Here is a 144,179-nt window from a genome sequence, read left to right as displayed (position 1 = left end):
GCAGAGGTGGGAGCTTGATCTCAGGAACGACTGCGATGTCCCAGTCATTGCTCCACTCTGCCTCTCACTAGGAAGGATGGCAGAGAAGCAAAAATTGGTTTCCAAGGAGGCTGACAGCGTAGCTTCTAACAGTGGTGTAAGCTTTGGAGGAGTCATAACTAGCTTTTACACATCCACTATTGAATGAGTATCAGTGTGTACCTTTACAGGTAGTGATTTACTGATCTCTGACATTTCTGCCAGTGTAAATACAGGATAATTTCACTGCAACCACTGTAAAACTGGTACACAAAAAACCACACACAACCACCATAAAATTGGTACACAATCTTTGGCAACACAATCCACATTGCTTTTCAAGTGAAAATAAGGGAATGTTTTGTTGAGAAGCACCAGAGATAAAAGTGGCCATTCGTATCATCAAACTGCAAAAATGAAAGAGGAAACAAATGGTTGGTTTAATTAGCATTCATATTCCTATTATTCATGATGGCTGTTCCAAGCAAATCGCAGGTCTTTACTCTGCCTTCACTGGGAGCAGGAAAGAGGCCAGTTTCACTCTCTGCTTTTTTGTTATTATTTTTGTTATCTTAGTAGTACATTGATCAGAGTTTGTTGGCAAGTATGTAGCACAGATCATAGCCATTCCCAGTGTTGTTTTATTGAAATGAGTAAAATTACATCAGGAGGAAAGTTGACCCAACATGTTTTGGTTTGGTTTTAATCACAAAATCTTGCTGGGCACTGATCAATTCTTTTTTAAACAAGATTGCTCCAGATTAAACAAGAATAGTACAAACCAAACCATGCAGGGTTTGCTTGTTTTGGGCAGTGTTGTTGAAGAGGTGTAGCTTATAAGCATCCAGCCAATTCGATCAGTTTAACAGCGCATGGGAGAAAGCATATAGCAAGTTAACTATTTATTATGCCAGCTGCCTATAAAATTATTTGAAGCACCTTAGTTCATCTGACCTTTAAAACTTACTTTAAAACACAATCAATTCTGATCAAGTGGAGCATTAAGGTCAGTTCTTCCTCTCAAAGCAAAGTAAAGACAGTCAGCCACTGTTGTGGAAGGAGAACCAGACTGGAGATAACTTAAAGAATTAACGACTAAGGGTGATGTGTATTTAAACTATATTTTAAAGCCAAACAAGCAGTGCCAAATAAGTCTAAATATAAAACACTGTCATTTGGCCAGATCATCGTCTGTCTGTTAAACTCTTAAACTTGGTCCTGGTTGTTTTGGGATACTCCTGAGTAAAATTAAACGTCTATGAAAGCATGTGCAGAATTTGGCAGAATCTTCTGTGCTCACAGAAATGGACTGCTGTTAAGAAGAGCACATTTCAGCCTTGTGGACCACCTGAAGTGCTTTTCAGCCATATAATACGACTGAAATAAGATCTACATGGCCAGGGGGTAAATGTTTCCCTTGTTCCACTCCCCACTTCCCCTTTCAGATTAAACTCCCACTGACTTCATTGACAATTTGTCTTAATTGAATAAATCTCAAGGTCTGACTCATACAATAGCCGTGTGATCCACCCAAATACAGTGCCTAGTTAGTCTATTAAAAAAAACCCCAAAACCAAAAAAAACCCCAAAATGGGCCTGTTTTGGGTGATGTTATCTTTAAGGAGGAAGACTTTGCCCTGTGGTGGCTGTTGCTGTGAGAACGTTCACCTCCTGTCAATATTGTGATATCAGATCGGGGCCTCGTGATGCCCTTTGTTTGGAGATGTGGAAGCTCAAAGTTTAGCAGAGTGGCATGGCATGTGCCTTTATCTTGGCTTTCAGTTGTCTGATGACAGCAGAGACGGGCATTCGCCCTGTTGGTTTTGACCAGAGAGGAAGCCTACAATCTTAGTTGTGTTTCTTGCTAGGTCCTCAGTGGACTTTGAAGGTTGGACCAATTTTAAATCTCACAAATCATCCTTACGTAATTGACTGAGTCAAGAACAAATTGTCAAGGGAGTAAAATACTTTCCACTTGTTTCTACTCTGTGTCCCACGATATCATTAACACCTTCGCTTAAGTCCTCTAGCCCATTTTCAGTACAGAGGCTCCCTGTTTTTCACCTTTTTATAGAATTAGTGTCAATGTCTCCCACACCTGGTACCACACACAGTTCCTCCAGAGCAGCAATATACCTGCTTTATAGTTACAGTGTAGTTTTTCAGGGTTGTGTGTTAGGTGCAGCATGTATTAGAGGTATCAGACTTTAGTCAGACTCTTAAAAAGGCCTAATTTTCACTTTGATAGCACAGGAAATACACTGACCTACTAACTACCACCCCCTGGCAAATGAAGCATAAAATGCTATATATTTTTCCTGCATCAGTTTTCTGAAGGATAGTTTTACTTGTGGGTGCCTGTGATTCTTCTTCTGCAGCTTTCTGCTTCTTAGCACTGAGGGAGGTGATCCTCCCCCTCTCCTCATCTTGGTCAGCTTTTTTCTAACTTTGGACAGTCTGAAGTAGCCTGGGCCCCACCCAATGGTGAGAGCATTGACTATCTGTTTGTGTCATCTTGCAGTGGACCTGGGAGCCTCCCTGTTACCCTCCTGTGAAGGACTGAAGGCTAGCATCAATGGCTTCCTTTGCCATGTCTTAGAGCATTTGCCAATCTAAAACAGAAAACTTGCTTCACATAGCCCTTGCCTGAGTAGGCAAAGACTGAGGTGGATTGAAAGCTGGGTGAATGGCTGGGCGCAGAGGGTGGTGATCAGTGGTGAGAAGTCCAGTTGGAGGCCAATGACTAGTGGTGTACACCAAGGGGCAATACTGGGTCCAATCCTGTTCAACAACTTCATTAATGATCTGGATGGTGGGGCAGAGTGTACCTTCATCAAGTTTGCAGGTGACACAAAACTCAGAGGAGGGGCTGACATGCCAGAGAGTCCTACTACCATCCAGAGGGACCTCTAGATGGTAGTAGGCTGGAGAAATGGGCTGACAAGAACCTCTTGCATTTCGAAAAGGGGAAGTGCAAAGTCCTTCACCTGGAAAAAAATAACCTCATGTACCAGTATGCGCTGGGGAATGACTGGCTGGAAACAAGCTTGGCAGGAAAGGACCTGGGGGTCCTGGTGGACACCAAGTTGGACACGAACCAGCGATGTGCCCTTGAAGCAAAAAAGGTGAATGGTATCCTGGGCTGAATTAGGAAGTGTTGCCAGTGAGTTGAGGGAGGTGATCCTTCCTCTCTACTCAGCACTGCTGAGGCCACACCTGGAGTCCTGGGTCCAGTTCTGGGCTCCTCAGTACAAGAGAGGCATGGACATTCTGGAGAGAGTCCAATGAAGGGACTGGAGCTTCTCTTCTATGAGGAAGGGCTGAGAGAGCTGGGACTGTTCAGTCTGGAGAAGAGAAGGGTCGGGGGATCGTGTCAATATATATAAATACCTGAAGGGAAGGTGCAAAGGGGTTGGAGCCAGGCTCTCTTCAGTGGTGCCCAGTGACAGGACCAGAGGCAATGGGCACAGACTGAAACACAGGAGGTTTCCTCTGAACATCAGGAAACACTTTTTCTCTGTGAGGGTGACTGAGCACTGGCACGAGTTACCCAGTGAGGTTGTGGAATCTCCACCCTTGGAGACATTCAAAAGCTGCCTGAACACAGTCCTGGGCAACCTGCCGTAGGTGGCCCTGCTTGAGCAAGGGGTCGAACCAAATGCCCTCCAGTGGTGCCTTCCAACATGAACCCTTCTCTGATAGCATGACAAACTGTTAAGATTTATTTACCAGCCTTGCTCCTGTGTCTTCCAATAAGTGATATAGTCCTTGTCAGCAAATGGTGAATTCCAGAGCCACACAATGGTATCCCACCACAACTCAATATTTCACAAGTTGCATATAGATGGTTGTTCTGTTATATGTGTGACAGGTTATCTCACATATATAAAGAGTAATACATGTGTGCAGTAGGAGATGGGTATAGAAACAATGAAATGCTGTACATGCATGAATTTATATCCCATAATGAATGAGGAGGGGTTACTCACTTAATGAACTAATCTGCAATGAGTCATATGGTAAATTTAAGTAATTGCTCACTGTTTTGTGTAATAGAAGTGGTAACCAAAGATATATGGATAACTAAACATCTACTGTTTGATAGCAGAAAGAAATTTAATAACATAGGATGATAGAGTTTGTATATGCTGGGGAAGATAAGCTCTTACCTAACAAGGCAGCCAGGGCAGATGCAGGGCAATGTCACATGCCAAGAGAGACAAAGGACAGTGCTAGGAAGAAAAAGGTGAGGGTAAAGACCCCTTGCCCCACCCTGGTTAAGCCAATGCCTGTGTTAGTCAGAAGTGACACTGGTCCTCAGTAGCTGTAACTTGGTTTCCTATGGAATTGAGGTTTGTGTAATCATGGTCAATCTCCTCTTCCCTCCCTACCACTTTGGAATCTTTTGGCTAATTTCGGCTACATGAGATAGAGTGGCTGGGTTTTCAAAGATACTAAATTCCTAACAGTTTCATGAAAATCAGAATCTGGAGAGGTCAACTCATCATCACCGAGGGGCAGGCAGGCAGAATTCAGGCATTTGTTTATTTGATAGCAAGTGTTTTGTGGGCTGATCAGCCCAAACATAGCCCTGGACTAGCTGCATTGTGTGCTGTTTATTGCTTGGTAGGAATCTCATAGGGAAAGGTGCGGGAATTGATTTGGATAGGGAATAAAGGGCAACAAACGGCAGAAAACTTGGCTTTATTCACACCACTCATTGTACAATAATGTGTGGAGTTTTCCCATGTGATGTTTTCCTTCTCTGTGTTTAATTTTTCTAATACAGTGATTTAATTAAAGGCTTCAGGAAGCTAAACTTCAGGTAGTTTCCTGAATCTGTATTCAATCTTTCTTGATATTTAAGGAAGTACAGTAGAGGGACTTGTAACTAGGATTTGGAGCCTTTTGAGAAAGGCTCCAAATGAATGCTTTGGAGATGGGTCCTATTTTTCTCAAAATCTGAGTGTTTTCAGATCTGGAATTCCGATTCTGACCTCTCTTGGACAGTAATTTTTTCCTTTTTCTTTACAAGCTGGATATTGGGGCTTGATGAACAAGCTGCCTCATCTGTTATGGCAGAGCCTATGTTTCAGCTAGCATCTTCTCACAGAAATATTCCAGGCATCAAATATGTACGACATGCAGCATAGTTGCATAAAAAGGATGACGTATGAAGAAAAATGCACAGTGCCTGTGGCTAAGAATGACTTAATCAGATGTTCAAAATGACCATCTACGCGCCAAGGAAATGTTTTGAGGTATATTATCTAAGCCTGCTGTGAATAAAGATTTTTTTTTGTGTTAAATATAGTAGCTATCATGGGAGGACAAATCATTGGGTTGTATTTGCAGGCCTATTTTTCTGGGGCAGTGGAAATGCTCTTTCTTTTTTCCTTGCACTAATTCAAACAAATCTGCTCTTTAGTCTTTCCAGCCAGATTACTTCAGTAGTTGCCCTCAGGACTGCTTGTTTAAGCATAAACTTATGTAGGACTCACCCTTTTTGTTAATTCCAAGGGCTTTTATACCAGTTTCCTCATTAAAACGGAAGAAGGGGAGAATGACTTTGTTGTTGTGACTGTTCCCAGTGAAGGTGTGATGATGTTTTGATCCCAGACTGTGGAATTCCCTCACTTTAAGATCTATAATTTGTTAAGATTGGTAATTTGTAGTGCTTGAATTTAAGAAGTGCAGGATACCGTAAGAACCAGCTGGAGACAGAGAGCTTTAGGTGCTTAAGTGCAACATGGACTGGTAGGACTGAGGATCGAAAATCCGAGTAGGGGAGCTGGGAAAGAGAGGAGACTATGGTGTTGTATTGTTGTCATGTACCCTTAGTGAGGTGTGGTGTTGAATTTATGACTCTCACTGAGGACAAGTTGCTTTTGCCATAGCCTGTTAATTTCTAACAGGAAAGAATGAATAGCTGAGTGGGTGAAAGCAGCAAAGAACAACAAACAAATAATGCAAACTTAAGGAAAGCAATATTAAATAAATGAAATGTTACACTGTGTGACTACGCAACAGAACCTGGGGGAACTGCAAAAAAAGAAGGATTGAAAGGGACGGGAGTTTGTAATAGAGTAAATACAAATTAATGCTAAGCTACAGTGAAATTCCCAAGGAATTACATTTTGCATCCACATGAACACTAGGGTAATTCATCATGATTAATGATGTTACAATGAATCCTGGTATGTGTTGAAATACTTTCCTGTTCTGAAAGTAAAGAAAAATGTTTACTATGAACAGCTAAATATGGACATTAATCATTATGTCTTTAATGCCAGGTCAAAACTATTTTCCTGCTGCGAATATTCTGCTCATTATGATAATATTTAGAGTTAATAGACTGACTGAGACAAGTGTAAAATTCCTAAAGAAATTGTGCAGTTGAAGCTAGGGTTGCGTAGAAAGTCTCAGACCTCTCAAAATGTTTGGGTAGTCTCTATTGCTACTTACTTTTCACAAGGCACAGGTGCAAAATGGCCAGAGGAGCAACAGATGTAACACGAGGTGTGGTGACACTGATTTCACAATATCCTTTGTAGTCAAGGCGGGGAATTAAATTCTCAGAGCTGTACTTGCCCTGTGAAGGACAATATGGATGGTGGGTGAATGGGTGCAATCCCAGTGACTGCAGTGGCACGCCCTTCAGCAAGCATTTTACTGCTGTACTGACTAGGACCTGCGCGTCTGGCTTCTCTGCCCAGAGCTCCTAGGTCCCGCGCGTGCCCTTGGACAATCCCCTCTGAAGCCCATCCTGCTGCTCTTGCAGTCAGTGCCACAGCCGCTGGTCTCAGCAGGAGCAGGATCAAAGTCCTAATTTCCCTCTGTCTCTGCTGCCTATCTGGAGGACATGCTTTGAGTCCAGTTGTAGAAACTTTTACCCATCCTCAGCCTCCTGACTTCTGCTCTCCTTGCATCTAAAAGGACAATGCCACCACCCCCGGACACACCTCCTGCTCCAGGCCCTGACCCTGCACCAGTTTGCACTGCCTTTTCCCATGCTGGCACCAGTATTTGTGTGATCAGGGTTGTATCAGCTGCTTCACAGGGCTAATTTTCAGCCATTTCAGTTCTCTGATTTGCCTCTTGCTTGGCCTTGTGAAAGCTAGACCTAGCTCAAAGGAAACAGCAGGACATACCACAATGCTCTCCAACAGCAGCCTGCTCTTTGGGGTTGCGCTATTGGCTGCTCTTATGTTGTGGAGGGAATTGGAAACTGCAGCCTGGTCCTGGTATTCCCCTTACATTCACCCTTTCCCTGTCCATGGCCCATCTGCACCAGCCTCTTCTGATGAAACAGCTCATGTTATAAGTCCCTCTCCTCTATGGGTACCTTATCATAACTTCAAGCCGAGCCAGCTCATCTACTGAGCTTCCCCTCTACTTGGTCAAGGCTGTGCTGATGTTCAGTGGAGGAACTTCTTGGTGGCAGCAGTCAGGAGGAAGACTATGCAGGAGCTAAGGCTGCTGGCCACATCCAAGAGGTACATGCCTCCTGGAGAGCCAGACCCCTCTGGTGGGTGTGTTACAGTTTTGGCAGCAAAGGGGAGCACAGGCCATGGCATATTTGAGTGCCAGTGTCCCTGTTCAGAGCTGAGGGACCCAGGCTCTCTGGTGATCCTTTGTTAGGGACACGTGGCGGTAGGCTGGCGTGCTCTTCTTCCCCAAGCTCTCCTCCCACAAACATGTGTTCGAGGGGCTCTTCTCATGCTGGAGTGGTTTTACTTAGGGGAAATTACACTGGCAGGCACATACCCATATCTGTCTGTTTATATTTTGGAGCTTCTGGGGCTGTGTCCAAAGTCCACTGAAATCAGTGGGGGTTTTTCGATTTATTCCAATGAACTCTGATCGGGCTGTGTACCAACACAGAAAGGAGACTTACACACACTTTGCCACCTCCCCATTCCCTTCCTCCCTGCTTTCCCTGCCCTGGCCTCTCATCTCCCTCCTCCTCTCCCCACCACATAAACCAGAAAAGCTTAACAAAGATTTGTGTTATCAGTGACATTTAAAGCTTCCAGAAATCAGGAGTCTTTATAATCACAGTCGCAGGCTTTGTAATCCTCCTGTGCCTGTACTGATTATACAGGTAATGGGCTGCTGTAGCAAATGTTATCACTGCCTATTCAGAGTGCTAATCCAGTGACTAGAAAATTAATGATCGCATTACATTTACACGTATTTCTATCTGTCTAAGGTATTGGAATATCGTGCTTTATTGGATTTACTTTCTTGGTTTATGTCCTCTTTCCCTAGGGGAAACGCAGCCACTTCCCTTCTGTGGCCGCACACAGAGAAAATGATGTGGACATGGTGATGTGGACAGTCTGTGGCAGAACAGGGGACTGAACGTGGGTCTCCAAGCACCAGGCTAGAGCAAGGAGGCTAGATCCCACGATTTTGAACAAAACAATGATCTTTTTTTTTTTAAATTGGTGACTTTTTACAACACAGATGGCTGAAGTAATCATTACCAAGCAAACAAAGAGAGGTAGAAAAAGGGCAAGGAGAAGAAACTGTGTATTTTAACATTTTTTATTTTTTCAAGTTCTTTGAGAGAACAAGGCTTCTAGCTTAATCCAAGCTATACTTGGAGGTGAGCTGGAGTAACCAAGTGGCTTACACATGGGGACCAGTGAGACTAACAGTGCTTCTCTTATCTCACTCTGGTGATTCCTTCAATTTATTAGCCCTGGAAACCATTTTGCAATGCTGTGTGTCCTGTTTATAAGTGCTGTTAAGGGACGGTGATGTTTTATGCCATGGAAACAGGACTTTTATTTGCCTTGGATGAGTATTTAGAGGAAAACTGCCCTTGAAAACAAGGTTTACTATCTTGTTCCATCCCTTCCACTTCCCAGCTACACAGCACCCGCAGCCTTTGCTAGGATCTGGCCTCTCTGCCTCATGCCACTGAGTGGAAGGGCTGGGAGCCTGGCTGCTCTCAGCCTTCAGTGTGAGGGCACCAGCAGGGAAGGCTCCTGGGCTGGTGGAGGGATTCGTTGCTACCCCCTGCTGCAGCCCCTGGCGTGGGAGCTGAGCCAAGGGGAGCTGGCGGAGAGGAACCCAAATGTGTTGCAACTGGTTACTCTCAGCTGACATCAGGGCCCCCGGGGGGCTGCCTGCAAGCCAGCGCAGCATAAGCAGGCCTGGCGTGGGTTATGAGACACGAAAGTGGCTTGGAGCCACCTTTGTTCATCCCCTCTAGCCCCTCTGCTGTGCCCAGGAGCGGAGGATCTCAGGGAATTGGGATGGAAGCAGCAACCAGCCAAGAACCCACGGGGAAGAGGAGACATTTTAGACAGTGGTAGTTGTGATCAACTCTGCATTGTTTTAATCACATACTCCTTACAAGGAGCTGCAAAGACTAATGGCCTACGTGGTATGATACAGAGAAGAAGATTTTGTTTAACATAGTGAGGAGTGTATAAAGTAGCAGACGAGAGCTTTGGAAAGATTGGATTAAATTCAACAGATCTTGAGGAACTCTGTGTGTGTGTGTCTTTAACTTTCTCTTTGGCTGAGCACAGGCTGACTAGGGGCTGCAAAATCTACTGAGGGCTGCATAATCTACATAAAATGTAGATTATACTTTTTTATCCTGAGTACCTTATTTCTGAGTAATTTCTAAATATTATTTAGCAGGTTAGTATACATATATTCAAATGGCTTTACTATGTAATAATCTGCACACTGTGGTTCTAGTCCTGGCTTCCTGAGTTAGTAACCAGAGTCATGTGCATGCTCCTGTGTTATCTTTGGAGTTTATTGGCTCACATTAAGATTAGGAGGTATGCAGGACTGGGCCTAGCGGAGCTCATGTAAAGGGTTAATTAGATCCTCCCTATCATCAGGATATAAACCCATAAGAAATAGGCTTTAGAAAGAAAGAGGAAATAGGTTTTCCTAGTTTAAAGCAAGAGGTAGTGACTTACCACAGTTCATTGCTTAAAAAAGACTTGGTAAGTTAACTCAGTCAATGAAATGGTGATGTTTCTCAACAGTGTATAGCATTGTCTCAGACAAGCATTTATGTTTTTCATAAGCAGCTACGTTAAATTTTTAATCAATGTTTGGCAGACGCTTTTATGTTTCTAAGCATTTCATTAATGTTTCAGCAAATGTGTCATATCTCCCAAAGCAAAGCTTTTGCTACATGTGTGAGTGCCCCAGAATCCTTTACCACAGAGAGAAGTAATGGTTGGGAGGAGCCTATGGTCTTGCATGGGCTTGAATACCCTAGTGGGAACATGATATGGTGTGAGGAATGTACAGACTCAGGGAGAGCCACCTTTGGGCAACCTGAAGGAGATGAAGCATCTGAGAGCCATTGAACTGCAGGCAGTATGGGGCGAGACATTGTTCTTTGATGGAGGGTGAAAATGGGAGGAATTTGCTGGGAGAGCATCCATGTACTGGTGATATTTGTGAACAGCATGCAGGCAAAAAGAGCACAGATGAGAGAACAGTGGGGACTTGAGGAGGAGGTCCTGGATGTGATGGGAAGCGGAGGAGCAGCAGGGTTGAGCAGCAAATACAAAATCTCCCAAGAACCAGAGGGTACTGGAAGACTTAACTGTGCTCTAAGATAGAGTAGTTCATGCATGGCCAGGAGTGACTGAGGTAATGAGGTGGGAGTGAGTGATGAAGGATTATATTCACCAGGAGGGAAGCAGTTTGATTCCTTCATTGCTCATTCCCAAGCACTCTAATGTTTGGGTGGCATTTCAGTGGCAGGGTTTTTATAAGGGAAGTGTGATGTTGTTTTATGGGGTGCTAGCCAGATCCCACTGAGCCATACTCCCAATCTTCAGCCTTCTTAGTCAGTTTTTTCAACAGAGAATTCATCTGTTCATAAAATTGCCAGTGTTTCAACATTATCATTGCTAAGGACTGGCCTACATTTACTTTTTATTTTTTGGCAATATAACCATCTCAGTTAGAAGTGTGCGTTTTTTTATGGTTTGGTATTGTTGTTGTAAAAAAGGTATAGTCATTAGTGGGAGTGCAGTTATGCCAGGACAAAAATCACTTCTTGTGGAGAAAGTATCCCACTTAGTGCCTGGGAATAGCTGCATTACCATAAACAGCTCTTCACACGTTGTGTAAAGGATGTATTAGCATGAAGGTTAACAGTATTGGAATGATAATGCACTACAGAGTTGTAATATAGAAAAAACTTGGAAAACAATGTCAGAAGGGTGCTGCTGAGCCTTCAGAATGATTTTTCTTGTTTTTGAGTTTGAAGGACCTTTCTGATGCTCTAGAGCTTTTGCCCTTTTTAAGAAAGCACAGATTTTGTAAGTGCTCCATATATTTCGCTAGACTCATTCTTGAGCATTTAGCTTAAGTTTTTTTTCATGACATACCAACAAGGCATCTAGAAAAATTCTTATATTCTTTTCTTCAGCAGCACAGAAACAACAGTGCAATGAGTCGAATTTACAACAGACATAGTTGTCCCCTTTCCTGTGATACCCCTCCACCAGCTCAAGATAGTATTGTATTGCTGAGTAACATGTCAGTAAGGTCTTCTGGCTATTGCTTCCCCTTGAGAAAAAAGTGAGTTCTGGATCCTCAGAAACAGCTTTCCATAGCAGGCTAGCTTTTAATCTGTGATTTTGGGCTCCAGTGGTCACCATAAGCCATAGTAAAAAACACCTGGAACAAGATTGTCAGGTTGAAGGCTACTGTAATTGAACCTATATGATTTGAAGACAAAGTATCTGTTCAGGGCAGAGGACTTTAAAGCAGCACATGTCAGCAGGAAAAGCGCTCAAGGCAAAGGACCTGTCGACTTCTGCAGCAGCATTTTGGCTGACATACTGTGACATGGCTGCTTAAAGGCTTCTAAGCACATGCCACACTAGCTTTACAGATGCCCACTGTGGCACAGTCATTCTTATCCAGGAAGGTGCAGTGACAGTGACCTTTTCATGATCAGCTGGAGGCTTATCACCACAGTTGCATAAATAGAGCTCCTTGTTGCCAAACGTGCCCATGCCACCATGCTGGAACTGACCTGCAGATATTAGAGGAACACTGCTTACTTGCTGTGGTTGGAGGTCTTGCATACAGGCTGCTTATGCAGTTCACCTTTTCTCATTTTGAATATTTCATTTCCTGCTTAGATGGTTTTGGGTTGTACTCTGCATCACGACCTTAACTGTAGTGGTCACTCAAGAACAGGGTATCCCTTGGGACTGTCGATATCCAAGGAGTTAGCTTACATCATTGCTATTCCTGACCGCATAAAAGTAAGCTGGATTTTATACCTGGAGACACTGCTTCTGTTAGAGTAAACATTAGAGTTGCTACAGTAATTAGACATGTGCAACTTACCTATATTGACAATCTGTCCCTGCCCAGATTTACTCCAGTAGCTACAGTCAGATTCTGCATTGGCAAGGTCCAAAAATAGTTCAGATTTCAAATTCTTCATTGTCCTTAATTTGTAAAAAGGCATGGTGTATTGTACCCTTGCACCAGTCAAGTTCTAAGCAGACTTTGTCTGAGAACAAATTTGGAAAGCTTGGAAAGGTCTTTGCCAGCATTCTGGAGGCTCAATACATAGCAGTTCCTCTGATTTGCTCTGTAGCTAAATTTTAAGCCAAAGAGTTCAACAGCTTCTGTTACTTTGGGACTAAATTGCAGTGATCAAGTTAAAAGGATACTTGCTTGTCAGGATCAAAGTGGCTTTGCATTCCCTCTAATTGCGGTCATTGCTTGAAGAATGATCATATAATCCCATTAATAAAATGATGAATAGATACCAACCTGGTTTTGAGGTGAGCCATAAGGCTGGGAGGAGGGGGAGGCTGGGGTTGGATGGCAGTGCAAGTCATCCAGTAAGTCAATGGCAGGAGGTAGGGGATCAGGGCCCCCAGAAGTTTACTGCCAACTCTAAAAGCGTGAGCAAAATATAACAGTATAAAACCCTTAGGTCCCTAGAGAGACCAAGTCAGATGGAAACCTGGTCTCCATAGCAGTCCCTGTAATATTCTGGACCTGTGTTCCATACTGAAATAAAAGTGACTCAGTGCCAGCTTTTATTTTAGAAATGCTATTAAAACGCTTTTTAAAAGCAAAATAAAACCAAGAGACACATGATCAGTATGAAGCAATTAAAAGTAAAACTACACCGATCCAGGATTAAAATACTTTACTAAATAAAAAGCAGTTCAATCTTAACAGTGAGTAAGAATTAAGCCGCCAAATGAATACCAGCTCTAAGCAATCCTGACCTCAACTCTAGAAGGCGGAATACATAGTTTTGCTATAAATCTCACCTAAATTATTGTACTGAACACTTAAATTAATGACCTGAATCTGTCGGTTGTTTCATACTCAGTTCAAAGGGTCATTCTGGGTGCCCCTTTGTTTTGATGAAGATTGTATTTTTAAAATCTGTGTTATAGGTGTACACAGGACAAACACATTGCTACATTTTTACACTTGCACCTTAAAAATTAAGGACATTAGGTTGCCCACACAGCTGGTTAAAACAAAAGATAGGAGTTGTTCCACGAGGAAGAAACTTTGCTTCCTGTGGGTTTGTGCCCTCTCTCTCTCTCAACCATTGGTTTCCTAAATTCTCTTCCTGTTTGGCTGAGCAAGCAGCTGGCCATAGGTGTGCTGACTGCCCCGCCATTTGCTGCCCAAGTGTTGGCCATAGGGCCGGCACCGCATAGCATAGACAAAGTGCTGGCTTCTGCCTGCTCACTCCCATGGAGGCACTGGTCCCACACCTCTCCCTTGCTACGTGAAATGGAAACCTCACCTCTCACCTCTTTGAAACCTCCCCTTCTTGGTCAGTTTTAGCAGACATAGACCACTGGTTTGCAATATTATTGTGGGAACTAATACCTGGATGAACAATGTAATCACTATAGTTTTGTGCCCTTGGAAAACCAGACTAAGGAACAGGAAAGTAAGAAAGAAGATACTAAAAATGCTACGGCAGTGCAGGCTCTTCAGTCTGCAGAGTCTTCTGCACACTTGTGTAGTAGGGGCTGGAAGTGTAGAGCAGATGTGGCACTGTTTTGCTGGCATACTGTTTTCTACTAGGAGGGATTTTTTTAGTCTGGAGAAGGAAGATGATTGATTAGTCAGCTACTAAGGAGCTTTTAAAATGTTGATGCAATGACTTGCTTTTCCCCAAATGATAGCTGTTGATATTCTAAAGCAGCAATATTCCCTCAGGTTGCTTGCTGACCCATAAGACAAGTCTTTTCTGCCTCACCCTTGAATTTTGTGGGTTGCCTTGCACTGTTTCCCTTAGGGCCAGGCATCTTTGTCCAATCAAGCTTGAATTAGGTCACTGTTAACTAGTGTCAACTTGGAGGAGTCTTGCTGAAGCTGGCAGTCTAAAAAAAAATTAAATATTTTCCATGCCACAGAGACTATTGGTCTGTGACCCACCAAAATATCAAAAATCCAGATGCATAAGACCAATTCTGATGAAGTTGGCATAGTCTTATCTGGGTCAATTGTCTTAACAAGACATTATGTCACCAGTTAGGGGAAAATACAATCTAAAACCCCTAAAAATAACTAATGGGAAAAACCTTGCACAACAAAGCCAGTCGCACAGCATTTGATCATCAGAAAAATAAAAATAAATTCAGACTCATGATATATTTAATCATCTGTATTTATTCCTCTGCTAATCTAAAAACAGGCAAATGTTCTTTTCCTTCTTGGAAACAAGGCCATTCCGGAAAACTTCATATTTTAGGCTGCTTTTCAAACAGCTTTTCTCCTAAAACTTAAATTTCGTTATTTGTTAGGAGGAAAGCCATTGGAATGAAAAAAATTTGAATTGTATATAAGCTCTTTTACCATATGTGGTGGGTTGACCCTGGCTGGACACCAGGTGCCCACCAAAGCTGCTCTATCACTCCTGCTCCTCAGCTGGGCAGGGGAGAGAAAATATAACAAAAGGCTCGTGGGTTGAGATAAGGACAGGGAGAGATCACTCAGCAATTACTGTCACAGGCAAAACAGTCCTGACTTGGGGAAATTAGTTTAATCTATTACCAGTCAATATCAGAGTAGAATAGTGAGAAAAATCCTAAATGTTAAAACACCTTCCCCCCCACCTCTCCCTTCTTCCCAGGCTTAACTTTACTCCTGATTTTCTCTACCTCCTCCCCTCCGGCAGCGCAGGGTGATGGGGAATGGGGGTTGTGGTCAGTTCATCACATGTCTCTGCCGATCCTCCCTCACTGGCGGAAGGACTCCTCACACTCTTCCCCTGCTCCAGCATGGGGTCCCTCCCACAGGAGACAGTCCTCCACGAACTTGTCCAATGTGAGTTCTTCCCAAAGGCTACAGTTCTTCACAAACTGCTCCAGCATAGGTCCCTCCCATGGGACACAGTCCTTCAGGAACAGACTGCTCCAGCGTGGGTCCCCTGTGGGGTCACAGGTCCTGCCAGCAAACCTGCTCCAGCTGGGCTCCTCTCTCCATGAGTCCGCAGGTCCTACCAGGAGCCTGCTCCAGCACAGGCTTCCCATGGGGTCACAGCCTCCTTTGGGCACCCACCTGGGCTGCAGGTGGATATCTGCTCCACCATTAACGTCCATGGGCTGCAGGGGGACAGCCTGCCTCACCATGGTCTTCACCACAGGCTGCAGGGGAGTCTCTGCTCTGGTGCCTGGAGCACCTCCTCCCCCCACTCCTTCTTCACTGACCTCGGTGACTGCAGGGTTGTTTCTCACATACTCTCACTCCTCTCTTCAGCTGCAATTTGCCGTTGTGCAGTAACTTTTCCCCCTTCTTTAAATATGTTATCCCAGAGGTGCTACCACTGTCACTCATGGGCTCGGCCTTGGCCAGCTGCAGGTCCATCTTGGAGCTGACGGGCATTGGCTGTATCGGACACAGGGGAAGCTTCCAGCAGCTTCTCACAGAAGCTACCCCTGTAGCCCTGTCGCTACCAAAACCTTGCTGAACAAACCCAATACACTATACTGGCTATGTTGAAGAAAACTGTTCTCTAGGTTCTCAGAATAGGCATTAGAGGAATATATTTTTTGTGTTTTGTCACAGAAGGAGAACTTGGATTTCATGACAGTCGTCCTGACCTAGCCTGAAGAAGACAGAACTGAAGACACCTGGAGTAAGCTAGACCAGGAATGAAGAAGTGTGAGATGGGAACACAAATACTTAAGCCACATTAGCCACCATTTTGGCTCAGAAAAGGAGTGGCAACTCTGTTACAGCAGCAGCAAAAAGAGCCCACGGAAGAAAGGGAAAGGCAGAAGAATCTCCAGATACGTGTATGCAGGGAGCATCCTGCATGTGAAAGTGTTTTGCAGTGGTGGTGTCTGAAGCCTTCAGAAGCACTGCTTCATTAGGAAAGAAGTTATCTAGGCATTCTCAGCCGCCAACTTCCAGGTCTTTTGTATGAAAAAGCCATGGGTGGGGAAAAATTGAGGCAGGAGTACTCCAAAATACAGTGCTGAATCCAACCACTTATGGAATTTTTCAAGACCAGCCTGGATTTGAGAGGGAAAGAAAAAAGCAATGCAGGGAGATGACTGCAAAGAGGGTCTCTAAGTCTGTGATGTGGTGGAAAAATGAAAAGATCCTGTGGTCCTTCATCACAGCAGTATCCAGAAAACCCAAGAAGTTTTCATTGAGGGGATAACCTTTGAGGAAAGAGATGAAGTAAAGCATTTCAGATGGCTTGGAGTTCTTGTGAATCTTGAAAATGGTTGTTTGAAGCTTTCTTCTTTTACTAAGTGGATTAGAGATTTGGTTGGATTAGGGCCTTAATAAATACCTACAGTGTTTGTCTTTCATCTGTGAAATGTTTGCCTGCTTTTAAATAGACTATTCTTGTTTGCTCCAGTGTTGTCATGTTGATGTGAAACTTTGGAAACAGGAATTCTGCCCTTAATTCAATAAAAGGATTTGGAAACCTGAGGCTAAAACTCTCCTCAAATATAACTGGTATAAATCCAGAGTAGCAGGACTTTATTTCAGTGCTGGAGAAGCAGCAGGAGGCTAGCTCCTTGACAATTTTTGATGTCTGGATGACTTGTTTATTTGCCTCATGATAGTTTGCGGTAGTGTAGCTATTATTTTTAAAGCTCAGCCCTGGCCAGAGGGCAGCCGTTCTGTTCCACGCGACGGGGAAACCCAGCGGTGCTTCCCTGGGCAGGAGACAGTTCCTTTGTCTGGAGAGCAGAGCACTGCTGGCTCCGGCAGCAGTGAATGGGGAGGTGAGGCCTGGCCATCTTCACTAGCCCGGCAGCCATGCGATCATTAAATGAGAGCAGGTCTCGTGAAATCTGTAAGTGGCACCGAGTAAACAGGGTGCAAGGAAAGGTGCGTTCCAGCTATGCTCTTTTTCTGTGCTGCACAGCACTGCTGCTGCTCCCCCCTCTGCTTTTCCTTTGCGGAGTGGCTTGGGTGTCCAGTGTGCAGGTAACGCCTGTGTGTACAGTGACTGCTCTGTAGCCATAAACAGAGGAGTCATAAAATCTGCTCCCTGTCACTCTGGCTATCCTTTGGATGTTGCTAACTGATGAACAATTCAAAGGTGATAACTTGATGATGACAATTTATTGCAGCGATTTATAACTTCAGTCATGTATAATTAACAACCTACAGGCAATAGGAGGGCAATGATGAAAATTTACTGCAGCCATTTGTCATTTATATTGGTGGCCAGAACAAAGTATGTCAAGGCACAAAGACAGGCCACAGACCAGGCAGTGGGAGCCAGCTGCCAGCTTTGCAGCCGCGGAGGCCCCCAGCTCCAAGTGCCGATCCACGACACACCAATCCCTTTTCATGTCCTCTCCTGTGAGGGCACAGCCACATGGATTTTATGGGTTTGGTTGTGTACTGGCACGATGGGGAGGATTTCTCTGCCTACAAGGCCAAGGTGGAAGCCCACAGTGTGACTGTCAGGACCTGCTATTGCAAGGTGGGGTGTGAGGTGGAGCAAGAGGCTGGGGAGGTGTGAGAGGTGCAGTTGTATGAAGGGGTTGTCATGGCAGGCCTGACCCGCGGTGTTGTTCATCTACATGGTTTGAGCTGGCTGGCTCCCAGCAGGCTCGCACAGCAGTTGTGCCAGCCCCTTCCCTCTCCCCTGCTCCCGCCTGCCAGTCTGCAGGGCAGGGCGGCTCGCCTGTCCTTGGCAAGAGGTGGCAGCGAGGCACAAACCCAGCAAAGATTTTTCTGATGGTGTAGTGAACCACACCGGTTAGTTGAAGGCTCAGGTGAGTGCTGAGGCAGGGTTTGGAGCAGAGAAAGAAGCAGTGGAGGAGAGGGAGAAAGAACCCTGCTCCTTTTGGTGACAGTGAGACAGGGACCATCTGCAGTGACCAGAGGTGAGACAGTCCCAAGCCTGCTTCCCAGCTGCCTGGGGAAGGGGCAGGGTTGTGCCTGCTCTGCAGGCAGAGGTCTGTTTCCAAGGGCATTATTGACAGTCTCTTTGTAGAGCGGAGATTAGCTCAATAATGAATGCCTCAGAATAAATCAATGGTGGGACAGCTTCAGGACCTGGTGATTTTCCACCCTCTGCAACTTCTAGGTAGCAGACTAGCACAGGCTGCAGCCCAGCAGGGCCAGCAGGGCGTACTTCAGCTCCACCTTGGAAAGCGCTCAAGGAGCCCACTTGCTTTCACTTCAGTTCAGGAGGGTCGCCTTTTTTCTTCAAGGTATGTCTTGGGTGGCATTTTACATACCCCTCCAGGCTGGCGTTTTTGCTTCAAGGAGCTGTAAAGGTCACCAACAGGGCTGTTCAGATGCCATTACTCTCTCTTCAACACTACCCTGTCTTTGCCATCTGATCTTCCAGTATTTGTGATGATGTGATTGGTTTCCATTCTGCCTGATGAAGACAGCTGGTAGCCTGCAGTGTTTATTTCTGTTCTCATAAAATCTTTTAAAATAACTGTATTGATCTTTAAAAACGAGAATTACAAGGTCATAAGACAATTACGGCATGCTGAATTGTGCAGCACACATCAGTACTGGAGAGGTTGAGTCTTAGGAGTGAAGGTGAATCTTAGATCTGGAGTATAATGATAATTGACCGGCACGTAACATCTCATAGGGTCATATAAATTAGTAAAATTTGTTGCCTACATTTGAAGAATCCTGTTTCTCTGGCCACCCCAGCCACAAATAATAAGAAGAATCCCCTTTGCAAAGACCTTATGGTGGCCATCTACTCATGTGACAAAAAGCTGGTGCGAAAGAGCAATAAGAAAGGAGGAAGGCAAAGGATGTGAAAAGACACTGATCAACCCAATGATCACAGATGTTGGCGTACTGTCTCCCTGCCCCTTGTCAGATGATTTGTAGACATAAATAGCTGTTCAGCTCCCTGTTTTTTCTACAGGAATCTCTTTTGATTCGGCCTTTAGTTGTCTTCTTTTCCTTCATTTTACTTCTGCCAGAGCAGGACAGCAGTAGACAAGTTGGTATTAGACACACACAGAAAGGAAGAAGCTTAGAAGGAACCAGAAGGTCCATGCCAGAGTGGAGAGTAAACAGGGAAATTGTTTTGTGATGGTGAGAGAAAGATGTCAAATGACAGGCTGAACAGTTTGGGCAAATGGAGGTGTTATTCTCCATGTCATTTTAACAGCTGATGATTAAATAAGAAGAAAGAGAGGGCAGGCAAGAGTACTTTACTATTAAAAGGGATAAGAAGGAAAAATTGTGTGATCTCCTAGGACAGATCACATACCCAGAGCTAAACTTGTCACAACAGAATCAGGTTGATTCATGAGTCTGTGAGCTGCGTGTAATTACACCTGTTCAAAAATAATAATTAAAAAATTTTAAAAATTAAAAAAAAGAATGGTCTTAAGGTTCAGCCGTGCTGCTCTTGCAGAGCTAAATCCTGCCCAAATTAGGGAGGAGGAAACACTGCTGAAAGGCCCTGAGTCGCAGGGCTTCTCCTGGCCAAGCCAAGATTCCTCAGGATGGTTGAGGCAGTACATTCTAGAAACGAAAACACACCCAGGCCTTCCTCCAAAGGCAGCTGTCGTGCTAGCAAGCCTAATAAACTAGCCACCCCCCCAAAACCACACGCTGCGGTAAGCTCTTGCGTGAGCTTGCCCACATGGTGAGCTGGTCCTCTGTGCTAGTGCTTTCTTGAGCGCGAAGAACCTGATCAGCTACACGGGCCGGAAAAAGAGGCCCCCTACATCTGCTGAACAGCACATGATAGGATTTAGCCAAGAGATGACTTAATTTCTGTGGAAATAGTCTGATTTTTTCCAAAGTGGCTGAGCACCACACACATCCTACTGAGATGAGGGGAGGGGGAAGATGCAGGCGCTCAGCCTTGCTGAAGACCACTGCGAAGGGCTGTGCTCCTTGGTGTGATGAGGAGATGGGAAGGGCTGTCAGGTCCCGCATGTCTTGCAGATGTATTTTTGGTTCTTGCAAAAATCAGCCGTGCCTGAAAGGATCCAATGGTATCTTTTCTGATGCAGAGACAAAGCAGGGAAACTTCAGTCTGAGCAGAGAACTGCTCAGAAATGTAGGAATGGGTGATAATGGGATTCAAAAAAACGGTGTTGCAGCTTGAAGTGAAACCATTGCTACCCCAGAGGCTTGTGTATTCTGATCAAGAGTGGGAGGCAAATTAGGCTGGCAATACCTCTGTCTAGTCACCCCACCTGCAGAGTTTCCGAGCATGGTATTTCCGAGCTTTCTTTATTAAACAGCTGAAGTTCAGCCCCTTCCACAGTGCTAAAACCATTTCTCTCTGTCTCTCTCATGTCCTTGATTAAGTGGCGGCTACTGATAATGTTATTCCTCCTCTGCCAGCTCCCCTTCATCTAAACCACCACTCTTAGCGTGGACTTCCAGTCCAGCTGGCTGACTTACTGCCTTCAAAGCTTCTGTTTTTTCCCCCGACTCCCTCTGTCTGGGAACATAGTGGGGAAAGGAAGGCAGCGCTGCATGGAGGGCACTGACCGGGAAAGGACACAGACAGCCTGGGCTGCCAGGAGGCGGGTGCCAGGAAGTGTTGGGAAACACCCTGATCCTTCTTCACGCTCACAGATGCTGGCATCGGACAGCCTTGCTGTAGCCCACCAATGGCACTACCAAGAGTCTGGAGTTAGGTCAGTTAAAAATGTGCGATCTAGAGCTACCCTCTGCCCCCACACAAGTTAATTGCACCATTAACTGTCAAACAGCTTTTGTTGCCATTATCTGCCAATCTAGTGCCTGGTCTGAAAGTGTGTTTTGCCCCCCTACTCCATAAATTCTCACCACTTTCATCTTCCACAATGATTTCTCATTATCTCTTGCCTGACTGTTTGCCTTTGCTGGTGTCGTGCTTGCTGCCCTGGAAGCTCCTCAGTCTGGGGCACACGCATTTCTGGGGTGTGATTCATTTTACGTGGGCATTGTTCTCCTGCACCTTGTTGACTTAGTGGTGGTGGCACTTCTACACTGAATAGCAGAACATTGCTCTGAATGTGAAACATGCTAATAAATAATAACTTTGTTGACCAAATGCCATCTGATTTTGTAAGCCTAGAATGGATAAACCAGCAATAGCTTGGTATTTCCTTGTCTGGTATGAGCTTCTCCATTTTGCGAGCCCAGTGTGGGATAGGAGAAGTGAACATCAAGATCTTCTTTAACTCCATCTTTAGGGCTGGTTGGGTAAGTCAAAGCACTCATGATACTGCCCTGTGGACAGTTTTATGCCGATCTCAGTCCATGCAACCACCTTCCTCCACCTCACACTGGCATGACCACAAGGATATCAAGGCTGAGGGGAACATCAACAGGGAATATGCACATGGGGAAAGAGGAGGCAGCAGGGGTGTGCACCAGAGGGAAAAGATTGACTCAGTGGTGATCACAGAGCCACTCGGACATACAGCTGATGGCTTGCAAGTCCATACTCTTGGAAGTCACAAAAGCCAAGGGGCCCTGGCCCAGCTGGCTCTCTACCTCTTGCCATATCATGGTTTTGGAGGTGGAGTAAAGGTGTCTTGAAGGTTTAGTATCAGGGACAAGATGTTTGTGAACATGACGGGGCTCTTCTGCCAGGTGGCTAAGGTGGACCTTCAGTCCCTTTGCATCACATGAATGGGGGGCGTGGACTGAGCCCAGGTTGTATGTGCGTGCTCAGGCTGCCCAGCGCTTTGAAGTATTGGTGTTTAGACACCAAAAGAAATGTAGACTTGAATCTTGCTTTCTCCTTAGCACAGTTTTGATCTTTAAATAGGAAAAGACCAAACTGTAAACCGGAAGCTCTATATCCATGGAAACATAGAGCTTAGCTCCTACGACTCAACAAGCACAACAGTAATTGTTTTGCTGTCATTTCTACAACTTCATAGCTTAACGGTATTAAGAGACCCTCAGCTCCTTCAGCTGATTATTATCTGCCATTTGTGGTTAAATAATACTGTCAAAAGAATATCACTGACTAAAATATTATGTTCTCATTTCAAAAGTAACACCTATCACATACTGCCGTATTAAGTAGTATTTCAGGTTTTAAAATTAGATAGACAGACAGACAGATAGATGGATAGATAGATATTTTGTCTCTTTTTTCCCTCTCATTCATTTTTTAAATGGAGATACAGCCATGTTCTGTAGTTTTATTGTAACCCTGATAGATCCTGTTAGCTAAATTTCTTCTTTCCCTGGTTGTCAGGTTGGTCTTTCACTCAGCAGTGAAGGAAGCTTTTTGTAAATTGGAAACAAAAACACTGTTTCAAAACTGAAAAGGCAACAAGACTACCTTTGGCAGGACCAATTTATGCATAAAGACTGCTTTTTTACTGAAGCGTCAATGCTGATGGAACTGGTTTTAACAGAGAGCAGAATTGCTCCTGTTAATGATAGATTTTTTTTGGCTTATCGCAGAGCTTCAGGGAGCAAATGGGGGACCATATGAACAGGACGGGGCTGGGGTAAGTGGTTCTCAACTGAACATGATGGGAAGTTTCATATTTTAAATAAAAGGTGGTTTACTGTATTGGAACCCATGGTATTGTGTACTTCATAAATATGCACTTATTCATATTGAGGAAGACTGTTTCATGCCACGTGTGGAACAAAGTAGCTTTAGACAGAGTATTTTTCACCAGCTTTGTAATAAGTTGGTGGCAAGCTAAAGACAGTATTGGAAAACCCATATTGAATCCTGGGGAGAAGGAATGAGAAGGTCTGATTTCCTTACCAGAGCCTGCAGGATGCTCCCTAAGTGTAACAAGTGGTACTGCAACTTGCAACACAAAGGGCTCATAAACAAGGGAACCTTTATTGCAGAAAAGTTTCCACTGCAGCGAGTTCTCAAATGGTCCATAAAAGGGCATAAATTGGCTCTTTCATTTCAGAAAAATAAAATGCCTTCCCACTTGATATCACAAATAGTATAACCCGAAGCCAGCTCTCATTTAAGGTGTTTACAGGATTAGGCACGCACCAGAGAGCGAGAGTGGAGTAGGGCAAGGGAGGAGCCCACGCCTCCTTGGATTGCTGCGTCATGTACCTGGACCCAGAATATCCATTCAGGTTTTATGTTAAAAAAAGCAAACGAAAACCACCTTAATGGTTTAAAAAGCACTGGCAAAAGAGAAGCACCAGGAAATGTGCTGGTTTTGTCGCAGCCTGACAAAAAGAGAGAAGGCCTTTAATTTTAAGAGTTCCAGGGCTTTTTTTTTTTTTTTTTAGTTATTCGCATGAGAAAATAACTAGGCATTCCAACGACATCATTTGGCAGAAATGAAATCTAAGTGCTCCAATTTGAGTTTCAATAAATCAGTACTAGAATTGGCTCTGTCACTCTATAAACTCTTGGGCATTAGCTTTTATACCCTTTTGGAACTGGCTGGCTGCACTCTTAAGCACGCTGATCATGACGCAGTGATGGTTTCATCATGACACGCTGTAATAAAAAAAAAGCAGGAGAATATTTGTATTGCCACCCCCCACCCCAAATATGAGTAGGTTTTTAATGGTTTTGTTACAGCCTAATGAAAATAGAATAGTTTGTTTAACATTTCCAGGATTTCCTTTCCTTTTTTTTATTTTTAATTATTTGGAAAAATAAAAAGGCAATATGATACAACGCAGCAGCCACTGCTGTTAACATGATCTTTCTGTAATGGTGTGTGGAAAGAATGCACAACAAAGGAACTAGAAAAGCTTTGTAAATATACATCCACCATTTTGGCAGAGAACAAACCTGTCTGATTATATTTACGCTACTGCTGTAAACGATATTGCCCTTTTATTGAACAGATGCAAGCCCTCCTGAATCCAATTAAAGGCTTCTCAGGTGTGCCCATATGAGCAAATTTTGGATGCTGAGGTGCATATGCATCGGAGCAGCAGGTATTTGTCATAAAAGCTATGAAGGCCTGGGTATACGTGTGTGTACATTGAGGGGACTATGTGTTTTTCCAGCACAGACACTGTCAGAGGCTCTTGGTATCAGTGAATATGAAAAGCATTGTTGTTTCTCTAAATGTTAGGGCAAAAGCATGAATGGAATTACAGCATTTCTAAATATTTTGCCTAATTAGTCTGCTGGGAAGAATTTGAACTCCACTTGTCCTGGATGTGAATGCAAAGTATTGACTAAACCCGAAACACGCTTGCTGGCCATCGGGAAGGCCCAGGGTCAGTATCATCAGAGAGCTGCAAGTCCCAAAGGACGCTTTTCCCTTCTTCCTAGCCCTTATGTCTTTGAGGGTTTTTTTTTGACTCTGAACCAGAAGTGTCTCAGATTACAAGCCCAGGTCTTCCTCCCCTGGTTTAGAAGCATGTGATTAAAAAAAAAACCGGAAGGCACAAGCCATTTCAATAGAAGATAACCCAGGAAAGGATTATATCCCTATAAAACAGCTAGCTGTTTTAAAAAAACCTAAAACTGTTAGGCCTAGCCCCAACAGCTGTGTTCCCCCCTGCTGTATGTATCAGAGGGGAAACCTCTGATACATTATTCCTTGGCTTATTCAAAACCAAAGCATACTTTTTGTGGTAGATAAAATAGCTGCTTTCCCACAGGAGAGAAAAGCTGGAGCAAGGGACCCTGCCTGCCGTTCCATAGCCATTTCTGGCAGGTCTGGAAATAGCGGCATGACAAAATATCAAATGGTTTTATCATTGTGACACAGGTTTAAAAAGAAAAGGTCCTTAAATGCTTGGCCTGCCTTTGATCCACTGCTACAGGTACCACCGCAGCCACAGTAACAGTGAGCAGTGGTGGTTATGTTTGCCAACAGAGACACGGCCCCCTTCATAGGGAGGTCTCCTTGGGATCTTCCAGTTCTTGGGAAGCTCTGGAGGGTGACGTGAGCCCTCCTCACTGCCTTTCTGCCAACACTAGACAGCTTTGCAGAACACAGGTGCACTTGGGTGTGTCTGAGCTGGTCCCTGTATCTTTTCAGTGTAAATCTCATTTAAACAAATCCCGCATCCAGTTGGTAGGGCACATCCTTCCCTTATGCTTCATCACATCACGCAAGAATCGGGAGCCAGCAAAGGAGAGAAGCAGGATGGGGGGGAGGGAGCTCAGAAGTAGGGAGAGGAGATAGCAACAACATTAAAGACACTGTTGAAGTGGAGGCAGATCAGTTTGGCCTCATTCTTCTTATGTGGGTGGATGACAGGCCTCCTGTTGCCAACTTCTCTTCCACTAGAAGGAGAGACACTTACCCTTCTTTCCAGAATTGTCTTGGTCAATTGAGAGAGCATCTTCCGCTATGTGTGACACAGAGAGTGTCCTGGGTGCCAAAAGCTTTTCCAGGTACATCTTTCTGGGTGACACTTTGGTTGTCCCTTAGGCATCTGCCTGTTGCAGAACACCTGGATCATCATCACCTGGAGATGAAACTCACTCTCTCAGCTTGGACAGCCAATATAGGCACTGATCCCTTTCAGAGCAGGGAAGGCACAGAACTCAGAAAAATAGAAGTTCCACTACTTCTTGCCCATGGGCTAAGCCTACCCGTGCAAGTGAAAAACACGTGCGCCGTGGTGTGTGGTGTGCAAGTCTGCGTGCACTTAACTGCAGAGAACGTGGACTAACCTGCCATCACCCTGTGAACAGATTAACAATCTCCTAATAACTTCTGTTCCCCCTAGGTTCACTTCTGCCTCCCACTACTGTTCTCCACCTCCTCTTGCTCCTGGCCAGCCTGAGCACACCCTTACCTCTTCTCTGTTTCAACCAACCCTTTACCTGGCTGAGGGACAGAAAGTCCCAGCCTCTCACCTCCTGCTTTTGCACTTTCGCTGCTTACTGTGGAGAAGCTGGCTTATTTTCTGCTCACATTTTCACACCGTAACACGAATGGGGTTGCAGGGCAGTGACGATTCTTCCAAGGCACCTTTTTATGATTCTCTGAAAGCACATGGGATGAAGTCTTGGCTCTACAGAAGGCACACCTGGCATCAAGGTGGAACCTCGAGTTACTTTGAATAGTAGCCAGTGACTTCTTAGGCATGCTCTAGAGTCCCCTAGTTCCTGTGCATTCAGAGAGCTAACTTCCTATAATTCATGCTGGGTGTGTTAAGAATCATGTATACCGTGAAGATGGATTTGTTACGCTCAAATAAATAAATACCTAGGAAATGAGCATGTTGAAAAATTCAGGAAAATGAGTGTGAGGAACCACAATTAGCGAGGAACTAAAACTGGCAAAAATGCCTACTTAAAGGGGAAACAGCCAAGAAATCTTGTATTAGTGAAGCTTGTTAAATTAGCAACCTGGTGTGTCTGATATTGTAAGGCTATTAGCGGGCTTCCCACTTCACTGTGGTACACTGGGTTTGTTAATGTATGCTTCAGCCCTGTGATTACTTTTTCAGGCGATTTTAATGTGTGAATTTCTTCTTCTTTAATTTACTGTGGCCAGTGTTAATTCTCTGAAAAGAGAGGAAAGCGTACTGACAGGTAAGGTGTTCAGTATTTTAAAAGCATCTTTTAGCCACAGCCATCATGTAATGTTATCAGTAAAACGTCAGGGGTTTTTTTCCTGCTTAGAGTAGGAAATAATAATGAGATCTTAGATGCCTCAGTAAGGTTATGCTTGCCAACTGCAGGCACTTTAGGAGACTTTTTGCCTTCAGAACCTCTTCTTCTTAAGCCAAGTAAAGCATTGATCTGTCTCATTTCTACACATAGCCCATATCTGTGGTATATTATTCTTTGGTTATGTTTTCATGTGCCTGAAGGCTTCTATCTAGGAGCTGAAATTTGTTCTTTTATTTCAGGAAGTTGTCTAGATACGGTTACAGCAAATGGCCCGTGGCAATCCTGAATGCTAATCTTTCACACACTTCAGAATATAGGGTTAAAGAGAGGACAAATACCGTACTTGCTCATGTAATTGACATGCTCCTCCTTTCACTTCCCAAGATTTTATTGTAAAAGTGAGGATATGGCCATTATACACATCTTTTCTACAACTGCAGGTAGTCTTGCTCATGATCAGGCAGCACAAGTGTGTATTATGCCATGAGGTCTGCATGTGACCTCATGCAGGTCAGGACCTGCATGGCCAGGATTTCAGGACCTTCAGGACAGGACTTGGAGGTGAAGTTTCTGCTCCTAGTATTTCTCAGACTTGCTGAGTATGCACTGACTTTGGGACATCTTTTCAAGAGTGTACCGTGGTTTAGGTTGCCTCACTTCTGAGCTACCAAGTTGAGATACCTAGGATTTAATTTCTGGACCAAAGAAGTCCTCGGGGTGCCACCTGCAATTGGTGGCTGCCCAGCAGAAATTCAGGCTCAGATGAACCCTGCTTAAAGGCATGCAGGTTGGGTGCTGCTTTTGAAAATGCTTGCTTCCACCTCGCTTTTCTTTCTGGAAATTGCTGCAAATATTAATACCCCTCATCAGGAGATAATTTGGCTCATAGTCTTTCTAGTCTCTTTGGGTTGTTTCTATTTGATATGCAAGGTGCCTGAAAGTGTCAAACTTCAGCAAATTTAAAATAAGCACAAACTGCATCTTCTTACTTGGTAACATAGCCTGTTTGTTAAGGTCAATGGGGCTCTTGTGACTTCTTGGTGTGTACCTGAGTTATTAAGTGAGGACAGGCCTAGGAGCAGGGGCAGGAAACACAAATAGGAAACACAGGGAGGCATTGATTCATCTTCATTTGTAAAATGGACTGTTTAGCAAGTCTTTTATAACAGTGACTTCTGGGACCAAGTCCATCTGGGAGGAATAACTTTTATATAACATTTGGGGCCTAAATTAAGAGCTGGATTCTGCCTTTGGCTGCCCCCCTATATAAGAGAGCAGAGAAGCACAGATGGTAGAAAAGCTCAGTGTAAAGTAGCGCCCTTACTTGCAGTATGACTGCCCAGCCAACAAATCTGCTCTCTGCACTAGAAGATATTGTTCATGTAGCAGACTGCACACTGAGGTAGCTCTTAGCAGCTAGAAAATAGCTAATGCGCTATTTGTTGTGTTAGCATATGCGTGCATTGTCCTCAGCGGCCAAAGCAGCTGCTGACACAATGTGCAGTTGGTTGGCGCTGGAAAGAGGGGCAAGGGGCATCCCACGGCACCAGGCTGCCTGGTACAAACTGGCCTTCAGTGATTGTGCACTTTATGAACTGGGGTCACCAGTATCTCTGTTCTTTGCCAAGTGGGGCAGGACTCAGGGGCAGGATGGTCCCTAACACTACAATGACAACAATCAATTGTTTTAAATACTTCTGTGCAGGATCAGGCTCATCTTCTTTTTGCTGGTTGGGTTTCATTTTGAAGACTAGGGAGTGCATATACCTCCTGCTGGAAAAAGGCCTTCCAGTCCAAACAGTGCAGGCAACCGAGTGCCCTTGCATGGTAGGTCTTCACCAAATGGGGAATAAAAACAAAGGGAAGGAATATGTGACCTTCCAACCTTAAGCTCTGCATGCCATGTGGCTGGTGGGAGGCATTAGCAAGGCTCCACTGTTCATTGTTGTGGGTGTCTTTATGAACACTAGTGACAGGGAGCCAGCGGGCTAGCAGTAAATACAGATAAGCACCAAAATCCACGTTAACACTTCTCCACTCCACTGGCAACAGAAAAGGCATTGGAAGCGTTACTGTTTTTCAAAAGTTATGTGTTGAATTTGGTCTTTGAAGCAGAGGTATTTAGGGCCATGGTGACATAATATATCCCACCGAGTTTGCAGGGGACTGTGTACAAGCCAGCTATATGTGTGCTCTAGCCCTACTTAAAATAAACCTACTCATACTATCACTTTCTTATTCTGGGAACCAGCTAAAGGGAATGAGGGCTGCAGCAGCTACATATCAGTATATACTGCACATACGCTGATTACTCCCACTCTTGTCACGGCCATTTCTACTCAGCAGTTGCCGGTGTTGTGGAGAGGCATAAGTCCTGATATTTTGGAGAATGCAGGAAGAGAGTAGTCAGTGTTTGCTTTGCTCCCTCACTATTGTCAACCTAGGTGATGGGTTTCCAGCTGCACACGTGCATGTAGAAGAAATATGTGTGCACACAGGCAACTGGCTTAGAATTTCTTGCTGTTGACGAAAAGAATGGGTGCATTTATTGACTGAGGGGTGCCTGAGCCCTGATCAAAGCTTCACTGAAGTCAGTGGGAATCTCTCTGGTGGTGTTACAGTTGTAGTGTTACAACCCTAGAGATGGCAAAGCAGTAGTGGAAACTGTGCATGATGCTCACTCAGCAAAGGCTACAAACCCTAAAGTGTACCTCCCTTCTCCCTGTCCCCCCCATTCTTTTCCACACAAGTGTGCTGGACGAGCTAGTCAAGATGAAAAAATAAATACTTCGGGATAATGATGCTGAGTCATTAACCATGTGATGGAAACAATTCATCCAGTTATCACCAGCCAGCTCCACCTCCAGCCTCCCAGTAGCTGGGGGCTGCTAAAGCGCTGTCCCTCCTCCTCGAAGCCTTTTGTGTTACAAGTTGCTCTGTCCACATGCGGGAGTGGGGGTATATGACTCACACCCCCGGCACTGCATTAGCTACGATAATACTTTCTTCTCAGACCCTTCATATCTAACACAGCTGGAAAAGTCTGAAATAAGTAGAGTGGGGAGGGGAGAAAGATTAGCTCCCAATTTCTTTCCTTTTACGTATTTAAATTAATACCAGAAAACTAACTTTAAAAGGGACCTCAGCTTGGCCTCTACAATTGTAAGTCTTAATTTTCACATCTATTTCTACGTATGCACCATCCTGGATATCGGTGCGTTCGTACTGCAGATGCTAGTTTGCATATAGAAAAGCCATTTGTGCAGTTTAGGAGGTATGGGAAAAGCTTTTCTATATGCAAACCAACATCTAGATTTTGAAAACGTGTCATTAAGTGGTAGTTTATCACAGATTTTTTGCCTTCCTTCCTTCCAAAAGACTGCATGCATACGATTGAAATACTGTGCAAGCTGCTAGTTGGAACAGGATTTTCTGATTCTTCAGTAATTTATATTTACTTCCACCTAACAATGAAAATTGCTTAGAGTGCACAACTTTCAGCCTACTATGGATTAAAATGCGTTTTGGAAATCTCCCCAGATTCCTGGCACATCTATTACAACAACTCAAAAATATAGAGCATTGGGATATTTAATCTTCACATGCCTGTAACAGGAAAAGTTGTATAATCCATCTCTGAAGCACAAACCCTTATGAAAATATTGCGACTACATACTGATAGTAGGCTTTCTTCGTATTAAACGTCTCATCCATTTTCTCATATTATAACATTTGTTTGTTTGTTTGTTGAAAAGCGCCCATGAAAACTCAGCAGCCTGTTTCTGAAGGTCCACTTTCCCCCCACCCCTCCTTTTTCCTCTGCACAGCTGGCTTCCCACGCTGCCCCAGCTTGTGGTGGGCAAGCGGAGCAGCGCCTGCTGGAATGTGTGTGCCACCTGGGAGAGGGGAGAGAGGTGAAGCCCAGGGCATGGACAAGTAGGTGGAAAGGCAGGGTTAAAGTATGGTGCATGTGCTTCCTCCTCTTCCCTATTTGGTGTACTTATTATGGTCCTGGAAGGAGCAATCCTTCTTGGGCAGAGGTCTTACGGGTCATTTCCATCCCTAACTTCTAAAGTGCTACAAAGTTAATGGCATTTTATTGCTTCTTTTCCAGTTCACCTCTCATAAATTGGCCTCCGTACATTGCAGCTGCAGATAAAATATATACATGAAGGAAAATTCCACTGAAAATACTTCACTTTCTCCTTGTTTCCAAACGCCACTCTCAAAGCATGCAATGCCAAGTTACATATCATATATTAGTCCTCCTTGTTCTATTCCTGTGTCCCATACAGAAACCTGCTTGTTGTCTGTAAGGGCAGCTGAAGAGCAAGAAACAAATGGATCATTCTTTCACGTGCAGTCCAGATAGCAAAACAGCTGAGCTGGTCTGTTGACAAAGACCCAGTATGAGAAAGCATCCAATTTTCTGGAAAGGTACGTTGTTCAGCGATCGTCTGTCTAAGGAGTGATCTTTGGATGTGACACAACATGGGGGTCTTTTCAGGGTACAGAGATTTTGGACACAGCCTGCCAAATTTGAGAAATCAAAGAGAATCTGTTTAAACTGGAACACCCTACTATGGAGGATAAACAGTGGTTGTTGGTGACATTATGGAAAAAAACTAGGATTGAACCTGTCAGAACTTCAACAGGCTCAGTTCAAAACTTTGACAGTCATTTGCTGTGTGATACCTATATTTATATTTTTATTTATAGATATAGCTGGACCTATTGCTATCCTTGCCAAATGAAAGGCTAGATATAAATCATCTACAAAAAGTGAGATATGGGGCATTCTTTATATGATATGGAACAATGTAATTATTGTTAATTATTCATTTCTGTAGAACCACAAAGTGGTAAAAGCCTTCTTTTTTGAAAGATAAGAAAGAAAGTAAAGTTAAAGAATTCCAGTTTCTTTGGCATTTTCATACTGATAACGGGCTTATTCAGCTTCAAGACTTAGAAATCCTTAGAGCTCAGGAAGTTAAGGTTAAAAAAAGCAAATTTTGCCTTACCACTCTGCTAAAGGACATTTGCCACTTCTCATGTATTTTAAAGTGCAATTTTTACCGCTCTTTCCAGTGTGGCTGTCTAAAACTCTACCACAAATGCTAAACGGAGCAGAGCTGCTGTTTCTCACAGGTGAATTAATTTTTTTTTGTTCCTTTCTTTGTTGTTGTTGTTGTATTGTGTATTCATCCCTCGGTTCTGCAACCCGCGCTCACCTGCAACAGTGTTTGCACAAGTGTCCTGCTCGCATCTCTGCAGCAAACCTAACACATTCCAGCAGTCTAAGCCACCAAAAGGACAAGATTACAGTGGTGCTGGTACTGCAGTTCCACAGTTTGTGCTAATGCTGCCACCAGATATGTAGTCTCACCTTGACACTGCTGCTCCTTCTTCTCCACTTGCTCATTCCTCCCATCTCCACTTGCCAATAGCTAGCATTTATTTGCCAGGTTGTTGAGCTTTGCAAACCATGGATTTCATACAGCTGAAAATGAAGCAAGCCCCACAACTCCTCCACGAACACGTACATGTGTGTACACACACAAACATGCCTTTGAAATTACTGTAGAAGTGCTACCATAGGCTGCAGACACAGGTCATCAAACTGTAAATAGTTTGGGCTTTGGCTTCTTTCCTCTTCACAGAGTGCCTGTCACACACAAAGCACTGGACAAATAACAGCATTGCCATGGAAATGATCATAGCCAGTAAAGATGATTGCTAGTATTCGTGTCTTCTGAAGTTGAAGGAACCACTTGAAGATCATTGTCCTCGTACCCCAGGTAAGTGAAAACGTCATGTCATTTAATCATTGGCTACAGCGAAGACTTTAGTCTTTATCATGCATATTCTACGAGCAGGGAAATTACAGCGGTGTTGTAGGGGGCTTTCTGTTGGCAAAGAAAATCCCTAGTGTGAATGCTGCCTGGAGCATCACCAGTGTCTGCAGTGGCCTGTGACCACTGTGAGAGGTGGTTCTCTCCACTGGTGTCAGTCTGTGGTATCTCAGAGTGCCGTGGGAGCACTGGACAGCACAGCTCCTTTGTGCACGGTTCCCTCTGTGTGCATAGGAGTGGACGGTTCAGGCTCAGTTGAAACTGCTGCCTAAATAGGTGAGCAAACAAAGGAAGGCAGGATGTGGTCTTACTGTTCTAATTTTACAGCAGGGGATGTTGGCACAGTGCTGAGCATGAGTAGTTGGTGGTGCCAATGGAAACGTGCCAATATTGTCAGCTGCTGCATTGCCAATATTGGAGGGGAAGAGGGTGTAAAGCGCTGGGTATAATTATGTGCATTACTGCCCTATTAACATGAGGTAGGTGTTTGGTACCTTCTATCTTATAATCTAGGTTTTCCATGAGAGCTTGGGAATGGGACACATTAAAGAAGCGCCAGCTGAAGTAAGTGATCTTGAGAATTACTGATTGTATCGTATCCTCCGCACAATTTTGTGCAGGGAGGGAACTGTGCAGTCTCCGCTGCTAAAAACCAAGGAAAGGAGTTGCCGTTATGCCCTGAGTTGTTCGCTGAGAATAGCACAAGTTGTTCTGCCTCGCAGACTTGTAACATCTTATTACACAATACAGACAATTCCACATCCCATAAAGCAATGATACAGTTTGTTGTTTCACGGTGTCCATATTTTGTATCTAATTTCACCAGTGGAAATGGGAATTGGTAGAATAATTTTCTTGTGTATCAGCATTCACAACATCTCTGCAAGGGGCTATCTGACTTCCTACTTTCCTGCAGCTGTCATCTGTTTTGCTGTATCTTCCGCATATTGTTTTTTCACACACGTTTGCTATAGAAATTGTTCTGTGACTTACCTAATCCTAACTTCTGTACAGAGATCCTCACATTTTGCTGGTACAATATACAGTTCTGAAAGCAAAGTTCTGTTCTGATTCACTTCTTTTTCGGCAGCATTGCCCATACTGGAATTGCCTTGAACGCACTGCAAGTCCCAGTAAATGTGACAGCTAGATCACCTTCCACTAAAAAAAGGTGTGACTCTCTCCCAGACACTTGTAGCTGCTGAAGCAAGTCTGAAAATCCTTACTTTAATGGGATGCACTGTTGAGGATCACTGTGGTACCTCATAACGACAGTCCCATTTCATTCTCACTTGCTGGAAAATAACGTGTGCATGCACACGTGTGTGTACGCACACATACACTTGGGAGGGCTGTGTGCATTGCTGACAGACTCTGTGCTTGCCCTAACTTGCTGTGCTTGTAACTCAGGTTCAACACACTCTTGCTCCAACCGAGCTTGCTGTGTTGTTAAATTGTGTGTTAAATTGCAGAACAGACCCAGCAGGGCCGTAAGTACAAAGCAAATCCTACCGATTTTCTCAAAACCTAAGAAGTTAGAGTTTTCAGATGCAGACTGGTATCTATAAGAAATGATGCTGCAACTGTTTTCACCTGTTGGCTGTATAATTTTTATCTTTTTTTGTTCGAGGCTGCGGTCCTGAGAGAGGTTTCTGAGTTTTTAGTCAAAGTGTGGAAGAAATAGCTGATCCTCCATTTTCACACATTCAGATATTCTTGCTTGCAGTGTTTTCTTCCAAGGCTTTTGCTTTGTTACGTCACCATGAATAAAAAAAGGCTGAACAAGCTAGAGCTTTTTTCCTCTTTCAGATGAGACAGAGCTGTTTACTCTACTACACTGAGTTAACTCTGCAAATTCACTGCAGGCAATGGGATAGCTAAGAAGCCATTAAGGGCATAAAAAGGCCAACAAGCGTTATGACTGGAAATAATGCATATGCTGTTAAAATACCCCTGGGTTGATCCTCAGAGCTCATGCTTTTTTCAGGTCTGGAGGTCAGAGTATGCTTTCATTTCTAGGTGGAGCACCTTTCCTGCAAAAATCATTGAGATAATAGTATGGAAGCCCTGATTCCTATTTCGGGCCCTTTTTCATGGTAGAATCTCATTTAGAAGTTCAGACTAATTGAAGGTTTCATGCTCACAAATGCAGAACTGGCCTGTAATTGTCACTAAGACAGATTTGTACTGTTCTGTCACTTCATTCACCGAGGAACTTGCAGCATATTACACTGAAGATTTACTACAAGCTTCATTACCTTTTTGGAAGCCACTAAGTTCTTAATGTAAATTGGTTTGAATACACCCATGGTTTGAAGACACCCATGATTTAAATACACTAGACCCATGAACTGATTCTGCTTGCAGGGAATTAGATACATAGCTGAATGTATTTACTGTGCAGGTATGTTGTGTTGCTTGCTACAAATCATTTCACAGAATCCCATATTTCACTTGAGTTTTAAAAATATAATAAAAAGTGAGACAGCAGATTACTTATTTAGCATATATGTTCATTACATTGTATTCCATGAAAAAATTAGTAAACTTGTATCAGTTCCTTGTCTTAAGAGAACTTAAATTATACTTGTAGTTGAACTGCACAGGTAAAAAAAAAGTGATACCAAAACCAGAGGTATTATCATTGTGTTACATACTCATTGATTAACTAGAAAGTTTCATTGAGATAATTTAGTAAGAAATTGCGTTTTTTTGAAGAAAGATAGAAAGGGATCTGGGTGAGCATGACAGGTTATTCCAAATCAATCTACACTACAGCAGAAAGGACATTGGCTTACTCTCCTTTTTTGTATCAGTATTTTTGTATTGTGAAGATCTCCTATACCCTTTTGTTTTCCCAGTGTGGTTTTCCCCAATATCCCTTGAGACGGTTTAGCAAATGCCATACTTTAATTTCTGGTGATAATTTTTTCCACCTGGACACTTTTTCCCAGCTCATTTACAGTGTTTGCTCTTCTTGATTAATGTGACAGATGAAAACAAACAAAAACCTCAACAATTTTGGTTTTGTAAGATCTGGGTGAGTTGCCTTGGCAGAGCTGAATCTGCAAGGAGGAGGAGAAGGCAAGAGTGAGTGGTTTAGAAATCTGATGGGAGTCTTAGTTCTTAAAGGTCGTGGATGATCCTGGTCTACCAGCAGATAGCATCTCTGTGGCCTGCGCATTTTATTAGGCACCTACAACTGCAAGACCTCAGGACAAAACACCGATTTTGTACCCAGAAATACCTTTGTGGTAGAGATGATCTTCAGCCAAGTGCTTTTGCCAAGGTTATGCTTTATCTGTATGACTTGAGAAGTGCAGAAAGATCAAAGTTAGCCAAGGACACAGCCTCGCTCTCTGCTCTTGATTGTGCTCTGTGAGATTATTCTAATGATGCAGAGGTAAGTGGGTGAGTCAAAATGTTAGTATGCTTATTAAAAGGAAGTGGAATTGCTTCTGAACAGAAGCTTGGAGAAAGCACTTCTTGCAACTTGCAGAATTGGGAGTGATTCTTTCATACTTCCTTGCTAAATGAAGGGGCAGCGCTTTAAACAGTGGCAGAAGCTGGTGCACTCGCTAGCCTCTTACAAAGCTTTTCCTGTCCCGCTGTAACTGTGTTGATCCTGCCTGATCTCAGACTGAGCTGTCCACGGCTTCCTTAGCCAGCTGCTAACCTTCTATAAGCGAGTTATCATTTTTCTGTGACAAAACTGACAGTGTTTTTTGAGAAGGGAAGAGCCAAGTGATTCTTAAAGTCATTCCAGTGCAGTGTATACCAGGCTGTCTCATAACTTTTCTAAGACTTGGGTTTTTCCTCTTGTGCAAAATAAAGGGAGACTCAGACATGAATCTGTAGTCTTATTCCAAACCCCCAAATATTCCAGATCTTGGACAAATGTTTTGGCTTCTATTTTCAGTTTGGAAGTCTTGCTGTTGTGGGGGGTTTTAAAGCGCTATCAAAAAGACATTTTGCTACTGAATTCCCATCCAGACAGAAATACAAATAACCAGAAATTTCATAATAGTTTTAGAAAAACTGTTACTATTAAATTCTTAAAACCTACGTAATTCCCAGCTGATCTCATTTCCCAGGTGGATGATATCAGTAATATGAAACACCTGTAAGGAGCCTGACCTTTGTAAAGGACAGTACATTTGCACAAATGTTAATTGTAGAAATTGAGTAACAACTGCATTAGTCATCTGTAAAAACTGAACTTGAAGCTTCCAGTTGTAACAGTATAAGCATCTACTCCAGGTGGCACGTGCATGAATAACGGTGTTATCTGAAAGATTTAAAATTCTTTAGTTGAAATTATTCAAATTGCACCAAATAGCTTTCTTGATATAATATTGCTGGGACTAAATTTCTTTGTTGTATGACTCCAGTGAGCTCTGTTCACTGAAGTTAATACTGGGAAAAATATGGGATCCTGCTTGTTATGGACAATTATAAATTGTTGCTCCATAATAAAGGAACCAAGACTAATAGCAAGGCCTTTTTCCCCCATGACAATCTTTCTCTGTCTGGCAGCATGACAGGGAAACAGAGATGGTGCCTGACGAGTACTCTTCATGTCATGCCAAGAGAGAATTCCTTACTCTTGCGGAATCAATGATGTGGGATATATAACACTCCACAAAGTGGGAGTAAAGCATGTCACAGCTAGCTTACTTGCCAGGCAGACTGCCTGGGGAGGGGTAGATTTGCCTCCTCACCCGCTAAACATACTTGGCATAAACTGACCGTTTCTCCCAAATATTCCTCTCTCTTCTCAACAGGTTCTCACGTGCTCTTTCCTGTGCACCTTTGAAAATGTGTAGCGTAAGTTAGGTTTTAGCCTTAACTATATCTCGTTTACCGAGTATTTCTAATACCTCCACAGAGCCCTAGAGAGGCTGGTTTTTTTTCATTGGGATTTCTCAGACAAAAGTACTTGTGTATGTTCTGGATAACACATGTGCACCGAATTTGAGGCTTTTCAAAATCATTAGATTTGCTCTGCAAGGTGGTAAAGTTGGTCTGCGAATGCATAGTAAATCCAAAACATTCCTGTTGCAACACAAGCCCTGCACAGGTGGTAATCAGCTCTACAAAATACACACAATAGCTCTTACTTCTTGGAAGCATCAGCCTCACTGTGCATGAAGAACAGAGGTTATCTGCAGGTGTGCAATAGGTGAGTCAATGACAGTCGGACATCTATCAGCCATGCTCAAAGTCACAATTCCAGTCAGACTGTCTGATATATGAAAATTCTGAAGAAATGTACAAAATCTGCATTTTTTGCCCAGACACAATTATTTAATGGGAAAAGTACATATGTCCAGGGAAACCTGGCTATATGGTAACCTGGCACAGAAGTTACTGCCTCCGTAAGAGAGGCAGAGACAAAGGCTGGCTGAACATTCTTTGCTTTAATAAACTAGAGTTAGGGAACAGAATCATCTGAAGCCATGATGCAGAGCTTTCCTTGGGAAGCAGCAGACAGGTGGGCTCCACTGAAACAAGGGAGAATTGTATTTGCTTGATTTTTTTTTTTTTCTCATATAGATACAAGATTATGAGCATTATTAATAGCAACATAATAGCATGGAGTTTGCATGTGTGATTTATAAAGGTGATGGGATCAAACCTCATCACTTCTCTAAATTAATCTGGGTTAGGGACTCCTCCGAGAAAATGTAGGTTTAAACTAGATTAAACAATCGGATCAGTTTAGATTTCCTTGTTCATGTTACTGTATTTCCACAACACAATTTATTATCAGCAAATGCCCTCACAGAGAACATGGCAAACAGCCGAAAAGCTGGGGAGAGGCATTACGCATGTAGGAGGCATCATTTTAATTGCACAGAATTACATTATCACTTTCATAGCGCTAGAAAGATGCCTCAGCAATATACACAGTCTGTGGTCATTGCCAACATAAAATACAACCTTCACAGGAGTTCTCTGTAAAAGAAGCCTAACTGTTGAGCCCAATGCTGTTACAGTATGACAGCACTGCAAAAAGATGGATGGTACTGGTGTGAACACCAGAAAGACCTGGGTTTCACTCCCACTCATGGCATGCGTGTTTTGTGCAGCTTGATGCATGTCATTTCCCCCTCTTTGTACCTTTGCCGCTTCTCACACCAGTTTCTTGGCTTGGCTATTCAGAACAGCAGGCCCCAGGACAAGGACAAGGACTGTTGCCTCCCAAATGTTTGCAAAGCAATGCATCAGAAACAGGTTCATGACAAAACCTTTCAGTCCTCTCAAAAAGGAGAAATACTAGTACTCGGTTGTCTCCCAGGTGATGGGATTTCAAGCTCTTTTTGCCAGAAAGGCACATGATCTAGCTAGGTGGGTGTTGGTTTTGGTTTTGGGGTGGTTTTTTTTTGTCATAGGTTACCAATGAAGGCTTAACATCTGTTTTTCACCTGTAACAGGAAATAACTGCAGCAAGAATTTGGCCATTCTGGCACAGCCTGTGTCTATATACAATTGTAGAAGGTAGGAAGAGACCTCAAGAAATTATCTAGGGGTCAGAAATCTTTCGAAGTGTGCATATCAGTTCTGGTTTCTTTTTCCCTGCTTTGAGGTCACATGTGCTGGAGATAACTTACTGGGAGCTGTGAGACACTTCATCCAGTGACAGCACTTTCACGATGCCATGACTCCCAGCTTCAGATGCTACGTATGCCTTTCAAATATGTGTCTGCAAGTTATTATGTACACTTGCCTCACAAGCTGTTGCCCTTGGGTCTAGTACCCCCCTTCCCAAACACACTCAACCATATCTAAATGACACCTTTTCAGCTGTGTTTGAAACCATCAGTGCTAAAGACTCAATGACCTCCACTGGCACCAAGGCTTTCTTAGCCTCCTAGCTAGGAAGTTTTTCCTGATATACAGCAGCAACTGTAACTCTAGATACTGTTTAAGCAACCTGCTCTCCTAAGCATTGAGAGTTACCTACTGCTTTCCACTGAGCAGCTGCCTTTTACATATTTGAAGACTGTTATCATGTTTCTTCTCAGTCCACTTTTCTCTAGATTAAGTAAGTCCAGTCCTTTGAGATTTCCCTCCAGGGTCAGTTTTAGTACATTTTGTTGCTCCCAGGACTTTCCCTGATTGCCTGTTCCTTGTGTTCAGTGACCAAAGTGAACCAGTTCATTTTCCAGTTTGAGACCTCACCTGTGCTGAGTAGGAGTGCAGAAATTATTTCACATATCTCACCTAGCCAGTTCATACATTTCAGCACAATACTTGCTTTTCCACACCAGTATGGCATTGTTAATTCTTAATCAGCTTGAGATCTTCCAAAATCCCCAAGGCATTTTTGTGCAGGTCTTTTGCCTTGCTGGCTGCTCTCCATTTGTGGGTTTATTCTTACCTAAGTGTAATAGTTTACACCTGTTCTTACTGCAGCAAATCCTATTGTTTTCAGACCATTTCTTCAACTGATCAAGATGCTAGTCCTGCCAAGGCGCTTATCAAACTTTCTCTACAAATTTGGTAGCCTTACCTGATATGCCATCCTCCAAAACATAACAAAAATAGTGAGTAGTACGAGTCCCGGCAAGGGCATCTACAGACCTGCTCTCCATAATTCTTCCGCTTCAACAATGAATTGACGGTAATTCCTCTTCTAGTATATTTTTTTTCAAGCAGCTATAAGTCCACCTTACAATAGTTTTGTTTTAGCTCGCTTACAAGAAATCACAAGAGACTGTGTTGAAAGCCTTGTTCAAGTCAAGATATGTAATATCTATTGTCCGTCAGACCTGCTACTTGTCAGAGAAGGAAATTAGCTTGGTTTGGCATTATTTGTTCCTGGCAAATCTTTCTTGGCCTCTACTTATCATTTTCATTATTTCCCATACACAAAAGAAAACTTTGTTTGATTATTTGTTCAATTTCCAGCAATTCAAGTTAGGCTGTTTTCTCCACCTATATTCTTCTTTTAAAAAAACAGGTACTGCAATCACTGTCACTGGTCTTCTGTTCCCCAGGTGCTGTGGGAAAGGATCCCTCATGGCTCTAGGATTGATTCAGCCAGTTCCCCACGTGCTCTCAGTTGGTTTCTGTCAGGTCTGGCTGACTGGAAAATAACCGACTTACTGAAGTAGTCTATTCTGTTCTTTTTGTTATTTATAGCCTTAGACGTTATTAGTTAGTCAACTGATCATAGTTAATTCTTTTTGCTGAGGAGTGAGGGGAAAAAGACATTAATCACTTTGGCTTTTTTCTGTGTCACCTCTTACTAGCTTTCCATCCTTGTCAAAGGGTAGATGAACTTTTTGGCATTGTCTTCCTCTAACTGCTAATGCATAGAAATGCTTTCTTGTTACCCTCTCTTTCCTTTGCTAACTATATTGACTTTTTTTTGCCTTGGCCTTTCTGATTTTATTCTTACATGGTCCTCTTATGCTTTTATTCTTGTCCTTAGTTTGCTGCAGTGTATGGTCACATTGGAGGGCTAATGAGCCGTTTACTGAGATTTAAACACGTTGCTGTCTGCAAGCTGGGGTACAGAAACTGATGGTGTGCCTGCTGTGGCTCTGCAGCTTTCTTTCCAGGGTCTTCCTCTCCCTGCTCATGCATTTATAGATGTTTCATTCTCACCTTGCATTCCCCATAAACTACCATTTGTTACAATTACTTTTGGACTTGTATCCCTGACCTCCCTACCTCCTAGTTTAAAGCTTGACTTACAGTTGAGCCCTCTCTTCCCACTTTTTCCCCTAGGCCCCACTGGCACCCAGCAGTTCTTGAAAACTCACCCGAGCCCTCCTGGTGACTCCACCTTCCCAACCACACGTTAATTTCCAGTGTGCTACAGCCAGTGACTTTGCCTGGAAGAAGTGGACCCTGTCAGAGCCCCTGACCCCTCCACTGCCACTCCCACCACCATGCAGCCGTATTTGACTCACTCATAGTCTTACCTGGTGGAATCATTAACACACACTCAAAGAAGCAGTAGAGGGTCTCTGTGAGAGGGCTGGGTGAGTCACAGCAACCTTACCGTACCACCTTGGGTTTGGATTTTTGGTGGGCAGAACACCTCCTGGAGTATCAGGCTGAATGGCAGAAAGATGCCTCTTCCTCCCCTTTTTGTAGAACAGAATTTCCAGCCATAAATACATTTTGTTACCTCTTGGGTGCGATTGGTTTGGGGTGGGCTTGGGTTGGAATTATCTGTAGTTTAATGTTTTGTAGATTCTGGTTACTCAGTTTGAGACAGTTAATATTTCAAGTGAGTATTTTAAGAAGTTGACCCATTCTTCGTTTAGAGCACTTTATATGTCTAGCACCAACTGAATTCAGTTTCATCTGGGATCATTCAGCACTTCTGTAAATTAGACCACAAAATGCTAATTCAGATATCCAGAAACTAGGAGCATGAAATTGTGGCCACCTGCAAGAACTCTGGTTTAACTGACTTACCCAGCATCATACAAGAACTATGTGGCAAAGGAGAGATTAAATCCATTCCTAAGGCAGAGCTTGGCTGTTTTTTACTAAGAGCTCATCCTTTCTCACATGATCCTGTACTGTCATTTACTGCACATCTTCCATTTGCTGAAACAAATGTGGAAAAACTCCTGTAGACAGTGGCCTCCTCCACTATGTAGTCCTGACACAGCTCCAGAGCAGCTCCACCCTGAAAAATAAATGTGGCAGAGATCCCACAGAAAGAAAAGTATGCAATTATATACTTTGCATATGCATATGCAAAGGAGAGGAAGGAGAAAATAACACTCCTCATTATGTAGTATTGATTTTGCAACCTAGTCTTCATTTAAAGCTGATTTTATATGGGCAATTATCTAGCTTTTAAAAAAGAAAACAGTAAAAAAAAAATCAAAACCCCTTCCAAAGTGCAGCATCATATTGTTGTGAACGTCATTAGGGCTGAAGCCTTTAGCTTTACCGCAGAGCTCCCTGCCAGTCTGGGCTAACAGGGAAACCGATAAGAGTGGTGCGTTGTCATCCGTGCTTGGACAGCACGGACAATATTAACCAAGTTTACTTTGTCGGGGGATTCATGGGTATTTGCTGACAGAAGAGAACTGGTGGCAGGGCGTGAGTGGGGGTGGGGAATCCAGAGATTTGCAGTTTTATTAGAAGGTCTGAGATCCATGATTCTCCCTGTTCTCTCCCTGTTCTGAATGGGCACAGCCCATTCAGCTTCCTACTACCCCATCTTTCCCTGTCCTAGTCTCTTCAAGACTGCCCTTTCTCCATCCTAGTCTTTTCCCATCCATTCCTACCTCTCCCTTTTCCCTTACCCTCTCTTTTACATCCTCTCATTAGATCCTAGCCTGCGGTTGAGAGCACCACATCACAATCTCCTCCACTTTCCTTCCCACTGGTCCCTGCTCTGGTCTCTTTGGCCCACACTTTACCCTGACAGTCCCACGTTTCCTTCATTTCTCAGCTCTGTTTCCTTCCAATCATTCCTCCAGCGGCAACCCTGTCCACACATCTAAGAGCCTATTCCTGGCCAGATACTATGTGGATAGGAGCCCTATGTACAAGATTACAACAGCCCCATCTATTAATACTGTCTCCTTCACTTCAGCTTTTCTCACTCATCTGCTCCCTTGGGACCAGATGACTTCTGATATTTCACTGTTCTGACCCAGCTCTACCTGTCACCTCTTTGGAGTACGTCTGGACAACAATCACTGCCACGACTGCAGAGCTGTGCAGGTATTCCCATGAAGGCTTCGTACTCCCTAGTTCACCTGCTGTTACCTCAAATGTGTAGTGCTCAGCTACCAACCTTACTGAGAAGGTGAGTAAATACTAGGGGGAATAGGCATGTATCTGATCTCTATCTACAGCCCTGTCTTTACTCTATAGACAAACACCAGTACAAGCAAACAAAAACACACTTGGCAGTGTAATCACTCTTTCCACAGGCAATTCCTCTTTTCTGCTAACACTCTGAAAATTGGCCCCATCTGAAGTTCAAAATAGCCAACATCCTAGTCTTAAACCTGTGATAAATTTTGATTTTTTGTTTGATATTGTGCAATGTATCACAGCTAGAAATTAAAGCTTTTATTAAGAGGAGTGAATTGGCTTTTCTGTGGTGCACAGAGTACTTGTTTCAAAAGCAGGTATACTCCATCATAAGAAAGAGACCACCGAAGCGCAATATAGTTGTGCTTAGGGAGGCTATTAATGGTAATTTTGAAGTTTTAGAAGTGCAGCATTTTTTCTTTCATTTTCCCCCTTAATCCTGCCATGCTCGGCTAGCTTCTTTGTCAGGAGTCTATGAGATATTGCATGACAGTTTTTAATTCCCTAAAACATTTCCAACAGCTTTTTCACAGAATAGGTTCTGTATTTACATGTCCGTATAGAATGCACGAGGACATATTTTTATCTTGTGCTTTATTAGAAAGAGTGACACTATTCATTACCGCACTCTGTGCTGCTCTCTGGCATAGGGATGGATGTGAGCGGAGAGGACGGTTTGCCTTTGTAGCGCGCTCAACATCCAGCATGAAAAAGTAATGACTTCAGCCTCTCAAAAGACAGAAGTTCACACTTGTTACTTAAAAAAAAAACCAAACTAACCAAAAACTGTATTAAGGGAGTTTATATTTCCTTGCTGAGTATTTAGGGCATGGCCACTACACGTTTTTCAGACCTTCCTCTATAACTCTGTGCTTTTAAATGTTAAATGAGAGTTTCCTATGGTCTTTGAATACTTGTGGTTAGTGCTTTGAGGAAAAAGCAAGCTTGTGAGATTCAAGGTAGCTCATACCTGGTGGACACATTACATTGGTAGCAAGAAAGTCAGAAAGCATTAGGAACTCCCACAAAGATAGGGGCCATTGCAGGTGCACTCAGTGGTCAGTCCATGAGCGAGTGTGCGTAGCTATACATACTCATGACGCATGAGATCAGGCACCCACACATGCACGGCATTCAGACACAGATAGATATAGTCACTGTATCTGTGTTGCTAATGGGCACAAGAGACCCTCAGGCATACAGATCTCATTCAGTGAACATATATATAGGAACGCTGCCTGGGAGTGTGTTCAGAAGATCTCATGCACCAGTGTTCCTGCATGTGCGAGCAGGTCCCAGGCACAGATATAAGTAGACTCAGGCTCAGTCTTGTATTTGTGGGGTCTTGAGACACAGTGTTGAGGTACTGGTGGGGGTGGGATTCACAAAAAAGGGGTGGAGGGTTTGCTGGCCACCTGCAGATGTATATCTGTGGGGCTTGCATGTGGAATGTAGTTAGAAGCGAGAATGAACGGTGAACATAAATGTATATCCAACTGAGAATCAAATATTGGCATTTGAAAGTGGCAGTGGATATTGCAGTATATAGACTTGGGGATTTGCATAAGGTTCTGCATCTGAGAGAGAAAGACTTCAGGAACGGGGATTGAATGCATTTCCTTTTTTCTGGCAAAGGAGTGTTTTAAGCGGGTAGAGCAGCAGGGTGTAGGGGTTTCATGTTGTGGGAAGAGAACAGTGTGGCACACACGTGACTGTGCCTCCACCGACAGGGTGCACCGCGAGGGTGGACTCGGCTGTCCAAGTGTGTGTGTACGGCAGGGATACCTGGGCGTTCTCGCCTCCATCGGGGACCATCACTTACAAACTATCTGAATTTCCTCTGGAACTGACCAGATACCTGTTCAGAACAAGGAAGAAGCTCAGGCAAAAAAGCACCATAGTAAAAAAAAAAAAAAAAAAAAAAAAGCATGCAAAGTAACCCAGGGAGGGCTTGTATGCTGTAAGCACCAACAGGCAGTAAATGATACCTTTCAGCTGACTGGCAATTACTGCCTTAGCACTGGGGGGGTGGGAGTTTGGGAATATGTGTAAACACTTCTGCATAGGCAATTCATCCTGAACAGCTGGAAACTTGTGGTGATACACAAAACAGCTCCTAGCACCCACATAGGCTTTGTTGTGCCTGTAGGGTGCAGTACCTATAGGGAACTACCTAGAACTCACATCTGCTTAAGATGAGGATGGCTGACAGCACTGCCGGTGCTGGCTATGCCCCAAGTCATGATGGAAAGCTCTGGGAAAAGTTTTTGGTTAGCAATACCTGCACCTTGGATTTGTTTCACCAACTATGGTATCACTGCTGTACATGCAGAGCAAATGAGATTGACCCTGCTTGTTGGTGTGGAAGGGCATGGCTTGGGTTCCCAGTGAGATGCTGAGGCCTCTCTTGATGGGGCAGGGCTGGTATTTCATAGGTAGATATTTTATTAAAGCTTTTTAATCTTGAGATCTGGTTTCTTCCCTGCTTCCCCCTCCCCTGGAGCCACAGGATGGTGGCTCTGCTCTCTCGTCCCCTGCCTCCCTCTTCCCTGAGAGCAGACAGGGCCAAGCCATGTGGGCTTCAGAACCTTGGGCAGAATCTCAGCATGAGTTCACTCTCTTTAAAAGCCAGGCTGTGTGTTCGGTGCTCTGGGGTACACGTGAGCGTGAGGGAAGGGGTACCCCCACAGGGATGTGTCTCTGCTGTGGATGAAATACTGTCAAAACAAGCCCGATGTACCAATGGGCTCTCCAAATGCCCCTCTTTGGTGGATGCAGCTGGTTGTAGGCTTCCGGCACAGCCACAGCTGGATGCTGACGTTGGATATGCTGCTGACAGAGGGCATCCGCATCGCTGACCTTGATGGCTGTGTGTAAGTACAATGCCAAGGGTGCACGCTGCCGGCTGGGAAATGGCTGCCCAGAAGCTCCCTTGCCGGGAGCACCAAGGCGTAGAGGCCAGCCGTCTACCAGCCACTCAGTTTTACCTCGACCCTTGGGTCCCCACACCCAGCCTGCTGTGGGTGGGTCGCATCCACTCGTGCTTCTGTCAGCAGGCAACAGGCACTGAGGCGCTGGGATGTGGAAGGTTCTGGAAGAGCTTGGGGGTGCCCCACACGTGCGGCCATGGCGCCCTCGCCTCGCCCTACCAGCCTGCTGCCAGTGCCAGCCCACCCAGGTGCATGGGGACTACGGCAGCAGGGCTGCGGCTGTGGGCGCCGGCGGCTGGCAGCCAGGCGCAGGGGCCCCCTCCGCCGCCGGCACTGTCCTTCCCCCCCCCCACCATGTGCGGTCTCGGGTGTGTGTGTGTGTGCGCGCGCGGAGAGGGGGGAGCGAGGGGGCGGACACAGTGGAAATTTCCACTCCCTGCAGCAGCCACAGCCGCCGCGGCGGCGGGAAGGAGGAAGGCGGGCGCAGGCCCTGAGCCGCCGCAGGGAGGGGAGGAGGCGGCGGCCGCCCCGCGGCTCGGTCCCGCTGCCCGGCGGCGGGTGTCCCCCGCTCCCCTATCCCGCCCCCCATTCTCCCCTGGCCGGGGCGGCCCGGCAGCCCGCGGGCGGTGGCGGCCCCCCGGCGGGCGGGCGTGTGTGAGGCGAAGGCGGCGCTTGGCGCGGGCAGGGGGCGGCGCGGCGGAGCCTGCGCAGCTGCCGGCGCCCTTTAAGCCGCGCCGCCCGCCCGCCCGCCCGGGTCTGGGCGCAGCCTGGGAGCCGCGCGGGTAGGAGACGCTGCTGCCACCACCGCTTGTCGCCGGGGACGCGCCTTCCTCCTCCGGTCGTCTGTGCCCCCCCCCCCCCCCCCCATCTCCTTCTCCGGCATCGCCGCCGCCCCCTCCTCCCCACCCTCAGTCCCGCCGCATCCCCGCTCCTCCCGCCACAGCCAGCTCTAAGATGCCCCGCTATGAACTGGCTTTGATCCTGAAAGCCATGCAGAGGGTGAGTGAGGGAGGGGAGACGGGAGGGAGGGAGCCAGGTGGGACCTGACAGACCCCCAGCCTCTCCTCGCCGCCGCCGAGTGCCGGCCTCCCCGCGGTGGCCGCACGCCGCGGCCCCGGCCGGCCCCTTCCCCGGGGCGAGCCCTGCCCTCCCCTCCGCACTCCGAGGCGGAGCTGCGCAGCGTGCTTCAGGCTTCTGTCTTTCTCTGCCCTTTCTCCTTCCCCTTTTTTTTTTTCATTCTCCCTCCCTCCCCGCTCCTTCAGAGAGTTTTGCTTAGTCGCTCCCCTCGAGCCGCAGTCCCCTCCTCACCCCCCCCACCCCCCCCCCCCCCCTTTCGGCCCGCAGGTAAGCAGATCCCACGCTTAGCGAAACAGATGCATTTCTCCCTCTCTTGTTCCCCCCCCCTTGCCTGGTGCGAGTGAACTTAGACTTCTCCTTGCTCCTACACGCGGGTGCCAGCACGTCCCCCCCTTCCTCCGCAGCACCAGCGCTTTCCGTTTTTTTCCGTTGCCGTGTGCTCCCCCGCCCCCGCCCCGCACCTGCCGTGGCCTCGCTGGGTACCTCCCTAGGTCGCAGCAGCCCCACGCCAGGTCACCTCGCCTGCGGGAGGCCTTGCGGTGAGCCTTGGCGGGGCGTGGGGGGGGGAAGCAGGGACTAGCTCCGGCAAGCTTCCCCTCGTGGGGTGCCGGCTCCCTGCCCCTCCAGCCTCTCTCTGCACCAGGGGAGCCTCAAGAATAATTTTTCTTCTCTTTTTTTCCTGCCGCCGCTGACACCAGTGGAGCTCCGCTGATGCGGCTCGCTGTGTCGCCCCCCCATGCGAAGGGTTGCTAGCCGTTGCCGCCTTTTTTTTTTTTTTTTTTTTTTTTTTGGTGGCGTGATGATAAGCCGTGGTGTGAGCGAGTGAGGCTACATGATGCTCTTGCTGTTTTACGAGAGCTGAATCAGTGCGGGGGTTGTGCGTACTTGTCGGTAAATAATAATAATAATAAATAGAAGCATCCCGGTGTAGACGGAACCATTTATTTGGAAAATAATAGTTGATACTGGCCCTTCTCTAGTAGCTTCTATAGCCTTGTTTATCTGCTACTTTCCAGCTTAATATACAGAGCTGGTGCTGGAATGTAGCAGCACTTCTGCTAGGCTGTAACCCTTCTGATCTGACCCAACGTGGGCATGCTTGCTCTCGCATTTAACCTTCATTTAAATGAACATGTGTATTTGTCATAGGATAGCAGGAAGCTAAATAGCGTTGCTGCGTTTCTTTTGTAGTTACGGGAGCATGTCTTCATGTATTACATGTGCTACATATACTGGTACATTTCCATTCATTTTACATGTACCATCCACATGTCAGGGTTGGCTTTTTTTTTTTAAACTTGGTTTAACTGCAGAAGCTGTAGTGGACTTCTCAGGTGAGTCCTCTAGTGGAGGAACACAGCAACAGTGGAAAAAAATCTGGTGACATTGCTGCACCACCTCATGGAGCAGCATCTGCTCTGACAAAAGCATGCTGCTTTTGGAGTTGGGTTGTCAACATGAGATTTTTTTTAATTATTTATTTTTCACACCCCTCCCCATCAGTGTATAAGCCATAGGTGAGGTGATGAGATGCTTTTTGCACGCATGCTGTTAATGTGGGAGATGCGTTATGTTGTGCAGACACTAGACATGCAGAGCAGGATAGAAAGTGTAGCAAATCTGACATAATACTGACACACGAATAAGCTGACTACTCTGAAAGGATGCCATGGAGTGCTGCGTAGTGGAAAGGATCTTTGGTTCCTAGGATCTAAGCACAGAGATGCAGGGATAAGCTTTTAGCTGTAAGATGCTTCTAATGAGCATCGATGCACTCAGGATTTAACATCTGCAACCTTTTCCTCTTTGAAGTTTGACTCTCTAGTATATTCTTTCCTGATAGATGTTCCTTAAGGTGTTTTTTAGCTCTGTGATTATGTTAAAACACTCAAGTTTTGGTTCAGGTATACTGCTGTTTTTAACCTGCCTTTGTTCTAACTCTAAAATTTAGAGAGTCTGTCTAGATGCTCGTTTTTTGTTGCTGTTGACAGTACACCAGATGTAGGGTGCTCTTTTTGTGTTCCAATATGTTGCTACTGCTGCCTTTCTCATGTAGTGACAACACTTGAAAAAACATTTCTCTGGTGGTTACGTGCTATATGGTGCTGCTGAATCCTGGCAAAGGGGTTGCTCTAAGGACCCCCATAGCATTGCTTAATCTCAACCGTAATGCTAACTTAAATTAGTCAAGACATGGAGACCTGAATATGGGACTAGTAAAACAGTCTGAAATTACAGAATGACTACATAACTCCTTCCTGTAGAAGCTGGAGAGATCGTATACAGTCCTGAATAAATTACGTGGCTTCTTAACAGTAGTGCTTCCTGATGAAGCTGCCCTGGGCAGGTGCTCACTGTCCTGCCATGTCAGTCCCTGTGCATGGTGGCTGCGTGCTCTAGTGCCTACTTTAGTCTGAGGCTTGAGCAAGTGCTGAATGTTCTCTTGTTGTCTGTGGCATCCTTCCTCATCTCTGACAGCTCCCCTGCCTTGCAAAAAAAAAAAAAAGTCAGCCCCTGCTGCCTGGCTTTCTTGCACTTTAGAGCTGTTGTTAACTCCTGTGAGCTCCCTGGCAGCTTGAGCACAAACCTCAGAGCTACAGTCTGGTAGACTTCCACAGCTCTCTTCAGAGGCAAGCTTTGTGATTCTCTGGGGGTTTCCCCCACCCACAATTGTTTTTAATGGTTACATTTGGCATTTTCATAGATCTAGGCAGAGTAAATCCCTCAAATTAATTTTTGTTGCTTTAAACTCTGTTGCTCCCTAGCACTGCTTGTGTTCAAGTCAGGGATCCCTCCTTGCTCTTTTTTTGCATGTGGCTTCTGTTGTGAACCATGGAGTCTGTTGTGCAGCTGGTCTCCCCCCTACGCAGCTAGACTCGACATGGTTACAGGGTGAGCATGACCCCTCTCTCCTGCCTGATGCTCCTGTGTCCCCTTGCTTCTTGGCAAACTTCCTCAAAGCCTCTTCAGCTTTCCTTTTGTGTCTTAAAAATGCAACACCCAAGAGCCTGGGGCGGGGGGGGGGGCGGTGGACTAGTGGAAAACTTTTACTTTCAAACTTTGTCACTAGTTATCTGCATGTAATTTTCACAAAAGCTCATGACTTCTTTCTGAAATCAAAGCTGAGCAGCCATTCTCTGTCCTGTTTTGTAGGTAGTGTATGATCAGGTAATTGACTTGCACTAGAAATACTGGATTTGTAAATTGCCTTGATCAGCAGAGACCCCAGTCAGTGACTTTTAGGAAAGCAACACTTAAAAACCATAAAAGCACCCCCAAAATAAATTAAATAAAAAACTGCTTCTCTGTGGTATCACTGTTTCACTGTTTTTGAAGGGTAGCTGCAGTGAGGGGCTTGGATTGTGTTCATCGATGTGTGAGTATATGGAGGAGATGCTTTGGGAGGAGAAAGGTATAAGGCCAGTGAAGTGACTGGAACTTTGGGTGGAAATAACGAATTTTGCCCACGTGTGTAGCTTTCTACACTCCAACATGCAAATAAAAAATAGTACGGGGTGTTTGCTAGCAGATTGGTTCAGTAGTGTACAGATGTGTGTAAACGGCATGTTGCCTACTCTCAGGAGCCTGAATCAAAGACTACAGTTGTGGTGAAGGTAGAGGTGCAAAATGAAGACACAGCTGTTCATGCTCTAACCTTTACTATTCATAGCAAAAGATGAACTTCTAATTACTTCTAACTTTCTCCCAGGAGAGTCATCTTTGGCGTTCAGCGGGGGGGATCATGGCACAGCAGGACCTTCAGCAGGAAAGGGTAGTGACCCGCTAGTGAATTAGCAGGAGTTCTCGCTTGCTGGAGAAAGGAAAGCTCTTCAGGGAGGCTTCCTCTTCCTACCCTTCCCGTCCTGCCGAAACTCCCTTGAGAGCCTGGGGAAGGAAGTTGGGGGGGGGGGGGGGGTGGGGGGGAAGGGAAGGAAGAGCTGGAAATGGCTTCCTATTGCTCTGATGCTGTTTTGCAGACTGACCACAGGGCGGCAATGCAAGACACCCTCCAAGGAAAATTGGCAGCCTGGGGAGCCTAGGACAGACAGAGAAGGTGGCGGTATTCCCATGCTGTTCTTGCTGCTGCTCGACTCTTGGGACACCCATCTTCAACAAAACAACTTTGTAACTGGAGCTGAAGTGAACGGACAGTCTGAAAATACTTTATATTAGAGTCTTTCACTAAGAATGAGGAAGCATATGGATATTTTTTAGCAGCATACTCTTCTCCCCCACTTCACCTGTAACAAAGGACAAATACATAGTATGTGTCGTGGTCTAAAACTGAATTGCCTTGTTTCAGCAAATACTTGGACTAGGGGACCCATCCACCCACCTCTGTAACACTGCAGTGAATCTGGGCTCTCAGTTTGGCTGGCATGTTCATACAATGTAACTTGTCTTCAGCATCATGTTTGCCTTTGGAGTGGGTTGCCACGTTTCAAAAATTCCCTGCCTGCTGCGGAGATGGTTTGAGATTTTAGGAAAGCCATAGTAATGGGCAGTAGTGTTGCTTGACATCTTGACTATTACACTTAATTGCTGTGTAGGCAGCTGCAGCAATTGGGCTTGTGATATCTTAGTTGCTAGGAAGGAGGAGGGGAGAATGAAGAGGGCAGTAAGCAGGCAGATACTGGTTTTATTTTCTTTCCTTTCTGGTGAGCCTACATGTTCTTACAGTTGAATTGTACATCTTCCCCACCCCGCCTCCCTACTTAGTAGGTTAAAATTACACAAAAGTTTTCCTCTGTTTCCTTTGACTTTTTTAGTAGGCTGAAACAGGCTTTTTTTCACCACATTATGCCGAGCAGGGAAGGAGCCTTGTGTTGGGGGTGGTGCTGGAAAGAAGACCAGAGTTGGAACTAAAAGACAAGATTAGAAAACAACAAGATCTGGCATTGACTCCCTGTAGGAGTGAGCTTTTTGTTTTCTGCTTTAAGCATTTACATAAGAATGACTAGATTTTGAAGTGTGTGATACAGACAGCATTTGAGAATGACACCCTCTTGGCTGGTGTTTGCTGCTTCTGAATCTTAAGACTTGAGAGTGGTCCTCTTTCTGCCAAGTGCCTGGCTTGGGTGTGGGGGGAGGTAGAGGATTATTCTCTTCTACAAAATAGTTTTAAGACTTTTTATGGCAGATAGTTGCTAGCTAGATGAATGTGGCAAAGCTGTCCAGAGTGAGGACTAAGTTGATGGCAAGAATAAGGGACTTGAAGCCTCTTGGTTTATAGAGGCTTCCACAGTGTATCGAGTGATGCGCTTCAGGGAGCGTATGTAATGGGATGCCCTGGTTAACTGTGCCACTCTTGCTCCCAAAGCCATAGAGCTGCAAGCCTGTGTGCTGAGGCAGGACTGTGGGCAGGCCCTTGTGCTGTGCTGGGACTGGCAGGCTTCAGTGGGAGCTGGCTAGCCCCTCTTCAGTGGGCAGGAATGGCAGCTTAATGTTTAAGATAGGACTTCTGCTCTTTGCCCCCATTACCTACTTAGCAACGTGGTTTTTTCTCTTGGCTGTGTATCTCCCCTCATCTGTTCGCTGTGTGCATGTATACATGTGGATGCATCGCGTATATGAACAGGGGGATGCTTGTAAACTTCAGCATGAGAGCAGATTGTCTATCCTTTAACTCTTGAAAAAGAATGAAGGAGAACCTGTTGTGATAAAATAGCATTGTTGCTCTCCATTGTTGTAAAAACCCTTACAAGTGACTGACTCTTTTAAAGATGTCCGTTATATCACTTAAAATAAGCTGTTAAATTAATTCAAGTATGAATGTGTGTATATTTGCTTTCTTCTAATACGTCATACATACTGTATTTTGTAATGATGGAAGTTCGTTCTTTCTTCACACATTCTTTCAGGAGCTGATTTCTTCAGTTGCCTTATTCCAGAGCATGGAGCACTGGCAATTTCCACCCAAAAATTACTTTGGTGGTTGTTGATTATTCATCAAGTAACTTACCTTGCTTTTTGCCAGGCTCTAACTAGAGCAGGCTGCTAATTCTTTGAGCCATAGCTGCCCAGACCTCTTCTGCTCCAAGTCTGTGGCAATGTAAGGGTTGCCTATATGGAAGCAGTTGCTTGATAGAGCTGCATATACCAGCCTCTGTGCAGCTTATCCGAGGGCAACAGGAACCACCGGGCACCAGGTTGTTCCCTTCAAAACCGCCTGGCCAGTGGAGCAGCAGTAATATCACTGGTGTACGTTCTGTACAGGAGCTGATAAGAAGGTGAAAGGGCAGGAGGAAATAAAAGGGAGGACAGATAGGCAAAATATAACTAGTTATGTAGAAGTGGAACAAGAAAGATGGGAAATAAAAATAAGGAAAATAAGGCAAGTTCTGTGTAAGTGAAGGACCTGTACTGTGGGAGCACTAGTGCAAATACTGGTGCTGGAAATGAGATACTAAAGAAAAGGTATCACCCCTTGTGAGGAGAGGGGAGGGAAAGAAGCAGATGGTGTAAAGGAAGGGTCATGAACCCTGGAAACATGATTGTGAGGAACTACATAGAGACTATTGTTCTACTATTTCTCACATATTTTTAATCCTGATTTGTCCAGTTGCAAGCCAGTCCTTGTGCTTCAGTTATGCAAATATCTAAGCAGTAATAATTAAAACCAAAAGTACGTGCAGAGCATGGTTACAGGAGGGGAATATGTTTGGAGTGTTCAGTGGAGTTTGAAATGATTAGAAAAATAAATCAATGTTTGGTAGCTTTTAATATAGGTAATTACAAAGCTTGATGTAGAATAGCGCTAGTTGTTTTATAACCAAGATGACTTATTTCAGCCTTGTTTTGGTGTCCTGAAATCTCCAAGAAGGATCAGAAATCTTGCAAGACTACCCAGCAAGCTAGGAAGCTCAGAGGGCCTGAAATGTAAATTCTAGGATTATGTATGCCCCTGAAACTTCTGTCTCGCCTTTCAATGAAACTTGTGATACTTTATGTTCTTGGAAAGATTGTGGGCAGTCATAAATGTGATGGGAACGTGAAGAAATAGTAGATAAGCTTAATGAGTCTTTTTTTTTTTATTCTCTCTAGAAATTTCTTCCTAGTATTTTGCCTAGTTGCATGGAGACTCACACTTCTGCTATTCCTTTCTACAAATTCCCCAAGTAACTTCTGAAGTCTTGTACTTTCCTAGCCAAAATCCTCTTCAAATGGGACGAACTAGCACATTTTTCTAGGATAGGAGTATGCCAGTTACATCAGTTACTGTTGAATGGTGATAACCACCAACTGGATCGATCACATCTTTGTATGTTGCAGCTAAAGAAAAATGGTCATCTTCAGTAGTGGTAGAGATTTTACGACGACTTCTGGTGGCGTGTTTCTAACAGGGTGATAACGTTCGTCCTCTGTGTCCCAAAAACTTGATTATGTGGTCCGAAATCCTCCACAAAAATCGAATACTTGCATATTTATGCTTGTTTTACCCATTCTCTTACTCTTGCTCTTAGTGACTAAGTACTTCATCAGACTAATTTAGGTAAATGGTATTTGGCAGTGGTGGTGAAAAATGTCTGTGCTTCTGAGCTTTGGGTTGCCACAAGAAGGAATTTGAGTCTTCAGGCTCAGTGTCCCTCTGCAGCTTCCAACTTGGTGTGTCATCTGATGTCTCGACACGCTTACGTGGCAGGGAAAATTCTGCCTGATGCTGCCTGTTGCCAGAATCTTCTATTTTTTGCCTTCTGGAGGAGACACCCCCTCCTGCCTCCATTAAAATGGCTTGCTTTCTCTGCCCTATTGTGCTCTTTAGTTACTGTTGACTATGTACTTCTCAGTACCCTTTTTCCTCTTCTGCTTCCAGTTCCTGTGTGGAAGGAAGAACATCATCTGTTTGCAGTTACAAAGAAAAGCATGGTTTCCTTGCTGAGGGATGGAGCTGCTTATAGTGAGAACCTGTCTTTGGGCATTGGAGCCTCTGGTAGTCATCTGCCTGAGTTAAGGCAGAGGCAAGAATGATTCTTCTCATTTACCAGGGAAGAGTGGTCCAGTTCCTCAGAGGTGCTGAGCAGCAGCTGTACTTTCTGGTCTCTTTGCAGAAACCAGATAACATGTCACCCGTGTAAACATAAGCCAATTCTTTGGGCTGACAAGGAGAGAAGGAAGTACTTACCTACATACTTTCTTTAGAACTAATAGTTTAACTTAAGCTGATGGACTAGTCTTTCCTAAGACCTGAGGAAGATGACTACAGTATGTCTAGGTAGGCAGGGAGAAGATAAAGATATACCAGAAAGAAATATTTTAACAAATACAAAGGAACTTTCTGTCTCCTTTTATTCTATCCCTAGCTTAACACCCTCCTTCCCCTTCAGGTGTTTGGAGTTTTTGAAAGAACAGTGGAGGCAAATAAATCCACTATTCCTGACAGAGTGATGGGGACTGACTCCTGGGGAAAGAAGCCATCCAAATGTGAATGCCACAGGCAGTGGCATGAGTTGGCTTGCTGAGGCACTGCTGGTGAAGTAGATTTCAGAAAATAAGCCATCTTCCTCTTGCTTTGCAATTCAACAGTACTATAGCTTCTGTGTGTTTACAGAGTACTGAATGAGCACTGCAGTGAAGCTGCTTCCTTTTTCTTTTGTCACTTTTTCCCCCCCTCCTTAATTTGTGATTTGGTGGGAGACCTAAATAAGTATCTGCACTTGGGATGGGGGGGAAAGAATGGTTTAAACCAAAACCAACAGCTAAATTGATCTACTCTAACACTGACAGTCACAGTGCTCTTCAGCTGGCTTTACAGTACTCCAGTTACTGCTTCTGTCATAGTCCACCATAGCATTACATTTCTGACTGGCAAATGCAGTGTAGTTCTCTTGTTTCTGCTGCTGAACTGCATGCTGTGAGGTTACTTATTTCTCTCATGTCTTCTTCAGCAGTCCTTTAGAAAAGAATCAAGAAGAATGTATTGTGGAGCAAGCTGCTTTTTCTGATGCTGCAGTAAAATGAAGACCAGAACTGGAGCGATTCCTGAAACCCAAGACAAAAAAAAGCATTAGGTGTTCATAATGACTCCTTTGAGTGACTGACTTGAACCTTGCACCTCGAAATTGGACTTTTATGATAGTGATGATTTATAAGAGTAGCCTCTGCGGCACCTCTGTTCTCCAAGGCCATCAGAAGTTTTGATGCAGTACCACTTTGGGCAGCAGAGCATGTGTGGCAAACAGGTTAGTCAGGTTGCTGCTGGTGCAGGTAACTTGCAAATGTGGTCTTTTACTCCAGCCTGTTGAGCTGGGAATGCCAGTACAGACCTTAACTCAGGTTATTTAGTAGCTGCTACAGGTCATCTTCTGCCTCTGAGCTTTCCTGCTTCCTGCGACGTACTCTGTCTCAGGTGGGATTCCTGTCCAGCTCTTCTGCCATAGCTCTTGGTTTACGAGGGGAAGTCCTGAAACTGTGGTCATGGATGTTTAGGGCTCTGTTGAGTAGCTGGCAAGGATAGCCCCTGCTTTCTCAAGGGCATGTACTACATAAGGATAAGTTGATATATATCAGTTATTCCATGAAGAACACTTGTGCTCTTTTTTTTTTGTGTTCTGGAGTGCTGCAATAAATGGAATGAAGCAGGGTTTTTTTTCACCCCTGAGAGATAGGCTACCTACCCTGGACTTGTAAACACAAGGTTATGGGAGGTAGCCTGTCCATTTTCTTCCAAATTTGTCCATACAAATACATATCCACCATGCAAGTGGACAGGTAGGAACTCATTTGTGTGTCCACAGCAGATAGCCTGCAGTGCGAGCAGGCCAGACAGCACACTCAAGGGGTGTGTATAGAAGCCTGCTCAGGGCATGAGGCTTTTTGTTCTCCCCTCACCCCGGGAGAGAGATTGTTAATATCTTCCATGTAGCTGTTGAGCCTGGCGATCTGGGGACATTTCTTCCATACAAGTGAGTTGTTCAGTAGGTAAATGCTACCAGTATGAGTTAACGTACCCCTGCTTGAAGAAGGTGGAGAAGAAAAACGCAGTTTCTAAGAGAGAACCTCAAAACTACTTTAAAGTCTATGAATAAAGTTAAGTATGTACTTAATTTGCTGACAAAATAGCAGTGGGCACCTGTGTGATACACGAGCATCTGCATCCTAAATTAACCTTTACAGCACTGGCCATTGGGACTTATTCCTTAACTGTAAGAGAAAAGGGAAGTCAACTGAGAAACTACCCATCTGCTAAGAAGAGAAATAGACTGTGCAGAAAACAAATAGTTGCTTTAGGGCTGGAGCAGTTTGATTCTGGCATATTTAAAGACCCATCTTATTAGAAAAGCACTGTGGAGAAAGTTTTTCTTCAAAACAATCACACAAATTTCTCCTAAAAATCCCACCCTAAATCTGCTTCACATTGTCTAATATCTCTTCAGGGAATTGCTTGAGACTTTTTTTTCTTAAAGGACAGACTGCCTGTTGGAGAGACATATGCATTGTTTCACCAAAGCTGTAGCCCTCTATCTTCAGACAAGAGGGAAGCACATTGTTTTGTGTCTTTGATATGATCCAGCCAGAAAACAGCCTTAGGGGAAAAAAAATTCACAGTCCTTGGCAGCAGCGCCGTCTTTCTGTCTTTTTTTTTTTTTCCTGTCAGTGCCACAATGTACGCTGTTCTAATAACTTGAGATTAAACTCGCATGGGGCATCTCAAAAGTCCTTCTTAAGACTTGAGGTCATAACTTGCTGAAAGTTCAGAGGGACGAGTCTCATTTTTGTAACGAAAAAAAGTTCCAGGGTTATTTTAGAATTAGGTCTAATAAGAAACTGGTACAAGAAGCTACTTCAGTGCAGTAATTTAGTGACGGTGCAGCAAATTTGTAGTTGCTATACTGAAAACTTTCCACCTTCCTGCTCAAGCAAGCTGAACCCTGCAAAATTCAGATGTTGATTACAAAGGTGATGGTTCAAGACTCTGTAGACTTCTTATTTCAAATGCATGGTCTGGCTGTACCTTCCAGTGGAAAATACTCAAGAAACTTCATGTATTGTTTATTTTGGTTAGAATGAGCCTATTGTAGCTTGGCAAGTTGCCTAACTGAGAAATGTCGCGATTTATTCAAGGGCATCTGCATCTTCTACTTACATACTTCTCAGAGGGACTGAACATGCTTGTAATAGTCATGCTATGAGCTGGGTACCTCTTGTCTCAAACATAGTTTTAACAAATATTTTTGTGATTTCTGCGTATTATTATATAGTATAGTAGGTTTTGCAAGGTTGTTGATTAATCTGCAGGGACGATGGTGGGAAGCGAACTAAAATTCAAGTCTAACATTTTTTTCAGTAACAGCATGACAATAGAAGAGGGAAAATATTGATTACTACTATTTCTTTAGCTTGCCCATTATTCTAATTTTCTGTATAGTAGTTTTTCTTGTTTCTACTGTGTCTCAGTAAAATCTCTTCTTCCCCTTTCCTTAAAATAGTTATAGTTTTGGTCTAAACGTTAAAATGTAGTTACATTTGAAAATTTAGCGGAATGTACTAGAAGATGCAACACTATTAAAGCATTACTCAAAAGTGCTTAAAACTAAGAATAGTGCATTATACTTGTATTTGATAGTGTCATATGATCTACAGTGTTTATAGTGTTGTGTTCGGTTAAACTAATAGACCATTTAACTTCTGCTGCATTTGTGGGTGGGGATAAAAGTGAATTCTTCTGTGGAAGAATTTAAAATACATCTGTGACTTGAGGCTTATGAGCATGATAAATTTAGCACACTACTGTAATCAGTCCATTTTGTGCCATGTCTCCATAGTCTCTCATTATTGGCTATAACTCCAGCAGAATGAATATCTGTATTCTCATGTGGGTTTGTGGTGGTGGTGGGGAACCCTTATTATCTTTCTTGATTCTGAACTACTCTTGAAAAACAGCCAGCTTGTAAGAATAACTTGATTGTGAATTTCTCCTTAAGGCTGAAGTTGTGGTTTGCTGTAAGCTATTTTAAAAATACATCTGCCTTAATGAGAAGTGCACATTCTTACCTCAGCACCATTGCTGCCTTCAGTAATGCACAAAGTTAGGCAGAGGGGGGAGTGTGCGCATTTTCCACCTTAGCTGTAGTTTTATTATGGTCTATCTGAGAGTTTGTAATGTTTTTATTTACTCTTTTTTTAAACAAAACGAATATGCTACAGGGATGCTAAAAAGGAGACCAACCAAACGCTAGAATATATTAGCTAGGTGTTTGCATTAATCACAGATGAATTAATAGGGAAATGTGAGCTTCAGCATAGTGCCAGAGGACTTCTGCAAAGGAAGTGGAAGGAGGAATGCCTGAAGGTGATGCTTGTAAGACTTCTAAGGCTGGTAGACCTTATGGTCAGAAAAAAGATCCAGTGATTTTATTTTTTTTTTTTGTGCCTGCATTACCTTTAGCAGTGGGTGAGAAAGAAGAATGGAGTCAGACCTGTTCCTTACCCTCTGTACCAATCTTGAATACTAAAGATTTGTGTTCTGATCTTTAGACTAAACCAGTTCTTTGCTTTGGTCTTCTCCTCCCTTGCTGTGCCCATTCAGTGTCAGAAGAATTTTATGTCCAGCACTCTAAACGCATGAATGGTTTTGGGTGGGTATGGGTAAATGGTACCTCCCAAGGTATAAATAGGAGATAGGAGCATCCTTTTGCCATGGTGGAGGTAGGAGCTAGTGTGCAGCTCTTCAGTGTCCCTTCCTTTCCTGCCTGTCCGGTTGTTTGCCAGCAAGTCTTCTTATTATTCCCTTCCGTCCACTTTGAGCACTTCAGTCCTGCTTGCCTAGATTAGTGCCTGTTTCCTGACATCCTTTGGTAGAATTGGGTGTGATTGGGGGTTCAGGAATACAGTGGCAAGGTATGCTCTGCCTTAAAACCTTCTGCCGCTGATGCTAGTGATCCTCTTCACGCTTGAATGCAAATAGTGCTGGGAAGAGTGCTTCCTGGCAACCTAGCAACTGTGACTGCTACCGAAATCCCTCTGTTCCTTCCTCCTGTGCCCAGGGTGCTTCCCAAAAATCCTGAAACCATGCAGGTGTGGGCATCAAAAGGCACACAGCAGACAGACCGTAACGCCAGATGTCAGGCATAGTTTTTACTTTTGTCACTTGTTTGAATGAGACTTTTTCTTCACTTTGATTACATGGGATATGTATGAAGAGCTTTCAGAGTAAAATGTTAACCCTGTCATCATCTGTACCCCAAACAGGTGCAAACTCATCTAAAACCTGCGGAATAACCTTGGTTCTCCAGCTGATCTTAAGTTGATGTTGTTTTTTGACAGTGTTGTGTCTTCGCCTTGAGTTTTAGCTCTAGCAGCCAGCTGGTGTGCCTCAAGTGCATGCACGTGATGCCAGGATCTATGAAGATTTGTGGGGTGCAGTGCTAGAGCAATACAGGAAGTGATTAGCCAAGTTAATGCTCCTTAGAGGTTGGGGTTTGTTTGGTTTGGGGTTCCCCTGCACCCCTCCCCCCCAAGATTGCTTGAAAGAGGAAGGCCTGTTTTGTGGCGTGAGAAGTAGACTTGCGAGACTCTAAAATAAAGAGAAATGAAATGTATTTCTGTTCCTTGCCTTGTTCTGGGGAATTTGGGTCATTTAATACTCCAGAATTGCTGCGTCCCTTAAGTTACTTGTAAACATTAAAGTTGTCTTGTAAAAGGCATAACTACTTAGTTCTACAAGTATTTAATTATGTGTATTATGGATTGCATAAATACAGCAGGAAGTATAAGGGGGAAAAATCTGTGGTGTTCAGTCATTGTTTTACTAGACTTCAAATTTTTTCTCATTACTTCATGAAATTCTTCTCTAATTCAATCTTTGTCTTTTGTCTTTGCTGCCTTGCAGGGTTGGTACAGTAGGCCTCACTAAACTTAGCTGCAACTAAGAATTTCTCCTACATCAACTGAGTTAAGGCTGATGCTCTTGTGGAATGTGGATTAAAAGTGCGTGCTAAGTTCCAAATTTCCATTTGAGAAGCGGAGAAAGTAAATGTACCACAACCACCAGCATCAGGACAGCAAACCAAGGGACAAAGAATTTGATCCACAGTGTTGATATATGTTAACTGGTTCACGTGTTGCTTAAAAGACGTTTGCTGGGGGGCGAGAAGTGGACGTCAGCTGTGCGAAGTCATTTTGTTTACAAAAATGAGGGCTTCTTTGGAAACAGCAGACATTGCCATTGTGGCACTGTACTTCGTGCTTGTAATGTGCATAGGTTTTTTTGCCATGTGGAAATACAATCGGAGCACCGTAAGTGGCTACTTTTTGGCAGGGCGTTCTATGACCTGGGTAGCTATTGGTGCATCTTTATTTGTGAGCAATATTGGAAGTGAACATTTCATTGGGCTCGCAGGATCTGGAGCAGCGAGTGGATTTGCAGTAGGTGCATGGGAATTCAACGCCTTAATGCTTTTGCAGCTTTTAGGATGGGTCTTCGTCCCAGTCTACATCCGGTCGGGAGTGTACACCATGCCTGAATACTTGTCCAAGCGTTTTGGAGGGCATAGAATTCAAATATATTTTGCAGCATTGTCTCTAATTCTTTATATCTTCACCAAACTCTCAGTTGACTTATATTCAGGGGCACTTTTTATTCAAGAATCACTAGGCTGGAACCTTTATTTGTCAGTTATCCTCCTTATTGGAATGACTGCACTGTTGACTGTGACTGGCGGTCTTGTGGCTGTCATCTACACAGACACCCTTCAAGCACTCCTTATGATTATTGGTGCCCTCACACTTATGATCATAAGTATTACGGAGGTTGGTGGGTTTGAAGAAGTTAAAAGAAGGTACATGTTAGCGTCACCAAATATTACATCTATCTTGTTAACCTACAACATTTCCAATACCGATTCCTGCAATGTCGACCCAAAGCCTGATGCTCTTAAAATGTTGCGTGAGCCAACAGATGAAGATATTCCCTGGCCTGGATTTCTGTTGGGACAGACCCCAGCTTCTGTCTGGTACTGGTGTGCCGATCAAGTCATAGTGCAGAGAGTTTTAGCTGCAAAAAACATTGCTCATGCCAAAGGATCCACTCTGATGGCAGGCTTCTTAAAGTTGCTGCCGATGTTTATTATAGTTGTCCCAGGGATGATTTCACGAATACTGTTTGCAGATGATATCGCCTGCATTAATCCAGAACACTGTTTTCAAGTCTGCGGGAGCAGAGCTGGATGCTCTAACATTGCCTACCCACGCTTGGTGATGAAACTTGTGCCAGTTGGTCTGCGCGGACTGATGATGGCTGTGATGATCGCTGCACTGATGAGTGACTTGGACTCGATATTCAACAGTGCCAGCACCATATTCACACTTGATGTCTACAAACTCATTCGGAAGAGCGCAACGTCTAGAGAACTGATGATTGTAGGAAGAGTCTTTGTTGCGTTCATGGTAGTTATAAGCATTGCCTGGGTCCCGATAATTGTAGAAATGCAAGGTGGTCAGATGTATCTTTATATTCAAGAGGTAGCAGACTACTTGACCCCACCGGTGGCTGCTCTGTTTCTTATGGGTATCTTTTGGAAGCGTTGCAATGAGCAGGGGGCTTTCTATGGCGGAATGGCTGGGTTTGTTCTTGGAGCGATACGGTTGATACTGGCATTTATCTATCGTGCTCCGGAGTGTAACCAGCCAGATACTAGGCCAAGCTTTATCAAAAACATCCATTACATGTATGTTGCGACAGCTCTGTTCTGGATCACTGGGATTGTGACCTTTATAGTAAGCCTCCTCACGCCTCCGCCTACGAAGGAGCAGGTTCGGACGACCACATTCTGGGCCGTGAAAAACAGGAGTGTAAAAGAGAATGCTGCAAAGGGGGAGCTGTACAAAGTGCAAGAAAAGAGTATCCTCAAGTGCAATGAAAATGCTAACCATATCATTCCAAATGGTAAATCGGAAGAAAATATTAAAAATATTAAGCCAGAGGATATCAATCTTCTGGTTACTTGCAGAGATGACAGCAACCCAGTGATTTCTGTGAGTCACTCTGAAGTCGAGACACCAGTTGATTGTTATTCGAACGGACAGGCGGCTTTGATGGGGGAGAAAAAGCACGAGGAAGAGACTGATGATAGAGAGAGACATTTGAAATTCATAGATTGGTTCTGTGGCTTTAAAAGTAAAAACATGAACAAGAGAGCTGTTCGGGAGATCGAGGAAGAGACTGTTTGTTTACAAATGCTGGAAGAGACTCCAAAAGTTAAACTATTACTAAATACTGGACTGGTCTGTGTCTGTTCGCTTGGAATATTCATGTTTGTCTATTTCTCTTTGTGAGTGAGTAGTGAACTTTTAAGGGTATGGCTAAACATACAGAAGTTGATACAGGTCTCTGGAGATTGTTTGTTTTGTTTTTCTTTTCAAATAACATAACTGCAACCCAGGCGTTGTTTACGCTATAGTTGTAAGATCAACTCAACTTTAGCCTGTTTAGAGACCATTTGAGACATGTCCTATCTCTGCTGAAGGCAGAACGTGTCTTGTGGTGTCTTTTTCTTTTTTCCCTTTTCCCTCCCCCTCTCCATTTGCAGTACTTACCTTTTGTTTTCCATGTATACATGTATAACTATACCAAAGGCAGGCAGGTGGCTGTGTTTGTAATCAGGCAGTTACAGAGCTCAGTCAGCATTAGGGTGCAGATAACAAGTAATCATTTACCGATGTGTAAAATCTTTAGATTTTGATTAAAGCTGTGTTGAAACTTTGTTGGGCTTTTTTGGGTGTGGTTTTTTTTTTTAATGTAAGGCTGTGACGCACATTGTTGTGTAGTTGTTCTTTGTAACATATCCATATTACCTTGGCCAACTTAGCACTTTTTAATTTTGCTCACTGCTTCTAGTTCGTTTTTTTTTGGTTTGTTTCTGGTGTTGGTGTTTTTTTTGTTTCTCATTTCTCTTGTGGCAAGAACAGGAGATTTTGTCTCATCTTGTAGCACTTAAAACATGATAGTTGTTAGTGGCTTTCTGTTTTTTTCTCCGTAAGGAAATTTTTGTCTTTTGATTTTATCCACTGTAAATTCTGTGACTGAAAAGTTGTTATATTTAAAAACAGAGAAGAAAAAAAAACCCAACCTGGCAAACTGGTAATGAAGGAGATGGGGAAAAGGGAAAAAAGAAATACTCTTTATTTAGGTTTTGTAGTATATTGAAATAGAATGGTGTATATTCAGCCCCTTTGGTCCCCAAACCTTTAGGCATAATTAGGATTAGCCTCTTTTTAGAGAAAAACCTGTGCATAGATTCTACCACATGGGAAAAAGAAGTGTGAGACTTTGCATGTCTTCAGTTTGGCAAGCTCTATGAAAAATAACTCTTCTCTGCTGTGTACGTGTAGGAGATTCTCTGCAGCCCTACCACTGCTCCGTATTGAGTCTGTAAGGGGAGAAAAACAAGTGGAAAGACAAGAGGAAGGGGAAGTGCGGGAAAGAAGAGGAAGTGGTCCTTATTTTCCAGAGTCCTTTTGCCTCATGGCTACTCCCACATCCCCTTTCACCCTGTCAAACCTTCTTTTTTTTAAGGAATGACTCCTGAGGGGTTCTGTGCCGGGAGATAAGGAGAGCGTGCAGTCATAATCTGTGTCGGCAATTGAGGTCTGCCCTTACAATTCTTCAGAAAAAGGTGACACTTTTCCCAGGCGATCACAGATGATCAGCAGGTCTCGAGATGCTGAGGTTCTTTTCTCCCGAAGGATGGATGCCCGAGGCAGGGATGAACAGTTTACAGCTTTGGAGGACGTGTGTGCAGCAAGTCTGCGGAGCTCAGCAGACTGAAAGGTCACAGATCTCAGTCTGCTTCCCCCTTGGTAAAGCAGGAGAACGTGTTGCCATCTGGGGTGCCCGTGCCCTTGCCCTTACACTAAACCAAGTCAGGGCCCGTTTTCGGGCGTGGAGGCCAGCTGACAGTGTGAGGCTGCACTTGTAGTATTAAACTCCCTTACCCTCCAGGACAGAGTGGTCATATCCCGCCTTCCCATGTAAATAATTCCTCCAGTTGTCTTTGTTCCCGAGCTCATCTAGAGAATTCTTTGGGAGAGCGTGAAGTGGCTGGGCCAGAAATGGTCTAAGGGACCATGCTGACAATCCAACAGCATTGATTCAAGGGTCCAGTATAATTTAATAATATAAACAAGAACCAATACCTATGGGTGAAATAGTTCTGTAGAGGTGAAATTTGGGTTAATCCTGCCATTGGAGAAAGTTTGCTTTCCAGTACAGTGGAGCCATAAGCTGCAGGCCATCTAAATAGCTTCTACTAGTATGATGTACAGTACATTTTTTCAGATGAAATTATTAGCTTCCATTTTTGTTGGGATTTTTGTTTTGTTTTCAAATCAGTTGAATTCCATTAATTCTGGGACTTGAAACAGAGGCCAAGATGTCCCACCTTTATTCACTTTCACAGAAACCTAGAATGGTTTGGACTGGAAGGGACCTATAAAGGTCATCTAGTCCAACCCCCCTGCAGTGAGCAGGAGAATCTTCAACTAGAAGATTTGTTGAAGAACAAACTAAACAAACAACTTCGTTTAGTAGTTGTTGTTTTTGCTGGAAAGTAGACTACTCTAACTGGAAATACAGTAATAAGTGTAGGAGCGGTGTTGCAATATATGTAGAAGAGTTACCATATCTGAGTCTTGATGTTAATACCAGCGTGTTGAGACAGATCATCTTACTGTTTATGTGGCTGGCTTCGTTCAGAAAAATATTTTAAGTCCTTTTTAATGGTAGAATTGTAGCATGTGAAATATGTGAGCCGCATCTCAAGTTAATTCGTTAGTGGGCTGAGTTGGGAAGGACGGTACTATAAGAAACATGTAAAACATAGTTAATTGTTTCTATGCAGGATAAAGCAATCCAGGGCAAAATTTGATCTTAGTGGGACGGAAAATAACAGCTTGTGGAGGTTAAAGATAAGTCAACAATATTTTCTTGGAATGGATGGGGTCTGGCTAATATGCCTAATTTGATATAAGGAGAGAGACTCATGTACCAGGCACTGTCCCTAAGTAACTTGGCATGTCTTTCCATTAGTGACTGGTACTTGGGTTTTCCAGACCGGTCCTCTTCGCTCTCAATATTAATAAATGCTGTGCCACCTAACCTGTGAAGCCAGGTTAGCTCAGGGACCCTTTTGCTTGGCTGCCATTGCTTCATCTGTGCTTGCTTTTTTCCCAGGGTGCCTTACATGGTTATGAAGCTGAAGGCATGGCTTTAATTGTCACCTGAAGACTGATTTGCTTGTAATGGCTTTTCCCAGCTCTTTTTTTTTTTTCCTTCTCTCTTCCCCCAAGTCATTTGCTATTTAAAGAGAATGCTGTGTAAAGAGTTAATACACAGGATGCCTGTATCCTGTGCTGTATAACTACAGTCAGATCCGTGGTGAAATTATCCTTCGACTGTGGTAGGGAGTCATAATCCTTCGCAAATGTATGGTGCAGCCTTTGACTGTTGAATCTGAGATACTTCATCTCCCGATTAACGTATTCTCACTTTTGTTAAACTAACAAGTTGCCGCACTAATCACAGTGGTAATCGGCAGTCAGTCAGGCTCTTAATAAAGTAATACTTTGCGCCCCCATCTTTAGTCGTGTTATTGTGAAGAAGCTTTTAAGCAAATTATTTCTCTAGTGCTTTTTCTCTTAAGTCAGTTAAAAATGTGTTTCTGTGCTACTCTCTGCCTAATGCCAGCCTCTTCAGCTGTATTTTGTTTTCATGTCTTCGCGGTCGTAGAACTTGCTAATGTTCTTTGCTGCGTATAACCACTTAATAAAAGGCCTTTCTTGGGGGGGGGGATCCAACAACCAGCCCTAACTTCTAAGGCTTCAAGCAAACTGTCTCTTGGTGAGCAAGTACCTTGCCCTGTGTTATGGACCTTATTATAATAAATTTCTTGAGTTTTTTTTTTTATAGCGTAAACATGCCTTTGCTAATCTGATTGTGATCTGTGTGGAAAAGGTATTAACCCAGTTTAATATGTTTTGGTTTAAACACCAACTTTTGCCTGGTAAAATGATAAAAGTGTTTCCCATAATGGGCAATCGGCTCCATCAATTTTAATGCCTGGCCTCCTCCTCGGTGGGACTAGCTAGTCATGCAGGGGTAGATCTAGGAGGACATCTGCTTCTGTCTTGCAGCAATTGGTATATTTACATCCTTGAGCTTAGAATGACAGTCTTGAAAAACTTACTTTGGAACGACACCTTTTTTGTTATTACCCTTAACTTATTTTTCTGTTAAGATATTTGAATTTTCTCCCAGAAATTTGTTAGAAGCCTTTTATTTAAAAAAAAAAAAGAAAAAAAGAAGAGGCATCTTGAGAGCTTAATAGTACATTCTGGGGGACTATTCTTATTTATTTTTTTTAATGAATGATTCGATGCTATTCTCTGCCAAAGTTTTGGTTTTTTTTTTTGTTATTTTTCATGTTAGCTTTTACTAATACCTGAAAGGAAACAGTGAGCAATTTTAAGAAATTAAAATGGCCTTCAGTATGCCACTTGTGTATTTTCTACTTCTCCACTTCTGTGTTCCCCTTTCCACCCTAATCCCAGAAGGGCCAGCATGAGACTTCTGATGCAAGTCATGAGAGCACTGTAACTGAGTAGGGAAAAGGATTTCCCACAAGGTTACAGTGAAGAGGGCAGAGCCATCAAAGGATCTCTGCGTGAACAGTTAAAGCAGAAGATGCTTACAACTTCAAAACGTACAGCTTTATTTTTTTTACATATATATTTTTTTAAATCCTAAGATACAGGAGGTGTTGGGACATGTTCCCTTTCAGAGAACAGGATACGTGGAAGAAGTTAAGGTCGTTAAGCTCTAGCTTTCTTGAGGAAATCTTTGGATTTAGCATGTATAGCAAAGCAAAAGTACTCATCTGTTAATTTGGTATGCTGTATGTTCTGTGCCCTTAAATGTAATTGTTTTAAAAAGAAAACTAACCTTGTTATGTGATGTTAAGAAGCAGACTGTGTGCAATGTTTTAAATTTTTTTTTAAGAAAATGTTTGTATATAATTAAATGGTTTAATGTGCTTTAATTGGCCTAAGGTAAAGAGTAGTCCTAGAATGTAAACATATATAATTAGGATTTCTGATTTCACTGTGAGATCTCTGAATTCTCTTGTTTTGCAAAGTGGTTTGTTTTGTTTACAAAACACTTTCTATTATTTCTTTTATGGTGTTGGTTTAAAGGCATTTGCTTCACTTCTGTTCTAATACTGAATTCATGGTATAGTGACATCTGGTGACACTTAGCATTATCAGTTTCACTGTGTAAAGTCAGACACTTTGAGCAAAAATGGTAATGATATGACAATTCTCTGTGTCTATGAATACACGTTTTTAAATGAGGTGGTTATAAAAATAGTTGCTGTGCAAAATGTTAGTAGTCTTCTTCAAGAAGAAAGCAAATTTTCTAATATCACTAGAGCAGTCTCTTCATTCATTTTCTTATTTTTAAAGCACAGTGTCAAAGTGATGCTGCTTTACCTTGTATTTCTGATACAATGTTTTTTTAGATATCTGTGAAGTATTTTTGGTTTTTGTTGCTGTTGTATTTTTCTGCAGATTTTATATAAAATACCAGTTATGAACTGCCTTTTCGTTTTGTTCTGTTTTTTAACTATTCAACTAAAATACATTTCAGACCAAAACCAAATTATATCATATAGTATTTGAAACCTGTCTTTTTCCTTGTCCCTTGTTTTCTTTGAAATAAGCCAAATGGGCATGTAGATAAGATCACTATAATGGATCCAGGTCTCCTTTGGTAAAGTGTTATTTAAAGGTCTGTTAAGATCTTACAAGACAATATACTGAAAAAAAAATATTGTAGTAGGAATATAGATTTAGAAGTGTTAATGAAATGAATACAGCTTAATTATATTGTAAGTTGCTACTGTCCATAATGACAAGCTTTTTGTCATAGAAACGATGTATGATAAATTAATTTTGGTCTAGTGTATAGAATTATCATATTGCTATAAATCTTTGAAGTAAATCTGATGCAAAATTTTCATAGTTAGCATTGCTGGCCCTGTGTATACTGTTCTTTGTATACTGTATGCATATTATTTTGCCTACTGCATTAGTCTTCAAACTAAAACTCTTATTAGAGAGTATTTGGATACTTCAGACTGTGTTTCTTGCAGTTTACATTCCTTTACCATGGCATTTTGTCCTGTCTAAAAGTATTGTATGGAAATGTTTAAAACTTCTGTACAAAGTTTCAATAAAAATAGAGGAAAAAAAACCCAAACCAGAATAGATATTTTTGAAGCTATTTTGGAGAACTTGTCCATAATTATGTCATACTTATCATATTCTTACTTGTAGTAAGTGTTGCATATATATATAAAATAAAAGATACTTCTGGTTTTGCCCCCATTATTAAAAGGCAGACCTTTTGAAGCAGGGCATGGGTGTTTGTTTAGAGAAGTGGGGAAAAAAAACCTAGATTCTTTAAAACTGCAAGAAGAACTTAAGCATCCAGAACATGGTTGTGGAGATTGGCTGCAAAACTTAAGGCTGAGTTGTGTTGTGGGGAGGTGGGGCTGGGGGTGGGCTGGACCGATCTTTCTGTAAACTCGGAATGCTGCAGCCACCTAAAGCACCCTGCAGAGCAGCAGCCTGCATGCAAAACAAAATATGGGTGAACCTTCATTTAGTGGAGCAGCCTTGTTGGATATCGTGCAAAATTTCATGGATTGTTTTTCCTTGTTTGTTCTTTAAATACCCTGTTCAGCTGCTGCTTAACCAGTTCTTGGGTGGGACAGGCACCTTCTTCATTCTGGAGTGTCCTTAAAAACCTCCAGTTGTGCATTGGTATCCCTCTGGGACTACCTCAGCCTGGATGCCTCAGTGCCTGTCTTCTGTTTATTTCTGACTGCAATCTAAAAATCAGTCCTGGTGCCCAGGACCTCCAAGGAGCCCATGCCAGCAGTCATGCTCTGAGAAGGATGCATGTGATGCTGTCTTCTCCTGTGTAGGAAGTAGTTACAGCTTGTGGTCATGAGTGCTTAGATAGTTGCCTTTGGGGAGGTAAGGGTACTTTCTCATTACCTCTATTTCAAAAAGATTAAAACACCAACACAGGTCTGGAAGTGGAGACCAAACACAAGCCTTCCACTTCCTTCTCCCCCTCATCCTTTCCCCATAAGAACATATTTGAACTAACAGCCATGGAAAGCGCAATGTGAATTGTGACTTCTTCATTGTCTGGTAGTGACAGTTCAGCAAAGAGGGGGGCAGGCCTGTGGTTAATCACCTGTGGATTGGGGATGAAGGTGTCCTTTCAAAGACGGGGTATTGGCATCTTTTAGAGATGGGTATGTTGGCAAAAATTGTGGGAAGGACACTAAAGCCAGATTTTTCAACTGCAGAGGAAATGCTGCATTCATCAAAATTATTATTGGCATTCTTTTGCTGCTGTATTTTAAAGGAAAAGTGGAAGCTGTTGGTTGGTTGAAGGAATGGGTACAAAACATACTTGAAGAGGAAGCTTTGGATTTGGGATAAAAAATAAGCAGAGCTTTCCAGCTGGCAGAGTTGGTTTGGATTTGTGATTTCCAGGAGGGAGTGGGACTCCTGTGTTTTTCTTAGTTAGCTGTTAATTAATTGGTTATCTAGTTAGTTAAGTAAGTGTTTTTTCTAGTCAGCGAACAGCTTCCCATTTCATTGATTTTTAAGAGAGACTCAAGAAGCCTCTTTGTCACCAGCTGGTTCCATTTGTGTTAGTTAGGAAAGACTCTGTCAATTTCCAACTTACTGATGTCTGATACTTTTATGCTTGTCTGGGTGTGGAGTCCTGGCCCAAGCAAGTTGTGGGCAGGTTCAATAAATGCTGCAGCAGCACTTGTTTTGAGGGTTCACTGGAAAAACCCAAGGAGATGATGGTAATGAGTACTCTTTGCCCATTGGCTCTGAAGTGAACTGTCCCTCCTTGGATGTGGCTGTCCCAGTTTGCCCTCTGCTTGTTCTCATGCCAGGAAAGTGAACCAGCCGGGAGGTTTCAGCTCCATGATCTCTTCCTGCCTTTCTAGCAAGCATGTTTAATCGAGCTGTACTTAGTGATTTTAGATTTTTTTATTTAGGTGCTCATGGCCTGATAGGAATAAGGTGACAATTGGACTTTATGGTTGTGATACTGATAACCCTTTAACCTGTCAGAAACTGCTAATACTTATCTGAACGATGAAACTAGTTTTGTAACTTAGCTTTGAGTATCCCAGAATATATGCAGTAACATACAGGAGAATTTGAGCAAGAAATTGACAAGGTTCACTTTCACTTGTGCACACCAGTTGGTCAGAACAGCGCAACCTCCTCCCTAAATGCTCTTCTGGTTCAGAGCCAAAGATAGTTCTGCAAAAATGAGGATTTAAAAATTATGGCTATGGTCCTCACACACTCTTTGGAAAGGTTTTTCACTAACCATGTTCAATTTTTCCTTAGTCCTGACTTTTCTTTGTTCTGTGGCAGTAAGGATGTGTGTGATGGGTAGGACACCTACATGTTAGGAATCAGATCTCTAGCCCCTAAAAGACTTCTCTCATAGAAGGGAGCTTTTCAGTGGTGTAGACTAGTCTGGATGGTGCTAGTGGTACACCCTAGGTCTGGAGTGTTGGTGACTTGGTTGCAGTATATCCGCACACCGAACTGCTACAATGGATGCTTTGGAAAGTTGCAGGTATTTCTCCCAAGACTGGACTGTTGCTGGCACTTAGAGGCTGGACGCCTCCAACCCAGAGAACGTAAAAATTAATTGTATTCGGCCTTCACAGCTGCATCTCTCAACCAAACTAGTGTTTGTCTTCTGGAAGCCATGCAGTGCCTGTTGCCTTTGCTGCTGTGCAGATTTTCCCCAATTACAGATATGCGAAAGCTACTTTGAAAAATGCTGAACATGCCCAGAGCACTTACACTGGAAGAACCTCTGTGGGTTCAGAGCTGCCTGCGCATGGGTTGTGAGTGAGCTATTGCTCGTGGGGAAAAGTACCAGGCTCAGTATCGCATGGCAGGGGGGTGACTTGGGTTGTGAACCCTGGACATGCTGTCTACTGTTTCCAACACACCGAAACCCTTCTGCTTCTTAATACCACTGACTTTGTCCCTGATGCATCCAGGGAAACAAGTGGTAACAGCAGCAGTGTGAAGGTGGTTTGATTTGTGTCCCTTCCCCAACTTGCACTGAAGCTGGTGGATGGAGGTGCCAGGCAGCTGAAGCAGCATTTAGCTCTGCATTCAGGCAGCCTTTTCCTGTCAAACACCTGGGGCAAGGGGATGATGGGTTTCAGCACACTTTGGAATAGCAGCCATTGCTTTTGGACACTTTCTGTCAGTGTCTGTAAGTCTTCCAAGCTGGTGTTCAATATATGAGTGAATAGAAAAGCTTAAAATAAGGTGATGAGAGAAAATAATAGGGGAGCTATACACACAGGGTATGGAGATGGAAACAAGGCTGAGTTAGAGGCAGGAGATGGAAAGACAAAGCTTATTTGAGAATAGAGATCTTATCCAGAATTAAAATTCTTAAAATTAGTCTTGTCTTGAGAAATTTGATAGTATAGGTGACATTCTTGAGAAGTAAGCTTCCAAACTTAAGTTCCAACTTAATTCTGGTGCTGGTTTTTATGTGTTGTTTTTTCATCCACAGCCTGTTTTCATAGGAATTATGTAATATTAAGTATCTTAATGGGTAAAATTGCACTACAAGACCTCTTATCCAGAGGAGGCATAATCAGCTTTCTCAAGAAAGGAGCAAACTAACAGTCAGCTGTAATTTTGGAAGAAGGAGAGGAAGAAAGAGCAAAACTTCTGCTCTGTGGTGGTTAAAATCCTGAATACATCTAAAAATACTGTCATGCACTGGATTTCTTTTTTAAACTTGTCTAAGGATGACTTAATGCAGTTCTTGATTAGGCTGCGCAGTTAAGTGTGGCTTTACGTTTTGCTTATCTCGGGGTCTTGTGAGGTTGGGCAATCGTAGTCCAAACGCTTGAGGAATCAAAGGGAAGGCTTGAGAAGTCAGTAAGTCCCAGAGTATCTTAAAACTAGCAGCTCATTGCTTTGGGGAGAGCAACTGATGACTTGAATTGGCAAACTGCAACCAGGTGTCCCCTCACAATGTGCTCAGGGAGAGGTTTAGCATTGCGAAGTGAGGAGGAGGTGAAAGAAGCATTGGCTTCTTCACTGTAGTTCCAGTTTCTGTATCACAAGATGGGAGAATTTTTCTTTTCCTCTCACCTCCCCCTTTTTCTGCTTTTCGTCTTATCTTTTTGTTCTCTTCATTGGGATGTCTTCTGTTTTTCATCTTATATACAACAAATGTGGAAACAACAGGAATTGTGTGTGAGTGCGTACGTGTGTGTTTGCATGTGTTTCAAAGACCAGGGACAAAAGCTGTCTGAAAATATCTCCCTCCGTGTTTTTTTGGGTTTTTTGTTGTTTTTTTTCTTTTTTTAAAATTTATTTTTCTTTCCACTCTTGATTATTGAAGCTTAATGAACACATAAAGTAAACCTGATGAAATGTATTCACATCTAAAAGTCATGAGAGGGTCAAAACTTACTGTTAGTTTCTGGTAAGCTTGGCCTTAGCACATTTCTGATAAGCAGACTTTAGCTGACCAGGAGTGTTACACTGCAGTCTATATTATAATTTATTGTGGGTGAGAAGAAGAGGGTAAGTTTCTAAATGGAGTTTTAAGGAAGGTGTTTAATGGATTCTGAAGTTGTGGCCAATTTTTATGTTAACTGTTTCTAGTAATAAACACTTGAAATGGCCCTGAATCGTGGAGGATTTTGTTGCTGTTTACTTCAGACTTACAATACACCTTCTAGAATTCTTTTTAGAAATTATCAAGAGTAACAGCTCTATAAAATTAATTAAATTCAGCTAAGTTCAGTGTTGAGACTGATACGTTAATTTAACTGAGACTTCGTATTTATAGGGCACTCGTATTGCTTGGTTTTTAGTTCAGTTTCTTTAATAATTTCCTTTGATCTTAAATGTTGAGTTAAAAAAATATATTGTCGAATTTAGGTTCTTTGAAGAAGAAAGGTGGATTTTGGAACAGAAGAGGTACTCGCATCACTTTGACTTTAAAAGGTGCTGCTTCCTCTGCATCCAAGTTCCTGGGATTCATATTTACATGAAGTGAAGTTGCTAGTTCCTTGACCAGTACCCCATTAAAATGCTAATTAAAGATCTGTTTTGAGGGTGGGGGGTTATATTTAATTCAGACTGAGTCAGTTTTGATCACTCCCCCAAACTTATTTTTGGTGACTTTCCTGCTATAACTTTCTCGCTATTTGCCGAATCTGTTTCTAGAATAGTATCACGCCTTTTTGTTCAATCAATGTTTGCTGGAAATACAAAAGGTTACCATGTTCAGGAGCACCTGGATTTCTCCCATTTGTTCCTTATTCTGTATTGGGAAACTTGTACTGTTGTAGTTAGAGAAACCTCTGTCCCTACCTAGTGCTGTCCTATGTCCAGCTTTCCCTAGACTGATCCCTCCCCACCCTTGTGCGGGTCTGAACTTCCAGGCAGGTGTCCAGAGTCCTCACATTTTTGTTGCTCAGTTTCCGGACATCCTGATCGTGCTAGTCGGTCACATGCAGCCGTTTTTAGCAGGGGTGCAGCACGGCTCCCACATCTTCTGTTTACTTGATCTACTGCTTTTATCTTTATTTTGATCTTTTCTGAATAGTACATATCCTTCAGTGGCTGTACCCTACTTAGGACTGCTGCTCTGTGTTGTTTGTGCTTTTATAGTAATTGCAGCTTTACATCTTGCACCCGGAGTTCAAGTTTGTTCCCTAGCCAGATAAAGAACAACCCTGCCACTAGCTGTGTTGTATGCTTGGCTATAATTTTTCACTAATATTAGCAGAAATTTTTTCTTTGCTGTCCATTCTTAATCTGCTGATTATTTTTTCATCTGTTTGCTATGTCTTCTTGTGTTCTAAAACAGGGTGTGACAATCAAATGGCTCTTTCCAGCTTCCCCTGGTTTCTTATTGCAAAGCTCTTCTTTCTTATGCCAGTGTTGATCTTGGCTACTTCACAAATGTATGTGCGTTTTTTTTATCATTTTCACTAATAAGTTTCTAGTGGTATGTAGTAAATGACAGTAAGGAGTTGTTTTTCCCCCTAGTTTTGCTGCTTCTGGATTGCAGCTTTCTTGTAAACATAGATTTTGCATTCTTTGATTTCCACCTCAGTAAATAATTTCAGAATCTTTTGTAACTGTTTAACGACCAAAGACAGACATAATTTTATCCTACTGTTACTACATTGCAGGGATAATCAAGCTAATTATGATGGATTGCTTTCTGTTTATAATTTAAGGAGATGTGCCCACTGACTTTGAATGCTTCCTGTTGAACTGAGTAAGTGGCCAGAAAAGCTTGAGTACCATCCTAGCCCTAAAACTAAGTCTCTTCCTTTCCTCTCTCTAAAGACTTTTTGGAGGAACTTTGGTGGCTTCTTTTTCAGCTAGTTATGTTTTTTATACTTTTGACTTTCTGTCCTCTCTTAAGCTCCCTCTGGCCAGCTAACAAGATGGAAAATTGAGCAGTGGTGCAGAGTCCTTTCACGTGGCTCTAGTTCCAGCCACAGCATTGTCCTTCCCTTTAGGACTGGGTGGGTCGCTCCTTGATTTTCAGGAGATATCAGCATTACAAAAGCTTTATTTCAAGCCCTTGCTATGTTTCTGGTCTGTCTCCAAGCTGTTCTTCGCAGCTTCATGGCTGACGAGCTCATGTCTGTTTGGCCTCTGGTAGAACAGAAGATGCTTTGCTGTCACAGTATTCCCTGCTCGCCTATTTTTAATACACTTTCTGGTTGCCGTGTGAGTTCTGTCTGACTGATAAAAAACATGCTATAGTTTTTTTTACTCACACTGGTGGTACATAACTTCCTCTCAAAAAGAGGTTGTTGGTGCTGTGTTGCAGTACTCGCTGGTTATTATGGTGCATTTATGACTTTGATCCTGGGCAGTAATTGATGGTGCACCCCTGTCCATTTCCATCTGCACAGTCTGGTGAGATGCTGAAGAAGGCTGTGCTGTTAAACAGCTTTCTGATCACTTCAGTGATGATCATGCTAAGCTGAAAGGCTGGCGAGGAGAAGGGGAGAAGCCAGAAGTATGGAGGAAGTACTTAGGTCATGGTGTTCAGCTGTGGTTTGTGAGACACCTGGGGCTACGTATAACTTAATGGGAATAGTGGAATTTTAAATAAACTGAACTAGACACTTTGTGGAAAGGTGCCCAGTGATCTCAATGTGTGTAGTTCTTGCAGCATCGGCAGCAGCTCCATGGGGTCTTGCTGGTGGTGCAGATGCGTGGTAAACATGGCTGCAGCGATCCTCATCTGTGGAGAAAGCCAATGATACACAGAAAGTATGTTTTGTGGTGTACTTCTGTTGTGATTGTTTTGCCCGGCAGATACGGGGTTGACATGGTAGTTAACATGTTCTTCTGGGCAGCTCTCATTTTAAAAAGCGTGGGAGTAGAGGAGTGGGGAATTTTGATCTGTAGACAAGTCCTTCAGTTACTTCTTCCAGGGGCAGTTTTCCAAAGAAAAGCCCTTAGACAGCCTGCAGTGACCTCCTGTTTCTTCTCATGGCTTGGTCGGGTCTGTAGGGCTGTACCTTTCTGAGAACAGGATAACTACTTGTGGCCAAATGATAGTGAACCAAGTTCACTAACAAAGTTCACCAAGTTCACTAAGGGTGAAGCCAGCTGAAAGGGCTCTGGCTTGACTATTCACACAGGAGGGGGAACCAGGGCTAGAATTACATACCAGGGCTTACGTGCTCCTGCTAGCGCTTCCTCCTCTCCAGCATGGATGTCCTGGCACCAGCTTCCATTTTCTCCTTTTCTCTCCCCCATCTTTGCTTCCCCACATCTGTGGTACTGGAATTAGTGCTGGCTGTTCAGGAAAAAATGTTGTGGGTCCTGGGTTGGGAGCCAGGCAATACCATTTCCTATGTCCTCAGCTGGGCTGGCTCTGAGGCAAACCAAGGAACCTGTGTCTGTGGATATTATGGTTAGCAAGGGCTAGCCTATATATAGTTTGGTCAATGGGTTTAGGCAAGCTATGATAAACCATGGTCTTTTTTGGAGAGGAAGAATGAGAGGGATTACAGTGACAAGCTTTCAAAACCAACAATTAGTTTGTGTTTTCAAAGTATGTCCACAAGTGGGGAGGTTGCAGAAACGCGTTATATTTTACAATCCTTAATGTAGAAATCTGCGGCTTTCTTTTCTTGTTCTTTTTGTTTTGTTTTGTTTTTAAATACATGGGACTTGATCTTAGGCTTCATTGTGTTTAGAAACTGCACATCATGTTGGACATGGAGCCACTCAGGGAATGTGCTGATCTGTTGGCATGTATGAAAGAGACAAAAAGCTTGTGTGTCATGCGAGGGTATGAGGGATGTAGAGGAGTGAGCTTACCCAATAATGTTGAACTTAAATGCACATGGTTGTTAAGAAGTTTATGTCAGACAACTCCACTGCTGGACATACAGCTGTTTGTCTAAAGGTCTCAGTCAATTAAGGTCTCTTTTGAACAGAGCTCTGTTTATGGATCAGCATTTTTTATGCAAGTGGGAGACAAGTAGCAACAGTAAACTTAACAGTGTTTTTATTCATTGACCTGACAGATTTCTCCTGCAATAATTGCCTGAGCGCCGTGGAGGCTTCTGCAACCTAACCACACACAGCAGGCACAGTGGGAGAAGATTTGAATGGCAGATCCTGTTGCTTTCCAAGAGTGTATTTTCAAGCCTAGGGTTGGAAGCACTACAGGTGCACTGCAGTGCACGAAATATTAAAGCTGTTACGTTAGCTGCCCTTTCTCTCCTAAAACTGCTCATTTCCCTTACTGAGGTGGATAAGTAAAATCCTGATGGTCGGTGTCAGATTATTGTTTAAAAGGCAAAACCTTTTAGATAGGAATGTGTAGTTTGGTTCCTGCTTTGTGAACTCAGTTGTTCTTGTTTTTCCTCTTCTTTCTTGAAACCAGAAAAGATTTCTGGTATGGTTCTTACAGCATTAAACTCTGGATATCGCTAGCAGCTCTGCTACCCTAGTTTTTGGCTTGTCTGTGTGAAACTTGCCTCACAACAAACGAGGGTGTCTCACCAGTAGCTCCTCATTTAGATGGGTTTGGGTGCTGAGATCCTGTGTTGATAGAAGCAACACAAAAACTGTCTAGAGTTTGGGCCAGCTTCTCTTGCCTTTGTGCCATGTAAGTTAAGTTAAAACAGCAATAAGGAGCTTGGGTAGAAATTCTTGACGGGGAAAGTATTAAGGAAAGACCCTATGCTTCCCTCTCTCCCCTTGTGTTTTGGTGTTTGTAGAGTGTGGAGGACAGAGTCAAGTAAAGGGGAGCTGCTGCCTTTCTCTGGCTGTTAATGATGTTTCTCCAATAGCAGAATTTGAAAGAACACTTTCCACTATGGCAAACAACATGTGGGTGTGATGCAGAATAACAGATTTTGTTCTACGCTTTTCTCCATTATTGTGAAAACACTACTTGATCTCCTTACTTGGCTTTTCTTGATGCTGTTCCTCACCTTCAGTCCTGTCAGCTCAGCCAACAGATTTCACAGTCACCCTTCCTACTCCTTGAATACTGCTCCAAGTATGGAGGGAGTAACATGCTGTAGCTGCCGCTTCCCAGGTCTTCTCTGATAGTATTTGCTTGTCCTTCTTCTTGGGCTCCTGGAGAGAGAGGACTGCAAGGGACTGCTTGGTGGTAGCTTTCAGACACGTTAGAGGATGAAAAGTAATGCAAAATATAAGCATGTAGGGAAGATTAAGAATCCAGTCCTGGAAGAAAATCCTTGTGTTGATGTGGTACTCTGTAGTATTTGAATCTAGTATGCAGAAGTATTTGAGAGATGAGAGAGAGATTTAGAGGGGGGAATGGAAGTATTAACATAGTCAGCATCAGCAGCTAGCCAGCATCAGTAGCTGTAGCATCGACGTGCGAGTGCCCAAATGATTTTACAGAATTGGTTTAATGCTATTTTTCTAGCAAAGGGCTGTATAGTTGCAGTCTGCCTGTTCATCTGCCAGTCTCCCCTTTGTAAGTTTTGAACACACTGGTTTTGTTCCAGGTAAGCTCGAATGAGTTTTGGAAATCTCTAGAAATTCAGACTCCTATAACATTTGTGGGAATGGCTTGCTTTGTGGCAAAAGACCAAGAGGAATTTTAAAAGGAGACCCAATTAGTTCTGCAAACATTTTGGGGAGGGAGGTCCTAAGCACGAAAGGTGCTTCCTTGAAAATCTAATCAGTGATAATGGAGGCAGCCATCCGAAGTCAACAGAAGAATAGTGTTATTTCTGTTTTTGAGCTAAAATGTGATTTAAATTAGTATAGTATAATCCATAAAATTTCTTAATCCCTTCATCCTAACTTTTCACACTGTGACAGGACATACCTTTAGTATTTGTCTGTTGTGAGAAACAATAGTTTTAATGCATTGAAGAATTTTGGCAGGGTAGCAACACTTCTTCATGTGTGAACATACTTGTCTGGTCCCCGTAATTGTTTCACAACACAATCTAAACATATGTTGAAAAAAAGGTCCAGGCATTTTTGCTGACCTTATAACTGTTTAGGCTCTTTGTGTTGGAAATAAATTTCCCAAACGGTTTATGCAGCTGCAGAGAGGGCGATAAAATTTCTGATTGATAGCAAGGAGCAGTAGGCATGATCCCATGATTGACTCTTGACTGCCACAGGGCAGTTAGCCTGTGGAAACAAGAAACCGTTTCAGGCCATCTGTACTTCAGGTCTTTGAAAGAGCCATCAGCCTTGCAAAACGTCATATATTGAACATTTCTGCTCTGCATTTGGAAGCTCTTTTGTATCACCTTGTATCCTCAGGAAAATGAAAGATAAATTTCACATGCTGGAGCATGGGCTGCACTGCATGTTGTGAGATTCTAGTACCACCTTTTCCCACCAATTTCTATTAAGGGATCTGGACATTAAACAACCCTTTTTCTTAGTCATGGTGTACATCTCTACCTTAGACTTAGGAAACTAACTTTCAGTCATCTTATACATAAGGTGATTGAAGGCTTACGCAAGTTTTACTCTTGTCCGAGAAGGGACAGTGAAATTATTATGGTGGTCTGATTTAACAAAATAAAATCTGAATAAAGCTGCAAATCAGCTCTTCCATTACTTTTCCATTTACAGCTGTTGTGATCTCTCTGGACAAATAGACTTGGGCATATCTTCACGTGCAGGTGTTGCAAGGAACACAGAAGAAAGCTGTACAGTTTGGTTTGTGTTCAGTTGGGCATCCATTTAGTTTAATTTCTCTGTAGGAGATCTGTTTCTTAAAATACTTCTTGTTGCTGAGAGTGTATAAGTTTGTAGTTGTTTTCAAAACATTCTAATTTGTACTTTATTAACATTTTCGTAGATATTGTTGAGTGTCATTACTGCAATGATTCAGCACTCTGAAGAGCTCTGATACTCAGTGAGCGAGAAAACGTGGCATCTGTTTTACCTACTGTTTTTTGGCTGCCTGTCCCTCAAACTTGTTTTTCTAAGGAGTGAAATCTCTGCATGTTAGACTAATTACTGCTCGTCAGTCCCTTAACTCTTAAAAGGGCTTGGGTGTTGGCTATGCAAAAGTAATGAGACGTGCAGTGATGTAGCCAAGGGTCCAAATACCTATTATGCACATGCAGTTGAAATGACCATATAAAATTCACGTGGTGCTAATTGTTAGCTCTGTAGCGAGCCATGGATTAGTGTTCCCCCCACACTGTTCGCTTTAAATATCGGGGTGAGTGATATTAATGAGCATCGATGGCCCAGGGACCTTAAAACTGTTGCCAATTCATAATTGCGCTTAGCTACATGTATTTACTTACAGCTGTGCAAGGGTCAGCCAGAGTGATGCCAGGTGAGTTAGATCCATTAACTCTTTCCTTTTTCTTCTTGTTGTTGGGGCCTGACTTTGAAGTTGGTGGAAACTTCACTGTTGCCATAATTCAGAGGAATTGGTTGGTTGTTCTTAAAAATAGTCTTCCTTAGGAGGAGGTCTGCTTCTGCTTCCACTTTGCCCTCCCAGGATATGGAATGATCTCTTCCAGCGCTGAGTGGTGCGAGTACAAATGTCCCTGCTAATAGCATAATAAGAATAACCAGATTTGTGTACGTTTCTCACTTTCTCTTTTTTTTTTTCTTTTAAAGCCTGAAACTGCAGCTGTGCTGAAGCGCACTGTTGAGGCTCTGATGGAGAGAGGAGCCATTGTGAGGAACCTAGAAAACCTGGGAGAAAGGTCTCTACCTTACAAAATCTCCAAGCACAAGGAGCGCCACAGAAGAGGAGGGTATGTGTGATGCGTTTTTCCTTAAAATCCCTTAAGTGTTCCTTTATACACATACGTATGTAACTCTCATTGTTTGGTCTTCCTTGTGCTTTTTGGGAGTATGCCTGTAATGTCTGTGATCTCAGTGAGGTGGTGCATGGCTGTGCGTGCATGTGTGCATTCTGCTTCAAGTGTTTTGGGTTTTTTATTCTGTGTGGTGTCGGCTTTTTGTTGCTGTTTAGTCGTCGTGTTACGAGCAGCCTGAGTCCAGGCCTGCAGAACTACTTTCCCCAGGATATGCAATGTTATTTTGTTATGTCATTTTTACGTAACTATTTTCAAGGCCAGTCAGGATGTTGACTGATAAAAGTCATACTTAATCTGCTGGTTGCTAATTGGCAGGATTGATTCTTTTTCGCTAATGCATCTGAACTAAATGTTAAGTACCATATGTACCCTGTAGGACTCGCTTGTGTTTCTGATACGGTTTTTGTTAAGGATGTTAAAGATGACCGTGTGGTTTATGGGAAGTATGATGAACGTAAATGAAGCTGTGAACTGGCATCTCGGATGTCAGGCTTCCCCCGCAGCGCAGGAGAAAGGTGCTGTGGATCACACCCCCTGCTCGCTTACGCCAGTGTGTTGTTGCTCCTTGAGGCTACCTCCGAAATGGATGCTGGCTCTCGCAAGGACTGAGAAATGTTGCTAGGCAACCCGCACTGCGCTGGGGCTGCCTGCGGTAATCAACATAACAATTAGCGGCACGCTCCTCCTCATCCCTGTAATGCAGTTGTGTCTAGTCGGGTGGTTGGCCAACCTGGCGACCTATGCCACTGGAGGAAGGCAAGGTGGCTCCAGAGGTGCGCCTTTTGTGAAGCCCTTCTTGGATCATCTCCCCAGGGGTGGCTCGTGGTTTCACTCCCTCTTCTGAGGACCTCTTCGTTCCCCTGTGAAGTGGGAGTGGTGACAGCTGCCAGTTACAGCAGACTGACAGATAGGGCGAGGGAGCAAATCTCCGCCATGTGCCTGTTACTTAACCGAAAGCAATGGCGTTGTGGTCATGACTGTCTTGCACTCCTGCTCCACGATGTCCTTCAAAATGTGGCTTGATCCTGCCAGTTTTGCATTTTAGGATGAAGGCTTGTTGCCTACAGACGGGAGCTAACCAAAGCCTTGCCTCAAGACAGAATTACTAACTACCTCATCCTTCTGTTGGAGTAGAAGCATTTTATAAACATTAAAATATCTTCCGATGGCTTCAGCAGAACAAGGAGCTGGTGTTACTGTGCTTGTACAGGTGGGGAGCTTAAGGCAGAGGGACCAAGTTCCACTAATTTTGGATGCTGAAGTTGAGACTTTTAGCTTCTAGATTTTTTTTTTTCCTAGAGTACTTAGCACTCTCTAACATCTCACCACTTTGGATGACAATTACTGCTTGGCTTGGGTAGCAGTCCTTCCATGGATCAGGTCTCGGGTTCTTCAACAGGGAGATCAGGACAGGAGAAGACAGTAACCAGCATCTTGAGAACTGTAGCACTGTAGAACTGTAGAAATGTAGCAGAGGTGAATAGAAGCCATTTCTCCAATGGATCTTCCAGATGCGTAAACTAGCTTAACTCACTCACTGTAGCAGATCACCTACTTAGTAAGCAGGACGAGGGGTTCTGTAGGCTATAACGCTCTTTGCAGAGGCCTCAGAGCAGACGTATTTTGTGTTCTGAATGAGACAAGGTTTTAGGAGAAAATAATTGTGATTGTGTCTTGAAACACGGGCAGGAAGCCTTCAGATTAATGTCACCATCGCTGTTCCGCCTCCACCTCCCAGTTCAAGTATCTCTAAATATTTAGCAGACACTCTACCTTCCCTGGATTTGGATCCCCTGTATTTGAACATGACAGTTCCCTCCCCTAAATTGCTTGGCTTCTTGAAAGGGAGAAGTGATTGAGAGAGGGTACTACAGGAAATAGTTGTTTTGTGTGCTTTTAATTGGGGAACTCAGGAGACAAGCTATTACAAGGGGAAGCAGCAGGCAGTTTCAGTACCTGGTAATGTGGGAGAATTGCATTTTTGTAGATTTTGCTGAGGAGATTTCTGTTCAGTGTATGGGTATGGTGAATTCCTGGTATACCATCCAATATTTTATATGGTCTGGAAAAGGAGTTACTCAGGATACTACACATGATCTAGGAATAGGAAGTGAAAAGTCAGTTCTTGATCCACGCTGTAAAATCAGTCAGTTCTACATTACAGCATCTGTTGAAAAGAATATTTTTTTTTAAACAGGACAAAATTAAAAGTGAAAAAAAAAAGGCTTTTCAAGAGATGTCACTGAGCTGAATATGTATCTGTACCGACTGAGAAATCCTAAGGTCTTCTCTCCTTCACAACCAATTTTTAATTCTGTCTATGTTCCCTTTCTTAGCAAGTTGGTGTAGAGTGGTGTATTAAGTAGTATAGTGTGTCACCTTTTCCTGAGTTTTTTCTGAGGTAACTGAAAAGGCTTCTGAGAGTGCGAATGATACTGTGTGTCTATGTGGGGGAGAGTGTTGAATCTTTCACAGCTTTTCATTTCGGTTATTTTCTTTGTTTGCTTTTTAAATTTTATTTTATTTAGTTTTGTGATTCTTCACAGAGCTTCAGCTAGTTTATTTTCCAATGGTACATAGATGGTTGGACCCTGAATCCCTTACTTCCTTGGACCTCCTGGCTGGTGAATTATATGAAAATTAGTGGAACACAATATTTGTAGCAACAAATTGTATGAAAATTAGTGCAATACAATAGTTGTAGCATGGGTTGCAGCTTAACAGTGTGTCTCTTAGAGTCAGCCCTTGTCCTAGTGACCGCTGCAGCAACCATCTTCCTGTCACTCAAAATGGCATGGAATCCCCACACCTGTGTGGAGTGGTTGCCTGAAAAACAAAACAAACAAAGCGATATTCCTCAGCAGCATAGTGAGCCTAGCTTTGCTCCCTTATAAAACTCCCAGTGCTATCCAGGCTGTGTCCCCTTAACCTCAAATCAAGGGCCATCAGTAGGGCAGCACCAGCTATTTGCAGGTCAACTGAGACGTGCTCTGCAGCATGCCTAGTAGTCATCCTTCTCCCAGACTTCTGCTGTATGTTTTCTTCATTTAGTTAATTGCAATTCAAGTCTTCCTATACAGCATATCATAAAACTGAGTGATTGACAGCAAAAGGACACACAAGTACGATGTGCACGGCAAAGCTACTGCTGGACTTTGCCAGGTTTTGGCAGTGTCCTTAGTGAACAGTAAAGAATTAAACTGGAAAATACATATTCATAGGTCAATAGGGAGGATAGTTGTCTCCTTAATAATAAAGCACTCTCTCCACTCTGAGTTCTGTAGTGTGTCGGCATCATCTGTCTCAGATATACTGTGTTACAGGCACATTACAAATTTAAGAATATCCAGGAGACTTTGCAGAGAATGAGAATTTTACTGCCAATTGATTTGTAAAGCAGCGATTTTTCAAAGCCTGCCATAGGGGATTGTGGCCCACAGCTGTCACTGGAATGAGCAGTTTTACTCTCCCAGGCAGCTTTGAAGACTTCAGATCATACATATAATTGACTTGTTTCTTCTCAGGAAATTATATTCACTGAGCAGGTGGTGCTTGTGCATTGAGGGTATATTAAAACAAATTTAGGTCTTTCCCTTAAATGCATCTCTTGGCAGAAAACACCCTCTTTTTTTTAGAGACCTAATATTGACAGCTTTTGCATTTAAGTAATTATGAAAATAGTATGTTTCAGAAACTGTGTGAATACGTCTGAAGAATCAAACTTTTAAATCACTGGTTCACTGATATTTTAAACTGAAGTTCAATTAGCTACTAATTCACATTTATGGTACTAATTGCCGCAGTAGAACATTAATATTTTGTTTTCAAAGTGTTTAGGAGTGTGATTCAAGCAACATCTCACAAAATTGTAACAAATACTGTTCATCTATAAGATGAGGAAAATGTGACAAGGACACATTGGTTCCAGTGTGGGTTAGGTATGTAAATTAAGTTGAGGCATTCAGCCTGAATGACTTGCCCACAGCCACTGTGTCTCTGAGAAAACAGTGGAAGAATGTAAATAAGGATTCCCAACTTTATCTCCTAATGGGCAATAGATTTGTGCCAAATATTTGTTCTACTAGTCACTATTTGTTTATAATTTTTAATGAGTTGCATTTAAATTGCTTTTACCACAGTGCATTTTTTTAATATTGTATTACATGTGTCAGGAGGTGCTTAGTTCTGGAACAAACAAAAGTGAACTGATTTAAATAAGGTGTGTGCTAGTATTTGAATTCAAGGAATGTTAGACTCTGGATTTGTTGGCTGATTAAGATGATACAGAAGCACTGAATCCCTCAAAGCAGCTTTCAAATAAAGGGTCCAGACTGGGGCGGGATTTTGACATTGCTGAGCCATTGCTGCATATTTGGTCGGTGATAAACTGGAGAATATTGCAACTGCTTGTAAAATGATAGATCTCAGTAGCACAGTCTGTGGGTTTGCACTTTGTGGCGTACCTGTTTTCTTTGGCCTTGCCAGGCTATGCCTTAATCATATGCTTGTGACACTTCATGCTTCAGGGCATCAGATAAAGGAGGTGGTTTGGGGGACATGGTTGGTATGCAGGATATTTTTACTTTAGGAGAGATGGTCCAAGGACAGCTGCAAAACAGATCTTTTAAAAAAAATGAGATTTAGACACCCTTTGGGAAGGTAATGGGTCAAACTTTTTGCGGACCAGGAATCTATTGAACTGGATGGAGCTACGACAGGGCTTTGGGGAGGAGAAAGTGGCCAGGTGTAACTGGGTTTTGAATACTAGGTATCTTGCTATCCCCTAGAGGTTTGTTAGTGATTTTTATCCACACACTCACGCCCAAGTGTAATTTCTGTTCTTATTTTTATCTCTGTTGTAGAAAGGATGATATACATCAGCCTGGTCAGTGCTCAGATTTAGTATGGTTTTGTAAATTGGTAGAGCACCGTGCCCTTTCCTTTCTACTTTGTTGCGTGTATGCTTTCCCCTATTAAACCTACCTGTAATACAGTAATGTTTTTAGACCTTCATCCCCACAGTTTTGTAATCTCCTTTTACTTCATTTGTGAGTTCTCCAGCTAAACTCTGCATAATTCTGATTATTCATAACAATTTCCATGTTCTGTTTGCCAGTTTTTCATTGCCTTGTTTTTTCCCTTTCAAATTTGATTTTGAAAAGATGGTAATTTTCTTTTGTTATTTGCTTGCTTGTCTCTTAATCTTTTTGTTTTGCTCTTCACTCCCAGTTATCTCATCAGCCCACTTGTTCTCTGAAATAGCAAACTCTTCAGGTCTTACTTTTTTGTTCTTGCTGAATTGTAGTTTGGGAGCTTATCTTAACACGTGCACGGGGAATTTTCTGTGAGCTGTGCAGGGACTCTGGTCCACTGAGGAGCACAGGGTATATACCAATAGCATCTAGTGGGATCAGGAGTCGGAAAATCCAGGTTGCAATGTTAGCTGTGCTGCGGACTTGTTTGTGCCATGGGGGAAAATGGCAAGGCAAGGAGGTCCTTTCCCAAGGACGCAGCACGATGAACTCAGCTTGGCCCTGCAGTGCTGCAATTACTCCCCAGGAGCTGGGAGCACCAAGTTTTGGTACCGGCTTCTCTTCTGCTATGGTGGGGAAAGCCTGGAGGCTGTCCTGGCCTTTCCACAAATCATTCCCACCTTCTCTGTGTGGTTTAGGGTCTGAAGTGGTTGGCCCTCCTAGGGGAGCACTTCGTGTTTTGCCTTCGTTATGTGGCACGTGACGTACGGTTGCTTTATCAAAGCGCTTGCTCAGGAAAGGGGGCATGACTCTCCATTTCTTGTTGACTTGGTGGCCCAATGCACAAGAAATAGTTATTAAGGGGAGTATTTCAATAATTGAGCATCATGTTGTTTAAGAGATTCTAGTATTTTGGAAACATTCCTATGTAAATTTCATTACATGTTCAAACTTTTCCTCTTTCCTTAAAGTGTCTGAGCTTAGGAACTGTACTTACACAACTGATTTTGAAACAAGCAGCTTGTGGCAGAATAGTGTTCCTTGTGGACAAGAGATGGTGAAGTGTCTTCCAATAACCCACACTATCTGGATACAATTTTATTTACTTTATTTGTAAGAGCAAAATAATAGTTACTCATCAAACTGTTCTCTGGAGTGTTTACAAGTTTTAACAACCTTCTTCTCCCCACCCCCTAGTAAAATACGAACTATTGCAAAAGAATACAAAGAACTTCAAAAAGAACTTCATCCTGTGGATAAATGTACCGACATGTTTAGCTTCACATGTGACGTTTTAGCGACGTGTTTAGCTTCACATGTGACGTTTTAGCGACGTGTTTAGTTTCACTCAGGTGATTTTCCTGTCCATTGAAGACCAAAGAGGAGGGAAGAAAAACAGGTGAAAGAGGTTGCAAGCTTTCCTTTCTTAATACCACCAAACTATAAATTTATAGCTAATGCACAACCTGTGTGGTTTGTTTCTGTTCAGATTTTAGAACATCTTGGTCTGTTTCAGCAAAAAGGAGTCCTGGATCTGTAACGCACTTGGATGAGTATAAAACCAGTTTGAATATTTGAGTATTGGGCATATTTGTAGTATTTTCTGCTAAATTGATTGTCTTCCACTAGATGGGGCTTTCTTCATTGATGAGTTGAACCATTACTTTTCCTTAGAATGCTTTTGTCCGCGTGCACATGCATGTAAGCCCACATATGCCTCAGGCATCCCTGAAATGTTTTTTTCCCTCTCTCACCAGATCTGTGGGGGTGCAATTTGCATTTTTGATGCTTTTCAGAAGAAATGGCACGGTGCAATAGTTGGTGATGCTGATTTGCCAGTATAATTTTCTGATGCATTAAGTTCTGTAGCATTCTTGTGCAAGCACACTGATTAAATGTGATAGCTGCCCTTAAATAGCGGGCTTGGTGGGATAGGAATCAGTCACCATTTTGGTGGTTTTTAAGCTGTGAATTATACAGAAGGCAGAGAAGTGACACAAGCAGAATTGATACTCACGATGTAACTTCAGCCCTGCTCATAACAACTTTGCAAACTTCTCAAATGCTGCCCAGCGAGCATGACTTTTCAAATACTCCAGATAAGTCAGCCCAGTTTCTTTTTTTCAGTGTAACAGTATTTTTTTTTTATTTTTCTGTAATGCTGCAAAATGCCTTTTCATTATTTAATTAGCTTAATTACAGGCTTCTACGTATAGGATTTGGCAAATGAAATTTCGGATGACTGTGGATAGTAAAATGTATTTTTCCCCAAAGTACTTGCTCATTACAGATTATTGGTGTCAGTGCTGTGGCACAGTCTAGTTACTAAGGTACTAGGTTTTGGTTTTGATCTGGTACTTCCCGGTTGTTGCCGTTGTGATTTTCAAGGGACAGTCATCTATTCCATACCTGTGTTTTAAAACATAGAAATAATACGTGTACTAGTCCTTCCAGCTACGAAATGATAATCCTTCTGAGCATGAATTTGCCTGCCTGCCCTGCTGAGGAAGGGTAGTTACCACCAGAGTTGAGAAGAAAAGCAAACTACCTCTCTTCAGAGCAACGCAGTGGTCCCAAAGATTAAGTGATCATTCAGGTAGCAAACCAATTTCACTGACATAGGATTACCTTAATGGGAACGGATGTCCAGCGGCTCTCACGTGAGTGCCGCAGCTTGCTTTCCTTCAGGTGGTTTCCTGTTTCCCTGTTCGATGCTTCGGCTCTACCTGTTCATCAGAACGTTTTATTTCCTTTGTATCTTCTACCTCCCAACTGGGGAAGCTTACATCGACTTACTGCCACTATGTAAAGGAGAAATTTAAGCACACAGATGTTTGTTGGGCACAACCACGGGACGACCGCACAGCCTCTTCCAAGTCCACTGTACGTGTGCTTTTCCCTCAGGTCCCCAGGTTGACAGAGATGTATTCTAGGAGGATTTAAAAGTGAGTCTTGATCCAGGTGTTTTTCAGGGTTCTTTGAAGTCCTAGACTAGACCATTTGAAAGCAAAATATTTGAATATACTTAGGAGTCAAGGTTCAAACAATTTCTGGCTTGAATATGTTAAAAAGGATAAATGAAACCTGACTGTTTTTTCCTTTTTTCTTCCAGTTAATGCATTGTTTTAATATGCTTCAGTCGGCTCTCCTGTATTTAAATCATCCTTCTATTTACAGTCGAGCAGGATGACAAAAATAACTGTGGTCTCAGTGAATCAGTGGAATTTTCCTGCATTTTTCCCCTGATGACTCGGCTGACTCCTAGAGAGCCTAAATGCTTTTGCATTTTTGCTTGCAAGAATGAGGTGGTTTCCCTCCTGCATGCCTGTATTTTTCCCTATCATTAAGTCTCATTGGGATTTGGTTTTGTTTACTACACAAACAGTAGCTACAGCATTGCATATCGGGTCATAGATCACTGCCTGAAATTAAGGTTGCTGAATGCCGTATTGAGGGTGGGTTAAAAAAAACGCCCAGCCTCATGACCACTGATTTAAATGTGCATATTTGGGGAGAAGGAGTTCCAGATCTCCTCAGGGATTGCATTGTCGATTGTGTTTGGTTATTGTTTTTGTAGCCATGAGTATTTTCTCTTTCTTTAATGAAGAAATAATATTTTTTTTATGCTCTTTTCCTTCTCTCTTTTTTGGCACAGGAAGGCAATCGTTGCTTGTTAACGTTGAAGAGTGGTGGTTGTTTTTTAAAAACTCGCATTGTCCCCAATTACTGCAGTTTTGTATCCTCAGATAAAATACCTATTCTGCGAGGAGTCATAAAGATATGCTGTAACAGCTCATCCTCCCATCCCCCCTTCTCCTTCAGTTATCAACAGTGCGTCAGTGGAAATTTCCACCCTTTGCTAATGTGAGAGAAAGCACAAAGTTGCAAAGCAGCCTTTGGAGAAAAAAAACTATTGCCGTTTTAGGAACACGATGAAAAGCAGCATACGACTTGTAAGCAGAAATGAAATTCTTGAGAAATGGTGGGACTAAAACGGTGCAGCAAAGAGTATGGTTTGCAATACAAATGAATGTTCTTGATAAGGGAAGGGGGCATGGAAGTGGTGGCGGATCACCAGCTGGAATTTCTCCCCCATCCTCCTTTCTGTTAGTTGCAACTGTGAGAGGATTTGGAAGGCTTCTTCCCAAGGAGAAGAGTTAAGTGTCATCTGTTAAATTTACCAGTGGCTTTTAATGGCTTTAACAGAAAATACAACTTCCCCTTTTTAAGGGGTGCATCCTTCAGATGTTGCTGTGTGGTACTTCTAAAGAATTGTCCAAGCTTAAAAATTGTTTCTCTCCCTAAGCTTTTAACCGGGTGGCATATCTTAATTCTGGAAACCAGAAAACATTAGGCTGTTCAGTTTTCCAGATATGTTAATCCAAATCCTGTTCCCTGTTGAAGCCTGTGAGGATTGAGACCACCAGAATTCCTCCAAATCCTTCGTGAGGCAAGTTTTCCCTGCAGCTCTCAGTAGCCCTGCTGCAGTCAGAGGAGCAGCACCTTCGCTGACGTGACCTGGCGCTGGTCCCTTGGCTTCAGTGACGCACGACCGCAGCCCGCACCAGCTGGGCATCTCTTCTGGAGGACTCGTTGCTTCAGCATGGCTGCAGGGAGATTTTTTCCATCAGACCTCTCACATAAGAGAATTCAGTGCTTCAGTCTGGTCTTTCTGAAAAAGAATTTAGAGCTGAATTGTGGCTATTAAGATTTTCAGGATCAGGATGTCTGACTAAGGAGAATTTTCTTCAATGTGTTTTCCACGGGTGGGTTCTGCCCTGTGCAGTAATCCAGCACATGCTGCTTGAGTCATTTCTGGCCCGAAGGGTCGGCTCTGTCTGTGATATTTTTGATGTAACACGTTTAGTTGGATGAAACTGAACTCCATGCAGCATGAAGAACACGAGCGTGTCTGTTCTTCATGACCCCATCCTCCTGTATTTCCTGTTCTGACTCAGAGTTCAGCTTCTGGTCTCGGGGACTTGCCATTCAAGATTACCTTTATGAAGGTGGACTGTGAAGTGAGCGTCTCGCACTATAGTTGACTTAGTAAGAATCCATACCTCTTGCAGAGCAAATTCCTCTCTGTTAGGTATAGTTTTTAAATAGAAGTGGGACGCTTGATCCTGCTTGGTTAATATGACAATTTAAGGGATATCACTTTCAGGTTATACTGATGCTTCATGGGGAGGTGTGCTCGAGTAGACTAGGAGGAAAGGGAAGCTTTAATCAGAGGATGCGTAAAGATTAAAATGAAATAGCTAGGTAGGAAGTGCTGTCCTGTACACTTAGCCTTTAAATTGCTGCTAGTCTTGGAAATGAGGTGACTGGTTAGTTCTCTTCAGCAGGATTTCTGAGACAGTGTCTTTTTACTGTACTGTAGTTAGTGGTGTGCCAAATGCAGATGAAGTGATTAAAAAGTGTTCTGGTTACAGCCCCATTGACAATGCTGGTTCGTTCGCAGCATTTTGAGGGAAGAGGGATGGCCAGTGTCATGGCTCCCGCGGTTTTGCATTAGTATGATGGCTGGCACTAGGTCTCTCATAACTTGCAGGAACAGTAGACATAACGTTGCTAATGAATTTAAGGTACATCTCATGGTAAGAGATGAGATTTGAATTTGCATATCTGAGATTAAGTTAATGCACAGTGTGTGGTTGTGCCCCTTGTCAGAAATGGGGCTGATGAAGTGCAGTACACCTCTTTGCTTCTTTGGGTCTACTGGAGTTTTAAAAGCCTCTTGCAAAATTGTAGTTAAGCTCTTGAAGAAGGTTCAGTTCTTCAACAAAGGCGTTTATTGCAGAAGTGACCTTGGTGACCTAAGATATTAATGGGGAGCAGCATTCTCCTTCCCATATGTAGGCAGTTGGCTTTTTCTTTATAGATGTCAAAGATAGCTCTGTGGTGGGCGTGAAGTGCTTACCTGGAGCAGTGCGCTTTGTGTGTGCTGTGCATGTGTGGAAGTAAGACCTTTTCAGTCCTGCCAAGGTCAACAGAATGGTGTGCTCGTCAGGTGCCAGCTGTGCGAGTGGGTGCTGCCTGTACGCAGCTTCAGCTTCCGCCGTCAGATTGAAAATCTAAGACGTGTTCGCATCAAAGGTGTGCCTAATCTGGGATAAATCCCCCTCCTTGGGTTTCTTTTGCTGCTTTGTTTTTATGTTCATTCAACTCTGAAGCAGAACTTTCAAGGAAGAAATGTGCCTGTACATACATATAAGCTTGAGATGTCTTGCACTGGCATCTGCTTCCCAAAGAAACAAAGAAGGAGAATGCTTGTTGTAACAAAAGAATGTGTCACTCTACCTTTTTTGTTTGTTTGTTTGTTTGTTTGTTTTTAAGACTGTTCAAATCAAGGTGTAGAAGTGAGTGGAATAGGTACAAGAAGAGTAAGCTCTCTTTAATCTCCTTGGGTAAGCAGTGCTGTACAACCAAGAAAAGTTCAGGCTGAGCCTGCTCCAATTGAACTTTTCTTATTTGAAATCAAGATAATACTGAGCTTTTATTTAAAACAATTCTGGTACCAAAAATATATGAAAAATTAGAAAGTTCCATTTAAGAAACCCCACAGAACAGTTACTTGAATTAAAGTTGTTGCAGTACAGGTATTTTTTTTATTTTGTGTGTGTGTTTCTCATTGCAGGTATTTTTTGATAGACTTAGAGGGCCCACCTTCGATTGTGTCGACCATGATGGATCATTTAGGACGTGATATTGATGTAATTAGACGTGCTTTTGTAAAGCATCCTGTTTCAAAGACGGAAGAATGCAGTGGCATAACCCCAGTCAACTATGAAGATAAACTAATTTCCAAGAAGTGAATATTCCAAATAGCATGTTTGAAACTTTTTAAAAAAATTTTTATTCCTGCTTTGGAAAACAATTGTGATAACTAATGTCCATCAGAAATAATGAGTTTTGGCCATGTTATGTGTATGGTATAGTACACTATCTTAAGTTACTGTAATGTTTGAGGTTTCGTTGTGTTTCAAATAATTTGAATAGACTTAATCTGTATGCTTCTCTTGATATTTGACAACTCTGAAAATTGATTTTCTTTTCTCTTAGAGCACTACATTTAAAATGAAGATTTATCCATCATCAGAATGCCAAAAATAGCACTCTTTCCTAAAGAGAGATTACTTCAGAATATGTATATTTACATAAGAGATTAAAAGTCTGCAGTGTAAATATAGCAGTATAGGATGTGATTTGTTGGAGGAGTTTTTTTGCTTGTTTTTGGAAAAAGGTAATAAAAGCATGATTAAAAATAAAACTTGACTCATTTTTTAAAAGCAGAAAAGGTACAAGAAAAAATAACTTACACTGCCAAAAGACATGTCATACTTCTTTCTTTAAGGTAACAACTCTGTTCAAAGTACAGGTAAAAAATTACTCTCTATAGAGAAGGCCAGAAATTTCCAGGTGGCAGGTTAGAGAATAACCTGGCTTTTTTTATGAACAGAAGAATAAAAGATCCATGCTTTTACCATCAACTAGACCCAGGTGGACATTTCAAACTGAGAAAAATGTCAGGACAAAGGTCTTAATTTATATTTTGTCTTTCTTTTGCTCTTGTGAAAAGAGGAGAAACAGCAAGTGTATGGAAGACGGCATTAATGTAGTACAACCTCCTGCAGGTCTGACAAATTCAGTAGTTTCCAGAGGATCTGCGTATTTCCCCCATGCTACTGAAGGAATGCACTGGCCATTTCTCCCAACTAAGGAGTGTGCGGGGTAATTTCTGTAGAAAAACGTAAGTTGACACAGATATGTTGTTAGTCAAAGTGCATGTTCTTCACATGAATGAGCTTCGTGTAGAAGCTGCCTCCTCTGGCGCTCCAGCGTTGTGTGTTGCCCGAGGGAAGGCCACTGGAGGCCAAGGTCAGATTCCCAGAGACGTGTGACAAGCCACTCTCTAGCATGCTATTTCATCTCAAGTTTGTCTGTTCTCTTTTGTGGAGGTAGCTGGGTCATGTTTTTGGGGTGATGCTGCTCTTGTTTTTTTAGATACAGAACTTCGGGGGAGAAAGAAATGAGCGTTTCTTCTGAGTATCTTCTTTGTTTAAGGAAAAAGTGAATTAGAAAAATGAAAGAGGAAATTTTTGTTCTGTACATCTTTATTTAGGAGACATGAATGCTTGTACGTTTGTGGTTTTGGTGGTACATCCACCCCCCTTCCCTCCCCCTGTAGTTTTTCCTTTTCTGTTTTTAAATCTGCTTTTCTTTTAAGAGTGGACTGTCACATTTTGTCTCATCTTTCCTGGAAAAAGTGTTGGGAGAATAGAGAGAATGCACTACACACTTACTGAAGCCAGATCTATATTAGGTGTGCTTTTTTTTTTGTAGTTACTGCCAGTTTTGATCACACGGTTGCTGTGTGTGCCGGTGCCTGCTCCAGGCAGAACTTTTCTTATCAATGATTTTGGCTTGTAGTACAGACATTCCTTCCATACAGGTGTGATCTTAGCCAAGCGGAGCCGTAGGTTTGCAAGTCTATGCCATGGGTTTGGCTCCCTGAGCTGCTGCTTCTGGTGGGCTGCTGAAAATTCAGATTCGCAGCATAGAAAGTGCAAACTTCTAGCAGGGAAATACAGAATGCTTTAAAGAATGTTTTTCATTCAAAAGTTTCTCAGAAGCTTTTCTTAAACAGAAAGTGAACAGAAAGCCTATAGTTTAAAGACAATTTGCTTCTGGCTGGGACTTTGGGCCCTAGATTTCATTTGAGTAGAAAGGAGAATATATAAGCTTTCAACATCACAAAATGAAGATGACTGTCAACAGAGGCTGTACGCATATAAATGTTGTAGGTTTGTCTTTATTCAATTTCCTTTAGTATTAGATTTTGCATTTAATTTGTTCCAATTTCTAGGTTGATGCCTGCTTTCAGTAGGAAAATCCTAGATGCTCATTAGAGACAAGCCCATCAGCTTATTATTAAATATGTGACATTATTTATTGTGAACTAAGACCTTTGGTCAGTCAGACATTCGTGCCTCTCTTTTCTGTGGGGCCCATTTCTGATCTTAATGGAAGATTGATGGATGTCAAGAGCAGGCTTGGGCTCCTGAGTCCTGCTTATCCCAAGAGTGGATCAGCAGTAGCACACATGCTTGAATCTCAGCTGATCCCCCAAAATACAGCAGTGCTGGCTCTGAGGGAAAGTGGTTTCCCATAGGCCACAAAACAAGGTGTAAGGAGATGTTACCAAGCCTGTTTTCCTGTCTCCTGAAGTACTGAATGTGCAAAGGGGAGTGATGGAAAGTTGTCTTTGCCTTTGGGGGAGAAAGACTGACCACTGAAACCAGTGGCCACAAGCAGAGCGTGCTTGCCGGACTGGTGCATGGTTATATAAGCACTGGTGCTTTCTCAGCAGCAGGATTTATTTATAAAAAGTCTGCTGAATAGCTGGCTCTCAACTGGATGTACTATTTTCTTCATAATTGATAGTTTCTAATATGAACTTTTTTTTTTTTTAATAGGGGGTGGGGTGGGGGAGGCTAAGGAAGGAGTCTTGGGTTGCAATTTGTTCAGCCCAGTCAGCCACCCAGACTGGTAGTTAGCTATTTTGGGAAGCTAATGCATAACAGTGTGCGCCTTCTCTCTCAATAGCTGTAAACGCAGGAATGGACACTGGAGTATATCAGAAGATTTGAGCAGTTTTGGGTTTGAGCAAACAGTCTGAGTTATGCCATGGAAGAGAGCAAGTAACTGTACCCTGGACAGTCGTAAATTCTCCCTTCAGAGGAAGGGAAACCTTAGCACATCTTTCAGATGTGTTTGCCTTTTTGATCGTCGATAGCTGGTTTGTCCTGCTGGGCTATGGCAGCTCTTGATCTCCAAGAATAAAATTTCAGGACCCTGTGGTGTCACTGGAGAGCCAGAAGAGTCTGTGCGGCCAAACCATGGCCAAATACCTAAAATGTCAAACTCTGTTGGCACACCCAAAGGCCTAAACAGTTTGAATGCCAGCACTTTAAATTTTGTTTACTAAAGAATCTGATAGTGAAGCTCTTCAACCCTTCCTTAGATTATGTTCCCAAGTGTATAAAATAAGTAGTTTTATGCTCCTAGATACTCTGGTTTTCTTGTTTGTGGATTGTGGAGAAACACTGAGTTGGGTAAGTATTAAAATAACAACTGGCAGTTTTCCTGGCTCAGGAATGTTTTCTCCCTCTTAACCTTCAGCAAACAAATGAGTACAAGTGGTTTTATGGTGCAGATCTTAGGTATGTCTTCAATCGCTCATTTTTCCTGATCTTCTCCCTCTTTCTCAGCTGAATTTTGCTCTCTGGAGGTTTCTTCAGCAGCCTGAGGGCTGTGCACCATCAAAGCACTCCACTCCGCTTGCAAAGCACTTGATGTGGCCCCTGGCTTGACCCCAGGAGGTTTGTGTGTGCAGTGATTTGCTCCCACAGACCCAGAGCTTATGCATCTTCTGTACATCTGACTAGTCTGTCAAAATCCTGTTTGTTGATTGTGTGAGCGTAAAGAATTTCAGGATCCTCAATGTCAGCAGAATATTTCTGTCACTAAATATTTTGACGGTATTCTGAAAAACATCTTTCAGCTGGACTTCTACTTTGGAGTAAACTGTTGGAGCTGCAGGCTGAGCTGGGTACAGCAAATGCACAGGGATGTGTTGCTTTGGAAATAATCCGAGGAGCAGTTAGAATGGCAACAAGTCGACATGACTCATGGGCTCCTACTGTTGAATCTAGGCTTTGATCACTGAAACACATCATCTGTCACTTAATGAGATCAGTGTCTGTTTAGTAAGTTGCTACACTCTGTTATGAAGAAAGGCTTTGAAATTTAAAGTAGTCCTGTTGGAGTCATAGAACTTTCTCTTAAGACATGAGCGGCCTGCCACATGTTTCTGCTCAGAGGCTCCTGGGATCTGTCCAGCACTGCCAGTGTCTCCAGCACAAATATTCGAGAATCATAAGGCAAACCCCCCAGATACTTTGAACTTGTGGCATGTAATCATGAGCTTAAAAATCATAAGTGTTGTCTAAAATGTAAGGTTCTTTTTATTGGCCTTTTAGATTAGATCTTATGATTCACTTTTTTCAAACTTTGTTGCTGGCATGATTTTCATGTAACATCTGACTGAAGAGCTCTCAGAAAAACACAAGCTATAGTAGTGAGATGCTTGATAAGTTCATTGGGACTGGTGCTATGTCCCTCCACCCACTGAAACAGAACAAGTGAAATTAAAAAGGGAATCATCATTGAGTCCTTTCCTAGAACTCTGAGGTTCAGCTAGGATAAAAGTGAGAATTGGTGTGAAGCGAAAACATGCATTTTCCCAACTGCTGCACAAAGGGAAGGTTAAAATGCGTTATTCTCCATGACCTATGTAATGTGTTGCTTTCTTAGTGCTGCTTCAACAGACCTTTAAAAACACTTAGGCTGCAGCTGCTGGAGTACCTTAGGCTAATGCTGCTCCTCTTTGCACAGCTATTTGTGCAATGCTGCGGAGGAGTGGGAGAGTCACCACTTATTGAATGCTGGTTAAGAAGGAGAATGATGCATTGACAGATTCCAGTTCCAGTGTTTAAGGTTGCCTCCTAAAAGCATTTTTAATGAGAGGTAATGCTTACTGTAAAACTGGGAGAATTCCATCCCTGTTGTTTCTGCATTGTGCTTAGGCTGCCAAGTCAACCTTGTTTGGAGAATGCTTACTGGCACACGGAAAGTCTGGTTTATTAAAATCTTCAACATGTTTATGTTGAGGATAGTTTGGGGGATAGTGCGGCTCAACTGCATCAGTAAGAGGCCTCTGGCTGAGTTCTGTAGGAGCAGATGTATCCTGACAGTATGATGCACTTTCTCCCAAGAGGACTCCTTCAGCCACCTCAGCAGGGTTTGCAGACTTCTGAACTTTTGTTGATGAAGACTCATGTGATGCTTCCGTGTAGGGGCTGGTTGGTGCAACTTGGAGAACGCCTAACATGTGCAGGACTCTCACGGAGCTTCTAACTGTGGTAATGAGGTAAGTTCAGCTCAATTTTCTGCTGAGGGTTGACATGAAAGTTACATGCAGGGAGAAAAAGGCTTTAATTTCAAGTTTCCCTTCACAATTCACCTTGAAGGCAGCAGTAGGGTGTGGCAGGGTGGAGAAGGCTTGTTGCATACTCCAGTGTTCTTGCAGGCTGTCTGCTCCACTGGTTTTTGTACGTGATGAGCAGAATGAAAATGTCATATATAACCTGTCTATATGCATTGGTACCTGAGGAAAATGTAAAGAGCAGGATGTTTATCATCTTATTAACGCATGGGCATCATACCCATTCTTTTGCGCAGTGAGTGGGAATGTCATGAAAGGAACACTGTCGCTCCTTAAATGTCGAGGAGGTAGGCACCTTAGAAGTGCTAGGATCTGTAGCACTGGGGTGGAGGGGTGAACGGGACCGAGCATCCGATTCAACAGTAAGTGGCTGCAACCATGGACATAACAGACCACAGTGGGTGAGAAGGGTGTCAAAGGAGTAAAGGGCCCGTGTGGAGAAGCTGAAGGGACCCACGCTAAGTACAGGCCACAGAGGCGCGTAGGAATGTTGTGGGGGGGGGAACCAAAGCGCATCCCTCCCTCCTGCCCTGAAGCAATCTGTATGTTTGCACAGAGGAGTACTGGAAGCAGCTCGTGGGTATGGGACTGTGCCCGGCGTGCTCAAAGTGTAGACACTAGACTTGTGCTGTGTCAGCATGCTGGAGGAGAATCAAACCAAAATTGTTTGATCCTCCAACTTGCTAACTATGAGGCAGGGTAGGATATTGCAAGTTGTACCAGCCACTGGAAAGTGAAAATGGTTTGCTTTAGTAATCCCTGTAATCCCTTATAAATAATGCCCTCCCCTATATTGATGAAAAAAATTACATAACAGCTACACCCAGCCAAAAGGGAAAAAAGAAATGAAGCAAAAATGAACTAGCGCACTCGTGATGCTGGTCAGATTCGTTTGAGCCGCATTAGGACAGCTTAGGATTCCTGCCAGAGAAAAGAGGACTATCATCAGGAAGGAAAATCTGCGTAATCTTGGGCTGAAAAGTAGTTTTCAAGAAACTCCAGACCCTGAGGCTTTGTTTGTTATGCAGGCTGAGCTGGGAGGTGGGGGACTGGTATGTTGGGTCATGCTCAGCTACTCGTTCATGGGGACTTTCACCCTGGGGTTCCTACACTGACTGTCCTCCACATCAGTAGTGGCCACCCCCGCTTTGATGTGGTGGCTCTTCCATGTTCCACATGCACAGAGGAATTGCTACCGACTTGCTCTGGCACCCTTGTTAAGTGTCACTGAAAAGTGATTTAGTGGATCAGGAGATAGAGCTGCAAAGAGCTTCTCTCCCAAGGCTGATACACTGGCAGGGCTGTTGGGAGATATTTGCACTGTAGCTGTAGGAAACTTTATTCTCTGGGTAAAGAACAGCAAGAGGACCATCAACTGCTGATTGATGGACCTAAGATTTGGCTTTAAAAATGTGTGCAAATTTGTTCAATGTACACTTAGATGCTTGGGGTTGTCCTGAGATCTCAGGCTGTGCTCTGGGCTGCAGTCCACAGGAGTTGCCTGTGGTTGACAGAGCTGACAGTAATGCCCATTTGATGGTCCTTGGATATGCCATGGGGTTATGGAGTGCACAGAGAGACATGGCTAATGAGTGCTGGCACTGCACCTGCCTTCTCTTTCTTCCTCTCCTGCCTTAGTCATCTCCCAAGAAGCACTCCCCCACCATCCTCTGCTACAGCTGCCCAGAGACTGCCAGCCCAGCCACCCAAACTTCTTGTGAGACCTGGGCTTACATGTTGGTGGCAAGCCAGAATGAGGTGTGGGCAGGTGGCCTGTGGCAGAGGTCAGGGCTGTCACAGATGCTGGTAAATGAGTAGGCCAGAGCTGGAGTCACTTCATGGATCCTCACATGTATCTCCTTCTGTGTCCCGTGGGACAAGTGCATCACCTTGGTTGGACTCAATGATCTTAAAGGTCTTTTCCAACCTAAATGATGCTATGATTCCATGAGCTGGGGTGTCCACATGCTGGGAGGTGCATTCCCACACTAGGTGGCTGGTGCCTGCCTTAGTTGGAGACAGCACTGGGTGGGCTTGTCCTTCTGTAGCACCCTGGCTTTGCAGGTTAGGTTCCAGGGTGCACAGAGAGGGCTTTCCTGGGACAGGGAGGGTGGGGAGCAATAGCCTTGCACACGACAAAATGGTGTCGGGCCTGTGCAAGAAGTGCTGTGCCCAGGGAGACCTGCTGCGCTGGCTGGCGCTGCCCAGGCTCTGCGTGGGTGGAGGAAGTCTGTGGGCCTGGTGGCAGGATGAGTAGCAAGTGGGACTTGCCTCTGGTGCCAGAGCTGGCTGCAGTCCCCCCACACTGGTGCGCCTGCTGATGTGCAGCCTCAGAGGAGACACGCTGTCTGTGGCGGGGCAGGGAGCAGTTTGGGCATGCAGTGGTTTGGCCGGCGCTCTGTTATCCTGCGGGTGCCTAAGGAGTTTGGGCAGCTCTGGGAAAGCCACTGATGAGGTTCCCAGCCCGTTGTGCCAACTGAGGGGCTCTCATGGCATCCCTGCAGACAGTCTGAGGCCAGGGCAGCATGAAGGGTCAGGGAAGGGGTGCCAGGAAGCACACCGACAAGGCAGCATAGATACAGGCCTTCTTTCCACTTGAAGAAGGCTGCAGCATGTTTCTCTGAAGGCTTTCCGTGCTCAGTGGGTGAATCACTACCAAGAAGTAGTGGTTCTTGTGTAGGTCTGTGCTGCTGGCTTCTCCACAGCCTCCGCTGACACTGAGTAATCGGTTGAAGATGAGTGGGGCCGATGACTGTGAAGAGGATTGTAAATCACAGCATTATAATTGCTCCTGCACGTGACATTCCTCTTGACCTCTGGGAACTCTAAAAACAGCTGTGGTCTAAAACCCCCAGTTAATTGCACTGTGAAGAGCAAGAGCCCCCCCTGAGTGTTGTTATGATTTGAATTACATAGTCCTTAAATGCTGGCATTTAAGAAAATACAATAGTGGTCTTCCTCATGTGAGAATCCACAGAAATGTTATGGGTTCTTCTAATGGTAAATGTGGCCAACCCGCTGAAGCCACTTGGAGTCCATAGCAGACGGTTTTACCAAAAGTATTTGCTAAGGTATTTTTGAAAGGATGAAAATTAAGAAGTCCAGATGGACATCAAGGTATCTCATTCTTGCAGACACACGCACATGCTTTGTTTTATTTCCATGTCATTGGTTTCTCCTTGGATCTGGGGGCGAACATGCGTTTACCTTGCTTGCCCTGTTGATTTCAATCTGAGTGCTTACTTGCACAAAGCTAAGTACATACCTGAAAATTAGCAGGATCAACAACTTGCTTGATGTCATCCAGGTACAAAAATCAGAGCTTTCTGCAGAGTTCTCCTAAAAGATTTCTAACAAACATTCCTTGAAAAATAGTAGGTTGAGGTTTTTTTCAAATCCTGAAAATAAAGTGTAGCAGGTTACCCACATACCAGTTATTTCCTCATTCAGATATCAGTTTTTCCTCAGACCTGGGTGAAAGTAAAAGTTCTGGAAGATTTTCCTAAGAGTTCAACTCTTTTGACTTTGATCAGTGCTAGCAACAGAGTTCTTTTTAAAAAAAAAAAAAAAAAAAAAAGCAACTCTTGGCAGATAGAAGACTCTCTAGGTGGGCCAATTAACTTTAATGAGTTTTCTCCTCTTTGCTATGTATGTCCATTATTGAAAATACCTTGTAGCGTTTGGTTGAGAGACTTCTGGAGTTTATGGAAAGCCTGCTGGCTTCTCCAGGCTGACATGTTGTAGGCATGCTTAGAGAAAGATAGAGACTTTTTCTGACTTCAGATAGATGCCATTTTTTTCTGACATCTTTCAAAGTTCTGTCCCTTACTTGGAGGTTGGACAGAATTTCAGTGGAAATGCCTGAATCTTTTTTTATCCCTTGTCCAGTTCTTTGTAGGTTTTCCACAATAGTTTTTACCATAAAAAAGTTAAATTTTATTTTTTAATTTGAGCCTCATTGTCAGGAAACAAACAATTTCAAACAGGATATGTCAATCCTCTTTCTATTGTAGGAAGCTCTTCAGTTCAGAGATACCTGCACTTACTTGACTTTCAAGCTGTTTCAGGTGCCTTTCTATAATTAGGTTAGTTTTCACATATTCTCCTACACTTCTCTCATCTCTTCTTCAGTGCATTCCTGAATCAATTTCTTCTATTTTGAGTTCTTCTAATTGAGCATTTCTACCATTGTCCATTGCCAGTGAGCTGTTTGAGGAACCTTCTATGATGTCCTCTGCAGAGATCATGGAGGAGATCAGATGAGCTGTACAGCAAGTCGCAAAGCATTTACTTATAACTGCACTCTCCTGGCTCCATAGAGTCATCGACACCTTAAGGGCCAGAAACTGCCTGCAGTCATTTAGTTTAATCTACTGGCTATCACAGACTACTTATTGCCATACTCCAACCTGTTTTGAGTTGGCCCAGTAAGTTCAGTTTGGCATAGATTTTCTTTCTGAAAGGTAGCCAAATTTCAAATGAAGATTTCAAGTGAAAGTTAATCTAGGCCCTCCTCTGGAGTGTCTCTTCCACTGGTTAATCACTCTTGCTGTAAAATATAAGTGTTGTTTCTGCCTGGCTTCCTACAACTTGCCATCTGTTTGAGAGAGGCAGGTTCCCACTTTTGGGTTTGAAAAATCCATGGATTTAGTTTCTGAAATGCATCTTCCCCTTGTCTCATGGACCTTAGGAAAAAAAAAAAAAGGAAGATGGGATCTCTGGTTCTCCACTCTCCCAATGACATGCTAAAAGCAACCAATCTCTTTTCATATCAAATATTGTTAAGGTACTGCTTTTTAGATGCAGGGCTTTTCCAAATCTGCCCACTGTCTTTGCTATTGTTCATAACCGTATCTGGTGTTGCTTTTGTAGACGAGCTTCTCCACATCCTCCACTGTTGGAAGAGTGAAAGAAACACAAAGTGGAAAGTGTAAGCTCAGAAAAAAGGCAGCATGAGGCACTGTGCCTGTCACCTTTAGAAACAGAAGTCAAAGTGTGTTCATTAGAACACTTGTTTGTAAACCTTATATCGCTCATGATTTTGTTTCTCTGATGTACAACTTCCCATTAGTAGGAACAGTCTTACAAGACACTTCGCAGGAAAAGTCATCTATATTTATATAGCTAGTATGTTTATTTGTAGCTTTGTATATATTACCTGCAAGTAAAACTATTGCTTCCAAGAGCCTTTCCCTGGGGGAGCAGTAGGAGGCAAGATACCTCATTTAACAAGAGAAAAAGGGAGAGAAATAGAAGATACCAAACATGAAGTAAGGGAAAGAGGGATGGCCAAGCTTGATATTTTTCAGTAGAAAAACGGAGAGACTTGAAGCAAAGGAAAATAATGAAATAGTTTGAGAAAACACTTGACTGAAAAAATTAAGTGGTCTAATCAGGAAGAAGAAAATTCACGAGAAAGTGAGGAGATAAATGAATTTTAGAAATAAACCATCCAAATTATGGCCTTTGGTACTCTTATATTTGATTTCCTAAGTTGTCCATAATTTGTTTGAGGTATAAAGGTATAAACACAGAAAATGTATGTGTAGTGTCTAGTTACTTTAGGCCATGTGGTCACACTTTAGCCTGAACTCCCTGTTCTTACTCTCTGTGTGTTGGCTTTCTCTGGCCATTACCGGGAGAGCAGCACTCTGCTCTCTAGGCTGGAAAGGGTAACTGTAGGAGAGGACTAATTTACAATCAAGCTCTGTTCCTGTGGGTACTTCTAATGCTACCAGCCCACACCACTTATATCTCCAAGCTCAGATCTGGACTCCAGGCACACCTTGACAGTGTGGACAAATTCAAGCTGACCAGAGATGAAGATCTACTGCTACAGCTGAGAGATCTGCCTGATTAAGATGGCCCTTTTGTGATCCACCACTTAGAGTTTGCTGGCAAAGAACTTCGTCAGCCTTCAGGACTGACTGCTGTGTATTTGGACTGATATGGCCAAGAAAACCTCTGTCCTCTACAGATGGTGCTGCTGCAGATTGGGCTAAAGAAGGTAAGAACACAGAGTGAGGCCTCATGGCAAGAACCTAAATGGTCATAAAAGGCTAGGGTCTTGGTTTCATATCTAATAACCTGGTATCTGAACCTAGGAGAAACTCTCCTGCCTCAGGTCACTTCCTCCTACTCAGGAGACTCTTTCCTTATACTGAACTCTTGGCATGTTTCAGAAAGCTTGGGCTTGCCTACTTGGCTGGGAACAGATACTAGGGCTTTAGTTTCACCGTAAAACAAAGAGTTTCCAACTGTTTGTCCAGCAGTAAGAAGTTAACCAAAATCTGGACACCAAAGCCTATAAGCCAGGTTCTGATAGTCTTCTAACGCCTTCCCACACCAACCTGCATCTGTGTTTTCTGGCTTTTGTACTTACTACCCATTCACTGTCTGTATGCTGCAAGCTGCGTATGCACGGCTGCCTAGCATTTCAGTCGTTGTTGGGAGGGGACTGGCATCAGGATAACATGAGAAGGTTGTAAGGCTGGAGAATGCCCACTGCAAGGCAAGCAATGGTAACTATGGGTCGTGTAATTCTCTGCTTACTAGCTTTTACTGCAAGGAGTTTGTCCCACCCTGAGTCCATAAGCTGTTCACCCTGGGATATCTGGAATTTAGAGCCTCACAGGCATGCAGGCACTTGGCTTTCACTGGAAGTCCTACCTGCATATCTTCTAGGGCCAGGACTGGAGCACCCTCTAAGTCCCTGCATTAAATCTGAGTCGGTGCAGTTCCACTATGGCCATGGATGTTTAGATAAAAGGCACATGTAGCTTGCAGGTGAATACTCAAGAGCTGCTGTATCCCAGCAAGGGTAATGAAGATGCTCAAGGGCATGCTGTTACTTTCCTTAAATGATCTCCTGCTTTGCACTGCTGCTTTAAAAAAAGGAACAGGCAGGAATGTGCTAATGTGCATGTGTGCTTATACAGTTTTGCAGAACCAGCTGAGTTTGTAAAACTCTTGGAAAAACACTTGGCAATGAAAGGCTGCATCTGAGCGTGTGTCATTGTAACCCGTATGAGCTTTATAGATACATAGAAATGAAATTAACTGCTTATTTTAAAAGTGGGTGCCAGAGGTTCCCTTCTGTCATTCTCAGGTTGTGAGAAAAGCCCTCCTCGTTCCTCCTCATCGACAGCTGTGCTCAGGGTAAGATTTGTAGGGAGATGTTAGGACATGAACAAGTCTTACCCCATCACACCACCACGTTTTAATGAAGTGGTTTCCTGTTAAATCAGGGACGATATTAAGATACAGATCATGCATTCACCAGCCTCAGATGTTTATTTCCCCCAAGAAGATGTGGGGTTTTGTTGTCACTGCCAGATGCTGTCTCCGACCTCGGCCCACTGCAGAGTCTGTCTGGAGCAGGTTCTCAAAATCCAATCTTGAGCATGGCAGGGGGCTGCTTCTGGTGATGAAGCTATTTTCTCCGCTCTTCATTAGGAGAGTTTCATTAGGAGAACTTCTTCCATTTATGTAAATGGGCTTCCTTACATCTCAGTCTCTGTGAGGTGGGAAAAAGAGAGAAACTGAGCACCCACCCAGCTCTGACTTGCTTCCTGCCAGCATCTTAATTCTGTTCCCAGGGATAAGCATGGAGATGTTCATTCTTCATGTAAGAGCAAAGGCTGGCAATGGCCATACCCAAAAGGCCTCGTGTCCACCTTACTGCGGGTGTCAGCAGCAGGCCCTGGGCATGTGGCAGTTTTGGGGTGGGCAGGGAGGGGCAGCCATGACATGAGTGACGCCTGTCTGGTGGTGGTAACTTTAGGAACTACCGTCCACTCATTTGGACCCTGATTCTACAATAGCCATTTATTTATTTAAACTTTTTTTTTTTTTAGTTGCTTAGGACACCAGTTAGGTAAGCCCTGGCAGGATCTGAGGGGCAGATGGGGGCCTGATGGTTCCTGGGGATGTAATGGCTGCCAGGCACCATTGTGTGCATTGCAAACGGCATATCCAGGGCCCAGAAACCTGGGCCCCCTGCCTTTTTTTTTTTTTTTTTTTTTTGAAACCTAATTAAATAAAATTTACCTTGTAGTTCAGGTAACAGAAATACTTGAGCAGTCTCTGAAAAATGCCAGTATCTCAGTGTGTTTGTTTGGTATGGGCCTACTGCTGGCTCTGTGGAGCTGTCTGCCGTGGCCTTACCTTCTACAAGGAAAGTGCCTCTGCAGAGCTGTGGCTCATGGGCGTTTTGCCTCTTTTCTGTGCTTCACAGCTGCAAATTCCAGTTTTATCTTTGCTCAGCCATTTGGTGGGTCCCTGTCGGGTCGCTGGAATGGACAGACGGCATTTTGGGATTTTCCCTTTCGTTGCAGAGGCATCAGCAGAGCTAAAGATGTTGCATAAGTACGTTTCCCTACAAATGAAAAAAGTCACAAAGAGGACATGCATTGAATTTGGTTTCCTTGGCATTTTAAATGTGCTGGGGCAAATTACGCAGGTATTATCCCGGTATATTCCAGATCACCTGAAGGTTATTAGAGAAAACTTAGAGATAAGGTGTGACTGTTAATTAGTAGTAACACAGAAGTGTTTAAAAAAAGAGAAGAATTTGATATAATTTTTTATCACTTCCTTCTCTTCAAGAAAGACATTTTCCAAGCCAATTTTTTTTTTTTTTGGCTATTCTCACAGAAGTGGTTGTATCAGCTTCAGAGAAGAATGCTTTCATCAGTAAGATGGAGCCAGATTTGGACTCAAAAATTGCAGCAGAATGAAATGTATTGCTACTCTCTTCCTTGTGATACACATTTTGTTTTGGAAAATAACCTAATTTTACATAATTTTAATGTTCTTTTTTATTTAAAAATATTTTTCTTCTTTTTTATTTTGTATTTTTCATTGTTTTGAACTATTTCTAAATATTGTATGCGCTATTAGCATTGATGTAGTACATACAATATGACATGCGGTTCAAACATTCTACCACTTAAGTTTTATTTTTTATTTTATTCTAAATGTAATTTAGAGTAGCTTCTCCTTGGTGCTGACTGAAATATTTTATCTTCCTTTCTTTTCTGTGTCAAAGCATCAAACTATCCTATGAGAGAAAAATAAAAAGATGTTTTGATCAGTACAAGGTAGCAACTGCCCTTAATGGTTTTAAAACAACACTTATTGGTAGAATAGAAGGATATTTAAATTATGATATGTCATATTATGACATGTTGATATTCGTATGCATAATTGTATTGATTAGCCATGATATAACAGGAAAATATGAGAACTTCAAAAAATATAATAATTCTGAAATGAAAATTCAAAGTTCTAAAATTGACTCTGGAAACAAGATAGTTCTTAATTCTTGTTTTCCTCCAGATTTTCCATTTGTTGAGAAATTGCTGAAATACGTTGTTTTATCCTTGGATCAAAACCAAATTTCAAAATGTCAAACTTTGATGAGAAAAGAAGCTCTGAGTTTTGATCAGCTCTGAAGTGAATGCATGCTGTTGAAACTACATAAGATGATCTCAGGCCATTTTCTTTTTCTTGTCCTTATTTTATGACTTAATGCTGTTATACAAATATTGCATAATATCAATGGTCATCATTGTCATGGTTTAGCTCCAGTCAGCAACTAAGCCCCACACAGCTGCTTGCTTACTCCCCTCCAGTGGGCAGGGGAGAGAATCAGAAGAGTAAAAGTGAGGAAACTCAGGTTGAGATAAAGACAGTTTAATAGGTAAAGCAAAACCTGTGCACGCAAGCAAAGCAAAACAAGGAATTAATTCACTGCTTCCCATCAGCAGGCAGGTGTTCAGCCATCTCCAGGAAAGCAGGGCTTCATCAAGTGTAATGGTTACTTGGGAAGACTAATGCTGTCACTCCAAACGTCCCCCCTTTCCTTCTTCTCCCCGCAGCTGTATATACTGAGCATGACGTCATATGGTATGGAATATCCCTTTGGTCAGCTGGGGTCAGCTGTCCCAGCCGCGTCCCCTCCCAGCTTCTTGTGCACCTGGCACAGGATGGGAAGGTGAAAAAGTCCTTGACTAGTGCAAGCACTACTTAGCTGCAACTAAAACATCTCCACATTATTAACACTGTTTTTAGCACTAGATACCATGAAGAAAATTAACTCTATCCCAGCTGAAACCAGGACAGTCACACATGGAGAATTTTACTTTTGTGAAACTTGCTTGTAGAGATGTTATGTGTAGAGTTTTATTTATGGTAGAATTTAAAACTGCTAGAAGCTCTATACAGCATCTGAGACAGAAGATCAGTTTTAAGTACGTGTCTAAGGTCCTTCTGACAGCAAGAGAACTTAAGTATGAGCCTACAGATAAGCAGATGATTATGCTGGAAAGGCCATCACATTCCCCTGACCTCTCTTTTCTACTGAAATGCTCATGGTATTAATGCCACTGCAGTTGCATGCCATGCCAGGTTGATTGTCTGAAAACCAACCTAACAGGAAAAAAAAGATCTGTTTTTAGATGAATTGGTTCCCTGATCTGGATCACTGTTTGGCTACTTGATTTCTTGGTGCACGAAAGCCCTGGGCAGGCAGCAGGAGCATGCTGATGTGCTCTGGGGTAAAGGCAAGAGCCAAGCAGCCTGAGCCAGTGGCAGCATAGACTTGTATTAAAGTAACCAAGTAAGCACAGCCTAAGTAACTTCAAGTTTTGTTTACTTGTGTGCATAAGACTGTTTGGGCACACTGGTTCCTGGCTAAGAGAACAAGTACATACAACGCTGTGTGAGACCGATGTTTACAGATAAACATAACACCCGGTTCCTCCACCCCCAAGCAAACAATTCCAATGTATATATCCTTTTGTGGCCAAAAAATGTGAGCATTGAGAATGCAAAAACAGGAGTACCATATGATAACCAATGTCTACCTACTTTGAACCCTTTTCCCATCCCTCTACTGTGACAGCACCTGCTGAATTCAAACTGCTCTCTGCATGTCTATTAGATAGCGCTCGTACAGTTTAAGTGAATGGAGAGTGCTGATGAGCCCAAGCCCTCTATATATGGGAAATGAGCTGCTGATCTAAGCAGATAAGGCCTTGCAGCTGCCAGGACGACCACAGAGTTTGCTTAGCTGCACCTCTGAGTGCTGGGGCCCCTACCTGTCCCTGCTTGCATAGTGGTGAGAGCACATGAGTGTTACCTCAGCAGCCTTGGGTGCATTTTGGAGTTTCTAGTGACTGCAAGCATTTCACCCTTAGGTACTAATAGCGCGGACAAGTCACAGATGCCCTGCAGAACGTCCAAGGAGAGATTGCAGTGAGAACATGTTCTCAGTTTACTCTTCTGGATCCTCTTGGCTTAACATTTACCACACTAAGCCTGGAAAGATTGATTCATAAGGCAGTACTCAAAACATTTTATCTACCATCGCATTAAAATGCATTACATGCACTTACGGTTAATGGTTTTAGATAACTGAATAGCCTCATTGGAATTGCCTCCCCAGTTTTGGGGTACAGTCAATGCATCCTGTTTCTGGTGCTACAGCTAAATATTGTAATTTTCTTCACCCCTTCACAGTCCTCCAAGCTTGTCCACAGCTATTTCTCACACCTCACTGCATAAAGAACTTATTTTGTCTCTGATTTGATGGCATAATTGCCTGTATGAGTACTCTTTAACCTGTTCCAAACAAAGTGAGTCTACTGTGGCAGCAAAACCCTACTGTATAAACTGTTTGAATTAACTTAGCTTCTTTTGACTGAGTTGGCAGATGGAAGAGGACAACAGGAGGTCAATGATCAGTAGTGACTTCTGTGATGCTGACTTTGAAATGAGGTGACCACTGCCTTTTCCCAGCTGTGCCTACACCTCTGCTTATGTAGGAAGCTGGAATGATAAACTCTTTGCATTGTTCTGCAGGCCATTTCTTCTACAGCCAAATTATCTTAGTTCTTTGACTGCACTCAAATCCTGAGTCAGGGTACCCTGGACTCATCTGAAGTAGCACACATAGCCCTTTGCTGAGCTGATGCAGTTCTGCCAGTGTTCTGCAACAATGAAAGGCAGTTTTCCCCTGCACTGTGCATTACTTATGAGCATTAAATTTTGCTTGGCATCATATAGCTACTGTCCATCTCTCTCAGAAATCTTATTGCCCGACTAACCTAAAAAACTGTGCACCGTTTGGAAATATTGCTGCCTCCCTGCCTAATTCCCTTTCCAGGTCCTCAGTGCCTGTGTTTAAAGACAGTAGGCCTAGCGTGGCACTGGAAGAGTCTCATTGCCACCCTTGGCCATGAGGAAAATTGATTCTTGATTTTCACGTCATTGCTTCCTGGTTTTTAGATCATTTTTTGCTGCATGAGATGACCTGGTCTCACAGACTAGGATCATTTTGTGTCCACAGAGCATGGACACCAGAGTGAAGGCACTCTGTTACAATGGCATGGAGAGCCTTGGCAGATCAGCTGATGAGTACTTCTGCCGGGCCTTTGCTGGCAGCCTTTAGAATGCCTGCAAAGCTTTGTCAAATGGTTCTCCGGTGCCTTTACCAATATGTTCTAGAAAACAGATGACACATGATTTTTGTAAGACAGAAACCACATTTGTGAGAAATGACCATGTCTAAGTGATCCTCTGTGGACATCTTGTTCTCTTTTTAAACTATTTTAACCTAGGCCTAGTGGTGTGTAACTCAGCCCTTCAGCTTCTGGGAAAAAAGGGTACAAAACTGTGCTGTCCTCCCAGCCATTGAAACAGGGACTGTTTTTAATGAGTTTACTAATTTCTGTAAGAACCTGACTTGATTTCACCCAGACTCATGAAGGTCAGCCTAGAAAGTGGGTGCTTTTTAAACTCATTCCTGTGCTCTAGCATAAGCCACTATTGCTTACATATTCATTTCCTAGTCAGACTGTTTTAGGAGCTAAAAAATGCAGCTTGGGATAGGCATTACCTCAACATCTTTAGTGCTAAAGATGGGTGCAAAGGAATCCTTTAGCTTCTCAGAAATGTAGTCTCTGCTATGAAGTTTTCCCCAATGCCTCACCAATTTAGTGAGCACCCAGGTTACTTCACATATGTCCTAGTTCAGATTTCATTTCAGATTCTCAGTTCAAGATTCTCAGCCTCAGAGACACTGAGGCTGTGTGTATGCTAACACATGGTGATGGCTAGTTGGAGAAGGCCTGCAAAGCAGAACGGTTAGTGCTGATGAGGATGCAGAATCCACATGCTCCACAATTTCAAGGGGCTTTTATTTTAGATTTGTTCTGGCCTAGTCCCATAAAGTGACCACCACTTAGCAACTGGAGCACGTTCAGTACGTTCCCAGAATGCATCTTCTGGTTTAGTTTCATCTGAGAAGAATCTAGATTGTCTGCTCTGAGACATGAGCACAGCGTATTAAGTGAAGATGAATAGATTTGCTTCAAAAGCATACTCCTGATCTAAACGGAAGTGCTAATGTAGACAAATCCTGAAAGGACCTCTAGTTGATCTGTTTTAACACTTTGGGCTATTTATTTTTCAAACTCAATTTTGGCTCTTCTGATTTCCCTCTTGTTTTTTGCTCACAATCATTTATCATTGCCTTCATTATGACTGGTTTCCAAACATGCAACTGCATGCTAGTCAAGCCTGAATAGCCTCTTGAATTTTCCCATTTAGCCATATGTTATTTCCTTAGGGCCTTTTATTAATGAGTTACCATTGGTGATGATTCTGTGTTGGCCCCAGGTGGCTTCTTTCTTTTCCCTCCTTAATTTCAATGATTTGTGAGCCTGAACATAGTACCTCTCCAGCTTCCCCCTCCCTCACCCTCCGCTTCATGTAACAATTATACATTTATGAATGCATTTGTCATAGTTGATTATCTAGGACTTATAACATGCTTGTTTCACAAGTGTCATTTCTACTCTATTGTTCCTTAGGTCCTTGTTCTCATTTGCTTGGAAGCAAGACAGAACAAGCAATTACTGTCAGCTGCTTTACGATTGAAATGAGGGGACCGGCTTTCTGAACTGTTTCAGGAGATAGAGCAGAGCTGGTGCACTTTACGTTAACAAAGAACCTTCCTGAAGTTTATATACGGTCTCACAGCAGTGTGAAGGATGACTGTAGGGAAGGCAGTTTAGTAGCTAGGAAAAGTCACCTCAAAGTCAAATGGTCAGAAGTGGATTGAGAACTTAACTGGGTGCCATTTATTTTCATGATAAGGTCATAGAAGACATTTGGAACTAGACCTTGCTGGCTGCCTGTCACCATAGACCTTTTAAAGTTCACTTTTCAGAATGCACATATTCATTTTGCAGGTGGATTTGCGTATTCCAGCCTGGCAGTTGCACGAACAATTAGATGGTTGATTATATGTGAACAATTCACTGAGTTATTCTCTCTTTTGTGTTCAGCAACTGGCAAACTGCAGGCAGGTATCATTATAATAACTGGATTCTTTACGGAAAATTTTTTTTAGTCCTGGCATTTTCCCAGTCACCCCTTGCAGCCTCTGAAATCAAGAATCGTGTCAGCTGTCTAAAAGAAGCCTACATTTTCACGCCCAAATTCAGCCATGTTTAGCATCAAATCAAAATTGTCTAATTATAGGCCTGTCTACTATAGTGGCTTAACTAAACTCCTGCTTGTGTGCATGAGAACATTTTCGTGAGCACATGTGGCCTGGTTTTCATGGGTACAGGGCACCAAAGACAGTCCATGAAATTCTGGGTTTGGCCTGACTCAGCAAATTCATACCGCAGTGTAAACACCCTTAGGCTGGGAACAAATGTGCTCTGGCAATTCCTTGTCCTCCTGGTGAGTTTGCCTGAGGTGAGATGTCTTTCAGGAGTCAATTCCTCAGATGCTTTCTCACTTCTGTGTGTTTTCACTGATTCCAGTGTAAAGGCTTTTTGTAGCTTTGTGGCAGAGGTGAGCCTTGCTGCTGTAGGATTATTTGTGTATCAAACAGTGGGGACTGCAGGGCAAGGAGGGTAATTCTGGCTCCTGCTGTTCCTCCTTGGCCCTCCATAGGTGCCAGTGTGTCCTTTGATCTAATTCATGGGAATGCTGTCTGAGATAATCGGTCCCAATTTTCTTGAATATGCTCAGCTTCTAAGTAAGGCTCAGCAGGCAGAGAGATGTAGCGCAGATAAGGTGTGCCTTCTTTACTCCGTAACCAAATGGGTGTACCAAAGGGAAGTGATGCTGCTTCAGGTACTGCAAGCTGCTTCTCAGACCCAAGGGATTCAGAAGCACCCATCTTGCCTGAATTTTTCATGTTGTTCGGCAGGAAAATTATAACAAGCTCAGGTTTCCCTTACAGCTGAGCCTTTACTAAGGCAAAATTGAATTAATCTGTTCATTACTTCTTTATGGCCTGATAAATAGCTATCACAGCAAATAGATTAGGGCTTGCTAATGTTGGATTTTTTAAAAATTGGGTTGTTTTGGGTGAGAATTCTCAGGCCTTACCTCCCCTCTCTTAGCTGGGGTTTTTTCTAAATGAATGAGGTATCACTTGAGGTTGAAACCTAAACTACTGCTCCCCTCCCTTACCCCCAAGGAGGGGGGACTAGTTGGATTAAGCTAATCCTCTTGACTTGAAACCTCATTGACTTGGATATTAAATGACATTCCAGATGGGACCACACTAGGAGCTCTGCGCTCTGTTCTGGGCATCGCAATACCAGAATGGGCCTCTTCTCACTTCAGTTTCTCTTGTAATGTGGGCTGTGTGGTGCTGTAGGGCAATGTTTGACCTAAAAATGAAGGAATTATTTTCATATGTCCCTAATAGTGGCACTTTCAGCCATGGTGAAGTAGTGTCATCTTAAAACAATTGATTAGAAGAAGTGGTGGCATCTTTCCCAGAAACTGTACTCCCTGGCATGAAACTGTAGGATGTTTCCTTGATGTAGTAGACTGCATGTGGGAACTGTGAGGGTACAGTGGGCAAGTTGAGTCTGGATTGCTTTCAGCTAGCTGAACTTAGGAAATTAGCTGTGAATTGACTGCGTCTGACACAGTCAATGCAGACAGTGAGTAGAAATGAATGGAGAAGGACTCGAAACTTGCTGAGGCTTTCCTTTTTTGTTTTTTGATGCTTTTCTGGGCTCACCTAGCCATGTGCTCTGGATGTCCAACCAGCCAGGTAACCTCCTCATCAGGTGTGGGCTAATGGAAAGGACTGTGAGGGTTTTAGCTCAGTAGCTAGTGTTTGTCCATGTGGCCTGGGCCAAATGCCACAGGGCTATATGGCAGGCTCAAGCCGTAAACTGTAAGGTGCTTAGGGCAGGGATGTAGACTGAAACTAGGTCTGCCGTACACCAGCAGTTTTGTGGTTGAAATCAGCAGGGCTTTGCTGCCTTGTGATGGGTATTTCCTGAAACAGAGAGGCAGATCTTCCCTTGTTTCACAAAGTGCCATCTGCGTTTATGGTGGCTGGCAAATAATGCAGAGTGGCCCCTCGAGGTGTTTTCATGGGGCTTGTGAGTGGTGGAGTAGCTGCAGACAGACAACACAAACAGTTATTCTGTTCTCTGCACCCACCAGCAAGTTGGTGTGAACTCATGCCAGTGCATCTGGGCTGCCACTAAGCAGGGGTAATGTTTTTGGCGGGGACAACATGGTACGTGTAATCTTATTTTAAGATTTGCACTGCTAAACATTTAGATTCCCTTTTTGGGACTACTGAGAAAACAGAAGCTTAATCTCCAGGGAAGCGCAACATTTCCGTGGGGCTGAACCACCTTCTCTCATTCCCTCCTTCCTTCTTTACTCCCTCCTCCCTTGTCTGCTTCGCAGCATGCTGCAGAGTGAGTTCAAAAACACACACTGCGCAGAGAAAGTGAAACTGTCAGTGCATTAAAGTGGGTAGCCCAGTGTAGTAAAGCGTGGCAAAGCCTAGCTGCAGGCAGCAAGGCAGGGAATTAGCCTCGTGCTGCTAAGAAGTAGATGTGTTTTCCTACAAAAATAAAACTGTAAATCTCTCTCTGTGATATGACTGAAACCCTCACTGGGATGGAAATACAGTTACTAGGGTGGCACAGCAACTGTGTCCCACCTTGGCACTTGCTCTTGGACACATCCTGATGATTCAACCAGGTCATGAAACCAGATGTGGAGAGGTGGGTCTCTAGGCTCTGGGAGTGCTGGCCAGCTCGCAGGGAACGTGACTGCTTTTATCTGGGAGCTTTGGCACTGCACGCACATGTGCGAAACCTCCAAACTGAGCTTTCTGTTTGCTTTTATTCCAAGCGGTGGGGTGGCTGAGGGGAGAGCATTTTGGGGAGCTGCATTCAGGGAGCAAGGCTGACTCTCACATTCTGCTTGGGTGCGGTCTTTAGCTCAGGATGACAGATATCTGGTGGTCTATACACAGAGTGTGTTGCTGTAATTGTCTTGCAGATGCTGAGGTGAATGTGTGCAAATTTCACACTTGCAGAGTCTCTTTGCTCCTCCTCCTCTTGTCCGGCCAAAGTGAGCTGGCCTTCTCTGGCAGTGGAGCTAGGCTCAGCCTTGCCCCTCCAGTCTGAATGCTATTTGCTATCAGTGCAATATCAATGCTTGTGCTAATCAGCTGTTTGCAGCAGTGTTGAGCTGGATAACAGTTCCTAGCACCAGACTTGGCTCTCTGGATTTCGGGTTGCATTGTATTCACAAATTTTCTTTTAAAGCTGTTTTCGCATGCCATTACAGCCCAAGATGGCACCAAGCTTATAAGAAAGATGATCGCATAGGCTTTAACATTTACATGAACTCTCATCTGACTGCTTCTGGGATTTGCAGTCCCTGAACTCCATAAACATTTTACCTCTGATTCATGCTTGACCTAAAGCTTATCTAGATGCTTGAATCCTGCCCTAGGCTAGGTCTCTGCCAAGCTCAGGCAATGGAAATTTTAAAGTAGGTTACTTAGAGACATGAATATGGACTTAACCACAGCAGCAGACCTGTGCTTTATTTCTGGAGCTGCCTCTTTTCATTGAAGGCCACAGGCAGGACTGAAAAAATAAGGCTGTCCTTGGAAAGAATGCGTGTGTTTCTATTTGTCCTTATCTTCACTAGCATAGCTGCTTAATGTCCAGAAAATTATCTTGTTCTTTTCAAAAAGATGGTTGTGCTATTTATCACAATGACTTTCTGTTGCAGAGAATTCCCCAGACTGGCTCTCAACCTCTTTGAGAACTGTTTCCTTTTACTAGTTCCAAATGTATGGAACTGTAATCTCATCAAATGTGTGCTTGTTGCTCTTGTATGGTATTATGGTGCTCGGTAATGTGGGTATTAATGTGGGTTTTATTATATTCTGATTGGCAGAAAAGAGTAAATCTGTTGAGTAGCGAATTATTTTCTCCAATTGAATGCAGATCTTAAATCTTTCTGTAATCCCGCTTTTAAATCTCATCAACCAGAATGATTTTTTAATATCATTTGTATCTAGAAAATTGAAATCTAGAAAATAACAGTTTTTCTCAGGGAGAGTAATAGGTTAGAAAAATGCCATTAGTTTGCTACCTAAAATGTGGCCATACCATCATATACACTTGTGCATACTCATACTGCAGTTTTCAAAGTATCAAAATGGAAGGCCTTTATTAAACTACTCTTGATGTTTAAACTTGCAGCTGACCAGTCTGTAACAATATGACACAAGGCAAACTATATGGGTTAGAGGCAAGCTCTCTGAAGATGCTTTGCTCTTCAAAAAGGTGATCAAGAGCAAATCTCAGTTTTTGATGCAATTGCCTACAAAGTTCAAGTGCAGTTCAAGCATCATTCCAATGCCGGGTTAACGGCACAGTAATCAAACAAAAAAAAAGGTTTTGAGTCCAAAGGCTTATGCTAGTTTTCTGTTCACTCAGAGAGCTTGTTCTTCTCTGTTTGTACACCAGACTTATTGGCTTAGATTTGTTGCATGAAATAACTGTGAAAAAGCTGTGTTGACATCTAGATCAGTTATGCACACAGCTTCTCTGCTGACTGCAACAAGTCACAAGGAATTTCAGTGATGGTGTAAATTTCAGGTTAGTAGTGGGTTAGTAGCAAAACTGGCACAGTGAGCACGATCCATTGATTTTTCTTGCATTGTTTTATGTCTTTCCATCAGTTGTTGCTGTTCTAACTCAATCCTTTTATCTTTCTTTATAGTATGATAGTTATACTCAGTTTGGGATTAAGGCATAAACTCAAACGTGTCTGTGTCCTCAGTGCATGGAATCGTGATGATGAGCTGCCTGAAGACCTGCATCTAGGACCTACCAGAGCAGTGGTTTGTTTAGCCTGGCGTGTTGCCTCCAGCAGCTCAGCAGCCACTTAAAATACATGTAGGTATGGATTACACATCAAACCTACTATGTGCGATGACAGTAACAATGCCTAACTCTCAAATAGTGCCTTTTATCAATAGTTCTCAAAATGCTTTAGAATTGATGTCAATATTAATGTCCCTATATTACAAAAGAGGAAAAGGAGACCTGGGGAAGTAGATAACGTAGCTGCAGTTGCCCTGCAGGCTGGTGGTATAGCCGGCAACAGAACCAGCTGTCCGGGATCTTAATCATATGTCCAGTCTCTAAGGTGCACGGCGCGTGGCTTTGAAACAAACCCTGACTAAAGCTGAATAAAGTGCAAAGGCCCTTGTTCACTCAGAAGTTAGGCAAGGCCAGATTCAGTGCTGCTTGTGCTACCTTGTCAAATATAAAGTGGGATGACAGAGCATTTTTAACAGGATACAGTCTGTAGGGTAGGATTATTACTCCAGAGATGAATCATGGTGTAGGGAAGGAGGCTGCTGCCTGGAGTCACGTCACTTGTTGCTGAAGCAGGAATATGCGTAAGGTACAAAACATGGGCTTGCAGGTGGTGGAAGGACAACTGCCTGCTAAAGAAAAGCCTCACGCTGGCCTACTCCGGTGCATGCTGTTGTCCATGTTCTCTGCCACAAAGCCTCTGTGTGATCCTGGGACAATCATTCATGCAGCCACAGGTGGTCATGAATGGTGTGTTCCATATTTCCTGACTTACTTGCAAGCCTAGGGGCTCATCTGAGGCACATGCAGAACTGCTGCGAATAGTATGCTACAGCAAGCAGTTCCTGCCTATTTCAAATTGGGCACCCACTTTGACCAGACACTTTCGTTGCTTCAATTTCCTAATGTGGGAATAATATTGTCTGTCCTGCCCTCTGGGAAGTGTTGTGAAAATAAATGAATTGATGTTGTGTAAGCACAGAGAGCCAGATTTTCAAAGGTGTTTATTCAAATACAGACAAATATGTAGGGCAATATACCAAACACTCCCAGCAATGCTGGTCCTAATTATTTAAAACTCTATTTAAATGTCTGTCTGCATTCTTGGGTTTCTGAAGAAACTACTGAGTTTTTAGGCCTTGGAAATACTAACACTGTGAATGCCACAGAGAAGGAAGTCAGTAAGGAAGTGAATAAGGATGTATTTAAGAATATAAGCTGAAGGAAATTTACTGTGAGAGATAATAATGACTTTCTTCAGAGGCAATTTGAATTGTGTGCTGTAAATGATGTTTGCCAATGCTGAACAGTTATGGGAGAACAAACTAGTGAATAGGTGTTAAGACAGTGTGGCCCATTCCATGTGTGCATTGAGGCATGGGGCTGAAAGAAAAATGCCATGTGACTGTGTCGTTAAAGGCTGTTATCTGAGCATATAGATACAAAAGTGGTAAGTGAGGGTTCTACAACAACACTGCGAATTTTGAACACAGTCATTTTGTGTGCAGATTCCTTGGTTGCTTGGAAAAAAAAGGGAAGTGATCCTGCATCCAGCCCTCTGAATGCTAAGGCTGGGACATTTAGCTATGCAGGGTATCTTTACAGCATGTGCAGGCACTTACACGAACAAAGAATGGTAGGCAGCGGCTATTCCCGGTCTGGACCAACAGCAATTTGTCTCACAGATGCACTGGAAAGGTGAGCTGCAAGCACCTTCAGCTCTGCTCAGTGCTCAGATACATAACAGCCCTTCGGTGTTTCTTCCTGTTCCCCACCTTTCCCTTGTCCTTCCTTGGGTCCTCTCCTCACTGACCCATCCTCCTGCCCTGTCCCAGTCTCTTCTTCTCAAAGGTCTTGACTTGATTCTGTTGCCCTGCTTGTTCTCCTCATTTGGCAAATTTGTAATTCTTCTCTCTTCCCTCAGGAATTACTTTTGATGCACAGCATACTCCAGTTCTCTGTCTGATACCTCTCTATCATCCTATGATTTTTATTTGTTCCCTGTCTCTATGCTACAGCCCTGTCTTACATCCCCTGCATTTTGTATATTGTAGTCTCCTTCCCCAGTGTTCTCCTTCAGTCTTGGCCTTTTGCTGTTCCCAGACCCTTCCTCCCTGACTTCTTAGCTCAGTTTCTTCGTCTGACCAGGGTCATGTTTCTCAATGTTGAATATGTCCAGACACCAGTAAGATCTGACTCCCCTTTTTTCCTCTTCTTTCTTTGACCTCTTCTCCCCTCCAGCTGCTCCCCCTCCTAGTGTCTCTCTCCAGTCACGTGCTGACAGTGTCTTTTTCCTTGCCTCTGAGCTCCACATCCATTTCTGTGTCTTCCCTTCAACTGTTTCTCTGTTTCCTTCAATTGCTCCAGCTCCTGCCCCTAGCAGGACCAGATCCCCTGTCCCTTCCGTCCTTGTGACTGCCAGTCACATGCTCTTTGTCTTGTGGTCCCAGCTCCCCCTTCCCATGCTGTCTCCAGCTCCTAATCCAAGAAGCTCCTTTCCTGATGTGTTCCAGTCCTTTCCTCCAACTCTCCATCACAATTTATTTCATATTCTTTCTGAATCTCAATATTCTCTTTTCTTCTTCTCCAGAATCCTTTTTAACTTTTCAGTGTCTGAGTCACTCTACTGTTGGATGCCATCAGGGGCAACACCAGAGTGTAGCAAAGCAGTTTCCTGCTCTCAGGTCCGGTGCCCAGCCTCATGCCAGCCTGGAAAAGCCAAAAGCAGCCCTGACAGGTTTTCCCTGGTTTTATCTACAGCCTGAACAACACTAAGAGGTGTGGAAGGAACAGGTTCAGAGAAGAAGAATCAGCAAGGTTCAGAAGGAGCTGCCAGAATTGTTAGCTGCTGAAATTGAGGAAGGAATTTGAAGAAATTGAGGAATGCTAAGGATGCGTGAAGTGTGATTTTGGTAAGAATTATAATACAGTTCTCTTGGACTTTCATGTCAGAAGGTAAAGCCGTAACACAGATAGGCCAAGTTTTAGGCTTCTGCTAAAATTTAACATCTTCTCCAATGATATGGGAGTAGTAAAGCCATTCAGAGGAAAGTTCATTAGAGTTTTTGCTTCAAGTGGTGAGATAATTGTCAACTTCAGATCTCATTCTGGGAAACAGCACAATTATTTTGGCTGAACATTTCAGAACAAACAACAAATAGAATTCCACCTGAGTTTAGTGCTTGTCATACAAACTTTAATCCCAAATTGTTAGGCTAGATGATGGGTGCACAAAAGCAAGGTGTTATCACAGACGTGTTGTGCTGAGTCACTAGTTGGCAGTTCCTACTAACCCCAGTTGGACTTTGTTAATATTTTTCCATTTTCTAGCTTTCCCCCTTGCAAAACTATTAGAATTAGAAATGCATTTTATAATTTGGCCTTCAAAAATCATGGCATCAAGCGGTACTGGCTGCCTACCAGGCTATGTGTGTGAGAATTTTTTTTATCCTGTTTGGAATTTGGTAAATTTATAAGATCTCCCCACACCCTTTCTCTGCAGGAGTCACTTAATTTCTTTGTGAGCTTTGCTGCTAAACTGTGCATAATTTGGGGTTTTCATTGTTCTTACCCTGCTTTTGAAGTTGCTTTGTGATTTTTGAAAAGATGTTAATTTTCCTTTTGTTGTTTTCTGTTGGCCACTTAATCCTTTCCCATTCTAATTGTTATTCTTATTGGTCTCCTCAAACTTTTCTGTTGTTTGAAATGTCTGTCATCTAAAACTTGCCTTTGTTCTTCCAACAATGATTTTGGGAGCCTCCCTGCTGAGCTGCATTCCAAATGTGTGTGTGGCTGTGGATGGGGGGATTTTGGCCTTCCTTGCTCTTTGACGCCTCTCTTTCCTACATCTGGGCTATCATCAACTACAAGCAGCTCAGAGAAATCACTCCAGTTCTGCTTCCTTTGACACTGATTGCCAGACAGCACAGAATCACAAGAAGCTGAATGTCACTTTCCAAATCCCATTGCCATTGTGTTAGACTCTACCTTAGTGCATTTATCAGATCTGTCTAATTCAGCTGTTGTGGGCTGATGAGTCTGACTGCACCTTAGTTCAGACAATCCTGACAGTGAATTTCTTTTTAAGTCTCTTGAGCCTCCCAGCTGCTACTCAGCATCTCTGCAAACATTTATGAGCTATTTACTTATCTTTGCTATTAAGTGGAAGCAAACCAGAGTTATGAATCATTCCTTCAAAAATAGTTTAGAATGGGATGGAACACCTGAAGGTATCCCCAGAGGTATACCCTGATCAGAGGGGAAGTCCAGATGTTTATCGTGGACTAAATATTTTCATTTCAGTTCAAAGACTTTCACCTCAAAAGACCTTGGACTCTAATAACCGTCTTCAAAGAGGGTGTGGGAATCATAGTTGTGTTGACTTCTGAGAAACTTGGGATCTTAAGGTCTAGATTTTGAAGCTGTTAGGGTAGCAAGGGTTAGATACAGCCATATAACAGCAATATTAGCTACCTAAGCCTAAACCAGAGATCCTTGACTCAATTTTAGTGGGTACCAGCTCCATGGCATGGAGGAGTGCAATAACCAAAGAGCTGTTGGTCAGTGACTTAGCAACTCAGCACTCAGCATCACAGTGTGGAAGTCCCTTCTGGAGATCTGACCCTGAAATGCATGTGCCCTGTAACATTTACACATCTTTTGTCCTACGTGGAAATGGCTTAGGAGCCTGAGTCACCAAGATGCTCTGAAAAATGTGTTCGTTTGCCCCTTGCTGAACTTCAGGTGACTGGACATGGTAGGACTGTGCCAGTCTGGCTTTCTCATGAGTGACTGTGTTGTGTCGTGGCACAAACTGGTTTGGTCTGAAGTATTTGTGCCTGCAGAGCTCACTTAAAATTATCAGCTATTATCAAGGAGAGGGCAAAAACATAAGGAAATGGCCTTTGTGTACCACAAAAGCTGGTATTCTTGAGCAGTGCTAAATGTTTTCTCTGTCACTAACATAGTAAAGACTCAGTCCTGAAAGCTTTACAAGTTATTACAGCACAAAGTCGTAGCATGACTATACCCGTAAGTCATGCTGTTTTGCTAACTACCGTCATACAAACTCTACTCAATGGCCTCTGCAGGTCTCCTGGAAGCCTTAAAGATTGAGACAGCCTCTTTTCCACCTCTACTCTGGTACTGTAAGGCCTCACCTCTTGGCTCTCTTGTGGTCTCAAGCCACTGCTGAGAACTGGCTTTGAGTTAGCTGAAGAGGCTAGTGTCTTGAACTGGCTGGTTTCCTGGCTGGCTGCTGGCCTAGGGCAACACTTGCTGGACTCAGAGAGGTTTGCAGGACAGAAAATACTGTCCTGATGGCACACACATTTGCAATTTCCATCCAAAATGTTTTAGTTCCTGAGAAATCAAGCGTGGGATTGACTAGGAGGCTTTGTAAATGTATGCCTTTTGACCAAACCATCTTGGACAAGAAAAATCCCAACCCTAAAGGAGTGCTGCAGATCGTCAAATGTTTCATTCAGGGTCTTTCTAAATGTGGCTGGTGGTAACTGTGCTAGGTATTACAGAAGCAACCTTCTCTTCCCCAGCAAGGGAAACTAGCAATCCTGGGAGAAGTCCAGTTTTGCCAGGGTAATTAGGTCAACAGTTGGGCTTGCAGCAACTGAGGTTGTATAGTTGGAAGTCACATCTTTTCACCATCCTGATGATCTCAGCTGGCCCAGTGAAAGTCTGCAGTGTCAGCTCAGCCTTACCCCAGCACCCCACTCTCTCCACAGCTTGAGACAAATAGCAGATAAACCAAAATCTGCTCCATCCTACCTGCCAAAGAAAGGTCTTCTCCTTCTCTGAAAATGTGCCAATCTCCCAGCCCTGATTTGGGCAACGGTCTGTATTCAGTTCCAGGTGAGGAGCAACTATCTTCCCTATATGATGCTTTTTTAACTTGACAGTGTCTCTTGAGCTAGTGACAAACTGTGCTTTCATGAAAACTAACCAGTAATTTTTCAGTGATACTGATGATTTGTCCAGAACACATTGCTGGGAATCAGTACACTGCTGTAGTTCAGTAGTTGGTCTTTGTCAGATACGATCTTTACTTCAGTAAATTCATTAGCTTTACAGTGCTGCAGTAACAGAGACTCCCTTTTGACAATTAGGACCACTTGGGAGGGTTTGGGAAGATGATTTCTCCCTCCTGGGAAGAGATGAAAGACTACAATGGTAAAGAGAAGAGATTTTTCATTATAGATCTTAAGATTAAACCCGAGGGACTGCTTAGGCTGGAAGCCTGCCTTATGTTTTGTATCAATAAGTGAATTTCAAATGCTTGGCTCCTAGTCATGTTTTTAGGTAATGGTTCTCTAGTTTAGCTCACTCTGATTTCTTGGAGGTGGATTAGTACATAATTAAATATGTGGAACAGTGTAAAGAAAAACATGATTCTATCAAAGCAAATTAATTGCTAGGTCTGGTTTTGAACTTAGTAGAGTTACTGCAAACAATGAATTTGCTACATCTTCCCTAAGTACTTTCCTACTGCCCTGTCTATTTACATTATAATCCTTGGCATTTACTGCAAGCAAACATAAAAGTAATAATTTTCTTGTGCAAATAAAATAGAGGGGGAGACTCGCTTCTTGTGTATATTAACGCTTCCGTGTCATCTAGTGGAAACTAGTTGGTGTAAACTGTACTTAAGCCTCTATTAGACTACCAGAGATGTGTAAAGGAGCCTTCTTGGAAATGGAAATGGAAATTATGGAATTTATCTTCTGTCGCATCTGTAAACAGAGTTTTTCTTAAATGACGAAGAAAGCATTAGTGCCTGTCTAATTGTGCATCGTCAAATATTCGCTTTTGCGCTAAGGAGTTCATTTGGATATGGAAATTTAGGAGAAATCTGAGCCAGAAGTGGTTTTGGTCCATGGCTCCATGGGCAACTCCAGCTTCTAGAATGCTAAACCTGGCACTTTCAAGACTGCTAAATGAAAAGGCAATGCTGCTGTTTGTGGAACAAGGCAGGGAGAAGTTTCTGCTAAAGGCTAACTTTTAAAAGTAAGAAAAACTGAAACTTCAAGCAATGCTATGAAGGGTCTTTATCCCAAGAGGCTGATTTGAAGGTAGATGAGTCTCCATCTGTCCCATACACCCTTTCCCTGTACTCAGCCTCAGTCTGTCCTTTTAGGATTGCTGCATCTTCTAGTGAGGCTGAAGAGTAGGTGCAACAGGAGAGAAAAGATGGTCTGGCTGCCCAAAAGCTACTTCTCCTCTGTTCCTGTAGTTGCTGGAATTATGTATGTACTTATGTATGATTTTTAAGTGTGAGGTGCTTATAATATGTTAATGCACTTCTTTGGATTTGTTTTCATTTCCTTTTTGGTTGTTTCAGTTATTTTAAATGAGAGGAAAATATTTGCTTACAACAATGTGAGCCCTGTAAGAGACCTGTTTAATCCTCTGCACCTCGTCCATCACTGCAGTGAACAAGAAGGAACAGAGAGCTGTCCACCTTGGTTGCTGCTGCTGTTTGACAGTTCTTGGCATGACTGGCTTTCCCAGAGGAGCAGCAGCCCAACTATTTACACTGTGGTTGTGTCTGCAGTAGCATACTTGAGGAAATCTCCCATCACTAGACTGCTGGCAGAGACAGTAACAGTGGGAGAACTAGCGTTGGCAGGGCATTGGTGCTTTTAACCATCAAACTGGCTAATCCTCTGGGTATTCTTTGTGCCTGTCTAAGAAAAAATGAAAGCAAGCAATCCAATTGAATCCTGAACGAGGCTTTACTCTTCTTGACTTTTTTTGCTGGGTCGTCTTCACTGGTTCAGTGCACACCAGTACATAAGCCTTACTGAGTTCTCAAGGTTTCCTCTCACTTAATGTAAACAGATAGAGATTTGCTAATAAATTTTGTAAGAGCAGAATCAGGCTTTAATACTGAATTATCAGCCATTTGTAAGGACAGAAATGAATTCTATTGATTACTTCCCCTTTGGCATAGCCTTGCTTTATGCTACAAGTGCACACAGTTGTTAACCTAGTTTTCAGAGCTGTGATGTGTCCTCCAGCGTGGAAAGAACCAGTGCTGCAGTGGTAGTTTTTTCTGTTTGCAGTCAGAGGCTTTTGTTTTTCTGCTCTCTGAAATGCAGGCTGAGGGAGTGAAGAGCTAGGAGCATGGCATCATAAGAAAGAGATTCAGGCATCATGTCACTCTTAAGATGCTAAATCACAGATTTTCTGTTCATCTGATGTTTCTGGCTCAATGATATTTACAATAGTTTAAAGATTTCAAAATCAGCTATATTTGCAGTAATATCTGAAAGCAATTCTAAAAACTCCTTGGATGGCAATAAGAGTTCTCCATCTCCGGATGTCTTACTTCCAGTTAAACTGGGTCAGTTCATAGTTTTTCTTAAATGGCAAAGAAACCATTTAGCGCCTGTCTAATAGTGCATCACCAAATATTCACTTTCGTGCTAAGAAATTCATGTGAAGATGGAAATTCAGGAGAAATCTGAGCAAGAGTATCAATGGTTTTGGTCTATGCTGATCTGCAGGGGCAGAGAGGTGCCTTTGGGTGAGCACTTACCAGCCTGGTCCTTTAGACCCCTCTGGACTGGTTGCGTCAATCTGAGTGGTATCCAGCACTGTTTCTTCTGTGGGACGTCTCTTTGCATCAGTCCAGCTAGCCTTGCAGTCTAGCTGTATCTGGGCTTTTCATCCTCACTCTCCCTAGATACTACACCTATCTAGACACCCACTTTCTGAGGGCTCCATCTGTGCTGTTCCTCCTTTCAGAAGGCATCTTCCTGGACAGCCATTTGCTGATCCTGTTGCTCTAATCCACCTTCAAGAGAGTGTCTGTAGAAAAGCCACGCAGATGAAAAAAGAACCCGCCTAAGCACAGATTTCATCAGGCAGCCTACCTCCTGCAAGCATGATTTCTGGGGTCAAAGTCCCATGTGTCAGATTTTCTTCTCAGTTTCTGTCTTACAAGATAACTTTATAATAGTATTCTGCATTTTGGAAGCCTTTCAGATTTTGTAACTCGTCCTAAAATATATTTCAAGAAGTTTCTTCCATTTGATGCCAGCCTGCTGGCCTTGGTGAAGTATTTATTTCCCTGTGTTTTCTAGCCTTCAGGTTGCTTAATTCACCTATTGTTTTATTATGAGTGAAACTCTTTAGACTGTCTCAGATGTGGCATATGACCCTGGTCACCTACCTGAGGTGCCTTCAAAGGTTCGATTTTCAATAGTCACTGAGCAACCTGAATGATTTTCCTCCCTGGTTTTGTCCCTGCTATTCAAACCCCTACCTTTCAGTGACAGAGTGTCAGGGGTGGCTTGCTTCTTGACTGTTGCAAGCCCCATACCACATCCTTCAGAGAGCTGAGATCAAGAGAAGCCCTGTTGTACCTCACATGTGGGAAGGAGAGGGTTCCACACCAGACCCAGTGCTCTGCTGTGGGACTGGGCTGTACCTGAACCAATTCTTTTATTGATTTATCCCCTGAGAGTCCAACCCACATGGTGGGGGAAACTAGCCTGGTAGCCAGTATGCTTATGTGGGAGAGAGAGGTCTGAACCTCACCAGAAAAGAGAACTGGCTCCGGACCCCTTGAATCAGTTCCTCTTAAGGGCTGGGATGGCAGTGGGAACCCATGCAAGACATGGGTGGCTTAGCCCTGCTCTTTCTGAAAGAAAATGCTGAAGTGCTTGAAGACAGGGGAGGGTTCAGAGAGTGGAGTGGCATGGAGGCAAGTACTTCATACAGCCCACAATAAGGCAGCTGAGCTTTGGGGTGGATATAGGATTTGAATGTATGTCTTTGGCACTTCCTCTGAGCCATCTGAAGCATCTGTTGTCCATTGAATGACCTATTGTGAATCCCTTTGTATGGGCAGATCCCTAGGCACCCTATAATGAACCTGGCTGCCTAGCTCAGTGCTGGGATTCCTGCTGCGGAGCCCAGCACCCAGACACAGAGCAGCTACAGTGTTGAGTGCTGTACATCCAGGTCCCTTTGTAGGTGGCACCACGTTGGTAACCTTGTTTAGAGAAGCACAAGGCTCTCATTGACTTCAGATTGATTTGTGGGTCTTTGGGATACCATAGCATGTTGTTATACATCCACAGCCCTGGCTACATCATAACTGGATGGACATGTGGTAACATCCAATATAAATAAATGAGAATGCATCTGTCATAGAGGGAATTACAATGTGCATTTTCTGCAACACCCCCAAGCCTGTGTGCTGACATTACCAAATAGTGAAAACCAGCTCTGAAGTACTTTCTTCACTTTTGTTTTACTGATTAATCCAGACGTAGACTGGCCTTTCTGCCTGCAGTAGTCATAGTCAGTGTGAAATACAGCAGAACACAGAATGATGGGACCAACATTAGTCTAAAGAATATCTTTAACCAAGCAGCTATTCAGCTTTTATTATTCCAGAATTAAAGTTAGAATTGCTGAAACTTTGCTTCTTTATATGTACATGATGTTCTTACTGGCTACAGAAACTTTTCTATTCAGACTGAAAACACCTTTACTGATGAAAACGGTGGGAATTATCCTAATTTGATTGTTCTTCTTGACAATAAAATTATTTTTTTGCCAATGAATTTGTTACTAATAGCTATTGCAAAGCAATTAATCTACCTTAAAACTCTCCAAACATTATCTGGGTTTGTCTATCTAATAAAATAAATGTGCATTTTTTACAGAAGGCTCCTCATCCATTCAGCAGATTAGTCCGTCTTGAGAAAGTGTGTCACTAAGTGACAGCATAGATCTATGACTGTCCTTTTTTCAAGTCTTAGAGAAAATTCAGCATCTTAGATGAGTAACTGGTCACCAGATGAGATAGCCTGCAGCTGTAAGCCAAACCGGCATTTTAAACATGAGAATTGGCAGTTTCCAAGTACAGCGAATGCAAAGGTGTTTGTGCCTATGTTTTAATCATCTAGTGTGACAATTAAAATGTCCTGCAGTGTGTATTCTCAGCCGAACTACTTGTGTGGTCAGAGTTTGCTCGTGTTTAGGTACATTGCCAAATCAAAGCATCTACTTCTTTCTCTCCTGTGCAGTCTAGATATTTATATTGCACCATTGCCTGCAGCAGCAATCTCTTTAGAATGTCTTTTCAGTGGAATTTTTAACTTGAAATGGCTTTTTAAATGAAGACTGCAGTGTTAGCCAAAATAGAAATTTCCTTGGTAAAAATATCTGGGTTTTATTACATTTTCATGTCTTCCATTAGAAAAACTGAGGGCTAAAAAAATCTTCCTGTGTCTGGCAACCTAAACTTAAACAAACTAGCTAGTTGTCATTGGACTGGCTGAATTTTTGGGGGTTATATTTTTTGATTGTAGAAAACTGGAAAATAGTTTGTGGCGGGGTTTCAGTTTTGCAGTGAAAGTTTGAAGAATTCTGTGGATGTCTGTAAATGAATTAAAATATTTCTATTTAGCAAGTATCTTTTTCACATAAAAATGGCCTGAACTTCCAAGTGTGTCTGAAAGCAACACTCACTTTGTTCTGTTGAAACATGTTAGTTCATACTTGCACTAATTTTAGGTATCTAATTCAGAAGGCTGAGTCCTAGGCTGCGTAATTCAGTGAGAAAACCTGCTACACAGCGTGATTCTGGATGTGTAAATCAGGCTTTTAGGCTCTTGCTCTCAGTTTCCTCTTGGAGGAACCTCTCTCTGTCCTTTGACCATATGGTGTGCCCAGGGACACCAGCTTCAAAGTTTGATGCTTTAAGATATCCTATGTTGGTATCACCCTCTGACTAAAACCGGATTAGATAAAGAATATAACTAAGATATTTTCTGGGACCATTTGATATGTGAGATTAGCTGCATCTATTTGTTAACATAAGTAGGTTGGATGAAATCATTCTGTGTGCACTATGTGTGCATTTTAATGTGTGTGAGAGAACAAGAAGGAAAGATTGCTTGAACAGCTAAATGAGGTTTCAAAAAATATTTCCTCCCTACATTAGGAATGTGTGTCTGCTTGCTGTCTTTCCCTATCCATCCTCTTGAATTCTCTATCATTTCTGGCATTTTTGTGTCTCACAAGGCATCCTCCTCCCACAACATCATCATTCCTCCCTTAACCTCTCTTCCTTTCGTCTTAGAGCCCCATGCTTCTCTTGGCATAGTCAACATCTCTCCCTCATGCTTTCTTAACGTCGTTCTCTACTACCCTTCAAGCCCTCTTTCACTAGTTCCCAGCTCCCCTACTGCAGAAGAAAAGCTGTAAAAGGACCTAAAATACCACTTGTCGACTCAACTGATTGACTGTCTATGGTCTATTGCTGAGAGTAACCTGAGCCAACACGAAGCGAAGAGGACCACAGACACCACTCAGCTGGTGTGGATGATAAAGAAGGTACTCTTCTATGGAAAGTGAAAATGGCTCTGTAACATTGAAAAGAAAAAAAAATGATAAGAACAGTGAGCTGAACAGCATCTTGAGAGATCTTTTAGTGTCCTTTCTGTCCTGCAACAGAGAATGTATAAATCATTATATTCTAATTAGCTTTACTCTCCTTTCTGCTCTCCTTTGCTAAGTAGAGGAATGGTTCAACCCAAGTCTGTTGGGTGATGGTTAAGTCTAGGGCAGTCCCCACAGTATGCAGGGCCAGCACCTGGCTCCTGAGGAGCCCTCCTTTAATATTAACCTCTTCTGTGTTTTCAGTTAAAAATCTGTTTCCATGAGGTCAGAGTAGGAGAACTGTGGACTTCAAACAGCACCTCTCAGCAAGTTTAGTTTCAGATCATGTCATGCAGCAGACAGTCCCCTCATGCTCATGCCACGGCAAGGTTTGCAAGGGCCCTGGTGCTTCATTCTCCCCTGTTTGAGAAGCCCCACCAGACAGATCCAGAGTTAGACCTCGACCATACCATCTTTGGTTGTTGAAGAGAATGTAAGCCAGAATCCAGTGGCCAAACAACACCTTGTACCATAATGTCCCCAAATCCACTAGGTCTTTTGTCCTTTCTAAGGAGGGAATTATATTAGATTGGCACAATTTGTTCTTGACAAGCCCAGTGTAACTGTTTATCATCATCTAGGCACTTGAAAAATGGTATTTTTATTTAATGAGAGTTTCTGTTTTTCAGGGATCCCTGTTTTGCTGACAGGTCTGTAATTCCCTCATCCTTTTTTAAAAAGAAGTACTGTGTCCTCTGTTTACCAGCCGTTCAAGGCTGGTGATTGAGGCAATCACTCCAGGCTCTCAGGTTACTGTAGCTAGCTCCTTAGCATGTGAGGAAGGATTTCCTCTGACCCTGATGGTTTGAACATCCTTAATTTATTGAAATATTTTAAACCTGTGTTTGCTACACTGTGGTCTACCTTGCTATTTCCTTGTTCATACTAAGTCATAGTTAACTTTTTTTTTCGTGAATACAGGAAAAAGCATGTTATCATATACTTTACATGTCTGTGGGCTCTTCTCCTTTCCTGCTTGGAAAAGCACCACTTTTACTCGTCTAATTTCTTTCTTATTGCCTTTATATACCTTGTTACTTGACATTCATTTTTATTTGTATGTGCTTTATGTATTCCACTTTACTCATCCTTAGTTATGTGCTTTTGCTTTCATTATTTACACAAGCTCTTTTTTTATATTCTGGTCACTGAGGAACTCACCATTGCAGGCTCAGAGGTTGCATCAAGACCTTTCTTTTGAATCTCATGGTTTGCCTCTGCACATTCAATGTAGTATCCTTTACTAACTCACAGCTATCTCCAGTTGTCTTACTAGAAGGCTCTACCAGCCACTTGCTTGGCTGATGAAGTCCGATCTCCTGAGATCTATTATTCCTTTTCTGCTGCTCTCATTTTCCCTTTTTCTGAATACTGAACTCTGTCACTTCATTCAAATTATTTCTTAATTTGTCATTTGCCAATCAGTTGGAATTGGACAAAAGGGATAAGTCAAGCCTTAGCATCTTCTTCCACCTAAAGTAAAAAGTGGCACTCAGCATGTTGTCCCAGTGATTTGTTTGTCCAAGAGGTGTCCATGTAACATCAGATATTCTCTTTGGGTCCTTCTGATATTTGCTCAGGAAAAACTCATTTGTCCCCCTCTCCCTTTTTAAGTGGTCTTTAGTAACTATCTAACATGGTATTGGTGACATTTTTTTTCATCTCTTTTTAAACTCATATTCAGCAAAGCCATCTTCTCCCTTACTTGAGACTCATAGATCTATCTGCTAGAGGACATACGAACCTCCATGTTCATTCCTGTAGTGATGCCCTAGTCCAGAAATTTGTCCTACCAGTGAGGTGTGTATGTGTTAGCCCTTTAAGAGATGATCACTACACTGGGTAGTCTAAATTCTGCTCTACATCATGGCCTTGTCCATTGGCCTCACTGGGTTTGCACAAGCACAGCTAAAACTGAAGTTTGGACAAATTAATCTCTAAAACTTTTCTGTCTTTCTCTTTTTTTTTTTTTTTTTGGTTGTTTTGTAACCAACAATAGCACAAGGATAACAGTGGACTAGTCCACCAAATTTTCTAAAATAAAGGGTGTCTTATATCAGTCTTATGCTACTTCTCATTTAGTAAGCAGATTCCTAATTTGGGGGAAAATGGTTTCTTTTGCTTCTGGTTAAATAAATTCTTGGATGCTTAAAAATGAAATCTGATTCCTAATTGAAATTGTTTACTTCCATTGTGAATTTGCCAGTTTGTTATTGCAGAGTTGCACATGATTGCCAGGCTCTGGCACTGCTGTGGATAGTGAGGGTGGGGGAAAAAATCACTGAAGTATTTAATTTGAGGATAATAGTCCTGCAAATGAATGTCACAGGCCTTGAAAAAGGCAGAGGGAGCTCAGCCTACTCCACTAGATTGTCTTCGCCAGAAACTACCTCCTGCTCAGGGTTATAGATTTGGGCCAAGTAATCGGTCTCCTGCCTAATTAAGAAGTCAGGTGACTTTCACGTATTTTTCTCTCTTAAACAATTAGAGCAAAAGCAAAAACATGCCTACAGACCATGTCTGGGTAGGCATTTTGTCACATCTCTCTTTCTGTGGGATGATTTTTGACCTCTTTTCCATTCATACACTGCTTGTAAACACAGTTGTTTTTTTTAATACACTTTTATTGGGCCAATTCTGGGGCAGATTTATGGGGGCTCAGGGACTCTTTCATTCCTTTTTCATCCTCTCTATTTGTTCCCCAGTCTTTCAGATTCTTGGTGGCAGGGTGAGAGAACGTACCACCTTCTGTTCCGCACTGAGGCTGTATTTAAGTCCTGCTCTTCACAGTCACCTCAAAAACATTTCAAGCAAAGTATCCCTCATCTTGGGATTACACTTGCTGCATTTTACTGTATGCTTTTTCTATTAGCTAAAACTACTGTATAATACTGGCATAAGAATTAAGTAAATTCATAGCTCTTCTGTCCCAAACAGGTCATTGATGCTTTTCTTCTGGACTGAACCACCAGGCCAAATAAGCTGTGTGCTACTGACCCTCTTCCCTGTTTTAATCAGGGCTAAGGAACAGGGAAGTGAGGATGGGGTTTGCTAACAGCACTTTTACAGCCCAGGGGAAAGACTCTTCTGGGTATAGAGGTGCTCCCAGAGTGGTAGGAAACTCAAGACCCTTCACAACTTTCCCTCTGTGGGAGATGTGAAGAGAGGGTTTCCCAGGTGTGTGAAATCTAAGGATTGTGGATGGATCCACCTGGGAAAAAAGAAAGAAATGTGCAAAAATGGCAGCATTCTCTATTGCAACATGCAGATATACTCTGTCTACCCGAAGGCAGAGTTTGGTGACTGCAAATGTGAAAAAGGAACCTTGTGGCTACAGATGACCCCTGCTCCATGTGAGAACTAAGATGAAAGCAAAATTTGGAGCAAGGAGGCAAGCGCTCGCAAGTCATGATCTCAGAGTGAGGGTGAAGGTTCAGACTTAACTCTGTGTTCTAATCAGGAACTTCCAAGTGTAGTCTAACTTAGTATTTCTTGTTCCCCCCAAGTAGTGCCTAATGTTCTAAATGGAAATTTCAAGTCATAACACTTAAATGCAGAGGCATTACACAACTGTGCCTCCTGGGTGCAGCCCCAGCAGCTGCCCTGGCAGGCTCTGGGCATGATGATGATTCTTATCAGTTTCTGTGTTGTGAGAGTGTCTAGAGATCCCAGTGTGCCAGGCGTTGTACAAACACCTCGGAGAAAAAAGTCCCTGGCTGAACAACTGCATGGCCCAAATAGCCAAGTTTGACAGAGTGTTGCTCGGGACACGGAGGTGTGGGGAGATGTAATGGTTTTCCCAGCTCTGCAGTTTGATAGCAATGGTGGGGACAGACTGCTGTTCTTCTGGGTTTCAGGAGGACCTGCTATCTGTGCTGAAGGGTGGGAGTGTTCCTGCTTTACCAGCCTTTAGAGCAGCACAGCCGGGAGAAAACCCTGCAGCAGGAATATTTCTTCTTCCCCCATCCTCCTGCACGCTCACCATTGAGCTAGTTCAGTGTAGCCTGTTTAATACTTGGGGAACTCAGCTTTCTGAAAAGATGGGAGCTGGAGTGATGTAAAATACTGTAGATGCAGTTCCTCACTTGGCTGGAGAGAACTTAACATGCAGTGTCCTGTCGTCATCCTGTGTACTCACAGTGACATCGTACACTGTGGGAACATTTCTACAATCAACAACAGTTTTACTGTATGTTAAAAGTTTTACTTTTATATATAGTTTGCTGACACCCAGAAGGCTCCTTTCTTTGTAGTAGAGTGTATCTCACAAACAATTCTGCTTTGGGCTAGAGGACATCAAAGTTAATATTTTTTCTACTTCTCTCCCAAAAACGATGATTCTATGGAGTAGGCTCCCTTGAAACAGAGTTGCCTTCAGGGCAATACACATTTATTATAACATGTTGGAACATGAAAGAACTAAATAAATATTATTTGATTGTAAAAGACATTTATTTTTCCCAGCTTAATTTTAAAACAGAACAAGATAATGGTCAAATCCAAATGTTCTAAGAACCACCTGTTTCAAACATAACCCACCAGCTTGCTCACTCTTAATCCAGTTTGGATGACATTGTATCTCTTCTGGAGCAAAGACTTCAAATTCAGAAATTCTTTTTTGATTTCACTGGGTTTTGGGCTGGCATATAGGGGACGGACCCTGTGGAGGCCAAAACAAGTGGCAAAACACCAGCACTGTGACAGGGGGTGGAGTACCTTAATGAACACTTAAACTTAACTCTTTAGGTGCTTCTAGTCTCCAAATTCATGGGGACAATCAGGGTTTGTACCATGCTGTGAGAATGACCTCTGTGGCATGATATATATTGGCTGAGCAGAGGCTGACAGAAAAGGTATGAAACTGCTGTCTGATAGATAATTCTAGAGAAAGAAGAGAGTATTATTGGGACTGACTTGAGCAATCTTGATCTGCTCTGCCATTCCTAAACGCAGCCTTGATTCATGTCTGAGTGCATTTTGACAATGCTGTACTCAGAGCGGGCCTAAGACTTGTGTGCAGACATAGCATGATGATTGGTTGAGGTTTTTGGGGATAAAAAGAGTGTATGGCATGCACCCCAGCAGCCTATTTTTGAGTTTTTCTGAGTTTATTTGGATTCTTAAATGAGATTATTGGAAAGAAAATTCACATAAAAATATCACAGAAACATCTGGAAAGAGACTGCTAGATGAGAAAAGAGCCGCATCCCTAATGACAATGGATTTTACTGCTGCCCAGCTCATAACTTCAGACTATGATATGAGCCATAAGTATTTTCCAAAGGGCTAAATTTATTTGTAATTCTCACTGGGGTTTGCCTTGCTAGGCATTTGCAACAGCTGTGTGAATGACTGTTGGCCACCTGCTACACATATTGCCACCATGTAGTTGAACTTCTGCTGCCAACGCAATGACAGAGCCTCACTGCTACTTCTTCTGAGGGTCTCCTGATGGATCAGCAGTTGCAGCAGATGATGGCAATTTTGCCATTGCCTTCAGAAGGAGCAGATTTGTGCTTCTGAACTGCACCTTTTTATATATAGTATCCAGTGCTATTTTGCCTGGCAAACATTCAGAGCAAGTGTGGTTCCATGTGGCTCCTCCCTCTGTGTTGCAGGACAGGGCTCGTCGTGTGCATGTGAATATCTCCCAGATGTTGTGTGTTGGACAAATTTAGCACTTGAGATGGGATGTGGCATCATAGCACGTAGACAGGATTTTCTTGGAGGGAATGGAGAAACTTGTATTGTAGTTGAAAGAGTAGGTTGCTATGCAATCTGCTTCAGTTGGTTTTGTGCTGTGAGAACTATTTCTTTTTGTGTGACCTCCAGAGTGGTCATGACAGCCAGACAGGAGTACACAATGTCTAAATTCGGCAGCGTCCTTGAAAGTGTATCCCATTTTGTTTGACAGATGTCCACTGAGATGGGAAAGAACTTTCCCCTGCTCCTTAGGTTGACTGAGGACTTCAGCAAGCCTCCTCTAAGATAATCGTGAAATCATTCTCCAGTGCTGAAGCCAGCTAGTTTTGTTTCAGTTCTCTTTTGAGAATTGGAGCAATTTCTGCAGGGCCTCCAACAATGCATTCGTATCTTCATCATTTGCTGTTACATTTTTAATATGTGTATCCTTGAGATCTGATTTGGAAATCCTATCGTAATGACCTACCGAAGTTGTTGCTTTGAAGTTGCACCTAGCATTTCTGACTCATCAAAGTAGTCAGGGCTCAAGTTGGGCAACAGCTGGAATGTAAATCTCATTAGCTTAATAGAAGTGGATTTTTATGGTGTGAAGGAGGATGGGGAGGAGACAGCAGAGAGAAATGCCTTTGATTGCATGGAGGTAACCAACAGTGGAATATGACTCCTTGCTGGTGTATGGGTTTTGCTTTTTCATCTCAGTAGCGTAATTCACAAGCATCCTTGGCTGCTTCATTTCCACTCTGTTGGCTTTGCATGGAGGCAAGTTTTGGATGGTAAAACCTGCAAGGAGTTTAAGCCTTTTCCAGCTTGTCCCTGACTTTGTGTGCACCCACATCTTTGGGTATAGGCCAACCCAGCAGCAAATGGGACACTACTTTATTGAAGCTACTAGTTATTTCTATATTAGTAAAATAAAGACTACAAGAGCCTGAGCCCAAGCACTGCAACTTGATTTTCCCTACTCTTAAATTATTAAGTTAATAGTGTAATAGAATCATAGAATCATAGAATTGTTAAGGTTGGAAAAGACCCTTAAGATCATCAAGTCCAACCACTAACCTATCACTGCCAAGTCCACCACTAAACCATATCCTCAAGCACCAAGTCTACCCTTCTTTTAAATACCTTCAGGGATGGAGACTCCACCACCTGCCTGGGCAGCCTGTTCCAATGTTTGACAACCCTTTTGGTGAAGAAGTTTTTCCTAATGTCCAACCTAAACTTCCCCTGGTGCAGCTTGAGGCCATTTCCTCTTGTCCTGTCTCTTGTTACTTGGGAGAAGAGACCGACCCCCGCCTTGCTACAACCTCCTTTCAGGCAGTTGCAGAGAGCAATAAGGTCTCCCCTCAGCCTCGTCTTCTCCAGGCTAAACAATCCCAGCTCCCTCAGCTGCTCCTCATAAGACGTGTTCTCTAGACCCTTCACCAACTTCATTGCCTTTCTTTGGACACGCTCCAGCACCTCAATGTCCTTCTTGTCCTGAGGGGCCCAAAACTGAACACAGCATTTGAGGTGGGGCCTCACCAGGGCTGAGTACAGGGGCACGATCACCTCCCTGCTCCTGCTGGCCATGCTATTCCTGATACAAGACAGGATGCCATTGGCATTGGTGTTGGGGGCAGCCAGCTCCCACAGTGTAAAGACCATTCCTAACAGGCAGTTTGAATGCGCTGACTTTGATTTGTAGGCTAAGAGAGTTTAGCAGCACAGATGTGGCCAGTCTGTGCCAATTGACCTCAGGGTCAGAGCATGGGCCTTGCCACTGTGCAGGCTACTAGTACAGGTGTAGCCAGAGACGCAGGGTCTGTTTCTATATGTAAGATCATGATAGTGAGCCTGTCAGTTGCTGTCATGATGAGGTTTTTTTCAAGCTCTTTTCATGACTGTCTCCTCCATCACAACAGGGCTGTCTACTACTCCCTTCAACTGACCTGCTCATCTAGCAGTGTGGAAGACTAGGGCTGGTGGTTGCTTCTGTATAAGATCTCTTTCTGTCTCAGGAAAGCAAAAGCGTGCAAATTCTACTGGCATATGACTTGTCAGTTCAAAAGCATTTATTTCCCCAACAATATATATGGCGCTTTCTGCAGGCTAGCCAGTAACCTGCAGGGTTGCAGTGATGCTGCCCTGCCTTGGGTTATGCTTCTGCTCTCAATGAAATCAGCAGTGAGTTCAGGGCTGGACCACAAACTACAGCATTTCTGGGATCCTTCAAGATGAAAGGCACTCCACGTGGGTAAGTTATCATTATTTGTTATTATCCTCTCACTGATCCACTTTGGAAGACAGATGTGCATTCGTTCCCCCCACGAGAACTGATGAAACATGAAAATCACTTCTTAGATAAAAAACCCCCACAAAGTCAACACAATACATTGTGAGTTATTTGGTTTCTAATCTCTGAAAATGAGCCAGGTCAAACAGACACAGCTTCTCTGATAAATTGTTATTCTTAGAGATTTCATCCTTCCATGGAAAAGTACTGAGCTGGCTCTCTGATCTCCTCTTACACTGTCATCAGCATACAGCAGCAGGCCAGTGGAAAATTGGAGAAAACCAGCTGCATGTAGAGTGTTAAGGGCATTATTTTTAGATGCTTCATTTCTTTCTGACTACACACACTTCCCTGTGGAAAACAAGGCTGTCTATCCTAGTGACTTCCTGGCAGCTGCTGCATTATGCACAGTGAAGCTGCTCCTTATAAATGGGATGCTAAACAAAATAGGAGGAAAACAGACCTATACATTTGTGTACTGCACAACAGGAGAGATGAGGGAGACTTGGGAGCGAATGCATGGAAGTCTTTGGAAAGTATGCAAGTTCTCCCTTCAATAGAGGTATGAGTTTGAGGGATGTAACTCCAGTTGAATTGCCCTCTTCCTCTGAGTGGGGAGTTTGCTTTCTTATTTCCACTACCCGCTGTGACATTTAACAAGTATCAAAGCTGAATGCCAGCTTTCCTTGCAAATACCAATCTGCTGTCACAACAGCACTGCTAAAGAGAGGAATTCCCAGTCCAGATCTGCTGAGAACTATGATAGTAACTCAATGCACGACGACGCTGGTGCAGGCAGTAGTTTGAAACACATACACACATGGATTGCTCCGCTGCCTCCTGCTGACAGCCAGTCCATTATCTCCCAAGGGTGATTTGCCAGTTAAGCTGGATGCAGTTAGATGTGCAATCTATCAGTGTGCTGAAAAGGCTCAGACTTCCTTCTCCTTCTGGCCCAGAGAGGTCTTGCCTGAGTGGGAGAAGGAGACATCTCCAGGAGTGCAGCAAAACTTGCACATCTAAGTGATAGGTCATCCTTTGTATAGTGAGAGCAACACCTTGCATGAAGAAAGGCTAAATGTGAAATCTGTGGGAAGAGGACAGCAGGGAGAATCTCTCCCCCACTCAAAATCTCCGTCTTAACCACTTATATGGGTCATTCCAGTTATAAACCTTTCCTTGTCCAGATTCCTTAAGGGAAGTGGGGAAGAAGAGTGTAGTGGGAACTGCACAGGCACGTGGCTGTGATGGCTGCATGTCTGAGTTTGTGGGGCATCATGTAGATTCTGGTTGTAAGTAAAAGTGGCTTTAGTTGAATTTCCACTTTTGCCAGCGTTTCACATTTGGGATGCAGATGGATACAGCGAAGATAGCTTGTCAGAGGCCTATTGTTCATTACAGTGCCTGGGAAATGTTTAGTATAAGGCAACGTGTTCTCCCTGCCCCAGAAACTGTTACTAACCTAGAGGAAAACGTTACATTTTTGTATGACTTAAAAAAAAAAGTGTTAAACCTGTCTTTTTCCAAACAGTCCTTCCTTCTAGCATTTGGGGCACTGTGGCTACTTCTAAATTGTTGGCAGCACATCCTACCTCTGAGTACACAGCTCTGTGAGCATCCTGACAGCCAGTTGGGGTGAAACCTTGATGTGCTCCAACCTCTCTTGCTACCCCAGGAGACTGTTTTGATGCTGGGCAAACTAGTGAAGAACCCAAATCGTGCCATAGCAGGATGATGCCTGTTACTGTCTTGTGACAACGTGTATGCATGCACATGTATAGCATACGTAGGTCTCCTGCATTGCCCAAAGTTCAGATCTACGCATTTTTTACTTGGTTTTGTCAATCTGGAACTATTTTAGTAGGTATTTCCTGGGTCAAGTAGCCACTTCAGATTGATGTTTTTGGGGAAGACTTGCCTAGATTAGTTCAATCATTTCCAAGAATAAAGACATTGAAAATTGTTGTTTTGTCCACACTGCATTAAAAAAAAATATTCTTTCAGTGGTTTTGCTGAGAAGCTTTGGTGTTTCCATGCTTGTGATTTCGCAATGGGATGCCATAGTGTCAGGGGCATGCCTTTTGCTATTTTTCCAAGATAAATTGCTTCTATTTGGCCTGCTTAGTAACTTTTGAAATTTGACAGGCACATGTAGTCAGTAGAGAGATTGAGAAAACTTGGCACTGAGGCATGCTTCAGACCACGACTTCAGAAGCTAAGCAGAAGTTTATAGGTGGCTGCTTGGGAATGCAGCTGTAGTGCTAGGCATAGAGGCTGAGAGCAGAAAGCTGGTTTGTGTGCTTTTAGTGCTCCAGAAATCATGCCAGAAAGCAAGATGGAGGAAATTTTCCAGATTACTACAAAAGGAATGTAAGGGGGAATACAAGTGACTGAAAAGGAAGAGACAAAGATTTGATTAGTAGAGCCCAGCAAGTAATGGAAAAGTGTTTTCACAAAGTATGTACAGACTACAACTGGCTATAACCATCAGACTCAGCATGGAAGATGGTGAAAATTAAAGATAGGAGGCAACTTCAATTTAATGCCTCTGGGTTTATATAAGCATTGCTGGTACCACCTGTATTTACATGGGCTGCTTGGGCATACTCACCTCCTCCAGGACACAGCCTCCTGGATGAACTGGAGTCATGCACAGACTGAGACTGGTGTTGGCTGCAGCTTTGTTTGGGGAGCTGCTGAAATGGTGAGATGCACTGTCGGTGACGCAGAGAGTACAAAGCAAAGTAAAAACGGTCTGGGTCTTGGCAGATGAACATCGGCTTGGAATATGGATTCTTTCCCCACCTCCTGGAGGAGGTGGCCAAGACTGAAAAAGTGATGTAGTTTTTGGCTGAGAAAAAAAGTAATACTGGAGCTGTTCCCTGCTACCTGGGGTCAGAGCCCCCTGGTGCTTATGCTCTCAGTGACAGAAGCCAACACCATCCTTGCCTCCTTCCTGCCTCACAGTGTTGTACAGGAGGCCCATGCTACACTCAGCTCCCCTCTCCAGCCTGCAGGAGGAGGGATAGGCAGACAGAGCCAGCATGCTTATGGGAGGGAAGTCTCACCACATTGGGCAGACTTGACCAAAACACATTGGGAGGAGAGTCTGTAGTTTAGTCATTCTGCAGTTACTCATTTGACACTCTAGGCCATGCTGGGCAAACTGAGTCTTGTGGAAGCAGCAAGCCATAGGAACACCAGGTCTTATGCATGCGTGGATAAGTACAAATATTTCTAGTGTTTGTTTCCTGTCTTTTTTCTTCTTATATAGATGTCCTTTCACTCCCGTTCACTTTCTAATGTAAACATGGGTCTGGACTGGAAGTCTTTGTAAGTACATGGAAAGGTCACCCACTATTCATCTGTCAGTGACTGAAGAGTGACCTGGAAGCTATTCCCAAGCCAGAAAAATGCCTTCTTCCTCAATGGCCCTGACTAGATATACCCTGTGGTCATCATCTTGAGTTGGGAGAGTCAAAAAACCCTGTACAAATCTCTGGGGAAAAGAAGTAAAAAGCATCTTATTTGTTTAGACATTTTCTCCATGTCCTAGTATCTGAGTTAGCAGTGTTTTGACTAGCTAGGAATGTTATGGAGCTCTCTACCACAGAAGAGGGCTCAGAAGTGCCAATATAGAGCAAATCAGTTAATTTAGAGAAGTTGAGGGACGGAGGAGATTGGTTGTGTTTTCGATCTTACCGTCGCAATGAGATTAAGCCTGAACAATGTTTTTGCTGTTCTATCTCTGCGATAAACACTGGAAACTGCTCTTGCTGATAGAATACCTGGAAACTGCTTTGTTGTTGAAGTGCTTCAGAGCCTTCTTTTCATTATTTATGGCTTTGCAAGTGGAATGTGGGCAGCTGTGAAGCTGAGAAAGATCAGGGAGGCCTGCATGCCTCAAGGTTATTCTGATTTGTTTAGTCCCCCATTTTATACACACTGGGGACTGATAGCATTTCCCTTCCCTTTTTGGTATTTTCTATTCCTTCATCGAATTTCAGGAGCCTCTACCATTGTGCCCTAAGGGCAGCCTCCTGCCAAGAGTCTGTGTATTGTGCTTGTGTCATTATTTACAGGTCTAGTGTCTGCTTAATGTGTCTAAGGCCTGATTTATACTTCCAACTAATGTGAATTTACACCCCAATCTTGTTTAATCTCCTCTTGCCAGGCTCACACACTTGACTGCATAGTTATAGAACAGATTTCTCCCTGTTTGATTACATTAGGTTCTCCAGATTCAGAGCTCTGCCCTATTAAACACCTCCTAACTGCAGACCCAGAGAGCTGGCTGGATAAGTAGGTGCCAAACTACTTGATACCATGATTTGGAAACTAATTTTGTTTATAATTCTGGGTTTGTGGAACAGCATGTTGTGTATAAGCTCTTGTATGAAGTCTCTGCTAATCAGCAGAGGCAGAAATGTGATTTAGCATACTTTGAGGAGCAATAGAGGGCATTATACATGTGAAAAAGCAATGGGCTGTGTCTTCACAGGAGATAATATAACTTGGGAGCTGTATCTAAATACTTGTTTCCTTACTGTGCTGTTCCAAGGCTGGCTGCTTTGCCCAAACAATGCAGACAGAGCTGCCATTACAGTATTTATGTCTCATTTCTCAAGGTGAACTGGGAAGAACAGGCAATAATAATGCTTCTTTATTGTGAATTGCCTCTGCAGATCCTCACTCTTGGGAACACACTTCAGCACAGTCTATAGAACATCTCTGGCACATCACTGGGGATTGCTTCATGTATATTTATAAAGCACTTAGATACCTTTCAAGCAAAGGTGCAAAGCATGTATTGTGTTGTTTTTAAAATGTGATGAATATGCTGCTCCTAGCACTGCACACTGCCTGTGCTAGGCCTTCAGAGACCACACACTCAAAGCAGGCAATAGCAGGCAGTAGCAGGCAGTAACAAGCAGTGCTCAGAAGCTTTGAAAACTAGTTAGGTAAAGCAGAGCACTGGCCATGCACGTGCATAGGCCTCCACATGCATGTATATTGGCAGAGTGATACCAGGGTCGCTCACCTCTGCTATTTGCAGAGTTGTCACCTGAAAGGAACCCTCCAGCTATTTATCTTCCTTCCTTCCTTTACATTATTTGGAAAATGCTGTCTCAGTCATTGGGAATGTGCTGGTAATGAAAGGCTTCCTCTGAGCACAAGTGTCTGGGGCAGTGGTACCACTCACAAAGGCAGGTTGGGGAGCAGAGGTGAGCCCTTGGTTTCTCTATCTGTTGGGCTGTGGGAGACCCGATTCAGGGGCTGCCTCTGCCTGGCTAATGACAGGATTGAACCAGATGTCCCCCCACTTTGACCATGCGATAACCCCAGGCATCCTGGCTGCTTTACA

General features: G+C 43.1%; 2 protein-coding genes across 4 annotated transcripts; both read left to right on the top strand.

The window, feature by feature from the left end:
* Positions 1–47,478: 47,478 nt before the first annotated feature.
* MRPS6 (mitochondrial ribosomal protein S6) lies at positions 47,479–94,372 on the top strand. The gene is made up of 3 exons (XM_075100552.1): positions 47,479–47,612; positions 81,921–82,060; positions 93,740–94,372. Exons 1-3 carry the CDS (start codon positions 47,568–47,570, stop codon positions 93,915–93,917), a joined length of 363 nt encoding a protein of 120 aa, XP_074956653.1. The 5' UTR covers positions 47,479–47,567; the 3' UTR covers positions 93,918–94,372.
* SLC5A3 (solute carrier family 5 member 3) lies at positions 47,521–69,948 on the top strand. 3 transcript variants are annotated; one of them, XM_075100528.1, is made up of 3 exons: positions 47,523–47,612; positions 51,668–51,954; positions 61,519–69,948. In XM_075100528.1, the coding sequence occupies exon 3, from the start codon at positions 61,821–61,823 to the stop codon at positions 63,960–63,962; it is 2,142 nt and encodes a 713-aa protein (XP_074956629.1). In that variant the 5' UTR covers positions 47,523–47,612; positions 51,668–51,954; positions 61,519–61,820; the 3' UTR covers positions 63,963–69,948. The 3 variants fall into 3 exon arrangements, with proteins under 3 accessions (XP_074956621.1, XP_074956629.1, XP_074956639.1); XM_075100538.1 differs by lacking the exon at positions 47,523–47,612 and adding an exon at positions 50,197–50,582 and having other exon boundaries at positions 51,668–56,869; XM_075100520.1 differs by lacking the exon at positions 51,668–51,954 and having other exon boundaries at positions 47,521–47,612.
* Positions 94,373–144,179: the final 49,807 nt, after the last annotated feature.

The sequence above is a fragment of the Phalacrocorax aristotelis genome, chromosome 1, assembly GCF_949628215.1.
Source record: "Phalacrocorax aristotelis chromosome 1, bGulAri2.1, whole genome shotgun sequence".
Lineage (NCBI taxonomy): Eukaryota > Metazoa > Chordata > Aves > Suliformes > Phalacrocoracidae > Phalacrocorax > Phalacrocorax aristotelis.
This window is presented reverse-complemented; position numbering and strand designations above follow the sequence as displayed.

Excerpts from the sequence above, each read along its gene's own strand:
- MRPS6 (XM_075100552.1), top strand. The coding sequence starts at position 47,568 with ATGCCCCGCTATGAACTGGCTTTGATCCTGAAAGCCATGCAGAGG. Across the intron at positions 47,613-81,920 it reads TCCTGAAAGCCATGCAGAGG|CCTGAAACTGCAGCTGTGCT; the intron begins GTGAGTGAGGGA and ends TTTCTTTTAAAG. Across the intron at positions 82,061-93,739 it reads GAGCGCCACAGAAGAGGAGG|GTATTTTTTGATAGACTTAG; the intron begins GTATGTGTGATG and ends TTCTCATTGCAG.
- SLC5A3 (XM_075100520.1), top strand. The coding sequence starts at position 61,821 with ATGAGGGCTTCTTTGGAAACAGCAGACATTGCCATTGTGGCACTGTAC.